This window comes from Peromyscus eremicus, chromosome 5, assembly GCF_949786415.1.
Source record: "Peromyscus eremicus chromosome 5, PerEre_H2_v1, whole genome shotgun sequence".
NCBI lineage: Eukaryota > Metazoa > Chordata > Mammalia > Rodentia > Cricetidae > Peromyscus > Peromyscus eremicus.
In genome coordinates this window covers 29,744,728-29,878,589 of record NC_081420.1, presented here as the reverse complement: position 1 = coordinate 29,878,589, position 133,862 = coordinate 29,744,728, and the positions used below count along the sequence as shown (strand labels likewise).

The 133,862-nt window shown below is 42.6% G+C and overlaps 5 protein-coding genes and 1 pseudogene across 6 annotated transcripts; all 6 read left to right on the top strand.

Annotated features, from left to right (window-relative positions):
* Positions 1 to 337: 337 nt before the first annotated feature.
* LOC131911240 (serpin B9-like) lies at positions 338 to 7,586 on the top strand. The gene is made up of 6 exons (XM_059263219.1): positions 338 to 508; positions 1,213 to 1,350; positions 1,811 to 1,928; positions 3,780 to 3,922; positions 5,630 to 5,785; positions 7,167 to 7,586. The coding sequence occupies exons 1-6, from the start codon at positions 341 to 343 to the stop codon at positions 7,569 to 7,571; spliced, it is 1,128 nt and encodes a 375-aa protein (XP_059119202.1). The 5' UTR covers positions 338 to 340; the 3' UTR covers positions 7,572 to 7,586.
* Positions 7,587 to 12,114: 4,528 nt separating this feature from the next.
* On the top strand, positions 12,115 to 14,177 carry LOC131910789 (serpin B9-like; annotated as a pseudogene).
* Positions 14,178 to 45,835: 31,658 nt separating this feature from the next.
* Positions 45,836 to 54,509, top strand: LOC131911237 (serpin B9-like). The gene is made up of 6 exons (XM_059263215.1): positions 45,836 to 46,003; positions 46,901 to 47,038; positions 47,533 to 47,650; positions 50,077 to 50,219; positions 52,565 to 52,720; positions 54,105 to 54,509. The coding sequence occupies exons 1-6, from the start codon at positions 45,836 to 45,838 to the stop codon at positions 54,507 to 54,509; spliced, it is 1,128 nt and encodes a 375-aa protein (XP_059119198.1).
* A 9,751-nt stretch (positions 54,510 to 64,260) lies between these two features.
* LOC131911238 (serpin B9-like) lies at positions 64,261 to 129,668 on the top strand. Of its 2 annotated transcripts, XM_059263217.1 has the most exons (7): positions 64,261 to 64,513; positions 116,077 to 116,251; positions 122,579 to 122,716; positions 123,203 to 123,320; positions 125,264 to 125,406; positions 127,730 to 127,885; positions 129,264 to 129,668. In XM_059263217.1, exons 2-7 carry the CDS (start codon positions 116,087 to 116,089, stop codon positions 129,666 to 129,668), a joined length of 1,125 nt encoding a protein of 374 aa, XP_059119200.1. In that variant the 5' UTR covers positions 64,261 to 64,513; positions 116,077 to 116,086. The 2 variants fall into 2 exon arrangements, with proteins under 2 accessions (XP_059119200.1, XP_059119199.1); XM_059263216.1 differs by lacking the exons at positions 64,261 to 64,513; positions 116,077 to 116,251 and adding an exon at positions 121,525 to 121,692.
* LOC131911242 (serpin B6-like) lies at positions 70,824 to 83,384 on the top strand. The gene is made up of 6 exons (XM_059263221.1): positions 70,824 to 70,992; positions 72,831 to 72,983; positions 75,737 to 75,854; positions 79,045 to 79,187; positions 82,448 to 82,603; positions 82,901 to 83,384. The coding sequence occupies exons 1-6, from the start codon at positions 70,828 to 70,830 to the stop codon at positions 83,300 to 83,302; spliced, it is 1,137 nt and encodes a 378-aa protein (XP_059119204.1). The 5' UTR covers positions 70,824 to 70,827; the 3' UTR covers positions 83,303 to 83,384.
* On the top strand, positions 101,857 to 109,949 carry LOC131911239 (serpin B9-like). Its single transcript, XM_059263218.1, has 6 exons — positions 101,857 to 102,030; positions 102,926 to 103,063; positions 103,564 to 103,681; positions 105,560 to 105,702; positions 108,002 to 108,157; positions 109,545 to 109,949. The coding sequence occupies exons 1-6, from the start codon at positions 101,863 to 101,865 to the stop codon at positions 109,947 to 109,949; spliced, it is 1,128 nt and encodes a 375-aa protein (XP_059119201.1). The 5' UTR covers positions 101,857 to 101,862.
* Positions 129,669 to 133,862: the final 4,194 nt, after the last annotated feature.

Sequence of the window (133,862 nt, the reverse complement as noted above, 5' to 3'; positions counted from 1 at the left end):
TATCCTCCAGGCCACCATCTTCAGAGAGAGGAGCTGGTGTGTATGGAAGGAGACTAGAGACCCCCTCTCTCAGCAGAGTCCTGTGTGCAGTCCTGATGATCTGACCTCTACCTATGCAGATGACACAGACGCTAGTTTGGTCTGCTGCCATGACCACACTTAGATAATAATCCTAAGATTGGAAGGACTGTGACCAAGAATGAATTTTAAAATCCAATTTTAAATACTTTTGAGCTTTGAATGAGAACCAAGAGTAGAGTCCCAGATTCCCCTGCGTAAGGTCAATGAACCTTCAGTGTATGTTGAGTACCATTTCTCCTTTGTCTCCAGACTCTGCATCATGAATACTCTGTCTGAAGCAAATGGCAACTTTGCCATCCACCTTTTAAAGATACTCTGTGAAAGCAACCCTTCAACAAATGTCTGTTATTCTCCCATGAGCATCTCCTCTGCTCTGGCTATGGTCCTCTTGGGGGCGAAGGGAGACACTGCAGTTCAGATGTCTCAGGTAAGCTGTCTGTCACCCCTCACCTGCTTCACTTGCCTAAGGGCTGCTGAGAAGAGAGGGTAGGAATGTGCTCACACTGTTTCATGGGGCAGGGGCTAAAGGGGAAGGGAACTATAGTCTCCTCAAGTATGACTTCTTATAGGGGCAAACCATTTTCTGAGTAAAATTTGGAGGGAACCCTTCAAATTTTGTCCAGACTTCACTTAGCAAATGGTGCTAAATAATCTCATGCTAGGCTTGGTGGAATGGACCTTTAATAGCAGCTGCTAAGGGCACTGAGACAGGAGGATCCCAAGTTCAAGGCTAGCCTGGGAAAGTCAGTTTCACATATAAAGGTCTTTGTGTTGTTATTTTATTCCTTTTTTAATGATAGAGCAAGGGTGTTGGGCTTATAACTTAGAGCTCTTGTCTAGCATGACTGAGGACCTAGGTTCAGTTCCAATACTGTAATGAGAAAAAGAGTTACTGAAATTATTGGAAACATAGGTTGCTGAGATCTGCCTCATTTTTAGAGCAATAGACTTTGTAAGTATTCACTAGCAAGGAAGGTTAATTCCTCATTTTATTTGTTTCGATCCCAAACTGCCTTGCATCAGATTCTCATGTAATTTACTTCCTGAGCCATCTCTTTAGCTTGAAAATTCCTTTTAAAATTAAAATGTTTCATCACTGAGCTCATACAGATTCATTCTTTTCCTTCACAGGCACTTGGTTTAAACAGAGAGAAAGACATTCACCAAGGCTTCCAGGGACTTCTCCATATACTGAATAAGCCCAACAAAAAGTACGCGCTTAGAATGGCCAACAGGCTCTTTGCAGAGAGCACTTGTGAATTCCTCCCAGTAAGTTGTATCAGTAGAATGACATCAATTGTATTCAAATACTTGCTATAGATCACAGGAGGAAGGACCCTAGAGAATGTGAGAAAATTAAGGATCAAGTTCTAGCCAGTGTGATGATACATATCTATAATATCTACATTTAGAAGGCTGAGACATGAGGGTCACAAGTTCGAGGACAGGTTTGGCTATATAGAGAGACTCAACTCCATAACCTTCCCCAAAGACCACAATTATATAATGATATCTTGAAACATTTAAAATCTGGCTCATTATAATTTTTATTTATTCAAGTCTGGTCATTACAACTTACAAAGATTTCATTACATGAAGATGCTTGTTGCTTAAAATGACATTTACGTTTGTCTTAGTTTTGTTTTTTAATGCCACAGTACCAGAAGTTTGGGAAGCTTGCTGACACTATATTTTGCAATGTTACCTCACTGAACATGTTTCTCTCCAGACCTTTAAGGAGTCCTGTCTTCAGTTCTATCAATCAGAGCTGGAGCAGCTGTCCTTTGTCAAAGCAGCAGAGGAGTCCCGGAAACACATAAACACGTGGGTCTCTGAACAGACTGAAGGTCAGGATTTCAAGTTATTTCACTCCCCACATTCTTGTCCTTTCCATCCATCCATCCCTCCTCTTCCCTCTCTCCTTTCTCTTAACTTCCCTTCTCCCCCACTAACTAATCTCACTGTTATTTCAGAGTCAAAGGGATGCAGACCAGCTAGGTCACATTATATAATTTAGACCTCAGTGAATTCATGGAGATTTTACTCAGACACTTAGACTTTATAAACAGAATTGTTTGTGTATTTCTCTAGGAGAGAGGGGCTGATACAAATGTCCTGAGAACTCATGGGCCTGATTTCCAGTCTAACAGTTTACTTTAGAAAACAGGGGTGGTCTGCAGTTGGCAGGCCTGGTGACTCCACCATCTCTGAGATGGAGATGCATGTGTAGAAGTTCCTCATAATCTTGTCCTGGGCTGGATCTTCCTACAGTCTGTGTTGCCTGAGCCCGTACCGCCTTTATTCCGAAGAGAACTCCTGTTTCTGCTTCAACAGTTCCTGCCTCAGATCCCTTACTTGTATTTGGTGAAACTAGACATGATTTCCACTGAAGACACTCAGTCATGGACATGCAGTTACATTAACCTAAAGGAGCCTCCCATTTGGGGTTGAACTTTATTTATTTTTATTTCAGAGTTGGCGTGTTCCAGTATTGGTCTTTGAGATCATTGAAATTATTTTCTAATATTTGAACCCCTCAAATGCCTCTCTACCACTAGGTACATTTTTATTTCTACTAACAGAGATAGTATAGAGTGAGAGCCTTTTCTTAAAGATTCATCAATCATTTGCCAATTCTTGTTGGAGTCTTTACCTCTTGTGCACTCTTGATTTTGTAAGTTAGCAAGGATTCTCTTCTCCATTGAGGAAACTCATTAATACAGAAAAAGGGATGGATTCTATCCTTTCACCTGCATTATCTCTTCCAGGGATGGATTGCACTCCAAAGTATGTAATAACAATATTTCCTCCACAAACTACTTTCTGCTTTGAGTTTCTGAACATGGAATGCTAGATGAGATGCTGTATTAAACAGTCATTTATCAGTCAGTGTTCCCTAGAACAACGCAATGAATGCATATTACAGAGGTGATTTAATAGACAGGCACACACAATACAGTTTAAGTAGTCCAAAAGTGGCCATCTGCATGTGGAGAGGCTGAGAATTTGGTAGCTGCCCAGTCTATGAAGCTGGAGACTTCGGCAATCTCAATCTGGCATGGAAGGTCCGGAGTATTCCAGAAAGCCACTAGTCTTAGCACACATGAAAGTCTTAGCACACGTGCACTTCAGTGTCAGCTGAAAATGGAAGGTACAGTGGTGTGAACAGTGTCGATGCACTCACCAGCAGGGACTGAGGCAGGCAGACCAAACAGTGCTGCTTCCCTCTCAGTACTTATATCAGGGCAGCACAGGAAGCTGTTGCTCCCTTGGGAGAGCGTCCTCTCCATTAGTTACTCTTTCTGGGAATTGTCCTCACAGACCTGCCCAGAGATAGTTCTCTGGGTTGATCCAGACCCTGTCAAGATGGCAACCATCAGTAGCACGTGGGGGAAACTCTGGTGCCCTATGACCCCTTCCACATATCCTGCTTCTTTGTTTTTCATCCTGGAGTAATTTTTTTTTCTGCTTTTCTGAAATCTACTTTTCTTGAGAGACTTGAATGTCTTTCACCATTCTCACCTTGGCCGTGTTCCTCCAGTGTCTATGTCCTTGAGTCAAAAAGGGTGTTGGTATGTTGTTTTGATTTATTTGTTCATATGTTTATGCACATTCAGCAATTGGTCCAGCTGTCATATCAGTTCATTACTCACACGTGTACAGCATGAACCTGAATGAAGTCTCTGCTTTGTCAAAAGGGAAAGTTCCAGAGTTACTGTCGAATGACTCAGTTGATGAAGCGACTAGGCTGGTTCTTGTCAATGCCTTATATTTAAAAGGAAAGTGGCATCAACCATTTGACAAAGATAACACAGAGGAAATGCCCTTTAAAATTAACAAGGTAAGGACCAGTATTCAAAAGTTCATGCCAGCGTGATGAACAGATTTCATGGAAAAATGTAGTCATGAATGTGTAGCTCTGGGGCTCAGTGGTAGAGATCCCATGTCCTGTGTAGGTGCCAGGCTTGATCCTCAGCCCAGAAAGAGAGAGAACAGGAAAGCACAGAAAACCATTTGAAACATTTATTTCGAATGATGGTTAAACTCCATAAAAAATGATAGGAATATAGAGTATTTACTGCCTGTATTATTTTGCATTCTGTTGGTGGCTATGACTGCTTTTGATAATTTCTCATGTGACCATTGCTTCTACATTATTCTAGAAAATTTTCCTATAAGTTCCAGAATGTCAAAATTGAGCTGCTAAAGTAGTATAGTGTCTGGACAGAGCATGAGGCAGGGTAGAAAGGCATATGCAAACATTTATTTGTGGTGTAATTTTTAATGAAAAAGCATTTGAAGTTATTGGACAATTTGTCATAATTAAGCAGTATTTATACATTTCTAATATTGAAATAGGGTGATTAAGATATCAGTCTTAACTGCAGTATAATTTGAATTAAAGTAGATATTAGGATAGCTTGCCCAAAGCATATAAAATACAATTTAATTCACTTTGGAGTTTCATGAATGTTAAACTCCTCATTCTTTTTTTTACTAGCAAAATTTAAAAAATATTATAAATGAATGAGTTCTTTTAATGGGCAATTTGTAATTAGTAAATGAATGAGTTCTTTTATTGGCTCCCTTACTTATAAAGGGTTGACAAGAATTTTTTGCTTTGTATTGGGTCATCAGACTGTAATACATCACAAAGATACATGGAGATCAGTTCAGAGGGAATGACTAACACATCAGAAATAGGATTTTTATCATTTAATATGCTCAACAATTATATTTAAGGAAACAGCATATAAGTAACAGAATAAATTTTCATCAAATGACTGGATTACTGTCATAGTCATGTGAATGGGACTACAAACAGTTATATTCTCTCAGAAAACAACCTGGAAACAGGAGCACACATGCTCACGATGGGTCACAACCTTCTAACCCACCAATGAGCAGAGAGCTCCAGAGCACAAGTACTCACTGGCTTAGAGCAGAGCTCCATCCTGATAGCCCATTAGGGAGAAGGAAAATTTCAGTTAAGTGGCTACAAATTGGGGACCCTCTGAAAAGATCTCCATGTATCTTTGTGATGAAATTACAGTCTGATGACAGACAGAAAATTTTTATCAACCCTTTAAAAGTTGGGGGGCCACCTGGACAGAATCTCATGAATCTTTCTTTGATTTAATGAATTGTTTTGGTTCTGATAGCCCAGAGGTATTTTTTAAAGTACAGAAGTTGAACACATGAGAATATTTTAATTAAAATGATGCATTAAATTTCAAAATTCGCTCTGGCTCCACTTAGTGATGGAATATGACCTGAGAGTTGTAAGATGAAATAAACCCATCCTCCCCATATTGCCTTTGGTCATGGTGTTTCATGACAACTATAGAACCCTATCTACAACAGTCCCATACCTGCTTACAACAAATATTTTTAATGAAAACAGGAAGAGGCTGGCAGACATTGACTAAGTGGTCACTGAAACATGAGTAGTGTTTGCATTGTATTAATTGGTATTAACTGCAGCTCATTTGGAAACCTTCTCAACTCTCTCAATGATATCTTTTATGTTCTGGATTCTTCTGTTCAGAGGGAGGAAAGACCAGTGCAGATGATGTGTCAGGAAGACACTTTTAACCTCGCCTACGTGAAAGAAGTTCAGGCACAGGTGCTGGTGATGCCCTATGAGGGGATGGAGCTGAGCTTGGTGGTCCTGCTCCCAGATGATGGTGTGGACCTCAGCAAGGTGAGGTGGGAAAGTCTGTAGCAGTCACCACTCTAAATGTCTATGAGAAGAAACCAGTGTCCCTGGTGTCCTTTCTCATTAGAGCAGAGCTCAATGTTTTCAACTTGGTACCTGCCATATGAGTGTGTAGTTCTCACACGCTCAGCTTCCAGCTCTGTGTAGTCCCTGTGTTTGAGGATCAAAGCTGTGTCCAAGACTGCCACTGTGGATTGTGAGACCTTGCCATATGACACAACTTCATCACTAGAATGGGAGATATAGACCTGATAGGATGAAGTGAGGACAACCCAAACAAGAAATTTAGCACAGTGGTTGGAAAATAGTCCCCCCTCCATAAACATACCCCCATAGCATGATCTTTGTTAGTATTTTGTTTTAATTTCTGAGAACATAAAATAACAGAAAAAATATTGCACTTTTACCCAAGAAAGAGGAAGAGGAGGGAGGCAGTTGTGGAGGGCAGAGTCAGGCACACCATAATATCACATCTAGGGCTCCCTTGCAGCAGGACACCCCAAAGTGTGTTAGCCATCCTCTGAATGGAGGGCAATGGAATATGCATGACCAAAGGAGTCTTTGTGAGCACAGCAACTCCCCTGGCTCATTCCATCCAGCTCCCTGACTGTGGCATCGTTTCTCTAGTGTGTTAGTTTTTCATCATTGACAAAATGTCTGACATCAACAGTCTATGGGAGGAAGGATTTATGTTGGATCACAGATTCAGGGGACTCATTTCAAGTTACCTTGCCCATCCATGGGTTTGATAGTGATAGGTGCTTGTGGCAGAGACTGCAGACCTCTTAGTAAACAGGAAGCAGAGAAAGGAGAAAGGACAAAGGACCAAGGATGACCAAGGATGGAGGTACACCTCCAGTAACTACTTCCTTTATTAAGGGTTCAGAAGTGAGGCTTTCAGTGTAATTTTATACTTAAGCCACAACAGCTCAGAAAACAGAAAGAATATCCCTAGATAAACATTCATTCTAATGTGGCCCACAATAAGTTCTATGTTTCCAATTTTTCACGTTTTTTAGTAGTAATGATATACTATCTTCAAAGCTAAGTCTAGATTAAGAAAACAAAAGCAAACATAACCTATTCCATAATCTCCTGGACATGAACACCTGTAAGAATTAAAGATGTCTCAGAAATGATGCAAAGGACAGCCAGGTCTTCCCAGCCCTGGGCTGCTTGGCTTCCATGCCTATCAGGGAAGCCTCATACAAGCTCGCAGGACAGTGAGACCCTCACACTGTCTGGCCCTGTGAATAGACAGTGCCCCCTTCAGGATGATGGATGGAACTGAGAGCAGGTTGTACCCAGGAGCCTCTCCCTAAGACCTCACCTTTGAATCTGAAAGTCTCTAATTCTGCTTTGCCAGGTGGAAAACAATCTCACTTTTGAGAAGTTAATGTCCTGGACCAAACCAGACTTTATGAGGAGCACTGATGTTGAGGTTTTCCTTCCAAAATTTAAACTGCAAGAGGATTATGACATGAAGTCTGTGTTTCAGCGCTTGGGAATGGTAGATGTCTTCCAAGGGGGCAAGGCTGATTTATCAGGAATGTCTCTGGAGAGAGACCTATATCTGTCCAAGTTTGTTCACAAGAGTGTTGTGGAGGTCAATGAAGAAGGCACCGAGGCTGCAGCAGCCTCAGCTGGCATAGATGTACCTTTCTGCTTAAGTGAAGTCCCAACATTCTGTGCAGACCACCCCTTCCTTTTCTTCATCAGGCACAACAAAACCAACACCCTCCTGTTCTGTGGCAGGTTCTCTTCTCCATAAAGACACATTTACTATGTGGGAAACAGTTCTCTATTCAGCATCTTCACAGCTCTTACAACCCTGTGAGGATGGACATATAGGTTGAACCCATGTTCCAAGATGAGGGCACTTTCCTCCTGGCAGCCTGATCTTAGGATGCCCACATTCATCTCTCCTATCCCGACATTCATCAGTGCCCTTTGCCAGGTCACAGGATCACAGAGTGGTTGGGTCTCCTGTTGTGTAAACAACAAAGGAGGCAAACAATTCCCTCAAGAGAGCCTACAAAGTTCTCTAGGGTGACCCTAAATAAATGCCCCCTCACTGCACAGACAAGCATGCCAGCTCTACACGTTGTCCTTTCCTGGCTCCTCAACTCTCCCCATCACTTGCCTTAACCTGTTTGCTTCATAGTAAACGCTTCTGTGGATGATGACAGCTACTGCAGTTGACTAGTGATTGGTCCTTAATGCACATTTTAACTTTATCTTCTTTGCTGTCCACCACTCACCAGGAATGTGCCCACCACTGTGTTAGGCTTGGGGACAGGTTCTGACAATGTGGTCCTCTAACAGCTGGCCTTTACTACTCTTTCAAGTCATCTAGCTGTCATGACAGCTGTCTTGGACTATCACACGTTATCCTTGTAGAAGTCAAACTTCTGTAGACTATTGTGTTTGTCCACCACCAACTGTAATAGTTAAATTCTATGAAGTCCTTAAAGATTATTTCACAATAAATTTATTTTTCTGACCAACCATGTGTGCTCTTTGAACTTTAATTGGACCACGTAGAGAAGTTGCTTTATCTGTTAACATTCTGCATCTTGGATAATCCCCCAACTATAATCCATGGTCACCAGGGGCCAGAGTTATGTCTTTCTATGCCATATAGTCCAGGCTGTGCTACTTACAGGCAGTTAGAAGTGATTTCACTATGTAAGAGTGCCATAATGGGGCTGGACAGATGGCTCAGATGTTAAGTCAGCTTGCTGTTTTTGCAGAGGACCCAGGTTTACTTCCCAGAACCCACATGACTGCTAACAACTTCCTGCAACCCCAGTTTCATCTTCATGGGCTCCTATACACACAAGATGCACATATCCCCACTCAGACTCACTCCCATACACATAAATTTAAAGTAAAGACATTTTTAAAGAAGAGTACTCTAAGTTTTCTTAACACTTGGATAATACCTATTATTGCCCTTTAAGGACTTTTTATTGCAATTATTCCTGTAACAAAAATCAACAATATATGGATAAGAACTTCAGTGCCTGTCAGGGGCGTGCTGTCTTCATCTTTAATCCCCTTTCAGACACATTGCATAACCATCAGGCACTGATTCTCCATTCTTTCCCCACTTTGTAACCACCAATCTTCTCTGTTTCTGAAGATTTACTTAGTCTGTATATGTTTTGTAGATTTTCACTCTGCTTTCTTGTAATGCCCTTTCATTCATACAAACTGAGTATTGTCAATGAAGTTCCACAAGTTTAATATTATGTTTATCATTCAGTCTATCCTTGCCGCAGCTAAGAAACCCACTGCCATGCTCAAGGTCAAAAAGAACTGCCCCTATGTTTTCCTCCAAGGCTTTCACAGCTTGTGGCTTTAATATTATTTCACTGATCAAGTTTGAATTATATTTTATGTATGGCATGAGGTAGGAGCCTAATGTGATTCTTTTATATATAAACATCCAGTTTTTCCAGTCTGTGTTCGTTGCTTTTGAATTGAATACAGTGTTGACGACCAATGAAAAGGACAAGCAATGCTTCAACTAGTGGGGTAGTGTAGAAGTAACTCATTTACATATACTGAACAACATCATAAGACTGAGGAAATATCAGAAATCAATGCTAAATGATGAAAGACAGATAAAAACTTCTGTAAGTCAGGGATCTCAGAGATGGCTCAGTGGGTGAAGATTTTTCCTGCCATGACTGACAACTGCAGTTTGATTCTCAGAATGCACCTGGTGGAAGAGGAGAACTGAGTCCAACAAGTAGTCCTCTGACCTCTCTGTGAGCACCACAGTTGGCACACACACAAATACACAGTTCAATAAATAAATAACCATATAAATCAGATAAAATAAGTCAATAAGTTAATAATCAGGAAAATACACATAAAATACCATCAATTTGCTGTCAGGAAGAAATTTTATCAGGGAAGCCAGGGAGTAGTATAACAGGGGCCATGGGATTACAAAATTGATAATGCTAAACCAGGACATACTCTGGTAATATCTTTAGTCAGCTGTGTGTCCAGGATTTTCTAAGGTTCACTCTAGCACATATCTTAGTGATGTCACCCACTAGTCCATGAAAGGACAGTGACTTGGATGCTGTCTGTAGACACATTTGTAGCAGTAAAGAAATGGACCCAGGTGTCTTAACAGTAGTTAAGAAAGTATGCTGCACACTGAATACTGAACAGGAGTTAGAAAGTTGTGCTGTCTCTTTTTATGACAACTTGAGAAGATGCTGAACCACACTAGCTGGCTTCCTCTTCAATGTAGAGTTTCATATACAAGATTGTTTTGAAAAACCTGAGGAAAATCACAAGCCACCCCTAACACCTGCTGCCACCTTCTTCCCAAAAAGGGCCCACATCATCTCTTCTCTTCAGGTCACACTCTCTCTCCTGGGTCCTCCAAGACTTGCTGATCCATTCCAGGGCCAGCTGAATGGAAACTCCACCCCCTTTCAATTGAACAACAGACCAGAGACATAAACAGAAATCCAGCAACATTTCCCCCTTTTTGGCTAATAAAAAGGGAAAGGTTCTAACTCTAACGTAGTAAAACTATATACAATAAGAATTTTTTTTTTGTTTTTTTTCAAGACAAGGTTTCCCTGTGTAGTTTGGTGCCTGTCCTGGACCTCGCTCTGTACACCAGGCTAGCCTTGAACTCACAGAGATCTGACTGGCTCTGTCTCCCGAGTGCTGGGATTAAAGTTACAATAAGAATTATTATCAAATATTGTCCAAATAGAAAGGAAAGTTAATAATCTTAATAAAAAAGAAACTGCATACAACAAGAACAATTATCAAATAAGAAATACATTTTCAATATTCAGTCTATAGGTACTTGGCAAATTTAGAGAGATTATTCTGTTAGGTCTACTCTCCTGAAGAGTGCAAAGTTTTGTATGTAAAATACCTGTTTACAATGACTCAGGGGAACTACAACTGTCTAGTCTTCACCCTATCAAGGGCCTGAGAAGGATATAATATTATCTGAGTGAACAGAAAGAGCATTGCAAGTGACTTCCAAAATTAAGCAAAATGACAGTAACAGTTGGCTGCCTGGACAGTCACCCAATGTTCCTCTGTAATGTTGGGGAATCCATCTTCAGCCCACAGGCCTAGAACATCTGATGGACTTTTTGTGAAGCAGGAAATATTGAAGGACTGTCATACCCTACCCTGTCTTGGCAAAGTTTGGCAGTCACTTTTCTTTGTGTCCTGCTAGTCCAGATTATACAGCATACTGTCAGCAGTCAAGGCAAGGTCAGTATTTTGCCCAAATGGCTAGCTTTTGACACAAAGAAAGCAAACTCCATCATCCTTCTTGAAGTAATTGGTGCTGCCAGGAGCAGATGTGTCTCATATTAAGAAAAGCCTAAGTTATTAAAACATTTTAAATGCCATATTCTGTGGGTCTTTAAAGTGCTTGAAGCACTCTGAAACACACTTCCAGTGTTCAAAGGTCATATGACAGTCAGAGCACAGCCATGGGATGTGCAGGGACTCAGATTTGGGTTAAGTTGTTAGGAGCAGTCACTTAGTCTGGGCCAAGCTGTCCATTCATCTGGGAGTGAGGTATGCTCCACAGAGAAACAGCCTGGCGCCATTGCCTGATCAAGGCCTCCTGAGCAGCCACTGCAGGTGGATGCTCCCTGCTCCACAGCAGAGCTGGTGACACCAGCCTGTCTTTGGGTCTCATTCAGCATCTCCATGTCTGTCCTGTAGCAGCTGCAAATGCAGGAACTAATGCACACCTGGACATCTCAGAGGAGTCTTCACAGGCAGACCCAGAATGCAGCTTTGCTGAAGCCAGGCTAGAGGACCTGGATGCTCATGTCTGTTTTCTTCTTCCCTTCCTCTTTTTGTCCTCCTCCTATTTATCCTCCAGGCCACCATCTTCAGAGAGAGGAGCTGGTGTGTATGGAAGGAGACTAGAGACCCCCTCTCTCAGCAGAGTCCTGTGTGCAGTCCTGATGATCTGACCTCTACCTATGCAGATGACACAGACGCTAGTTTGGTCTGCTGCCATGACCACACTTAGATAATAACCCTAAGATTGGAAGGACTGTGACCAAGAATGAATTTTAAAACCCAATTTTAGGTACTTAGGAGCTTTGAATGAGAACCAAGAGTCCCACATTCCCCTGAGTGAGATCAATGAACCTTCAGTGCTGTGTTGAGTACCATTTCTCCTTTGTCTCCAGACTCTGCATCATGAATACTCTGTCTGAAGCAAATGGCAACTTTGCCATCCACCTTTTAAAGATGCTCTGTGAAAACAACACTTAGGAAAATTATGTTATTCTCCCATGAGCATCTCCTCTGCTCTGGCTATGGTCCTCTTGGGGGCGAAGGGAGACACTGCAGTCCAGATGTCTTAGGTAGGCTGTCTGTCACCCCTCACCTGCTTCACTTGCCTAAGGGCTGCTGAGAAGGGAGGGTAGGAATGTGCTCACACTGTTTCATGGGGCAGGGGCTAAAGAGGAGCTAAGACAGAGTCTCCTCCAATAAGACTTATTTATTTGTTTATTTATTTATAATTTATATACATTGATGTTTTGCTTGCATGTATGTCTGTATGAGGGTGTCAGATACCATGGAACAAGAGGTACAGACAATTGTGAGCTATCTCTCCTGCCTCCCCAGTAAGACTCCTTTAAAGGTAATACATTTTCTCGAGTAACAATTTGGAGGAAACTCTCAAAATTTTGTCCAAACTTCACATACATAATGGAGCAAACCAAATTTCATGCCAGGCCTGGTGGCACAGGCCTGTAATTCCAGCTACTATGGAGACTGAAACAGGAGGATGCCAAGTCCTAGGCTAGCCTGGACAACTTAGTTTCAAATGGAAAAAATAGTAATGGAGGGAGTGGGCTGTGATTATAACTCAGTGGTAGAGCTCTTGGCTCATATGCTTGAGACCCTAGGTTCAATCCAAATAGTGCAATGTGAAAAAAAAAAGTGGTTGAAATTATTTGAAACACAGGTTGCTGAGATCTATTTTATTTTTAGAGGAAGAGACTTTGTAATTATTCATTGGCAAGCGTGGTAGTTGGAATGTAATTGGCCCCCATGAGCTCATAGGGAGTGGCACTATTGGTAGGTATGGTCACGTTGAAGGAAGTGTGTCACTGTGCGGGCAGGCCTTGAGATCTCTTTTGCTGAAGTTTTGCTCAGTATCGCAGTCCATTTCCTGTTGCTTGCAAGATGTGGAACTCTCAGCTATTTCTCCAGCACCCTATCTGCCTGCATGCTGCCATGGCCCATCATGATGATAATGGACTGAACCTCTGAACTGTAAGTGAGCCACCCAAATTAAATATTTTCATTTACAAGGTTTGCCTCAGTCATCGTGTCTCCTCACAGCACTAGAAAACCTAACTAACACAGCAAGGAAGGTTAACTCATATTTTTAATTGTTTTAGTACCAACCTACCTTGCATCAGAGCCTCCCATGCTTCACTGCTGAGCCATCTCCTCAGCTTGAAAGTTATATTTACAACCACAAGGTCTCATCACTGAGCTCATAGTGATTCATTCTTTTCCTTCACAGGCACTTGGTTTAAACACAGAGAAAGATTTCCATCAAGGCTTCCAGGGGCTTCTCCATATCCTGAACAAGCCCGACAAATAGTACTTGCTTAGAACGGCCAATAGGCTCTTTGCAGAGAACACTTATGAATTCCTCCCAGTAAGTTGTATCAGTAGAATGATAACAATTCTATTCAAATACTTGTTGATATGGATCACAGGAGAAGAACCCTAGAGAACTTGAGAAAATTAAGGAACAAGTTCTGGTCACTGTGATGGTACACATCTATAATATCTGCATTTAGACGTCTGAAACAGGAGGGTAATTAATACTTGGCCAGCCTAGGCTATTCTTCAATGATATCTTGAAATAATTTCAAAATTGACTACTGTTATGTTTTATTTATTCATGTCTGGTTTATTCACTTGCAAAGATCTAGCATATGTAAATGTTTCTTGTTTAATGTAATGTCTCCACTTACTTTAGCTTTTCTTTTCATGTCCTAGTATTCAGAAGGTTGGAACATTTACTGACACTATATTTTGCAATGTTATCCCCTGATTATTTTTCTCTCCAGACCTTTAAGGAATCCTGTCTTCAGTTCTATCACTCAGAGATAGAGCAGCTGTCCTTTGTCAAAGCTCCAGAGGAATCCCGGAAACACATAAACACGTGTGTCTCCAAACAGACTAAAGGTCAGAATTTCAAGTTACTTCACACCCCACATTCTTGTCCTTTTTCATCCACCTCTCTCACTTCTTTCTCTTAACTTCTCGTCTCCCCCATGAACTAATCTTACTGTTATTTCAGAGAGCCAAAGTGATGCAGACCAGCTAGTCCATGTGGTGTAATTATGACCTCAGTGAATTCATGGAGGTTCTACTCAGACACTTAGATTTAAAACACAGAGTTGTTTGTATATTTCTCTAGGGCAGAAGAGCTGATACAAATTTCCTGAGAACTCCTGGGCCTGATTTCCCATCTAACTGTTTGAGTTAGAAGACACAGGTGATCTGCAGTATTGGCAGGTCAGGCGACTCCACCATCTTTGAGATGGAGATTCACTGGTAGACCTTCCCCGTAATCTTGATCTGGGGCTGCTTCTTTCTACAATGTGTTACTGTTGCCCCCACTACCTTTACCACTGAAGGGGCCTTCTGTTTCTGCTTCTACACCTCCTGCTTTAGATCCCTCACTTATATTTCATGAAACTAGACTAATGGAACTAGAGTCAAGACCTCTGTTAGGGCTGCTCAGTTACATTGATCTAAAAGGGCCTCCCATTTGAGGTTGAATCCTTTTTGTTTTAATTTAAGACATGACATGTTCCAACATTGGTCTTTGAGCTCATTGAGATCATTGTCTAATATTTAAGCCATTCAGATATTTCTGTACAAGTAGGTACATTTCTATTTCGGCTAACAGAGAGAGAGAGTAAGACTGAAAATCTCTTCTTAAAGACTCAGCATTTATTTGTGAATTAATCGTTGAAGTCTTTACCTCTTACGCACTCTTTATATCATAAACTAGCAAGGATTCTCTGGACCATTGAAAGGATACTCTTTATTAAAGAAAAAGGGAGTCTGTCCTTTTCCTGCATTATTTCTTCCAGGGATGGACAGTACTCCAAAGTATAGAGTAGTAATATGTCCTCCACAAAGAACTAGACATGACATGGAGTGCTCAGTGAGACACGGCATTTAACATTGGTGTGTTAGAGTACTCTAGAAGAACAGAATGAATATATATTACTAAGGGGATTTAATAGAATGGCACACACAATACAGGCTGAGTAGCCCGACAGTGGCCATCTGCATGTGGAGAAACTGAGATTGGGGTAGCTGCTCAGTATGTGGTTGGAGACCTTACCAGTCTCAATCTGGCATTGAAGGCCAAGAGGATTCTAGAGGGACCCTAGTCTCAGTTGACATGAAGGCCAAATCCATTGGCTTCCAATGTCAGCTGAAAATGGCAGGTGCCATGACTTGAACAGACCAGATGCACTCACCAGTGAGGACTGAAGGCAGGCAGACCAAGCCATGCTGCTTCTCTCTCGGTCCTTTATATCAGGGCAGCACAAAGAAGGCGTTGCCTACTCAGGGGGTTGTCCTCTCCATTAGTTACTTTTTCTGGAAAATGTCCTCACAGACCTGCCCAGAGACATGTCTCTCAGTTTATTCTAGACCCAACCAAGCAGGCAATCAACATTAACCACACCAAGGGGTAACGAACCCCTTCTACGCCTTTCCACATTTCCTGCTTGTTTGTTCTCCATCCTGGAGTCACTGTTTCTGCCCTTCCCAAACCTGCTTTCCTGGAGAGACTTGGAAGTCTTTCACCATCCTCATCTTGGCCATGTTCCTCCAGTGGACATGACCTCTAGTCATACATGGATGGTGTGCTGCTGTTTTGATTTGTTCTTTAATATGTTTATCCACATTCAGCATATGTGAAAATATGATGCTTGGATCTGCCCAGATGTCATATCAGCTTATTTCTCATAAGTGTATAACATGAACCTGAATGAAGTCTCTGCTTCCTCAAAAGGGAAAATTCCAGAGTTGCTGTTGGGTGACTTGGTTAATTCAGAGACCAGGCTGGTTCTTGTCAATGCCTTCTATTTCAAAGGAAAGTGGCAAAAGAGTTTGACAAAGAACACACAAGGGAAATGCCCTTTAAAACAAACCAGGTAAGGAACAGTATCCAAAGGTTCATGCCAGTGTGGTGGAGAGATTGCATGGAAGGGTGTAATTGTGAATGTGTAGCTCTGGGGCTCAGTGGTAAAGATTGCATATCTTGTGTGAGATGCTGGGCTTGATCCTCTGCCCAGAAAGAGAAAATGAGAAAGCACAGTAAACCATTTGAAACATATTTTTTTTTTTTTTTGGTTTTTCGAGACAGGGTTTCTCTGTGTAGCTTTGCACCTTTCCTGGAATTCACTTGGTAGTCCAGGCTGGCCTCGAACTCACAGAGATCCACCTGCCTCTGCCTCCCGAGTGCTGGGATTAAAGGCGTGCGCCACCACCGCCCGGCTGAAACATATATTTCTGAATGAAAGGCTAAGCTCAGTAAAAAATGATAGGAATAAACAGTATTTACTCCCTGTATTATTTTACATCCTGTTGGTGGCTCTTACAGCCTCTGATAATTTCTCATAAAACCATTGTTTCTATCTCATTCTAGAAATTAAATTTTCCATAACTTCAAGAATTCCAAAACTTAAGGGAGTACAATCTATGTATGAAACACGATTCAGAGTAGAAAGGAATATACAAACATTTATTTAATAGAGTAATTTTAAGTAAAATAAGCATTTTAAATTATTAGTCAATTTATTATTAGTAAGTAGTATTAATAGCTTTCTAATATTGAAACAGAAAGATTAAGATCTCAGTCTTGATTAGAGTATAGTTTGAGTTAAAGTAGATATTAGAATAGTTTGCCCAATATCTATACAAATATAATTTAATGCAGTTTGAAGACTTATGAATGTTACAATCCCCATTTCTTTTTTATTAGCAGTAATATTTTTAAAACTTTGTAAAAGAAGTGGTTCTCTTAATTGGAAATTTAATCTTTATTATGGATTTTCTCTATCAAATTTTGATAGTTAGTGTACCACTGTAATTAAAATCTTTCCATGTGTACCACTTCTGTATTTAAAATATACCATAGGTCTATCAGGACTGAAAGAACTTGAATAAAATACAGGAAGATACATGAGGTTCTTCCAGATGGCCACTAACTTTTAGAGGGTTGACAAGAACTGTACGATTATGATGGGTCATCAGACTGTAAGGAATCACAAAGATGCATGGAGATCAGTCCAGAAGGTCCCCAACCCGTAGTAATTTTACTGGGATTTTCCTTCTCCCTAATGGACTATCAGGATGGAGCTCTGCCCTAGCCTGTGAGTGTCTGTGCTCTGGAGCTCTCTGCTCTGTGATGGGTTAGAAGGTTGTGACCCATTGTGAACCTCTGAGCATGTGTGCTCCTGTTTCCAGGCTGTTTTCTGAGAGGATGTTTCTGTCTGTAGTCCCAGTCACATGACGATGACAGTAATCCAGTCTATTTGAAGAAAACTTTTCTGTTAAGTATATGTTGTTTTCTTCGATATAATTGTTGACCTTATTAAATGATCAAAATCCTGCATCTGATATGGTGGCCATCTTTCCATTAGTGTAGCAAACTATCTGAGATAATCAACTTAAAAATGTTTATTTTGGCTCATGGTTCCAGAAGTTTTGGGCTGGGTCAGTTGGTCCAATCACTTTGGGTTGTGGTGATGCAGTACAGCATGGTGGAAATGCATGGTAGGGGCTTGTTCACCTCACAACAGTCAGGAAGCAAAAGAGAGAAACAGGAAGAGGTTATAGTGCAAATATCCCCCTTTAGGGGTTCTCACTCCCCACTACTTATCTTTCTCCCATTAGACCCTACGTCCTAAAGGTTTGGCCAGCTCCCAGTAGTGCCACCCTGTGGACAAAGGCTTTGGATCACGAGCCTTTGTGGAACATTGGATACAACTGATACTTAAATATTAAAAATTAAATGACCCATTTCTTTTTCTGGATAACACATCATCTTTCCCTAGTATATTCCTGTCCTGGTTATTGTTTGTCAACTTGATGCAAGTTAGAGCCATTTGAACAGAATGAATCTCCACTGAGAAATGGCCTCCATAATATTGGCCTAGTGTAATGAGTGTTTCTGTCTGCCAGCTAGCTCCCAAATAATGACATGGAGACTTGTTATTAATTATGAAAGCTCAGCCTATAGCTTAGGCTTGTTCCTAACTAACTCTAATAACTTAAACTAATCCATTTATATTAATCTATATTCTATCACGTGATGTTACCTCTCTTACATCTTGCACTTCCTGTTTCCTTTCTCTCTGGCTAGCGACTCCACCTCTTCTTCTTCCCAGAATTCCCTCTTTATGCCCCAAAATCCTGCCTATACCTCCTGCCTAGCTATTGGCCATTTAGCTATTTATTACAATACATTTTCATACAGTGTACAAATATCTCATAATAGCCTAGAGGCAGGCCTGTTGGGCATTTTCTTAGTTAATGATTAGTGTGGACCCACCCCACTGTGGGTAGTGCCAATCCTGGGCAGGTGGTCATGTATTGAGAAGTGCTGGTAGCAAAAGGCCATGGGAGTATGCAGCAGGTGACAACTAGTATTCAAAAGGTCAATCTATCAGAAACAAGGGTTCTGGTAGAGGACTAAGCCATCATGCAAGGCATGTTGGAGTTACTGCCTTTTGAATGAATTGGTTGTTTCTTGTTGTAAACTTCTTGTATATTTGGATGTTTCTTGGGTCCCACCAAACCCCCACAGTCAGGACAAATATCTCTCACCCACAGTCCCATGGCCTACTTATAAAATAATCATTCAGAAGTTTATATTAATTATAACTGCTTGGCCACTAGCTCTGGCTTATCACTGACTAGTTCTTACACTTAAATCAACCCATAATTATTATCTGTGTTTAGCCACATGACTTGGTACTTTTTCTCACTTCTGCCTTGTCATCTTGCTTCCTCTATGTCTGGCTGGGAACTCCTGACTCAGCCCTTCCTCTTTCCAGAATTCTCCTCGTCTGCTTGCCTGCCTATACTTCCTGCCTGGCTACTGGCCAATCAGTGTTTTGTTTATCAACCAACCAGAGCAACACATATTCACAGCATATAGAACGACATTCCACAGCATTTTTGTGCAATAACAACTATCTCCCTATTATCATGTGTCTTCATGTAATGTATATATGTAATCTCATGATTATACCTCAATCTTATGGGCACATATATCTGTGGTTGGTCAGGAAGATGACTTTTCATTTAGTTGTATAAGTTTGATATATAGAAAATATACTAAGATATGCTTTGTAGCCAGATCTATTGTTCTATGAGACTGTAGACACTTAAAGGCTGCTTTGTTTCTTTTGCTCAGACTAACACAGAAAATAATAATCTTGCGTCAGTCTAACACAAACTGCCCACATTTAGCTCATTTTTACCTCAGAGAAAGTTCAAACTAGACTAAAGGCCTTTGTAAATAGATTGTAAGTTTAAACTTTACAGTTATGCACAAGGTCAGAGTCACAGGTGTCTACCAAAGTTACTAACACAAAATACCTTAAGAAAAGCCTGCCAATTCTTCACTTGCCAAGTCTGTTGAGAAAAGATATGTCTCATAGTTTGTGTCACTGGGCACTGTACCCCCTACTTCTGGTCCTGAGACCTTGGAACCTTTTGCTACCATGGTAGTGGCTCTGTTCCTTATCATTTATTCTAAGAATGTGTTATGAACTTGAGAGTTTTGAAATTTTTCTCAGGATTGTAAGGAGTCTCCTGTTAGAAATGTATGGATGGTCAGGCAAGAGAGGAGCTAAGAATGAGAGCTGAAAAGAAGCTGTAGACATAGAGAAGCAGTAGAACAAAGAAGAGCAAAGAGATCAGAGGCAGAAAGAAACTCACTTAGAATAATAAAGTGGATGGACTAAAAGAGCACTGTATGTATAGATTCATTTGATACCCCTCAGAATAGATTCCTAGCTGGCTGTAGATTCTTTCATGGACTCTGAAAGTCCTTCAGGACAGGCACCTGAAAAGCTTTTGTTAGTCATGAGCTGTGTAAGAAAGCAGGCTAAGAAAGCCATGGGGAACAAGCCAATAAGTAGCATTCCTCCAAGGCTTCTGCATGAATTCCTTCTCTGACTTCCCTGTTTTATGCTGTTCTGCTGTATTGAAAAGTGAAAAAAATAAAAGAAAATCAGAGCAGCTAAAAAAAATAGAATATTGACTTCATTTAAATTCCTAAAACTTTTTCTAAGACATAACCTCATCTCAAGAATTATACAACTATTATATAAATTTTCTGTACCTCAGGATTTATTGGTAATAGTTAAAAATCTCCAGAATCTGTAACAAAAATTGACTTAAACCTTGTAACACAGGGTTAATGATTAACAATATATACATTGGTAACCTTACCATTCAAGTTGTAAAGGAGCAGATAGGCAGCATCACTACCCAAAATAAAACCAAAAACCTAATCCATCAAAGTCTACTGATTTAGGAAAGTCCCCAAATATACTAACCTTGATTTTTAACCACTGTAGTTTCATTTCTGGCTAACTGTTCTTGTTAACTGAAAAATGTCAACCCAAAACATGGGTTTTATGCTTAAAAGATCATCCTGAGAAAAGCTTTGTTAAACTTTCATTATTTTAATAAACCAAGTCATACAAGAAACTGTAATATTCTGTAAAGTGCCTTATGAAAGGATCAAGAAAATAAAATTTCCAGTCTCTTAATGGAGTGTATTTATGATTTATTCTAAAAGAGCTTTAATTCAAGAATTGCATTTTTTTTAAAGCTAAACTTAACAGGCATATGATGGTTTGAATAGATATGGCTCTCATAGACTCATGTGTTTGAATGCTTGGCCCATAGGAAGTGACACTATTGGGAGGTATATCTTTGTTGGAGTAGGTGTGTCCTTGTTGGAGGAAGAATGTCACCGTGGAGGTGAGATTTGAGGTCTTGTATGCTAAAAGCTGTACCCAGTGTGGCTTACAGTTTCTCCCTGATGCCTAAGGATCAGCTCCTTCTCCAGCACCATAACTGCCTGCATGCCACCCACCATGATGGTAATGGACTAGATCTCTGAAACTATAAGCTAGACCCAATTAAATATTTTCCTTTATAAGAGCTGCCGTGCTCATGATGTCTGTTTATAGCAATAGAAAACCTAAGACAGAGTTAGTACCAGGGCCTAGAGTGTTGTGATGTGCTTTTGTTTGGAGGAATGTGAACTTCAGGAGTTTTGGTTAGAAAGGCAGTTGAACACTTTAAGTGGGGCTTAATGGGCCATACAGGCAGAAGCATGGAAGGCAGTGGCACTGAGTATGACTGAAGCTATGGAGGCCTGACTCAAGATGTTTCAGAGGAGAAGAATTTTAATATGTTGCCTAGAGATCAGTCTTATGATATTTTGTTAAAGAATGTGGCTGCTTTTTTGCCCTTGTCTGAGAAGTCTGCCAGGGAGTAAATTGAAGAGTTTTGCATTAATTGCATTAGCAGAAAAAAAGTTCAAAAAAGCTTAGTATAAACTCTATCATATGGCTATTACTGTTTACTCTTATGCAAGTCTATAAAACAAAAAGGAGCAAGCTGAGAAAGAAAAAAAATACAAAATGTACAATTAGAGCAGAAAAGGGGCACCTGGAAGTTGAATGGAACTAAGTACTGTGTTCAAGGAGATAAACAGATTTAAAAAAATAGAATAAAGGGAGGGAAGACACACCTAGCTAAGCTTTCAACTTGTGAAAAGGAATTAAAGAAAAGTGAATAGGAGTTAAAGAAAAGATTAGGGTTATATCTGGTGATGCACAACTTTAATCCCAGCACTCAGAAGGCAGAAGCTGGTAGATCTCTGAGTTTCAGGCAAGTCTGATCTGCAGAGTGAGTTCCAGGACAGCCAAGCTTAGGCAGTGAAGATAACCACCAAAAACAAAAAATGGACTAAACCTCGAAAACTGTAAGTCACCCAATTAATTGCTTTCTTTTACAAGAGTTGCATTGGTCATGGTGTCTCTTCACAGCAATAGAAATCTTAACTAAGACAATGTACTATGAAATAATATAGGTTACTTGAATTATCTGGCTTGCATTGGTTCCCTTGCCCCATGAAGACCATGGCCAGGGATGAGGAGATGCTCATGGGTGAGAAAAATACATTTTTTGAGCTGTCTTCACCCAGTATTTTCAAAAGGTTTAAGGCGAAGGTGCCATTGGCTTCCAGCAGAGGATCCATGATGATGAGCCTGGATTGGGGGATTAAAATCAACATCATATAAATCCAGGCTGATGGGTTAGCTGCATCTTCACTCTCGCTCACACAGTGATGCTGTGGCTCAGTGAACACAGCACCCACAGCATGAAAGGTGAAGGTCACATACATTAAATGATACAGCCCTGCTGGGAGCAGACAGGCTAACTCAGGCCCAGTACCTTGTCCTTCTACTGTACAAGAAGTCATTCCTTACATGAAGAGCCAGGGGTCATGTGAGAGGCCAAGAGGCAGCAGTAGAGTCACCAGCCTACGAATCTACAGATGCAGCAGAGGAGGCTGGAAGCATGAGGCTGCAGGAGCAGGGCCTGTCTGCTCTGACGTCACCCACAGACAGTTACCAAAGTCCTGTTTCTGCAGCCTGACAGCGTGAGCATTCTCAGAGGCTTCCGATGACTCCCCTGAACAGTGTGTGAGAGCAGGTAGAACATGAAAAGGGGAAAGCAAGTGCCTACCAGCAGGGGAAGGGAACTACCTCTAGGGCGTGTGAGGAGACCCAGCATGCACTCTGCCTGTTAGAGCTGTTGTCAGACTGATGAGGTCACTGAAGAAACAGATCCAGGTTACAACCCTTGAGCATTCATACTCGTGGCCTTTTACAAAGGCCATTAACTGGTATTTGTTGTTTTGTTTCTCTTGATGCTCAGAACTGTTCTCAATTGGCTATGGAGGATCTCCTTAAACCAGTTACTTTGTCCTGAGTTGTTGGTCTCAAACATCTTGGCATTGTGACAGCAAAATGGACTTACATGTTATGCTCAAAATCTCTAGTTCATAGACGTAATATTATTCATCTCCAGGTTTCTGTTAATAAAGGGTTGTGAGTACAGATGAGTGTGAAAACCCAGCTGCTGCTATTAGGCACACCAGCAACAAGCTGAGAGATGCACAAACTCCACAGCTCAAATGGACCATTCAGTAAAAGGTCACCTTGAAAATTCCCACACACTTGACTCTCCTGAGACACAATGGCATTTGGAGGCATTCACCTAGTCTCAACAAGCTACCCTTCAAGTTTCATTATGCAAGAAGCGTGGCAGCAGGCTGGGAGGCATGGTGCTAGAGAGGTAGCTGAGAGCTCATATCTAGTTCACAAGTTGCAGGCAGAGAGGGTTGTGGCTGGCATAGGTTTCTGAAACCTCAAAGTCAATCTCCAGTGACACACAACCTCCAGCAAGTTTCACCTACTCTAACAATGCCATAACAACTAATCATTCCCAAACAATACCACAACTGGGGACCAAGCATTCAAACAGATGACCCTATGACTACCATTCTCATTCAAACCACCACATTCTGCTCCGAGGCAACCATAGACTCATGGCCATATTATAATGCAAAACGCATTTAGTCTAACTTCAAAATTTCCCAAAGTCTTTCACAGTCTCCATATTGTTTCAAAGTTCAAAGTAACATGTCTCTTCTGAGACTCAAGGAAATTTGCTAACTATAATCCCTTGAAAAAGCAAAGCAAAAAGAAAATTACATACTTCACGCATATAATGACACAGAATATAAATTACCAGCCCGAAAGGGAATATAATGAGGAAGTACTAGATGAAAGCAAAATGGAAACCAAGTGGGAAAAACGCCAATTCTGCAACACCATGTAGGGTGTTAAAAGGTTAATGCTCTATTCCTAACAGCAAGGAAATGGGGTCAGTATCTATGGCCATCAACAGATTAGTGGATAATAAAAATATGGTGTTTTAGCCTGGAGGGGGTTATTCCCATTCAAACCACTACATAAAACGAGCATAGTGAGGAGATACTGGACCAAAGCAATAATGAAATCTAGAGGGGCAAACTCCCATTCTGCAACTGCACTGTGATGTTCAAGAGTTCATCCGACAGCTCTCCTCTTCCAGCTTTGCTGAATGCAATACACTTCCCTCAGTGGCTTTACTTTGCCCAGGAGGAAGTTTCCACAATTGCTTTCCTCCAGTATGCTTAAATCCAGAACCTTGTGGTCAAAGCTGCCCAATTCTGCTGACTGCTGCAGCTGGAACCTTCCCACACCACCCCTTGTATTACGTTTCTATAAGCTTTCCCTTGTCCATGTTTCTTTTGCTACTCAACTTCTCTTTCACAATTTGGAAGCTTAGCTGGGTGGGTCGTACCCTGAGGACACCATTTCCTTTATTCTATTTTGAGTCAGGCCTTTCTTTAAACTTTTCATTTCTGGGAGCACAAGACTGGGATCCAACATGTAATTTTCTGGTTCTCTTTTTCTCTGCAATCTGTAAATTTTGTAATTCTCTTTGGCATGCTTGTTCCCTTTCAATGGAGATCTACATAAGTGTGATGACTAATAACCATGTAACACAATCAAAATGGAGATCTGCATAAGTGTGATGACTAACAACCATGTAACATAGTCAACGTAGGCTGTCTTGAAACCTCCTCTGCCAATGACATTAGTCAAAAATTCTTCAATTTAGCCTCCTGCAGATTCTTAGGACAAGGGCAAAAACACCTTTTTTTTTTTATTTGCTGAAATACCACAAGAATGGTCTTTAGGCCACTTGTTAATCTCCATCCCCACTGAAACCTCTTGTGAGCTGAGCCTCCATAGCCCAAATTTGCTCTCAGCACTATTGTCTTCCATTCTTCCATGTTCTTACTAAGATGATCCATTAAATCCTATTTAAAGCATTCTACTGCTTTTCTAGTCCAAAGTCTCAATGACTTCCATATTTCTCCAACAAACTATGGGCAGACTTGTCACATCAATATCCTAGTCCTTGGTACCAACTTCTGTCTTATTTACTGTTCTGTTGCTGTGAAGAGACCCAAGGCAAAGATAATTTATAGAAAAATTAAATATTAAATATTAAATTGGGAGCTTGCTTACAAATTCAGAGGGTTAGTCCATGATCATCAGAGTGAGGATCATGGCAGCAGACAGGCTGGCATGCTGCTGGAGAAGTAGCTGAGAGCTCACATCTGATTCACAAGCTGTAAGCAGGGAGAGTGTTTTAGTTAGGGTTTTTATTGCTGTAAGAAACACCAGGACCACAGCAACTCTTATAAAGGAAAACATTTAATCAGAGGCTTGAAGCATGATTCTCAATAGTCTTAACAATAAAAACCCTGAGTCAGATATTAGGTTGAAAGCTGAAAGATCAGAAAAGCAGAGCAGCCAGCCACCTAGAGAATTCTTACCTCTACAAAATCTCAGACGAATGTGGGAAGACCCTGTCTCCACTCACCTTATATTCCTGTCTCCACCTCCCATATGCTGGGATCAAAGGCATTATTCTCCCAGGTGCTAAGATCAAAGGCACGATCATCCCTAGTGCTGGGATTAAAGGTGTGAACCACCACTGCCTGGCTCTGTTTCTCTTTTAGACTGGTTTAATCTCATGTAGCCCAGAGTGGCTTTGAACTCCTGATCTTCCTGCTTCCTCCTCCCAAGTGCTGGGATTAAAGGTGTGTGCCACCACTGCCTGGCCCTTATGGTTAACTAGTGGCTAGCTCCAGCCTCTGATCTATAGGCAAGCTTATTTGTCAGAATTCAAACAAAATATTATACAACAGGGGCTGACTCACAGTTCAAACATTTAGTCTACTATCATTATTGTGGGAAGCATTATGACATGCAGTTAAACATAGTCCTAGAGAGGTAGCTGAGAGTTTTATATCTAGATTGGCAGGTAGCAGGAAGAGAGAGTGACAGTGGGCCTAGCTTGAGCATCTGAAACCTCAAAGCCCACCACAATGACACACTTTCTCTAACAAGGCCACACATACTCCAACAAGGCCACACCTCCTAATAATGATACTCCCATATGGGCCTATGGTGGCCATTTACGTTCAAACTACCAGAGAGAGAGTGAGAGAGACAGACAGACAGACAGACAGAAAAAGTGCCTAGCATGGATTTTAAAAACTGCAAAGCTCAACAAAGTGATACACTTCTTCCAACAAGGCTACACCTACTATCGAAGTCATACCTCCTAATCCTTCCCTAAGAGTTCCACTGACTGGAGACCAAACATTCAAACATACAAGCATATGGGGCCATTCTCATTCAAACTACCACATTGATATACATGCATAATAGAAGTTTATTCTGTTATAAAGGCAAATTAATATTTCCCAAAAAAAGCAGATCTCAAAACCACTATATTAAACAAGGTAATCCAGTCTCAGAAAAAAAGAAATATATTTCTTCTCATGTTGATCCTGGCTTGAAATATAAATGTTTACTCATATAAATACGTTTAAATGTGGGTAAATCCAGAAAACAAAAACAAAATAAAAAGAGATAAAGAAGCAGATAAAAAGAGGTGCTAAGGAGGTGGGGCCTCAAGGACACTTGTAATGAGAAAGCATAAAGGAAACTGGAGGAACGTTGTAAGGAGAACGGGTGAGAGAAGTGGGGGAGATGGGGAGGAGGTGAATCTGTTAAAACTTTGCTGAAAAGAACATAATGATATCTAATGCATTGTATTCACCATGGTGCTCTATAATGCACTGTATGATGCTAACTTAAAAAGAATATGGGGTGGGGAGTGGAGGAAGACAAATAATAATATGTGTAAGAAAGATGTCTCTGTGAGAGTGTGAAATGGTATATTGACCTTAGAAACCAGTAAGGAGGTCCTTAAGATGTTAAACAGGGAGTTGTCCTAGTGCCCAGCTGTGCTGGCTAGTGTTATGTCAATTTGACACAGTCTAGAATTATCTGAAAGAAAAAATGTTAATTGAGAAAATGCCTCAATAATATCTGACTGTAAAGTATTTTTTTTTCCAGAGCTGATGACCGTGACCGAACCCAGGGTCTTGCGCTTGCTAGGCAAGTGCTCTACCACTGAGCTAAATTCCCAACCAGTGATTGATAAGGGAGGGCTCAGCCCACCGTGAGTAGTGCCATTCCTGGCTTGGTGGTCTTGTGTTCTATAAGAAAGCAGGCTCAGCAAGCCATGAGGAGCAAGTCAGTAAGGAGCACCCCTCCATGGCCTCTGCATCAGCTCCTGCCCCCAGGTTCCTGCCGTTTTGGAGTTCCTGTCCTGACTTCGATGATGAACTGTGATGTGGAAGCATATGCGAAATAAACCCTTTCCTTTCTGAGTTGCTTTGGTCATGGTGTTTCATCACAGCAATAGTAACGCTACTTATAACACCAACAATACAATACAACACCAATTTTAGGTGTATTAAAGAGAATAGAAAATATTTATCCACACCAACACATTTGCACAATGTTCATGGCAGCATTATTCATTAAAAACAAAAACATGGAAACACTGTAAGTATCTACAACCGAGTGAAGGAATTAGACAATCCTGGATCTAAAGATCAAAGATTAAAGAGGGAAGAAGGGAGGTGTACACAGGGGAGGAACAACTGGGTTTTGTTTTCTGGTAATAAGAGAGACCTTCTGGGGAACACTTGCTCAGTCCGTTCATGGCCTGTTATTTCCTGTCAGACAGCTGTGTGGTATCATTAGCTTTGAAGTGGGATGGAGAGATCAGGCAAGTTCAGGTCACTAACCTTGATTCACAGTTTTAGAAGAAAACATTCCTCAGATGATTGACAGTCTACACGCAGAGCTGAGCAGAAGTATCTAACTCAAAGGTCAAGGCAGGAAAGGTTTCAGACACAATGTGAAGACCAAGGCTTTGCATCCACTCCAGTCAACGAGTGGATGTCTGAATGGGCAAAGAAGAGTCAGTGTTTTCAATACAACAGATGACCAGGTCCCAGGAACCCACATGGCTGAAGTATTCTCTACAGAAAAGCAATTGGAAGAGTAGTAGCATATTGTCTAGCTAGTGACCTCCAAACTGAGTGAGGTTTAAGTCCCTTAGAATGTGTGAAGATGGAGGTTTGATTTAGTTTTTTCCTCAATAATAATACTAGCTCCACCAGGCAGAAAGAACTAGAAAGCAGTAGGAGTTATGCCATACTGGTGAATGTAGGTAGTTCTCTACCAATCCATGGGCTCTAGCCCTGGTTTTATCAATAAGCTGCTACCTGTAAATTCTGAAGCAGGCTTAGTCTCTGAACTTCATAGTGTTAGCTCTCCAGGACTACAACAGAACACCCCACTAATGGACTTATAATGTGACAACGTTTATTTGGTCTGACTTTGGAGGTTTCACTCTAAGGTGCACTGGCACCATTACTTTTGACCCTGTGACAGCATGACATACCATGGCAGGGAAGGTGTGGTGCAGGAGACTGCTTAGTTTCTGGGAGCCAGAATATGACCAGGAGGAAGATCAGGTGGCTGCAGAAGTACTGGGTAGTAACCTTTAACAGAGGGAACTTTGTTTGTATAAATAATGTTTACCTCTTGTCAAAAAGGCAAAGGAGACTGCAGGTCACTATTCTGCCATAAGTAATAGTTATACTTTTGCATTATACGTTTGAGTTTATTATAGCTTCCTCCTCTCTCATTCTCTCCCAATCAATCCTTCTCCCTATATAAGTTTCAATCTGTCATCATCTGCACCCAAACTCCCTTTTCCCCTTCATTCACTCTGTCACCCCAGCAAGGCCTCAGCTATCCGGCTCTGGCCACTGGGCTGCTACCAAGTCTCTTGTCTTCAATCATCATCTGAATCAGCGCAGCTGTTGCCTGCATTTACTTATCATTTTCTTCTACATTACTGTCTTGTTTGCTTCTTAGCCTCTCTTTTTGATTCTAGCATGTCCCTTTGCTGTGACTCAAGAACTCACACTTCAGATACACCAGTTTTTACAGATAAAATTCTATGTGTGCAACTGAAGTTTAAATTTAAATATCTATTTACCTAGATATTTGCATATGAAATTTTTTAGTGCACACACACAAAAAAATCCTTTCATGATGCAATATGTAAGGCTGAAATAAATGTTGCTAGGAAATATACAGATGTGGTTGTAAGGTTGGTGAGCTTATTAGGAGATTCTAGCCTTTTGAGTCCCCAGACTCCAAGACTTCTGCAAAAGTGAAATACATTCCTGTCATTAATGCTACTACATTTAAGCCCAGGTCTTAAATTGCACTGGAGAGAATTGTGGTTGTCAGACCATCTTTCCTTGATTTTTTTTTTGGGGGGGTCAACTTGGCACAAGCTAGAGTTATCTGGGAAGAGGAGCCTCATTTGAGAAAAATGCTTCCATCAGAATGCCTTTGGAAAGTCTGTAGTGCATTCATTATTATTAATGATTGATGTAGAAAGACACAGCCCAATATGGTGGTGTCACTCCCTAGTCAGGGTCCTGGATGGAGGATCAAAGCAGGTTGAGCAAGCCATGGGGAGCAAAACAGGAACCAGCATTCCTCCATGGCTTCTGCGTCAGATTCTGCCTCCAGGTTCGTGCCTTGAGTTCCTGCCCTGATTTCCCTCAGTGATAGCATGTGACCTGAGAGTCATAAGCTGGAGTAAACCCCTCCCCTCACACAAGCAGCTTTTGGTCATGTTGTATTTTTCACAGTGATAAAAGCCCTTACAAAGGTGCTGACCTTTAATGAAGATACAGAGGAATCCGGAAACATAATGACACGTTCACAGAGAAGACAGTTGGCGAGAAGCTGTGTTTCTAGTGAACTTGGAGTTTCACAGGAAGCATGACTAGTGAGGCCTCACCAGTGCTATCACTATGACGGTTTATGTGCTTCCCTGGTTCTGAAACCAGCAATGCTGCTCCATTGTTCTGACCTTGAAGTTATGATTCTTGGATAAAGACCATGTTATATTACTGTCATGAGCCCAGATTCCTGCTCCTCTGGACAATATTGGGAAATCTCAGAAAACATGCTTTCTCTTTGGCCTTGGTTTAAAGGTCAACTTTGGTTTATCTACCATGTGGAAAGATCCTTAAAAATCAGCCAGATAGGAAAGCATTTTCATAGGTTCTGTGACGTACCAAGAACAATACAGTCGGGGAAGATTTTGAATGGAATAATAATGGAATAATCTACGCATATTCTTAATTAATTCTTAAATTAATTATTAATTTCTTTGTGAATAGACTTCATATCTCTTGTGTATCATTTTTGTGAGGAGTGTAAGAGACAAGAGAAGCTAATTATTCTTGCATTAATAATTTATTCTATTAGCCTTTGGCCAGATCTAGCTTCCAACACTAGTCACATTATTTGTAACAAAGAGAATTTCCACTAAGCTGTGTAGTATAGAGATAGCCAACATATTTATGTTATTGTCCTTTTCTATTTTGTGGTAGTTTGGACCTTGTGGGCTCCAGTGATCAATCCTCCTGTCTCCAGGTCCCCAGTAGCTGGAGTTATGGGTAACATCCCCACAGCTGACTTCACACCATATTGTGACGATCAACATTTACCAAGATCCTTCTTCCAGTGTTGGCAACAACAGTAGCTATTTGTTATCTTAAAAATCATCATTATACAGTTCTGACAACAAGAATGTAACGCTGTACATTAAAGCAAACTCTAAGTACTTCTCTATACTCCCTTTGAATGTAAAACAATGAAGGTTGTGAGTGGAGTGGTTTGGCACCAATTTATTAAGAGCACACATCTCAGCTATGTTAAAGTATGGCATAAGCTGGTCATGGTGGAGCACAACCATAGCGCAAGGTAGTTGAGGGATTTGTTTTGGGATGAGGCCTCTTTGTTTCATGTAGGAGGCTTAAACATTGAACTCCTCATTTTAAGGGCTACTCTTACTGAGTCACTGGGACTATAGACACCTGCTGGTGCTCCGCCCTCAGGTGAAGGATTCTTTAAGGCATAAAGCCTCATGAAGGAAGTTGGGTCACTCTGTCTAAGGAAAATAGTAATAAAAGGCTTAGGTAATGGTTCAGTAGGTAAGAACTTTCACTCTACAAGCATTAGTGTCTGAGTCCAAATCCCAAGCTCCCACATAAGAAGCCAGGGTGTCACCACAAGCATACACTCCTCACCCCTGTACTGTTTGAGAGTGAAGACAGGAGAATCACTGGGGCTTGCTGACTGCCAGCCTAGCTCCAGGTTCAGTGAGATAACTTGCCTTTAGAAAATAAGGTGGAAAACAGAATGTAGATGTTCTTTTCTGGCTTCAGTACATGCACATAGCACCTCCCCAAGTACATATCTCCCTACATATTTTACAATAAAATAAAATAAAATATATTTGGTGCAAATTTTTAAAACTGCATGACTCTGTACCCACCTACCTATGAATTTATACAAATAATGACATATCTAGGTGACTTGCCAGGAAAATGTACAATTCCTTTGCCAGTATTGTCTTTTCTAGTTGCAGCATTAACCACATAGGAATGAGCTAATGCTTCTTTTAAATTGGTCCATGGGAGTGCTTCTTAATGATGCTGTTCAAAACAGGGTACAAGTCCAGAAGACAACTCCTAAAAGCAATGCTAAAACTCCAGTAAGACTAACATTGAATTATTTACCAACCTATTCTCTTTCCCAGTAATGTTTGATCTGCTGGGGAAAACAGACAGGTGCAATCTAGATGGTGGAGCTGCCTCATGCAGGTAGAGAGCTGAGCATGGTCATCTCCCCAGGGCAACACTCATTTATCTGTGATGAACCCCGAGCAAAGGGACAGAAAGTTTTGCTTTCTAGTTGGTGCAATTTAAGAGCACGTCAAGAATTCCCAAACCTAGGGTGGTCACCAGGACAGACTGAGGATTTCTTAGCTGAAATTCTTGACACCAAAGGATTGTGTGTTGTTGGTTGTTTTTACTCTTTGCTCTTTTGAGGAGCCCACTGTCCAGCTCCCAAATAAATCACACACAGAAGCCTATTCTTTCTCATAAATGCCTGGCCTTAGCTTGGCTTATTTCTTGCCAGCTTTTCTTTACTTTAAATTATCTCATATACCTTTTGCCTCTGGACTTTTATCTTTCTCTATTTCTGTTTATCTTTTCTTTCCTTCTTATTTTGTGTCTGGCTGTTTGGCTGTATGGCTGTCCCTGGACTCCTCCTGTTCTTCATGTTCCTTGAACTCTTTTCTCTCTTTTGCTCCTTCTATTTATTCTCTCTGCCTACCAGCCCCATCTATCCTTTTTCCTGCCTTGCCATTGTCCATTCATCTCTTTATTAGACCAATCAGGTGTTTTAGACAGGCAAAGTAACACAGTTTCACAGAGTTAAACAAATGCAACATAAAAGAATGAAACACTTCTTTGCATCATTAAACAAATGTTCCACAACATAAACAAATGTAACACATCTTCAAATAATATTCCACAAAAGTTGTGGTTTCTAGATTTTTTTTGAGATGTTGCAATATTTGCATATATCTAATGAGTTACCTTGGAGTCTTAATATGATATTAATTCATGTTTCACATACATCCTGTGCTCATGTTGTTGTTGGTGATATTATATGGTGTTTTAATGATTTTATAAAACAAAAATGATTTAGACTTGAGTTTGGACTTGATTTTGTCTCTCAGCGAAGGGATGCTTAGGCTTTAGTGCAAAGTGTCTTTGTTGAGGATAGGTATGCATGGCCATTGAGCACCTTAGTGTAGAACTGCCAGTGAGGACCAATGTTGATGCTTACAAGAAAGAGTTCCAAAAATACACAAATACCATTCTGCATTCTGAAGGGAGGGGCAAGTTGGGGTCCTCATAATTATGGGACACTAGCATGTATTTGAATCACCCTGAGCTCCATTGTGTCCCTCAATATTCATCTTTCAAAGTCCAAATTCCTGGACACTCATGAAGGGATTGCATTTGGAGATGGTCTTGATGGAAGTGGTTAAGTTGCTTTTAAAGGCAGGATACAGGGGATTCATCCAGCACAAGTAGTGACTTTACAAGATCATTGACCCTCACAGTGCTCCAGAGTTTAAGAATCGGCATTGTTCCTGGTAGGACCTGCCTCCAGCACATCACAGCACAGGATGAGGATTCCCGGTTTCTTTGGTACATCGTTCAGAGGTTCTTGCCATAAAGCCAAGTTATGATTTCTGCCATGGCTACTCCAGAGAATTAGGAGAGGCCAGCAGAGCTGATGTGCAGGAGGCTGTGTGCTGCTGAGACAGAAGCCAGGCCAACCCTCACAACAGGCATCTTAAAAGTACAAAGGGATGGCATCAGCTGAAATGCTGCCACAGGGATCAACCTAAAAGTGATGCCTTAAACCAAACTTCCCACTCCCCTGGAGGATGGGCGCTACAGACCCTGGTTTCTAAGTGGCATTCTGGACTTTGCTATCTTATGGATGATAGGTTGGCTAGTCTGTGTCAACCTGACACAGTGATCCCACCAGATTTGTCTGTGGGCAAGTTTTGTGATACATTTTCCACATCAGGGATTGGTGGAGGAGCACCTGGGCCATTGGCTTCTATTTGTGCATGTGCTCCCTTCCTCATGGTCATGGACTAACAGGTCAGAGAATGAGAACTCTGGATACACTGTACACATACAGACGGAGGCAGGAGAAGGAGAAAGATAAGGGAACCCCTCTGTGTCCTTTCTTTTTTCCTTATGGCTAAATAGGATGAGTGATGGGTCTCACAGGACCGAAGCTAACTCCAGGCAGGCAGGCAGCATGGGTCAGGAGGATAGGCAAAGATCCTGGAGGCTGTCCCCATTCTGAATTCCTCAATTGTGTCCTTCCCTCTCTTCCTGTTAAAAGATTTATAGAGGTTTTTTGTTTGTTTGTTTGTTTGTTTTTTGCTTTTTTACCACTTGTAGCATGTATAATTCTGAGCCATGGAAAATTCTTTTTTCCATATTAAGTTATTTCTCTGACATACAGTGATATGCAGTGCACAAATATAAATCCAACCAGTTTATCATAAAAAAAACTTTACAATTAGGCACTTTACAAAAGTGGCCCAAGCCTTTGATCCCAGTACTCAGGAGGCAGAAGCAGGCATAATTCTGAGTTCAAGGCCAGTCTAGTTAGCCTACAAAGTGAATTCCAGGCTAGCCAGGGCTACATAGTGAAACACTTCAAAAGAAACAAACTATATATATATATATATATATATATATATATATATATATATAAAATGCATTTTTTAAAAAATTGGGGCAGATAATACTTTTTTACCATCTCTGTATCAGGTATTTTCCAGCTCCTCTACTCTGGTGCCAATAAAACAGGAGAGAAAATGAAAGTTTAGGTGTATTTTTAAGAAAAACATCTACAGACTGCCTTGGACCAGAATTCACTGACTAGTTGCATGGGTTCCTGGTTTAGCAATGGGGGAGGTGCTGGGGCCACATGATGTCATATGGATTTTCAGATTTGACTCTGCTTTTCCACATAGAAAAAACATTTACATTTGAGAAGTTAAGACTCTGACAAATATAGGAATGACAACAAAATAAAGTTCCCATTTCCTTTCCAGGTTAAACTTGAGAAAACCAGATATGAATGATGTTAAAATTCTGAATCTTTCTGCCTCTACCTCCCTAGTACTGGGATTATAGGCCTGTACCACCATACAGTTTAGGAAGCTCTGGAGATCAAATTCAGAGAGTCTGCACATGCTACATTAGCATTGGAACAACTAAACTCAACAGCATCCCCAGCCTAGAGTTTTTTTCTGTGATGTTGAATGCCTGGTGCTTTTGAGGAAGTCAAAGCCAGCTTTTCTGGAATGTAGACTGGGACTTATGTTCATCCCAAGATCATGCAGAGGTGCTTTTCAAAGCCTGTGAGGAAAGCCCTGGAGAGTGAGCTATGTGTAGGGGCCCACAGAGGCTCCCTAGTAAGGCCTTACTCAAGGTCAGAGAATCTGAGCTTGCTTTATCCAGCAGGGCTACATAATAGGATGATTTAGCCAAGGGCATGGTTACTAGGTGTTTTGATGGGTCTACAATTGGATGTACTTGGTGCTTTGATCTTGAAAGGGGGAGGTCTTTTGCCTCTCCTCTTGGTAGTGTATAAAAAGCCCATTAGAATAAAACTCGGGGCAGTTGGGTATTGACCCTGGGCCCTCCTGAAACCTTCCTGTGTCTCTCTGTCTTTTTCTTTGTCTAGGGCTGTATTTCTAGCTAATACTTCCTCGTTCCTCTCTCCTCCCTCCAAGAACCCTTTGACAGGTCCCAGCTGGTCTCGCGCAGCTATGGAGGTGGACAGAATGCTCAGAGGCAGGAGAACAGACAGAGTTTGGTGAAATCACCTTTCTTTCACTTGGGAACTAACTCCTGAGTGAACCAGCAGCATCTCCCACTGAAGTGAGTTCTTTTCTCCATCAAAAAGTAATGGCATTCATGGGATGTTGCTCCCTCCCTTCCTTGCCTTCTTTTCAACCTTGTACAATCAACTTGTAGTTTGAATGGTCTAATGAGTGTGCTCACTGTGTGGTTTGTTAATAGCTGTATCAGTGTTAGAGCCTTGAAGAATAATAGAGGTTCAAATGGCTGAAGTTTTAGACTAAGGACATTTATAGCACCCTTGAAGGGCTCTGCCTCTGTGTATACCCTGGGTGTGCATTTTTGTGCATCCTTGTGAGCTTTCTGGAATGCTGCTCTATATGCTCCTATGTGCAGCAAAAACTCTGGATTCTGCTCCCAGGGTGGCCAGGGTGACCACTAAAGTGGTCTGTCTAGTTCTTCTTGCTTGCTGTAGAGTAGCTGTTTTCTCTGAATTGAAATATCTTCCTTTGGGAAGAAAATAAAGAGAAACATTTAAAATTTCTAATAGTTCTTCCTTTCATTATTCAATATTCTTTATTTTGATTTAATAATTTACAGTTTATTGGTTGTTTTGAACAAAGAAGTGGACAGCCTTAAGACATGGAAATGTCTGTGAGCTCATCTTCTTGTTAGCCAGTCCTTTTAGAGAAATGTTTCCTCATAACTGGAAATGGGATGTACTGTCCAGTTACAGCTGCATGGTGTGAAGTATCTTAGAAAAAGAAAAGCAAAAGCTTTCTATAGACCCCATTTTCCTATGACTTTCTCTGAGCTCCATACTCTCCACTTTGACCATTCTTCCCTAAGACTCGGCGACATTTCGAGGACTTTTGCTTTTAAATGGTTTGGAAATTTCGCTGGATTTGTGTGAACTATGTTCTGTTCTCATCATTGTGTGTATATATGCTTTAGGAGATTACAGTAGCAGCTATAATAATAATCCCTTGTGTTTTCAACTTGTCAAATTATATAAAAGAAAATTTCTAAGACTGATAAAAGAAAACAGTAGATTTTTTTTCTTTAAAATTATTTTAAAATTCTTATAGGATAAAAATGTAGGAGCCAGTGAGAGAACTTACAAAGTTTGGTCTCTGACCATGGTAGGACTCCAGCCCTTGGGAAGCGGAAGCTGGAGGATCATTAGATTGAGGCCAGTCTAGGCTTCATGAAGACTCTTGTCTCAAACCAACAGGAAGGTGTTTCTCAGGCAAGCTCTTACAAGAAGTTACAGACTGGTGGTTTGGATCCCTGGTTTCCTGACACTACTGCATGTATTCTAGTCTTGGTCTCCACTTTTACTCTTTTTATGATTTTTGTTTCAGACAGAGGCCTCTTACACCCCAAGGTTGGGGTGTTAGAACCAGGTAGAGAACTATAACTGCCTGCTTGCCAAAGCATGCGAATGTTCTAAAGATACATTTGTACTTCATTTTGGCTAACAACTATTTAAACATTGTCCCCCACAATGAATTTTGATTATGTAGGAGTATTATGCTGGTGGAAGCAAAAATACCAGAGCCTTCCAGAGGAAAACTGTCTCCCAGGAAGAGATTTCATAGTTGTCTGACCACCTTGCAGGACAGAGTAGAGCCAAACAATGATGAGCAGGACCACACCTCGACTGCTTAGCTCCATTTAACTCAGGTCTTCTTGTGGTGATACTTTATTTGTGCTGAAATGTGGTATTTTATTTGTATGATAATAAATAAAGTTTGCCTGGAGATCAGAGGTCATAGCCAGCCATAAACAGAAGTCAGGCAGTGGTAGCACACGCCCTTAATCTGATCACATGGCAGTCAGAGTCTCTGTGTGTTCAAGGACACAGCCAAATGTGGAGACACACACCTTTAATCCCAGTACCAACTACAGAGGCCTGGAGGTCTGTATAGACAGGCAGTGACGAGGAAGTGAGGTGGCTGGGTTAAGAGCCAATGAGAAGGCAGAACAGCAAGGCAATAAAGGCACAGTTTAGACAGGAAGAAGATCTCATGGGAAGCTATGGCAATGTGGTGAGCTAAGGTTAGTTGGTGGCTATTGCTCTGATCTCTATGGCTTGCACCCCTGTATTTGGCTCTTTTAATAAGACTGTTTAGAAGTTTGTCTACATCTTCTCGTATTAAACTCATGTCAGTAATCTGACTGATGGACATGTGAGGTTACTGAAAGGCTTGGTTTCTCTCCCCAATGTGGCCACATTGATTAATCCTCCCTTGTCTTCTCTTCACTATGAATTTGCCTCTTTTAACTTGATTTTTAAGGAGAGATGGTCAATCTTGGCTTGTTAGGACTTTCAGAGCATAGGTTCTGCTTCTAACTGCTGATGATATGATTGTTTGTTTGTTTGTTTGTGATCGAGTCTCACTCTGGATCCAAGCTGTCTGGAACTTGATGTATAGACCAGGCTGGCTTTGAACTCACAGAGATGTACTTGCTTCTGCCTCTCGATTCTGGTATTACAAATGCCTGATGTATTTATTCACTTCAATGAAAGTGTATGGTAATAACTCTTATTTGGGATTCACAGTCGGTAGCCTGTTAAACTAATTCTTCACATCTCAACCATCACTTAAAATATATTAAATTAAACTTTCCTGTGTTGTTTCCACATAACATTTACTTCTGATACTCAGTTTCCAGCCATCAAAGGTGAGGCACTTGCCAGCCTGAGCCAGCCTCCTGCCACTGTGAGGTCCACATTCTGATTCCAGGACAGGAGGAGGGTCAGAGGAGGCTGGGAGTTTGAAAAACTTGTGAGGAACCATGGACAAATAAGACATATTTATTCACTGTGAGTGAAGGTCACTGGGCAGGTAGCCTCCAACGGGCACCCATGCACACAATGACACATACAGTCTGAACCCAGGAAAACACAATCACACAATCCAGCACACAGTCCACACTAAAGTAGGGACAGAGACCCACAGGCTGGCTGTAGAAGACAAAGACTCAGATTCCTGCCTCTCACCTATAAAGACAGAAAGAAACTAAGTTGGGACATGGCATTCTCTGAGCATAATTTGAAAAAATTCAGCTCCAAAGTGAGAACATCTTCAGTGTTCAGAACTGGACAACCCTGAGAGAGTCTGCAGGGGACCATTGAAGTCTCGGATGATTAAGTCTCATTGAAGGAGCTTAAGTGAGAGGTATGAAGGCATGAAAGGAAGTATCTTGTCAGAGGTCACAGGTTCTAGGGAGAGGCAGACCAAGGTTGTGACTAGAGCTGGGAGTATGTTTCATTAATTAAGTGTCATAGAGATGGCAGAGTCACCTGACATGTGCTATAAAGTGTAAGGATCTTTAATCTTGGGAGGATATAGAATTTACCATAGAGTTGAAGAAATTAACCAGAACAGACACAGAGTTACAAATTTGGTGCCATGTAATTCTATGGCAATGATGATGATGATGACCACCCAAATAAAAACAGGAAAAGGAATATGAGTAGACATTCTTGTAGAAAGATCTATAAATCTCCAGTGAGCACATGAGCTTGTGATTGACATCATTACTCATCAGGGAAATTAACGTCAAAACCATAATGAGTAACCACTTCACACCCATTGTCTAAAATAAGAAAAGACGAATCACACATAGAGAACCTGAAAGTCACAACCTCCTGGTGGGGACATAAAGACGAATAGGAGCTTCCAAACTCATTGGGTATTTCTTCAAAATGTGAAATGTAGAGTTACAATGAGACCCAGAAATTCCATTCCTTGGGCTCTACCCAGGGTAATTCCAAGAAAGCATATGACTATACATAAATTTATACATAAATGTTTGTTATAAACTTATATAAAGGGTAGAAACAATCTCATGCTGACTAATTGAATAAACGGTCATTATAGACAATATTATTAATATCTTTAACCAGACCAAGAAATGACTGACAAATGCAGTATCGACACAGCACAGAAAGACCAAGAAAGTTAAGGAGACTCAGGAGCAGAAAGAAGCCCTTCACCCCAGTCTGATGGAAGACCCTTGTCAGCTGAGGTGACACTTCCTGTGGAGGTTGGCAGCATACACGTAATACTCATTCTATGCAGAGATATTTCAAATGAGAATGTTAGAACAGCACTCATGCCTACAGCTTAAGCATACATGGTCCAGATATAAACCTGCAGCTTCCTATGAATCCTACAAGAAACCCTACTTACAATACAAGGCATATCTAATGGCCTTGTAACCCATGCTGTTATTTTAACATATTACATTTTATTTGTGGGGCATCTCTAACATCACGCTCATGTATGAAAAGCAAGGACTAGATCTTTGGTATGGTCACCTCATGTATGAAAAACAAGGACTAGATCTTTGGTATGGTCACCTCAAGTATGAAAAACAAGGACTAGATCTTTGGTATGGGGGAGGAGGGATGTTGCTGTAGTCCTGCCAGCTACAGCCCAAACAGAAACAATATGGTAGATTCTGACTTCAAAGGATTCTCCAGGTGGGAGAAGAATAAGAACCACGTGCCATCAAGCAGGAAGTTCAGTGAAGATGCTGCCAATGACTTCCTTAAGAAAGAGGAAGCAGATGGCAAAGACCAGTGGGATCTGTATTGTAAGAGTGAGCATTGCTTTAAAGAGCAAGCTCATCTTCTAACAGACTACATGTAGAAAATGAAAGGGGAAAAAAGGCCAGAGCATTCCAGCCAGGAAGAGAAAATAACATGGCCTCTTGTTAGAAGATGTAGAGGAGGATGACAGGGAAGGCTCTGGAGGGAGCAGGGGTGAGGAAGAAGGAGAAGCACAACAGGAAGGAGAAACTGTGTCAGAGGACACAGGGACAAAGAGGGACAATAACTATGGGCCAGCTGCTTCAGTGATGTGGGACCAAAGTGAAAAGTGTCCCCAAGAACACAAGTTAAGGCAGGAGATGGTCAGAAGTTGTTGTCAAAGCAGAGGAGCTAGAGAAGCTGAAGGAAGGGACAGTTGAAATCCCCTCCAGGGTGGAGAACACAGGGTGACTGAGGACGCAGATTCTGCACGTAAGCAAGCCAACCTTCCCTCAAGCAAGATGAGACAGAAAGTCAGAAACCTCTGTCCCTTCAGCTGCTGTCACTCCCTGCTGGGTCAGGGGTCAGAAGACAAGGGGTGTGAGCAGCCTCTGTGGAAACATGGAGCCAAGCAGCAGAAAATGAGCACCCTGGGGAAGCCAATGGCACCAGGAAGCTTCTGGGAGGAAGAGATTGGTGAAAAGCTGCCATCCATAAGCCAGGAAGGAGAGGACATGGAGAGGAGAGATTTCTAGACAGAGTGTGTCACAGATAGTGTGAAATTGAGTGAGCTCTCAGGCTCAACCAATTGGAACCTTGACCTTGGGGAGAACTACATGTGTGATTCTGAAGACAGTGTGAGCTTTTTGTGTGTCTGTGAAGTCTCTAATGGTCCTGTTCCAGAAGGTATCTTACTATGTTGAAGTTCTGTTTATGTATCTTGGTCTCACATATCTTAAATTATTGAGGTTTTAAAAGCTTGTCCTTAAATAACTGAACAAATAGAAGTTGAACCTCCATTAAATAAGACAGGGAAGGTGTTGTCCTTTAGCAACATTTTGGGATGTAACTTTTCAGAATCACTAAAGCCACATGTGTAGTACTGCTGAGACACTGAAGCCATGTTCTCCCTTGAGACACCTGTATGCTTTGGTGTGTCTTATCATTTCTTTTCCTACTTGGCCTCTCTTTGTATATTACCTGTGTTTAAACATATATTTGTTTATTTCTTAATAAATTCAACTCTACTCTATATTGGTTCATCCTGAAATTCCTTTCTGTGGCAGAGTCAAGAACTGTGGCTTGACCTGAGTTTAGCTGTCTGAAAAAAACTCAACCTGCTGTAGGTGGCATTGTGTAGCATGTCTATGGACCTCTCACCCCAATCATGGGCCTCTTGAAACAGTAAGGATGAGCTTTGGAAACATCAGGTTAGTAAAAGAAGACCTCACACATGACACATATTTAATTCACAAGAAATGGTCATTACTAGCAAATACAGGCAGAAAATGGATTACTGGTTGATAAGAAAGGAGGGTGTGTTTGGGGAATGGATACTGATAATCAGAAGTAAACATGAAAGTCAGGGATTATATGGTGATGACTGTCATATAGCTTCATAAGTATACTCAAAGGCACTCAATATATGCTTTAAAAGACAACCTTTAAAAGAGAACCTTGGGAACAAGGGTTTCTGATATAAATACATCTGTCCTGGGACATAGTTCCTAAGCTACCCTCAGCATGGCCAGGTGGACAAACAACTCCAGGATCTAAGAAACACTCCAGTATATGGGATCTCATGCTGTCTTTTGGCCTCTGTGGGCAACAGGCATGCAAATGGTGTACAGACTCAGGCAAAACACTCACACACATAAAATATACTATTTTAGTCTAAAACATTAAAAGTGAGACACCTAATATTCCAAATTTGAGGAGGTCTCTCTTTGAGCTGTGCAAATACAGTGTGCCCTGTGCAAGGAAGGAAGACTAGATATCCTGTACAAATTTGCCTCAGTGTCTATTTCTGTCACCGTGCATGAAGGAGTCTTCCAGTGGAGCATCTACACCCCAGCAGTTGGAAATGTCTCTTCTGGAAGTTAGCTCCTGGATTCTGCATGTGGGTCTTTGGTAGTGCAGAACTAACATGACACCTGGAGTAAACACCTTCAGAGCTGAGTCCCTGGCATGGATGGAGACATGGTATCAGCTACAGCCACCAGGTGCTCTGGCACCCTTGGGAATCTTCTCCCTTTGTGCCCTGTCATCCAGAGACCCAAGGCTCCTACTAGACTTTTCTTTCTCAAGGGACCAGATGTTCACTAAACCCCACCTAACCCCACCCTTTAGAGGACAGAGCTGGATGAGGTCAGGCCAGTCCCTCTTCCTCTGCCCTGGGGCTCTGAGCATGATGTCAGCCCCCTGCAGTGAATAAAGGGCCTTCCTGAACAGGACAGGCTGCTAAGCTGTTTTGCACACTGTACCAGGAGGCTGTGAAGTTGGCAGGTAAGGGATACTGGCTCAGTCCAGGGCTGTGGGACTGACAGAGACCAGCTTTAGAAGGTCCAGCCTGAGTCCAGAAGAAGGAACCCCAGGACCTGAGTCTTAACAAAGGTGACTGAGGGCAAGTGGTGTCTGGTGGGCGTTCACAGAGTTGATTCTCTAGAAACTACTGTGGCCAGTAGTAGTGAGGCTGGTCTTAGGGCTGGAGTCCTGAAGCTTTATTGACCCATCTCAGTCAGGCATAGGTGCTGAAGGGTCTCAGAGGCCTTCTCCACTGTCCTTTGTTCTGCTTCCTCTCATATCCTACAACATAGCCCATTTGATTATCTCTGCCATCTTCTCAAAGGTCTGCAAAATAATGTCTCTTACTTCTGGGCCCTATACCAGTCCTAGCTGTCTTCATTCCAATTATAAAATCAGTGATCCCATGGTGACTGGACATCCTCAAATGCCACCCTTAGCAGGTGCTCAGAACTGGAGGGCCAGACATCTCTCTTGTGTAATGATATGATGAGGAGCCTTGGTGCGTTGATGTCCCAGTGAGTGAGGGAGACACGCCATTCAGACGCAAGGTGGGTGGTATCACAGGTTGGAAAGTCACTCACACCCCAGGCATGACATTCACTTGGAGAGAGTTTATCATAATAGAAAGATAGAGAGAGAAAGAAAGGGACAGAGGGAGAGAGGAAGAACAAGACAGAGAGAAAGAGGGAAAGTGGAGGTGTGCACGCCTCATGGTGAGAAAGAGAGGAAGGAGGAAGAGGAAGAACAAGGGAGGGGTTTCCCTAAAAGAAGATTTATTTCAGGATGCAGGGCAGGTCTCCAAGGGGCGGGCCAGAATGCCAACATTCCTCCAAGTTGATTATTTTAAAAAGGCGAGTTATGGACAGCAACTAGGGGAATAAGGACACTGAATTCCAAGACTGCTTCCTGCTGATTGTGGAGCAAAGTGGAAGGGGGAAGTTGGGAGTCGGGGTCATGTACAGAGGGATGTGAGTGAAGGAGTAGTCAGTTGGCTGTCATTGTGGCCACCTCAGATATGGAGATCTCAGGCCTGTTCCTTGAGGGCGGTTGCTAGGAGAAAAAAAAGTAGATTGTTATCATTGGCCTCATGAGCAGGGCTAGCCACAGGAAGAGAGATAACTGTCAGAAAGAATGGAACAGAGAAGTGTCCTGGTTCTACTGAAGAGGCAAGGGTGAATGAGTGAGACATGAAAGCAGATATGCCCTTTATGGGACATCTTGCAAAACCAGGTTCTGGTTGCTGGGTAGGTGCCTGCTTGAGTCTGGAGACGTGGTACTAGCAGTGAATTGAGGGATGATGTATTCTTTAGGAGGACATGAGCCATGAAATCTGCTGTTTCACTGCAGGTGGGGGTGCATCCATCCCAGTGTGCATCCTCTGTTGGTGGTTGGCATCCTTAGAGCTGGTGCAGGGGCTTGTGTATGTGGAGGACCCTCTGTGGGTTGGCCTTAGCCCAGGCAGAAGTGAAACTGCAAAATAAGCTCAAAAATGGGTGGGGTCAAAATGGGCTCTGGAGACTGTGAGTTTTCATCAGACCAGATGTCTTGACACAGTAACAGAACTTTTTCCAGGAGCGGAGCCTGCAGGTATCTGTCAGACAGCTGGAGGAGATTTACATCCTGGCGTCATAGCAAAGGCTATAACTTGGTGTTAAAAGGTGTGAACATTTTCTGGCTTCAGCCCAATAAAACATCTTTAAATCTATAATGAGAGGAAATTTACTGAATGGAAGAGGTTGACTGAGTGGAGGAGGAGGGAGGCTTCCCTAACCATCATCAGAGTGAACAGAAGTGAGACAGCTTTCCTATCTTCATATAAACAAACCTTAAAGCTGTTTCTTTTGTCCTCTTCTCCAGGAGATACTGAGAGCAGTCAATAGTAAAAAGTTACAATGAAATCTGTTCTCTTTTGTTTGTCTGATCTGGTAACAAGGTAAATCCTGTCTAGAACTAGTTATGGACCTAGGAGAGAAAGACCTGTGAATTTTATATAGAGAACTGGGAAGGCAGCTGAAGCAAAACCTGGTCATCAGATGGAATCAGAGATCTGAGAAGGATAAATCATATCTGAGTGCACCAAGCAGCTTTTGAATCTATTCAAAATGACAGGGACCAGTCCATACCCAGATTTCCACATGGTTGGAGGCAGAAGTATCAGAACAGCATCAATCTTCAGCACCGACTGAGGCACTAAACCATCAAGGCCCCCTTGTACCATGTCATTACACTGTGTCTTCAGAGAGCTCCAAGTGTGGTGGAGACACAGTCAGCAAGAGAAAGGACTGCACTTAGGAGTGATGACAGAACTGGCTAGGGCAGCGTCACTAGGGTGGCAGAGCAGAGGCCCTGAGGTTGCCCTGCCCCAGTGAAGGAGGGAAGGGTGAGTAGTTGGAACTCAGTGACGGAGAGGGAGTAGAATTCCTTATGGGTGGAATAAACAGCACTTGAAGGATTCAGAAGCAACTTTAAAGGGACATCAGGATGGGCAGGAGTGTAGGGGTCACACGGTGGGTCAGATGAGAAGACCAACCAGTAGGCCAGTCATTTAAATAAAGCCACCCCAACTTTCCTGAAGAGCCTTGGAGGAATTGTGGGGAAGAGTCACAGGATCTGGGCACTATCTCAGGATGCTGTGTTCTTCTGTCTGGGGAGAGGGAAGAAGTATGGGTTGTGATGTTCTGAGACTCCCTAGGCTATTTGATCTGCATTTAAGCACTGTAGAAAGCACTTGGGAACACACTTCCAATGTTCAAAGGTCATATGACAGTCAGAGCACAGCCATGGGATGTGCAGGGACTCAGATTTGAGGTAAGTTGTTAGGAGCAGTCACTTAGTCTGGACCAAGCTGTCCATTCATCTGGGAGTGAGGTATGCTCCACAGAGAAACAGCCTGGTGCCATTGCCTGATCAAGGCCTCCTGAGCAGCCACTGCAGGTGGATGCTCCCTGCTCCACAGCAGAGCTGGTGACACCAGCCTGTCTTTGGGTCTCATTCAGCATCTCCATGTCTGTCCTGTAGCAGCTGCAAATGCAGGGACTCTGTCTAATGCACACCTGGATATCTCAGAGGAGTCTTCACAGGCAGACCCAGAATGCAGCTTTGCCTAAGCCAGGCTAGAGGACCTGGATGCTCATGTCTGTTTTCTTCTTCCCTTCCTCTTTTCCTCCTCCTCCTATTTATCCTCCAGGCCACCATCTTCAGAGAGAGGAGCTGGTGTGTATGGAAGGAGACTAGAGGCCCCCTCTCTCAGCAGAGTCCTGTGTGCAGTCCTGATGATCTGACCTCTACCTATGCAGATGCCACAGACGCTAGTTTGGTCTGCTGCCATGACCACACTTAGATAATAATCCTAAGATTGGAAGGACTGTGACCAAGAATAAATTTTAAAGTCCAATTTTAAGTACTTTTGAGCTTTGAATGAGAACCAAGAATAGGGTCCCAGATTCCCCTGAGTCAGATCAATGAACCTTCAGTGTATGTTGAGTACCATTTCTCCTTTGTCTCCAGACTCTGCATCATGAATACTCTGTCTGAAGCAAATGGCAACTTTGCCATCCACCTTTTAAAGATGCTCTGTGAAAGCAACCCTTCGGAAAATGTTTGTTATTCTCCTGTGAGCATCTCCTCTGCTCTAGCTATGGTCCTCTTGGGGGCGAAGGGAGACACTGCAGTCCAGATGTCTCAGGTAAGCTGTCTGTCACCCCACACCTGCTTCACTTGCCTAAGAGTTGCTGAGAAGGGAGGGTATGAATATGAACACACTGTTTCATGGGGCAGGGGCTAAAGAGGATAGAAGCCAGTCTAATCCTGTGAGACCTCCTTCTTTAATAAAATTCTTTTTAATTTATGTACATTGATGTTTTGCCCACATATACGTCTGTACAAGGATCTGAAAGTCCCTGGAACAGGAGTTTCAGACAGCTGTGCGCTTCCATGTGGGTGCTGGAAATTGAACCTCTGGAAATACAGCCAGTGCTCTTAACTGCTGAGCCATCTCTCTACCCTGACCCCTACCTCAGGACTTCTTTCAGGGCAGTGAGCTTTCCAGAATAATAACTTGGAGGAACTCTCAAAATTTTGACCAGACTTACCTAGAAAATGGTGCACAGATAGATTCATGCTAGCCATGTGGCACAGGGCTTTAATTCCAGCTACTAAGGTGAGTGAGACAGAAGGATTCCAAGTCCAAGGCTAGCCAAGGCAATTTAGTTTCAAATGAAAAGTTTTATCAAAGTTGAAGGGGAGGCATTATGAGCATAACTCAGTGGTGGGGCTGGTAAACTCTTGCTCAGCATTTGTTTAGAGCTAGGGTCAGTCCCAAGTATTGCAATGGAAAAGAAAGATGTTGAAATTATTTGAGGCATGGGTTGCTAAGACCTATATTATTTTTAGAGTAATAGACTTGTAATTATTCATTAGCAAGGAAAGCTAATTTCTGCTTTTATTTGTTTCAATACCAACCTACTTCGCATCAGAGCCTCCATTACCTCACTACCTGAGTAACTCTTCAGCTTGAAAATTATATTTACAACCACAACATCTCATCACTGAGTTCATAATATTTTATTCTTTTCCTTCACAGGCACTTGGTTTAAACACAGAGAAAGACGTTCATCAAGGCTTCCAGGGGCTGCTCAGTAACCTGAACAAGCCCAACAGAAAGTACTCGCTTAGAACAGCCAACAGGCTCTTTGCAGAGAGCACTTGTGAATTTCTCACAGTAAGTTGTATCAGTAGAATGATGTCAATTGTAGTCAAATACTTGTTGCTATAGATCTCTATTGAAGGACCCTAGAAAACTTGGGAAATTTAAGGATCAAGTTCTAGTCATTGTCATTGTTTACACTTCTATTACCTGCACTTAGAAGACTGAGACAAGAAGGTAGTGAGTTCTAGGCCAGCCTGGGCTACATAGTGAGACTCAACTCCTGAATCTTGCCCAAAGATGACAGTTCTGTATTGATATCTTGAAATATTTCAAATCAGAAATATTTTTATTTTTATTTATTCATGTAATTTTTAATTTATTCATGTCTGTTTATTCTCACTTACAAAGGCCTAGAACAAAAAGATGTTTGTTCTTTAAAGTGATATACACGCCCATTTTAAGTTTGGTTGTTGTTGTTTTTTTTTAATGCCACAGTATCAAAAGTTTGGGAAGCTTGCTGACACTATATTTTGCAATGTTACCTCACTGAACATATTTCTCTCCAGACCTTTAAGGAGTCCTGTCTTCAGTTCTACCACTCAGAGCTGGAGCAGCTGTCCTTTGTCAAAGCAGCAGAGGAGTCCCGGAAACACATAAACACGTGGGTCTCCAAACAGACTGAAGGTCAGGATTTCAAGTTATTTCACACCCCACATTCTTGTCCTTTTTCTTCCACCCCTCCCTCCTCTTCCCTCTCCTTTCTCTTAACTTCCCTTCTTCCCCCACTGACTAATCTCAATGTTATTTCCGAGAGTCAACGAGATACAGACCAGCTAGGTCACATGGTATAATTTAGACCTCAGTGAATTCATGGAGATTTTACTCAGACATTCAGACTTTAAAAACAGAGTTCTTTATGTATTTCTCTAGGAGAGAGGGACTGATACAAATGTCCTGAGAACTTATGGGCCTGATTTCCAGTCTAACAGATTGCATTAGAAGACAGGGGTGGCCTGCAGTTGGCAGGCCAGGTGACTCCACCATCTCTGAGATGGAGATGCATGGGTAGACCTTGGCCATAATCTTGCCCTTGGGATGGATTCTCCTACTGTCTTTGTTGCCTCAGTCATACACCACCTTTACCTCTGAAGAGGAGTTCTGTTTCTGCTTCCACATTTCCTGCATCAGATCCCTATAGCATGAATCTTAAAAGTTCTTATTAGTAAAATCAAACCTGAGGCCAGTTATTGGGGTGAATGCTGGTAGACCAGAGAGACAGAACAAGCCACAGCTACCTCACCTCGCCAGATCCTCAGCTGGTCTTGTACCTCAGACTGGAGGCCTCTGAGTCTTCATCCAGAATGGGTCTCAGCTGAATTGCTGCTCAAAAGCCTGAAAGCTTAACCAGCCAAATGCTTAACCAGCCAAATGCTTCTTGTTTCTGGTCTTCACGCCTTATATATCTTTCCTTTCTACCATCACTCCCTGGGATTAAAGGCTCGCTTTCTGGGATTAAAGGCATGTGTCACCATGCCTGGCTGTTTCCAATGTGGCCTTGAACTCACAGAGATCCAGAGGGATTTCTACCTCTGGAGTGCTAGGATTAAAGGTGTGAGTACCACCATTTTCTAGCCTTTGTGTCTAGTGGCTATCTGTTCTCTGACCCCAGATAAATTTATTAGGGTACACAATATTTTGGGGGACACACTACCACCACAGATCCCTTACTTACATTTGATGAAACTAGACTTGATTTCCTCTGTCAGGGCTGCTCAGTTACATTGGCCTAATGGGGGTTGAACTTAGTTGTTTGTTTGTTTGTTTGTTTGTTTTTAGAGATTACATGTTCATTGGTCATGGAGATCATTGAGATAATTGTTTGATAATTAAACCATTCAGATGCCTCTGTAACACTAGGTACATTCCTATTTCTGCTGAGAGAGAGAGAGAGAGAGAGAGAGAGAGAGAGAGAGAGAGAGAGAGAGAGAGAATAGAATGAGAATATTTTCTTAACATCTCAGCAATTGTTTGTGAAGTTTTTTTGGAGTCCTTACTTCTTGTGTACTCTTGATGTCATAAATTAGCAAGGATTGTCTTGATCATTGAAAGGATACTCCTTAATAGAGAAGAAGAGAATGTGTCCTTCTACCTGCATTATCTCCTCTAGGAATGGATGAGACTCTGAAGTGCAGAATAGTAATACATCCTCCAAACTAGTATCTGTACTTGAGTGTCTGACATACTGTGGTATGTAGAGTCGGGCATGATGACAGAGTACTAGATGAGATGCTGTATTTCACAGTAGTGTATTAGTCAGAGTGCTCTAGAGGAACAGAATTTGACTAAGGGGATTTAATAGAATGGCACACACAATACAGGCTAAGTAATCAGCTACTGATCATTGGCTTATGGACAGGCTGAGAATCTGGTAGCTGCCCAGTTTATGAGGCTGGAGACCTTAACAGTCAGTTGGTAATGAAAAGCCTAGATGTCTCTGGAGAGTCACTAGTCTTAGTCCATATGGGCTCCAGTGTCAGCTGAAAATCGCAGTTGCAGAGATGTGAACAGTGTCGATGCACTCACCAGCAGGGACTGAGGCAGGCAGACCAAACAGTGCTGCTTCCTTCTCAGTCCTTATATCAGGGCAGCACAGGAAGCCTTTGGTTCCTTGGAAGAGCGTCCTCTCCATTAGTTACTCTTTCTGGGAATTGTCCTCACAGACCTGCCCAGAGACATGTCTCTTGGTTGATTCCAGACCCGATCAAGATGACAACCAGCATTAGCACCCAGGTGGAAACTCTGGTGCCCTGTGACCTTTTCCACATTTCCTGCTTCTTTGTTTTTCATCCCAGAGTTACTTTTTCTGCTTTTCCCAAACCTGCTTTCCTTGAGAGACTTGGAAGTTTTTCAGTATCCACACATTAGCCATGCTCTTCCAGTGTGCATGACATCAAGTCAACAATGGGTGTTTGTATGTTGTTTTGATTTTTTAAATATGTTTATCCACATTCCACAAACTTGAATGCATGCTGCTTGGACCTGCCCAGATGTCAGTTCATTTCTCACACGTGTATAACATGAGCCTAAATGAATCTCTGCTTCCTCAAAAGGGAAAATTCCAGAGTTGCTGTCGGGTGGCTCAGTTGATTCTGAGACCAGGCTGGTTCTTGTCAATGCCTTATATTTCAAAGGAAAGTGGCAAAAAGAGTTTGACAAAGAACGCACAAGGGAAATGCCCTTTAAAATAAACCAGGTAAGGAACAGTGTGCAAAGGTTCGTGACAGTATTATGAGATTGCGTGCAAGGGTGTGATTGTGAATGTGTAGCTTTGGGGCTCAGTGGTAGAGATCACATGTCCTGTGTGGGTGCTGGGCTTGGTCCTCAGTGCAGATAGAAAGAGAACAGGAAATCACAGAAAATCACAGAAACGTATATTTCTGAACAGAAGGTTAAACTCTGTAGAAAATGATAGGAATGAAGAGTACTTATGCCCTGTGTTATTTTATATCCTGTTGGTGGCTCTTACTGCTTCTGACAATATCTCTAAAACCATTGTTCTTACTTCATTTTAGAAATTAAATTTTCCTTATGTTCTAGAACAGCAAAACTAAGCTGCTAACATAGTATATTATATGTATGGAACATGAGGCAAAGTAGAAAGTAACATATGAATACTTATATAACAGAGTAATTTTTAATTAAAATAATCATGTAAAATTATTGCACAATTTATCATTATTAAACAGTTTTTATCACTTTCTAATATTGAAACTGAGTGATTAATATTTCAGTCTTAATTCAAGTATAATTTGAATTAAAGTAGATATTAGAATTGTTTGCCCTATACCTATAAAATATAATTTGATGTGGTTTGGAATATCATGAATGATAAACTCCTTGCTATGCTTTTTATTATGGGTGCTTTAAAAAACTTTGTAAAAGAATGAGTCTTTTTATTGGGTAATTTAATCTTCATTATGGGTGGTCTGTAGCAAAATTTTATGTTTAATGTACCACTGTAATTAAAATCTTCCCAGATGGTCATCCCACTTCTGTGTTTAAAAAATACCTCTGGACTATCATAACAGAAAAAACTGGATTAATCATAGAAATATTCATGAGATTCTGTCCAGATAGCCCCTAACTTTTAAAGGGTTGGCAAAAACTGTCTACCTGTGATGGGTCATCAGACTGTAATGCATCACTAAAATGCATGGAGATCAGTCCAGAGGGTCCCCAATTTGTTGCCATTTAACTGGGATTTTCCTTCTCGCTAATGGACTATCAGGATGGAGCTCTGCCCTAGCCTGTGAGTGTCTGTGATCTAGAGCTCTCTGCTCTGTGGTGGGTTATAAGGTTGTGACCCATCGCGAACCTCTGAGCATGTGTGCTCCTGTTTCCAGGCTGTTTTCTAAGAGGATATATCTGTCTGTAGTCCCATTTATACCACTATGAAAATATCTCCGTCTAGTTTATGAGAGCTTTTCTGTTATTTACAATTGCTTTTGCTGTTGCCTTAGATATAATGGTTGACAATATTAAATGGTGGAAACTCTATTTCTGGTGTGCTGGTGGTCATCTTTCCATTAGCATAGCAAACCCTGTGAGATAACCAAATTAAAGTAGGAAATATTTAATTGGGCTCATGGTTCCAGAAGTTTCAGTCTGGGTCAGTTGGTCCAATCACTCTGGGTTGTGGTGATGTACTACAGCATGGAGGAAATGCATGGTGGGGGCTTGTTCACCTCACAGCAGTCAGGAAGCAAAAGAGAGAAACAGGAAGAGGTTGTAGGACAAGTATTTTCTTCAGGGGTTCCCTAATCAATACTTATCTTTCTCCCATTAGGCCCTACCTCCTAAAGGTTTGTCCAGCTCCCAATGGTGCTACCCTGTGGACAAAGGCTTTGGATCATGAGCCTTTGTGGAACATTTTAGACCCAAGCAGGACTTAAAAATATTAATATTTGAAATGCACATTTGTTGCTGGATGACACATCATCTTTCCTGAGTTAATCCCTGTCCAGGTTGTTGTTTTTTCAACTTGAGACAAGCTAGAGCCATTGGAAAAGAAGGACTTTGCACTGAGAAACTGCCTCCGTAAGACTGGCCTAGAGGCAAGTCTGTTGGACATTTTCTTGATTCATGATTGGTATGGGCCCAGCACATTGTGGGTAGTGCCAACCCTGGGAAGATAGTCTTGAGCTATGTAAGAAAGCAGATTGAGAAATCAGTGGGAAACAAGTCAATAAGTAGCATTCTTCATGGCTTTTACCTGAGTTCCTGATGAATTGCTTCAGTGATGGAATGTGACCTGAGAGTTGTAAGATGAAGTAAACTCTTCCCTTCACAAGTCGGTTTTGGTGATGGTGTTTCATCACAACTGTAGAATCCTATCTACAACAGTCCATATTTGCTTGCACTCTACTATTTTTATGAAAGCAGGAAGAGACTGGTAGATATTGACTAAGCGTTCACTGTACCATGAATAGTATTTTCATTGTGAGTGCTAAAAACACTTCTGCTATTAAATTCCACTCATTTGGAAACCTTCTGACCTCTCTCAATAATATCTTTTATGTTCTGGAATCTTCTGTTCAGAGGGAGAAAAGACCAGTGCAGATGATGTATCAGAAAGGCGTATTTAACCTCGCCTATGTGGAAGAAGTTCAGGCACAGGTGCTGGTGATACCCTACGATGGCATGGAGCTGAGCTTGATGGTCCTGATCCCAGTTGATGGTGTGGACCTCAGCAAGGTGAGGCACCTCTCTCAATGTCCCTGAGAAGAATCCAGTGTCCATTCTCATTAGAACAGAAAGCAGTGTTTGCAGATTAGCAACTGCCATCTGAGTAGATGGTACCCAGCTTAGAGCTGTGTACAGGTGCTGGTCTTTGGGTCAAAGCTGTGTCTGAGACTCCGATTGTGGGTTGTGTGACCTTGACACAGAACATAACTTCATCACTAAATGGAGATGGCTATCTGATAGGATAAAATGAAGACAACTCAGACAATGAACTCTACACATTGGCTTGGTATATAGCCACCCAAAATAAAGATAACCCATATCATGACCTTCCTTAGTATTTTCTTTTAGTATCTGAGAACACAAAATAGACAGAAAACATATTGCATTTTACCCAAACCAAGAGGAAGAGGAGGGATGCAGCTGAGGAGGACAGAGTCAGGCAGAGCATTATGACACATCTTGGTCTTCCTTGCAGCAGGGTACCCCACAGTGTGCCAGCCATCTTCTGAACAGTGGGCCATGGAGTATGCATGACCTAAGGGATCTTTGTAGGCACAATAGCTCCTCTGGCTCTTCCCATCCAGCTTCCTCACTGTGGCATCTATGGTGTTAGTGTTTTGTCACTGACAAAATGCCTGACATGAATTACCCAGAATAGGAAGGATTTACGTTGGATCACAGATTCAGAGGGTTCATTTCAAGCTACCTGTCCCCATCAATGGTTTCCATAATGACAGAGACTACAGACCTTTCAGTAAACAGGAAGCAGAGAAAGGAGAAGGGACAAAGGACCAAGGATGACCTTCATAGGTACACCTCCTGTAACTACTTCCTCATTCTGCTAGACCCCCTCATGTCTAAATTATAGATGCCCCACTAAATGTTGCTGCCAGCTTCAGAATAATGGTTCAGTATGTGAGCCTTTGGAGGAAATTTCACATAAAAGCCACAGTAGGCCACAAAATGCATAGAATCCAACCCTGGATAGACCTTCGTTCTGGTGTGGCTCACACCAAAAGTCCTTTCTCCCCCCCCCCCCACTTTTTAAAAACAGCTGCAATGATGTACTATCTTCAAAACTAAGTCTAGATCAAGAAAACAAAAGCAAACACAACCCAAACCATAATCACCAGGGCTTGGAATAAAAGATGTCTCAGAAATGATTCAGGAGAGGACAGCCAGATCTTCCCAACCATCGGCTACTTCTCTTCCATGCCCATCAGTGAAGCCACATACAAGCTCGGAGGATGGTGGGACCCTCACACTGTCTGGCCATGTGAATATTCAGTGCCCCTATAGAATGATGGAGGGTAATGTGAGTGGGAAATGTCTATGAGCCTCTGAGTTAAGACCTCAGCTGTGAATCTGAAAGTCTCTAATTTTGCTTTGTCAGGTGGAAGACAATCTCACTTTTGAGAAGTTAACATCCTGGACCAAACCAGACTTTATGAGGAGGACTAGAGCAGCGGTTCTTCTTCCAAAATTTAAACTGCAAGAGAATTATGACATGAAGTCTGTGTTTCAGCACTTGGGAATGGTGGATGTCTTCCAAGGGGGCAAAGCTGACTTATCCGGAATGTCTCTGGAGAGAAACCTGTGTGTGTCTGAGTGTGTTCACAAGAGTGTTGTGGAGGTGAATGAAGAAGGCACCGAGGCTGCAGCCTCCACCATGGTAAATATAAGCTGTGATTCATCTCGTGGTGACCTAAGGTTTTGTGCTGACCACCCCTTCCTTTTCTTCATCAGGCACAATGAAACCAACACCCTCCTGTTCTGTGGCAGGTTCTCTTCTCCGTAAAGACACATTTACTATGTGGGAAACAGTTCTCTATTCAGCATCTTCACAGCTCTTACAACCCTGTGAGGATGGACATATAGGTTGAACCCATGTTCCAAGATGAGGGCACTTTCCTCCTGGCAGCCTGATCTTATGATGCCCACATTCCTCTCTCCTATCCTGACATTCATCATTGCCCTTTGCCAGGTCACAGGATCACAGAGTGGTTGGGTTTCCTGTTGTGTAAACAACAATGGAGGCAAACAATTCCCACAAGTGAACCTACAAAGTTCTCTAGGGTGACCCTAAATAAACGCCCCCTCACGGCACAGACAAGCATGCCAGCTCCACATGCTGTGCTTTCCTGGCTCCTCAACTCTCCCCATCACTTGCCTTAACCTGTTTGCATCATAGTAAATGCTTTTGTGGATGATGACAGCTACTGCAGTTGACTAGTGATTGCTCCTTAATGCACATTTTAGCTTCATTTTGCTTTACTGTCCACCACTCACCAGGTATGTGCCCATCACTGTGTTAGGATTGGGGACAGGTGTGGACAGTGTGGTCTTCTAACTGCTGACCTTTACCACTTTCTCTCAACTTGTCTCTCATGAGAACTACCTTGGATTACTACATGTTCTCTTTGCAGAAATTATGCTTTTGTAGAGTATTGTATTTCTCCACAACCAATTGTAATAGCTAAATTCTGTGAGTCCTTAAGAGCCATTTCAAAATAAATTTTGTTTTCTCACCAATCGTGTCTGTTGTGGGATATATAACACTATGAACCCCGAGTTTGTATTGGAGTTAATTAAACATATGAACCTTGGGTCAGGAGGCAGAGCTAGCAACTAGTTGACAGAAAGTAATCATAGAGAGTCAGATGACATCTAAAAGACAGATAGAGAGATGCACAGGTAGTAGTAGGGAGGTGCTGAGAGCTGCTGGTAGCAAGAGGCCATGGGAGTATACAGCAGGTGACAACTAATATTTAGCAGGTAGACCCACAATGCTCTCTGATGGGGTGCCCCACCTGCCAAGGACATGGAGTTACTGACTGTAAATGATCAGTTGCTCCTGTCTGTAATTTCTCTCATGTGCCATTTCATTTCTTCTCTAAGAACAGCTATGGGTGTTTTCTCATGCATTATCTCATGTATATATTCCATCTGTTGGTCACATATATCCATGGATGGTCAGGAAGATGACTTCTCACTAATCTGTATAATTTTGATCTATAGCAAATATACTAGGATATGCTTCACAATTAGATCTATTGTCCCTGGAGGACTGTAGAACTTAAAGGTGTGTCTTTTTCCTTCAACTCAGACTAACATAAGAAAATAACAATTCTCCCCTGTCTAAGACAAGTTACATACATTTTGCTAATTTAAAACCTCAGAGCAGTTTCAAACTAGACTGAATGTTTCTGTAAATGGATCATAAGTTAAAAACTTTACAGAGATGCACAAGGTTAGAGGTGCAGATGTCTAATCAAGGTTATTAACACAAAGCAGAATAAAACACAATGCCAATTCTAACCAAGGTTATTAACACAAAGCTACCTAAGCTATGATGCCAAGTCCTCTCTTGCTAGTCTATTTGGTAAGACCTGACCCTCTGAAGATCTCTGCAGCTTGTCTCTCCATGCACTGTGCCCCTGACTTTAGGTCTCAGTCTTACACCAGGAACCTTGAAAATGGGCATTGCCATGGTTACTTGACTCCTCCAGTGAAGCTTTATTTATTATCCACACATATTCACAGCATATAGAAATACATCCCCCAGCAATTGAGAAATTTTTCTGTTAAATGTTCACAATTCTTTACTATCAGGAAAGTGCAAATTAAAACTGCTTTGAGATGTCATCTTACCCCAGTCAGAATGGCTAAGACCAAAAAACAAAACAAAACAAAACACCAAAAACCAATTGACAATAAATGTTGCTGTAGATGTGGGACAGGGGAACACTATTCACTGTTGATGGGAGTGCAAACTGGTACAGGCAGTGTGGAAATCAGTGTGAAGTTTCCTTAAAAATCTAGAAATAAATCTACCAAATGATCTAACTATACTGCTCTTGGGCATAGACCCCAAAACACTGTATCTTACTAGTTAGATACTATCTCATCTATGCTCACTGCTACTCCATTCACAATAGCCAGGAAATGGAAATAGCCTAGAGCCCACCAACTGATGAAAGCATAATAAACAATGTGGTGCACTTACACAATGGAATATTATTCAGATGTTCATAATAATGAAATTAAGAAATTTGTAGACAAATGGATGAAGAAGGAAATAATCATTTGGAGGGAGATAACCTAAATACAGAAAAACAAACTTCGTATGTTCTCTCTTATATGTGGATGCTAAATTTGAATCTTTGAATATGTGTATTTAAATTGAAGTACTCATGGATGTCAGGAAAGTGGTAATAGACCATGGGGGTGTCCTTTAAGGTGGGGGCGCTGGTGTGAAGAGGAAATGGGAAATAACGGCGCACAGACTCGGTCAATGAAAGCACCTATGCAGCCTGGCCTGGGGTTGTTGGACAGCAAGCGCCGTCTTCCTGAGCACAAGCCATGGCTCCTCCTGGAGTTTCAAGCCTCTTGGGCCTGATCTTCCTCCCACCTACCCCAGATGAGGTGCTGCTCCAGTGTTGGGGGACTGATGCCAGGAGCCTTGGCCCTCTGTGCTGTCGGGCACTTTCTTGTGGAAACAGGATGAATGGCTAATGCTACATCCCACTAGAGCTGGGGAAGGAAGAAAGAAGCAGTTGGGCTCAGAACTAGCAGACTGGTTGCCTCAGGGTATGACAGGAATCTCATGACTTTTTTCTAAACCCAGCCTTCTCCTCACCGGCCTCACACTGCACCAGGGCCGGTGGTTTAACTAAGGATCCTCTTCTCTCACCAATGCAGTCTCAGCCCTTAGCTAGCTTCCCAGTCTCTGTCCAGTCCTTACAGCCTTGTCCTGTCTGGTCTCAACTCTCATGAGATTCTAATCCCCAACTTTACCCCCTGTCCCCAGCCCTGTGGTCCCCCAGGCTCCAGTCCAGGCTCCATTCCCTCACACTGAAGGATGCTCGTGACCAGGAGTCCTGTGTCCCAGGTCTTGTGGTCTTGGCTGACTGGTGTGTGAGAGCTGTCCAGAGCTCATCTATGAGACATGGGGATAGGGACTCCTGGTCATGAATTCCCTTCTGGCTGAGGCAGGTGGGCATGGAGGGATGGCTCCTGCCATGCTAGGCTCTGCGCCCATTCCTTGGAAGGAATGGACACTCTGGGAGTGAGCAGCAGCTGAAGGCCTGAAATCTTCCCTAACTTCTACACCTCCAGGAAGATGCCAATGAGCCCTAGGAAGCCCAGGACTCCATGGGGGCAGGCCACTGGGGTGTGCACTTTGCCTTCAGGGTCTGACCATTCTCTTTCCATCTGGCTCAGCTCTTCCCTGCCTACTCCTGAGGTCATCTTGGTGACTCAGTTCACTCTGTCCTCACCAGTGTCGTCCTCCAGGTGTCTCAGTGAGAGGCTCTGTCATCTCTGACTCCACCTCTGCTGAAAATTCTCAAATGCCCAGGCTACCCCTCCAGCACCTGCTGGGGAAGCCCAGCCCAGATTCTCCAGCTCATGGGCCTGTAGACCAGGCCACACCAGCCCCAACCCTGGTGCTTCAGGCCTGTTCACAGAGAATCTGAGCATCTGACTCTACTTCCCTCCCATTTGTCACCCTGTAAAATCCACTCACACCTCTGCCTCCTCACTGTCCTCCAAGAAGAACAAACTGCTCCTCTCTCCCCTTCCCCTTCTTTTTGAAGGCCACTGTGCTCAACTCTGGACACCCACTTCTGTCCTACAGGAATTCCTCATGGCCCCAAACCACTCAGGTCCTTATTTAGAACTAGCCCCTCTTTTTGTCCTTAATAACAGATTTCCCTGTCTTTTCAGGTCCCTCTGCCCTCACCTAGTCAGCTTCTAGCTGTTTTCTCTCCATTTGCCCTGTGTATTGGCATTCATGGGAATCCTTTCCCTCCCTGAGAAAACCTCACTGAGGCCTGTGACTTCCAGCTATATGTATCTGACAGTCACACTGACAATTGGTACCTAGACCTCTCCTGAAATCCGATGGCATGTCTATGAGGGAGAGTCTCATTTAAGTCAGTTGATGTGAGGAGTACTTGAATGGCTAAGACAGAAGGCTTGCTATTTCAAGGCCAGTCTGAGACAGCAAGACCCTGTCCCAGAAAAGACAACTGGCTTGGTGTTAGGAACATAGTTAAAACCATCTCATGTGACTTGGAATAACATGTTTAAGCTTGCCATGCAGCTCTGTTGAGAGCTCAGAAGCAAGGTTAGTCACCCTGCAGCTCAGATACCACCCTAGCCAAGAACCAGCTAATGATCCATGCCATATGAGCCCTGACAGCATAAATCTACTGCTCAGTGAAATGATATAAAAGTTGGAACTTTGGGAATGGTCTCTAGGCTTCCCCAGCATCTGTGTTGATACTAAGCAGCAAGAGGGCTTGAGACTGGGCATGGCTGTTGCTTCAGTGACTTGAACTCCCAGCGCTGTTGCTGGGCTCACACAGACCACTTGTAAGTGCCAGCCACTGGCCTATACTCTCATGGACCTCTTACAATCTCCACTAGGGCCATCCTGCCAGCCTGCCGCAACTGAAGGACTTCTCTGTGAATGTGGGTCAAGCCTGCAAGCATCTGAAGCGTCCTCACTGGAGATTCCCCAGTAGAACCCTGCAGCAGCATTTCCTGCCTAACCAACTGTTGCCTGCCTGGTGAGATGTCTGCTTCACTTGTACATTAGCGTAGTATTATTAGGAATGTTTGTGTGAGTAAGCCAAGGATATTTGAGAGGCGAATCTTGTGTAGACAGCCTGACTGCTGAGTGCCTTACAGCCCACAGGCTGTGCCCTCCCCACTGGTCATGGTAGTTCATGTCTGTAAGCCCAGCATTTGGAAGGCTGGCAGAAATATTGTTATGAGACTAAGGTCAGCTTGAACTCCATAGTGACTTCCAGACAGAGTGAGTGGAAGACTATTTAAAACTGTAACCAAATCAGCAAACAAACAAAAAACATGCAAAGCTAGATGGAGACAAATAAAAAAATGTGTGGATACGTGACCTCCAAATGAATTGTTTTGCTAAAATGTGAGTAAGAAAAAGCTGGAGAAGCAGCAGGACTCACGTAGGTTTGGTTTAGAGTTCTTGAACTCTTATGACCAGGTGTTCTTTAAAAAAGATCTCCAGGTAACAAGATTCTAAAATTTAAGTTTTAAATACAAGAGAATACTTTCAATAGTGAAGAGACAATTGAAACTCAGGTCATGAAAACCGTCTTCCAGGTTTCTGGCACAGTGGAACCTGCAAACCTCATGGCCCTGCCCCTTCTGGGCACCTGTCTTCCAGGTGCTCTGCTACTGTGTTGAGCTGGGGAGTGCAAATGTCATCTGAGCCCTGGAATAGGAGGCTGATTAAAAACAAAAGAAAACTTAAAGAGAAAGAACAGCAGCACCACTGCTGTGCTCTTGAGAAAACCGTTTTCCAGTTTGGGTTTTCTGTTTTATCAGACAATTTCTATATTTCCTAGTATTTTGCTAGCTGTTTCTGATTGTCACAATTCAAAGGGCAGATGATACACTACACCCCGATGTGACCTTCAACACAGTCCTTCCAGCCCCTTCCGGCTCTGGTTGGCTGTCTCCCTCCAGTTCTTCAAGCTGCTGCTTGAGTGCTGTTTGCTTCCTCTTCATGGCTGTCCAGGCCTGACTCCACCCAGTTTGCTGTCTGCCTTCTAAAGATGCTGATGAAGGAACCCAGCATGCATTGCACACTCTCTACCACTCAGCTGTATGTGCTGCCACACCTTTTAACTCTTCTTTTCTTTTTATTTATTTTTGCTTTTAGTATAATATTCCAAAGTTTATTCTTTGAAAATTTCATTCATATTCCCTCCAAGTCCTGCTGGATTCTTCTCCCCATTTCCTCCCAACTTCATTTCCTCCTTCTTTTCTTCCTTCCTTCCTTTCTTTTAAAGATGACCCACTGGGTGCAGTGAGTGCTATCCATGTGCACCTGGGTGTAGGGTTGGCCTTTAGCTCATAGGCAGTCTTCCAGGTGCAACACCCCTGACTCTCCCTCCCCTAGCAGTGGTTCTTCCTAAGTTCTTTTCTCATCCACACTGGAGTGTTGACTGGCTCTGTCTTGTACAGGTAGATGAGCTGAGTTCGTAGATCCAATGGCTCTGTTGTGTCCAGAAGACACTGGGTTACAGCATTCCTCTGAACCTCTGGCTCCTACATTCTTTCTTTCTCCGGAGGTCACAGGTTATCAAACAGAAAGCTCGTGCTAGGTATGGGATACTTTCCTTGGAGCTGCTAGGTAGGGAGGTCCTAGGGACCTTAAAAAAATACATGCTGTTGCCATTGCTCCTGGTTGCCCACCAGAACTCAATGGGAAGATTGTATTGCTGAAGTCACCACACAGTTTGGTCACACAGCTTGAAGAAATCACGCTGATACTGATCTGGAAGGCTCCTCCATGTTGGGTAGCTTTCATAGTACCAGAAGGTTCTAGGCAGGATGCTAGGAGAGATCCCCCTTGGTCTTCACCATACTCTCCATTTAGGGTTGTACCTGGATTTTTAAAATAATGTTTTGTTTTGACTAAGTTCATTGTGGTGCCTCTTCTCTCTCTCTCTCTCTCTCTCTCTCTCTCTCTCTCTCTCTCTCTCTCTCTCTCTCTCCTGCTCTCTGTCCTTTTGTCTTTGTCTATCTCTCTCTCTGTGTGTGTGTGTGTGTGTATGTGTTTGTGTGTATGTGTTGCAAATGATTGAAACTTGGATCTTACGTATGGCACACAGGAACTTATCACTGAGCTGCATCACCCTTCCTTGCCTTCTGAACTTCTCCATCCTCACAGTGGCCTTGCCCTCATGCATCCATCCATCTTCCACCTACACTGATATGTAGAAGCTTCCAGTACAAAGGCCTGGGCATTTGCTGTGGGTGGAGACTCAGGCTCTGAAAACCCCCTTGGAAAAGTGAGAAACCCAGGAGACCAATGAGTCACTGATAACCTTCTGCTCATTTTTTGTTCTTTTTCCTGTACCATCCAGGGTCCACAGGGCTGAGGCTGTCTACTAGAGATAGGCACAGTTAGTTCTTCATTAAATGAGGAAGAGAAGAGAGGAAAGAGGAGAAAATATAGAAGACCTGTGAGTGATGGCTAACAGTGACCTTTATATTCACCATCAGGCTCTAGAGACTGACTTGCCAGGCTTTATAAAAAATTGCTAGCCCAGAGAGCTGGGTGGGAGAGGGAGATCAGTGACAGAGTGTGGGCTTAGCCTACAGAGGCTCTGAGTACAATTACTGGTGGGAGGTGGGGGTGGGGAAGATTCCCAGCACCTGCCCACTCCTGTCCCCCAGGAATTCCCTTAAGAGACGGGAAAAAGGTTCTAGAAGCATTTCTAGTGGTGCTCAGTGCGGGCACAGTAGACAACTGAATCCCAGGCCTTGGTCGCATTAACACCAGCATTGCTTACCCATTGGAGTAGATCACCAACTGTGCACTTCTATCACGTCCTGTAAAAACTGGCGCCTTTTGACTGTCACCTTTCTCTCATGACAATACAGCAGAATACACACCAGAAAATGTGACAGGCGTGCATTAAGCAGCCTCATGTTGAGGAGTCTTTCTGGGAAGATGCTGAGCCCCTTCATTATTAACCCACAGAATCTGGAATCATTTCTTAAGGTAATTTACTGAATCAGAACCACTCCTCCAGCCATAGTGGAGGCATTTCCTGTGCTGTGACATGACCGCTGGGCATCATGAAGCAGAGTTGCTGGGTGACCTACAGAACGCCATGGCCCACAGACTTGACAATAAAATAGGCAGGTAGTTATAGCTATGGTAATGGTAAGGAGGCTAAGAGGGTCACCTGACACTTCTGCTGTCTTCAGATGCACGTAGGCTGCCCCCACCACATGTAGTGGATTGGAAAACCTCAAGTCTAGGACTTAGTCCACTGTATGCAAAGGAATACTGTACTGCTGGGGAAAGAATAAGGAAGATCTCTGTTTCATATTAGAGATAGCTCTAAAACACCCCAACACACACACACACACACACACACACACACACACACACACACAAATCTAAAAACCGAAAAACAAACAATCAAAACAACAACAACAAAACCTGGAGTGGAGTGAATGAAGGATGAGGAGGAGGAATAGTAAGATATCTGAGAATTCCCTTGTTTCAGAACTTCACACATGAAAATTTACAGCTAGGGTTGCCTCCTGCTTTTTTACCGACATATACTAGGTAGAGGGGCCAAGGGTGCTGGTTACCATTCTGCAAATCAGGACAACCTCCATAGGAAACATCCAATATAAGTAACAACATGGTCATTGTTGGGAACCCTAGTTTTGGAGTAACGGTCTGATGTTTCTAGAGTTGACCTGTCCTTAGAGGTTTAAAACTGACCAGCATTCTCCCCACCAGGCGACTGACTGGCTTCCTAGAAGGAATGCAAGATGGCAGACAGGGTCTTCATTCTCATTTATATGAAATATCAGCACTTCCAAGTCTGACTTTTCCAGTACAGAGTAGTGGAGTCTTGGCACAGACCCTGACCACCTCTATTTTTCTGTGCCTGATGAACAGGTGCTCTAGCTCCATCCCCAGTAGTTTAATCTTTTTTTCTTTTCCTCCCTCATTTTAAACTTCTGTTCTGCTCTGCCACATTAATGTCCATCCACTAAACACTGGTATATTTCTGGTGAACTAAGACTGTCATTCAGTCTACTACAAAGGCACAGTAAACAGGCTGTAGGAAACCACCCAGAGACTCCAGCCTGAGTAGTAACCTCATACATTCCTATAGCCTGGAGTTAGCCATAGCATTAAAGTACCAGAAAGATCAGCTGCACAATCTGCATCGGGTTGGCCAGGAGCCAGAGGAGGGGCTAGGATGGAGGAACTCAGGCACTCACTTAGCCCTGTTGGATGCTCCTGCCTAAGGGCTGTGGCTAGGCTGCAGACTCCGCCTGCTTCCCCGCCCCTCAGGCATTTGAGGCCCCAGGCGTGGTCGGTGCCTCTTCCTCTCTGCTCTGCTCGCTATTGGCCTGGAAACACAGAATCAGGGGTATGCTCTGCTGTGGGCTTGCTGTGGCACTGGGGATGCAGGGCGCTGGAGATGCAGGGCGCTGGGGAGAAGGGGTGCTGGGGACAAGGGCGGGGGTAGCATGCAGCTAGAGTCCTGTGGTCCCAGCTCGGGTTCCCTCTGTTGTGCAGCGCCCTCAGTGACCCTTGAAGAGGCTGGCTTAGTAGCCTTGTGGTCCTGGCCCTCTGGGGATGCAGGGCTTTGGGGAGAAGGGGTGCTGGGGACAAGGGCGGGGGATAGCAGGCAGCTAGAGTCCTGTGGTCCCAGCTTGGGTTCCCTCTGTTGTGCAGTGCCCTCAGCGACCCTTGAAGAGGCTGGCTTAGTAGCCTTGTGGTCCTGGCCCTCTGGTGACATGGCATCCTTCCAGCTTCATTAGAGGAAGCTGCTGGCTAGGGATGGGAGCGACTCAGAGCCAACCTGGCTGCTGCGCTGGGGTCCCACGTACAGGTGATCACCCATGCCCCTCGGTCACTGTCACGAGTGATCCTAGAAACCCCTGAGACGCAGCTGGTGACAACCTGGATAGGAATTGGGATCTGGGGTGGGGAGTGGGGCTTGGAGACAGGCCAAGGGCTGAGTGCTCTAGCCCCTCTTTCCTGTCCAGTGTGCTTGGCTCTACCAGGGGCGCGGCCCTTGTTGTGCTAGGAAGTTCCAGCAAATCCAGGGAGGCCTTCAAACAGATACTTAAGAGAAACCATTCCAGATCTTTGAACTTTTTCCCATTAAACTCACGCCAGAAGAATTGTTGCGAGATTTGATGTCTGTCGGGCTAGGAGGAAGGACATGTGAAAAGTTTTGACAGAGTTTCTGTGCCAGATGAAATTGGCATGTGAGTTAGTTTTTTCCTCCCTCCTTGTTTTGTTGATGGACCCAGAGCCTTGCTCTGCTGAACAAGGGCTCTGCCATGAGCCACAGGCCTGCTCTTTCTCCTTTACTGCTTACATTAGTTTTGAGAATCAGAAGTATGGGAATCTAACATTCATGTGGTGTCAGGAAGCTGGGTGTGAGGGAAAGCTGGGTGGGGTTTGGCACTTAGTATTTCTTGGCCCACTTGGGAGGCAATTGCTTGTGCTACGTACGACTTTTCCGGAGGGTGCCATTTCCTTCCTCCAGTAGTGTAGGGCCTGGGTGTGGGAGCTGATGTATCAAGTGACCTTGGGTAACTGTGTGTGATCAGGACTAACTTTATAGTCCTGGGGCACATGGAATGACCCCACTGTTATCAGTATACATGGGAGTGTCCCAGTGTTTCATGGCTGCCCTGAGTGATTGTATCCGCTACGACTTGTGTCTTGACACAGAGAGGGTGCATTGGGCTCTTGGCTGAATACACCATGTTTATTTGGCTCCCTATACCTGCAGGTCTCCCCACACTATCCCCACACATGAATTTCATACGAAGTCAGCATGAAATAGCAAATAGAAATCAAAATCTGACAGAAAACATGGTAGGAGAACTGAAATGTGTTGGCCACACACCTGTAATCCCAGCACTTAGGAGGCTGAGGCAGGGGGATAAGAGTTTGAAGCCAGCCTGAGGCTGTATAGACATACATAGACCTTTTTCTGTTCTTGTTTTCCAAACATTGTAACAGTGTATGGTAACAGGGACCATTTATCCAGCACTTACATTGTGTTGGGTATTTACTCATCTCCAGACCATTTAAAGTACACAGGAGCGTGTACTGTACATTGGTTAGGTCAAATATTAAGTTATTTTACATATGTAAATTGAGCACTTGAGGATTTTGGCATCTTCAGATACCAACTGATATCCTTTAGATATCCAGGAATAACTGTACTTAAAATTCTATTAGGCCGTTTCCTGTCCAAAGCACCTTTAAATTAGTTTAGTGAGTTACAAATAACTCAGGCCAATAGCAGTAGATTGAATTAGAATAATCAGCAATTATGTCCCCCACCACCCCAGTATCTGCCAGGAAGAACCTGCAAGGATATGCTGTAGGATCACATGGAACACCATCCCTCTGTTTCCCAGTTTCTGTTTTCAGACTTTCAGCTCTGTGCTGGGCTATTGTGCTGGTGAAAGGTACAAGTATTTGACCCCATCACTTAGCTGCCATTCTCATCAGCCATCTCTGTAGCCACTGGCCTCAAAGTGCCATACAAATGCTGGTTTTTGTGTGTGCCTGGACTTGGAGAAGGTTGGTGATGACTTTCTAGTTGACAGGTTCTGGAATCACTTAGGAGTACTGTGAGGTACTATCTTGATTAGGTCAGTGTCTTGGCCAGGCCTTTGAGGACTATCCTGATTAGATTAACTGAGGTTTAAAACCCAACCAGAAAAGTGGGCAGCACCGTTCTCTGGGCTGCATAAAAAGTAGAAAGCTAGCTGAATGTGCAGGCATTCATCTCCCCCTGAACTCTGGAGGTATGAGGATCAATGAGCCAAAGTACATGCTCACTGAAGCTGCTTTTGTCCGAGTATTTTATCACAGCAACACATGTTGGCGAAGTCCTGGATGAGGTCAGTTCAAGAGTTTTAGCATCTGACCAGTAGGTGATGTGGAAGGGGAGTGCAGAATCAGTCTGTGAGAAATGAGCAGTACCTTCAAAACTGTTTCCAGAGTGAAGAGGAAATTTTCTTGAATTGCTAGTTTGAAAGAATCCTCTAAGAGTCTAGCAAAACACATGAGTGGAGCTCAGGGAGGGACACAAAATTGGGCATTTCTGAATATAAGAAATAGGAATAAGTCCATAAGCTTTCAGAGCTGGGGTTGGAAAGGGACAGTAGTAGATGGATCTGGGATCAGTATATATCATCACGCCTGTGAACAGCAAAACTGGTAACCGGGAAGCAGTACGGTAACTGAAAGTTAAGGATGTAAAGTCACATGTAACCTTTTTTAGACCCTGCCAGACTCAGTAACATGGAAGGATAATCAATTTTCAGATGTTGAAGAAACCAGAATAGCTGTATTCTTTCTAGAAAGCAGTTGGACAGTGCACTGCATCAAAATAAGGGAATAAATAACGAAACAATATGTAGATGTAACGGTCTTATTAAATAAGAAACACAGAGCCAAATGCAGGCTTAAAAGCCCAAGAGGTCAGAGCAGTAGCTGAGAGCTGAGACTTAAAACCCTTCTTCTTACCCTTTGCTGCCACTGCCGTCCTTCCCCTGAGCAAGAGACCTACTTCCTGTGTGTCTGTCTTTTTATTGACTTTCTATTCTGCCTTTTCATTGGTTATAAACCCAACCACATGACCTCCTTGTCACTGCCTGTCTATACAGACCTCTAGGTCTCTATGGTTGGTATTGAGATTAAAGGCACCACCATGCTGGTGGTGTCTTTGAACACACAGAGATCTGCCTGTCATGTGATCGGGATTAAAGATGTGCGCCACCACCTCCTGGCTTCTGCTATGGCTTGCTATTAGCTCTGACCCCCAGGCAACTTTATTTATTAACATACAAATAAAACCACATTTCAACACAAATAAAATATCACCATAACAATATGTTTGGACCTAGAACAGATGATATATATGAAGAGGTATGAACTGTATAGTATTCATAGAGCAAGGGTCTAAAAATCTTGTGACTGATGTGTTCAATACACTCTAATTGCTATGAAGCATCCATATAGTGAAAGAGAAGAGTAGTGAGTGTGGATATGAATGCCTCCAAGTGCCAGTGGATCTCACAAGAGTAGAATGTATGAGAACTTGCAATGATGATCTAATTTAAAGTATGGCCCATGGGGGCCTTAAAGACAGCATCTATCCAATCTTGTCAACTGATATACCCAACCATAGCGTTGGATTTTGTGTTTGTGTGTATGTATGTGTGTGTGTTTGTGCATGTGTGTACATGCACACATGCATGCACACTTGTGTTGTGTTGGTGTAGACACACATGTCTTGCCTTCCTGTGGAAGTTGAAGGTCAACCTCAGCTATGGGTCCATGCCTTTCACCTCGTTGAGATAGGGTCTCATAGTTTGCCTCTGCATTTGCTAGGCTTCTGGCCTATGAGCTTCTATACATTCTCCTGTCTCCACCTCCCATCTCACAGGATTGGGACTGTAGGTATGTGCCACCTTGACTGGTCTTACATGGGTGCTGAGGCTTCAAACTGAAGTCCTCACACTTGCATGTCAGGCCCCATCCACTGAGCCATTTCTCCAGCTGTATTTTACATTGGCACCAATACTCGGTCTCTTCTTCAAGCACTCAGCGTTAGTGCTTCACAAACACTCTTCTGAAAGAAACAACTATGCCTTTGGTCTGGAAGACTGAATTCAGGACAGTATTCTTTTATTGCTGTGGTGTAGCTAGAGTTTTCCTGCCTTGCCCACCTCAGGACAAATCTCTGTCACCCGCCAGAACCACAGCCATTCAGACCCCCAAGTAAACACAGAGACTTATATTGGTTACAAACTGTATGGCCATGGCAGGCTTCTTGTTAACTGTTCTTACAGCTTAAATTAATCCATTTCCATTAATCTATACGTTGCCACATGGCTCGTGGCTTACCGGCATCTTCTTATGCTGTTTGTCATCATGGCGGCTGGCAGTGTCTCTCTGACTCAGCCTTCCACTTCCCAGCTTTATTCTCCTCCTTGCCCCGCCTATACTTCCTGCCTAGCCAACGGCCAATCAGTGTTTTATTTACTGACCAATCAGCAACACACTTGACATACAGACCATCCCACAGCACTTCCCCTTTTCTTTTCTTAAAAAGGAAGGTTTTAACCTTTATGTATCTCCAAAGTCAGCTTGGTATATTTGGGAATTTGGGCGTAGTTTCTCTTACTACTTCCTGCTGGAAGGGGGTGCTGTATCTTATGGGGACACAAAGAATATTTTAGGATTATGGAGTAGTCCATGAGGCTGTATATCTTAGCCAGTTGCCTTGAAACCATTCTGGATGTTGAATCATCTGGGCCATGGTGTCATTGGAGACCTTTCAGGGGGTCTTGGCTGGTCAAACCTGATGTATCTTAATCTGGAACAAATCCATAGTCTCTGGCTTTCTTTGGAAACAAAAGCAGAGACTCTTTTCCAAAGCAACATATCCTTATATCCAAATTTTGAAGTCAAGGTACCTTTAAAATTTATATTTTGGCATAACTCAACAACTTTTATAATCAAATGTTTTTCTTCAGTTACAAATATCTGAAGGGGAAGTGCTGTGGATATCGCTATATGTAAATAAACTCTGATTGGCCATTGGCTAGGCAGGAAGTATAGGCGGGACAAGGAAAAGAATTCTGGGAAGTGGAAGGCGGAGAGAGAGACACTGCAGCCGCCATCAGGACAAGGAAGATGTAAGGTACCAATAAGCCATGAGCCATGTGGCAAAATAAAGATTAATAGAAATGGGCTAAATATAAGAGTAAGAGCTAGACAATAACAGGCCTGAGCTAATGGCCAAGCAGTTTAAATAATGTAAGAGTCTGTATGTTTATTTTATAAGTGGGCTCTGGGACTGGCGGGACTTGGTGGCGGGAGCTGGAGAGAAATTCTCCAGCAACACTGTGGAGCCAGGATGTTTGAGACCAACAGCTCAGGGTCAAGTAACCTATATAAAGAGATTCTCACTAGCCACATAAGGACAGTTTTGTGCACCAAGAAGAAAAAAATGCCAGTTAATTGGATTTTTTTAAATAAAAAGTCTTGAGTCCATAAATAAATTTAAATGAGGCAAATAAGATGATTTAAAAGGCACAAAAGAATTCAGCACTATTTACACTCCTTCTAGGAATGTTAAATATTAAAGTTCCCAGGTCAAGTGCAGTAGTCCAAAAGGCCTGGAGAATATTGGATTAGGAACAAATTACTTCCTATAATTTGCAGCTCATATAGAAGAAAACTCAAGTGATAATACTGCAGAGAGATACCATGGAAGGAAGGAAGAAACCTGGTGTTTGGATGGGGTCTTGCAAATCCCCATGAAGGTGGGATTGAAACCCAAAGTTATTTTAGCTAGACACATGCTTGGCCACAACAGGAGTGAGTGTCTGGTGCTAAGCCACAGTGGGATGGCAGGGAGACCTTGAACAAGGCAGCTCTAGTCCTGTTTCTGCAGGGAGAGGATGCTCCCTGTGATAATTCCATCCTGGGAAACCACTAAAGTAAGCCTAGTAGAAGGTCAGATGTGTCTGCACACTTCTTGGTCTCTGGGGGTTCTGTGTGGTCCCCCTGCTGTGCCCTGGATTGTTACACTGTCACAACCAGTTTGCATTCCTTTGCTATTCTCAGTTCAAATCTCAGGGTTCTGATTCCCCCTCAACCCCTCTTCCTCTCTGTTTGCATCTCAACCAGTCTTGAAATAGAGAGCTTTCTTCCACAGCTTCCCCAGGGCTGTGATTACAGGTATCATGGCTGGCCACAGTCCTTTGATCTAGAGAACTCACTTCTCTGAATTAATTTCTTCTTGCTTGTCTTCCAATGAACACCCCTCTTCTATAAGACTGAATGTGATTACATTTAGTGACCATTTGAATAATTCAAGACATTTCATCTTAAGATCTATAATTCTTACCGCAAAATCTCTTCCTGGGTGAAGAATCTTCCCCAGGTTCCAGGATTTGGGAACTTGGTGTCTTTGGGTTCTTTGTCCACCTGACTACAGTTATAGCTGTAAAGCTGTGCTGTGTATTCTGTTCAGATCACTACAAATGGGCACCTTTCCCTTCCCTGTGGCCTGTTATGTCCACTTCCCACGCTCTGTGAATTCCCAGCCATTGCTCAGAGGAGCTGATGGGAAATCTTAGAACTGTTGTTCTGCCTAACTGGGGAAGGGAATTTGACAGCTGCATGGGGATGATGTCAGAGCTGACAGGCCCTGCTTCTACAGTTGCCTGCTTCCAGCCTGCACTGCTGCATTTGTGGACTTCCTGGCTGGTGGGTCCTTACCTGCCTCTTGTCCTCTGAGCCATTTCCTTCTGGTTCCCCGTGTACTGATTTCTGCACATGAGGAAGACAAGGCGCTGGCCTGAGTTAGCCCCAGCAGGGCTGTATCACTTTCTGCATGTGACCTTTCATTTCCAGGCTGTGTTTTCCCTGTGTTCACTGAGGTGCAGCATCACTGTGTGAGTGAGAGTGAAGACCCAGCCTACACATCAGCCTGTATTCATGTGATACTGATTCAATCCCTCGTTCCAGACTCGCTATCATGGATTCTCTGCAGGAAGCAAATGGCACCTTTGCCTTAAACCTTTTGAAAATACTGGGTGAAGACGGCTCAAAAAATGTATTTTTCTCACCCATGAGCATCTCCTCCGCCCTGGCCATGGTCTTCATGGGGGCAAAGGGAAACACTGCAAGCCAGATGATTCAGGTAACCAGCACCATTTCCCACCAGATTAATACCATGGACTGTCAGTTGAGCTGGTCCTCCACGTTCTCAGTCTCAAAAACTAATCCATCTGGAGGAACAAATGGGAATGAAATGACAGAGGGGTATGGTTGGAGAGTTGAGAGGAAGGATGCACTGCATCTGTTAGGATCCTGTCACTGACTCATTGGTGCTCACAGTGTGTATGTGAGAGTAAAAACACCTAAGGGGCTGGGTGGTAGTGGCCCACACCTTTAATCCCAGCACACAGGAGGCAGAGGCAGGAGGATCTCTATGAGTTCGAGGCCTGCCTGGGCTCCAGAATGAGGTCCAAGAAAGGTGCAAAGCAACACAGAGAAACCCTGTCTTGAAACTACCCCTCCACCCCCTGCCAAAAAAAAAAAAAAAAAAAACCAACCAGGGTCCCTTAAAGAATCTCAGCTTTTTCACTGGTAAGGAACACTGGAATGGTTTCAGCCTTGGCTGGAAGACCAGGTACAAATACATTAGGGCTCGTCTTAGACATAGTGCTTTAGCTACAGAGGTGTATGAACTGCAGAGACAGAACGTCCCGGTGTAAGAGGGGACACTATCTTGGGCAATGACTTTGCATTCTGGTTAAGTCTTGGCAGCTTCTTTCCATTTTTACAAGACATACTGTGTTTGTTGCTGTCTCAGCCTGCCTCCTGTTTGAAGAGAGTTAGGGCGTAGAGGCTTGTCTTCAATTTAAACTCTCTCTCTCTCTCTCTCTCTCTCTCTCTCTCTCTCTCTCTCTCTCTCTGTCTCTCTCTCTGTCTCTCTCTCTCTCAGTTCTAAGCTATTGTAACTAGTGATAGGCAGTTCATCTGTTTCTTATGGAAGCAACTGAAGTCATTTGTGTAGATTTGTCAAAGGCTTGAAAGGTGTGCAGAACTGTAGCTGAAGTCTGGCATCTAGGTATTCACTGTTGGCTGGGGTCTTGCATCTCTTTCAAGCAGCTTTATTGTGAGGGCTACAGGGTTTCCTAGTGAGATCTGAGCTTGCTTTACCCAGAGAAGCTGAATTAGAGGATTACTTGACCATGTACATGGTTTCTAGGTGATTAGAAGGGTCTACACTTGGCTGAGCTAGGGGGAGGTCTTTGCTCTGCCCCTTGGCATTCCTATAAATACCCTTTAGAACAGGCAAGAGGAGCCAGTGGATAAGGATCTAGGCCTTCCTGAGGCTATCCTGTGTTGCTCTGTCTTTCTCTCGCCTCTATCCTTCTATCTAAATCTCTTATCCCTCACTCCTCAAGAGTACCCTGGAGTAAAGTGTGGGAGCTGCAGGTCTCCCATTGGCCACCCACAGTTTATGTGGTGGCAGTTACTCCAGGATTTTCCATGTGGCCTCCTGGAGGATGGCTTGGATTCCCTACCACCATGATGGCTTGGAACAAAGAAAACAAATGTAGCAGCACCCAGGCCTTTTAAAGCCCAGGCTGGAACAGGGTCACTCTCCTCCATTCTGTTGGGCAGACAGTGCTGGAGCCATCCAGACCCAAGAGCAGGGAAGAGACAGCATGGTCTGAGGTCAGAACTGGCTGCACTGGAGTCATGGCAGGTCTGCTTGGCAGCCATGCATGAGGCCAGAGCACAACTAGTGAACGTGAAGAGCTGGGCTTGTGAAGGGCCATTTCTGCTCAGTGCTGACAGAGAACAGGGCAGGGCCCTAGAGAGGGAGCAGTCAAGGTACTTTCATCTTTGATTGGGTGGTTCTTTGAGTGGCAGCAAGAATCTATAAGATTTTGAGAATGAGTTGAGTGTTGACTCATTTCGTATAGCTGGGCTTGCTGAAGTTGTGTTTTAATGTTTTGATTTCAGGCGCTTTCTTTGGATAAATGCAGCAGCAGTGGAGGTGGAGATGTCCACCAGGGCTTCCAGTCACTTCTCAGCGAAGTGAACAAGCCTGGAACACAGTACTTGCTCAAAACAGCTAATAAGCTCTTTGGAGAAAAGACTTGTGATCTTTTAGAAGTAAGTATCATGTGGTTCTCAGAGACGGTAGGTTAAGGATTCACCGTACTGCCTTTCCCACTAATGTGATATTGTATTTGGTTACATGCTTTGGAACCACGTGTGAGCATATTCTTATTGTACAGAATATTTAAGCAAGAGCCATTCTCTACCTCTGCCCCTTTCCAGAAATAGGTTCTTGTTATACAGGGTGATGTGTGTGTTCTGCACTGTTCAGTGTTAGCCATCATCTGATTGTCCTGAGTATAGATGTGCAGTGACATAGTGAACTGCTTGTGTGTGGGTGACAGTGTGGGCCATTACCAACAGTGAGTTACTGAATGTGGAATTAAGCCCATGTGTGTGCATTGCTGGCAGATACATTTGTGAAAAGAAGATGAAGCCTTAAGACTGTAATATGTGTTGCTCCATTGCTCTCCCAGATGGCCAGAGATATCAGCAGAGTGTTCATTTCCTTCCCTGTCAGGGGCTTGAACAATCTTAATCTTGTCAATTTTGATCTTGAGTTTGGAAATTTTGTTGTTGTTGTTGTTGGTTTTTGTTGAGCATGCTGAAGTTGAACATCACTAAATACAAAAAAAAAAAAAAAAAAAAAAAAAAATCTGAAACCTGAAAACTCTTTGAATGGAATCAGGTTCCATTACTATCACCCACATGACAGCTCACAACCATGGGTAACTACAGTTCTGAGGAATCAAAAGTCAGTCTCTGGCCCTCGAGAACACAGGCACACATGGTACACTGATACACATGTAGGCATAATACACATCCACATAAAATATATAATAATAATTTAAGTAATAAAACAATCTATCCAGATCTAACAGAGACCCTGTGAGGTATATTCATCTCTCTCCTGATTTACAGTGGTTGAGTAGGTGTAGAGAGATTGGCTCCACTAAGACCACTCAGCTGATACTCAGACTGTGGTGCTGAAATCCTTTATCATAATTCTGTTTCCCTCAGGGAATGGAGAGATGCTCATTTGGTAAATAAAATGCTTGGTATAAAAGCATGAAGACCCAAGTTCTGATCCCCAGCACCCACATAGAAACCCAACATGAAGTTTCATGTCTATAAACTTAGTACTGAAGGCTATAGAGAGGGGTGGATTTCTGGAGTGCACTGGGCAGCCTGCCCAGCTTTGTTGATGAGCTCGAGGTTCAGTGAGAGCTGTCTCAAAAAATAAGGTGCAGAACTCTTGAGAAAGATACTTCAAGTCACTTTCTAGCATTAACATAGACTTCATATACACTTGTACATACATGTGTATATATCTACACACATATGTGTAGCATGAATCTTAAAAGTTCTTATAAATAAAAACAAACCTGGAAGCCAGTTATTGGGGTGGATGCTGGAAAATCAGAGAAGCAGAACAAGTCACAGCCACCTCAACTGGCCAGTTCCTCAGCTGATCCTGTTTCCTCAGACTGGAAGCCTCTGAGTCCTCATCCAACTGGATCTCAGCTGAACTGAACTAAGAGCCGAAAAGCTTAACCAGCTCTAGTCCCTGGATCTCAGTCCTTAAAGAACTTTCTGCTTTCTGCCATCACTCCCTGGAATTAAAGGCTCACTTTGTGGGTTTAAAGGTGTGAGTCACCATGCCTGGGGCTGTTTCCAGTGTGGCTTTAAACTCACAGAGATCTGTCTGCCTTGCAGTGATAGGATTAAAGGCATGTGTGACACCATTTTCTGGCCTCTATATCTAGTGGCTGTTCTGTTCTCTGACCCCAGATAAGTTTATTAGAGTGCATAATATTTTGAGGAACACAATATCACCACACATATGTGTACATATACTTGCCACACACACATAAATATGCAAATGAAAAATAAAAACAGTTCTCTCAAAGAGGAATTAAATACATAGCCACGAGATGAGCTATTTCATAGAAATATTGAGAAACCATTCCATATACACTGTCAACATAATGGGAGTTTTAGCTCATTTGTGTTTTCTGTTGTAACAAGGCAGAATGTGGGTGGTCATTAAAGTCATTGACATTTTACAGAATATATCAGCAAATGGCTTGAACTTTGGTTTGTCTTATGGTGCTGGTGATCAGTTCCTTTAAGGCCTTATGCATGCCAGGCTGGTCCTCCGCTTCTGTGCTGCACCACCGAACCCCATTCCAGCATGGACTGTATTTTTGTGAACTGCTCACTCCTCAAAACTGAGCTGCTTGAGATGGTGACCATGGACACATAGCTTTTCAAATTCCACTTCATGAAATAAAATAAATTAAAATGAAATACTCAGTTTCTTAGCTTCCATGGCCATTCCCTGGTGTTCTGGGGCTGTAGGTGACACCATTTTGAACGGTGCACATTTGTATTTCTGTTAGCATAGAAAATTGTGGTAGAAGGTCCATCCTGTGCAGTGGAGAAGTGTCATAGCCCTTGTGGAGTTAAGCCTCACTCTGGCCATGTGGTGGCCTCCTAGAGTGACAGCAGTATAGTACTGCATCTGGGGGTCTTCCCCATTACCTCCCGAGCCTCACCTACTACCTCTAGGATCCAGCTGCTCATCGGGCTTTTCAGTGGTACTCAGACCACCCACCAATTACCTCATTAGTAAACTAGAGAGATCTGGACACAGGAGGGCTGGATTTTACACTCTTTCCGTATATTTGTTTGCAAAACCCATCTGTACACCATTACATTTTGATTTATTGGTTTTGTGCATCAAGGAAGGAGGCTGTTGGTGCTAATCACTTTCCTGGCTGTGTAGTTATGTTGCTCTGTCTCAGTCTTTTAAAGATTCCTGCCGCAAGTTCTATGAAGCAGAGTTGGAAGAGCTGGACTTTCAGGGAGATACAGAGCAGTCCCGACAGCACATCAACACCTGGGTGGCCAAAAAGACAGAAGGTGAACACAGAGTCAATCTGTTCTGTTTGTTTGTTTTCAGAGCTGGGGTTTGAACCCAGGGCCTGAACATGCTGAGCAGGACCTCGCCCCTGAGCTAAACCCCAGTCCCTGTTAAGCAGTTAGCCTACTTAAAAAAAAAAAAATGGTACATTGGTTTGTTTATTGTGTCTTTGTATGCACACCTGCACTCAGGACAACTCATAGGAGTTGGTTTTCTCTCTATCACTGGGTCCTAGGGATTCTACTCAGTTCTTCAGTTGTTAGCAAGCATCTTTACTTGTCAGGCCATCTGTCTGTGTATAGTCTTTTTATTTTTATTTCGGTTTTTGTTGTTTTGTTTTGAGACAGGGTGTCACTATGTAGCCTTGGCTGTCCTGAAACTCCCCATGTAGACCAAACCGGCCTCAAATTCAGAGATCTACCTACCTCTGCCTCTCAAGTGCTAGGATTAAGGGCGTGCACCACCATGCCTGGCTTTATAGTCTATTGTTAATAATCATATTGTTAATGCATTCACAAGCGCTTCAAATGTCAACAATAATGATCTTTGTTCTTTAAATCAAGACTTCTTTTTGACATGCCTGGGGATTGAAATCAAGGACTTGCAAAGTTCTCTAACATTGATCTGCATCTTTAGCCCTAAATCAGAAATCAGAACACTTTTTTTTTCTTTCAAGCTAAAATGTCTCTATGTAGCCCTGGCTTTCTGAAACTTACTCTGTAGGCCTGGAACTCGGGAATTTCCTGTCTCTGCCTCCTGAGTGCTGGGATTAAAGGTATGCACCAATCTACCCAGCCCCTAAATCAGAACTCTTAAACTGCCCATCCCAACTCCTTTTTGCCTAGGAAATTTTTATACTACTTTGTACAGTGAATAAAACAGTGATACATTTATATAATAGATCTACAGAGATATATTTTAAAACAGTTTGTTGGATACTTACAATTTTGTCACAATTAAAGATGGAGTCAAACTTGCATACTAGTGAGGCAGAGGCATATCTAATACAATACAATCAGAAGACACAATAAATTGAAACTTATAAAAAATCTTATATGTATGTGTATATTCCTGCATACATTTATGTGCAGCCTGTGCTTGCAGGGGCTTGCAGAGGCCAGAGAGTGCCAGATCCTCTGGAACTGGAGTTCCAGGCAGTTGTGAGCCACCTGATAAGGATACGATATGAAATTGTATCCATTTAGTCATCTCTTCCTTTCCCCAAAGACGTAATAATTCGATGCTTACACACTGAGAATGAGAACATGATAATAAGTGAAAGTCTGTTATTCACAATGAAGCCATTCTGTCTCTCAAGAGCAGAAATCTTTGAATGTAGATCACAGATGCTGCAGTGTTGGTTGGCATTGCATTTTATAGGATAACACCATGGCATGCACAGTACGAAGTGCTCATGTATGTTCAGGATCAAGGCCAGAGTGAGGTGGTGTGAAGCTAGATGGGAGCTGCTGTCGTAAGCACCTCAGGTTCATCGTGCATTGGAGTTTGAATGAAGTTTCAGCTACTGACTGTTCAAAAAGCTGCAACTGTTGGCAGTTTTTCCCTCAAGCCACACAGTCAGGCAGTAAAATCACAACCAGCAGTTTAGGAGATTGCTCTAAATAAATGAAAACTTTACAAAGCTGTCTCTAAAATATTGTCAGTTTCTGACGCTTTGCAGAGCTTTTTCTGTTCCCATTTCTCCTTTTAAGACAGTGGCTATGTAGCCCTGGCTGACTTATATCCTGTTACATAGATTGTCTTGGCTCCTAGTGGTGGGATTAAATGGTGTGTCACTACATCTGGCTTTTCCCGGCTTTTCCCAGCTGTCTGTGGTGTCTCCCAGTATTTGATACACCTGTTCAATAACCGACCAACCTGCTGCTGTCTCTCCCATCCTTGGTGCCCAAAGAGTCCAGAATGCTTTCCTTCTAGGTCTATACCTCTTTCCTCTCTGGGGGTGATGCTCCCAAACTCTACTTAGCTAGGCAGGCTGTAGGTGTTGGGCCCAACCCCCATTAACCTGTGATTGTAGATTGCTTTATACTTATAAGATCCATTTTATTACTACTATTCTACTTCAATTTATTTTTAAGCTGATGCATAAATATACATATTGACAACGTTCCATATAATTTTCACTGTGCATTCTCTAATGTTCAGATTAAGCTAAAAATATCTATCACTTCAAATATTTTTAAATTTGAATTTGTAATTGGTCTATTTAAAAACAACCTAAAGTTCCTTTCTTAAAATTGTAGGCATCAATTGTCTCTTTCCAGCTCAAGTGATGTGTTTCAATTCCAACTGCATGTTTAGCACCAACTCATATATTTTATGTGTTTATTTGAATAGTGAAGTTTTTGTACCAGAACCTTTGGGGCTTATTTTTCTTCTCACTAAAACTTTGAAAGAGTTTGGCTTTGGTGCTGGAGAGCTGGCTCAGCAGTTAAGAGCACAAACTGCTTTTGCAGAGGAGCTGAATTGGTTCTCAGCATCCACACCAACATTTTATCATTTCAATTGCAGGAGATCTAACACTTGGGGCCTCTGTGGACTTCTGCACACATGTGGACACACACACACACACACACACACACACACACACACACACACACACACCATAAAACATTAATTTAAAATAAATCGTAAAAAACAAAGAAGGTGTGTGTTCATGTTGATGTCAGGGTTGTTGCTTTAAGGACAAATGTCCTTTTATTTTGAGAAAAAGTAAAATCTCTTATCCATGCTCCTGACCAGAGCAGAAGGTGGTGCTCTTTGCCTGTCAGCCCTTTGCATGTATCAGCCAACTCAGTTAGCCAGCTGGGTCTTGTCTTTGTTACTGTTCTATTGCTGTGAAGGGACACCATGACAAAGACAACTCTTATAAAAGAAAGCATCAAATTAGCTTGCTTATGGTTTTAGAAGAGTTAGTTCATGATCATCATGGCAGGAAACAGATAGGCATGGTGCTGGCGCAGTAGCTGATCCACAGGCAGCAGGCTTTTTAAATCTCAAAGACCACCCCCAAGGACATACTTCCTTCAACAAGGCCATACTTACTAATCCTTTCCAAACAGTTCCATTAACTGGGAACCAACCATTCAAATATATGAGTCTAGGGAAGCCATTCTCAGCCAACCACCATGTCTTTTAATTCCTTTTTTTTTTAAAAATTCATTCTTTCAGATAAAATCAGAGAGTTGCTGTCTCCAGGTACACTGGATTCAGACACTCTGCTGGTCCTTGTGAATGCCATCTACTTCAAAGGAAACTGGGAGAAGCAGTTTGACAAAGAGGACACCAGGGAGATGCCTTTCAAAATTACCACGGTAAACACAGTGCTTAGCAGAGGCGACTCCTGGGTAAGGTCCCCTGTTCACACTGGCTTCTGAAACACAAGGAGGCTGCTTCTACTAGTCTACAACTGCTTCACATAGCCCGTGCCTCTCATGTCTCTGGGCAGCTCAGCAGCCAGGACTGCTCTCTCAGCTTAGAGGCCTTTCTCTTCCCTTTCCTTTTGCATGTTGCCAATGGTGGCTGCAGTCTACATGGGTTCAGGCCGGGCCCTGCTTCTCTCACTGACAGCTGTTGAAGTCAGACCTGATGGCAGAGCTCTGCAGTGTACTTTAAACAGTCTGCCATAGAACTTTGGAGATATGGAAGTCTAAACTCCAGCTGTGGTGTCTGAGGCTCTTTGTGGTCCTGAATGCAGCCCATTCTCGTGATTCCCCTCAGTGGTGCACATTCCTTTCTTTTCAGTGTGTCTTCCTAGAAGCATTGTCTTATATCTTCTCCTTCCTTCAAGAGGACCACAACTCCAGCTGCTTGCCACAAAACAATACAGTGGGAAAAGAACCTTTCTCACCCTGCTGGCAAAAGAGCAGAGGGCAGACAGCTGGCTTCTGAGTGCCTGGCTTATGGCCGGTACTCAGTAAACACTGAAGCAGTGTGTGAAATTAGTCTTGGTTTGATGAGATAAGTACAGATTTTTGCTTATAGACAAGCACACAAAGGATGTGTTCATGGGATAGACTCTACATTCAACCTCTTTGAGATTGGAGCATGTTATTTGCTGGTGGCCCAGTGTTATTCTGGATTTTAATCAGTCCTCAGATCTCCCAGACAAACTTGAATTTGAACCTCTACTTTCTTAGGAAATGCAATTTATTTCAAGATTTATTTTCCTGATTAAAATATTTCTATCTTTGAAATCAGTTATTGACAAAATATACATAAGGACTCCCTTCAACTGCAAACAACAGAAAACCTAGATGACTATAGTTGAACTCATACAAGTTCATCACCCACCAGGAGGGCAGGAAATGGGTGAAACCTGGAGTTTCCTGCATGGGGTGATGCTCTTGGGAACTGACTCTGCTTTCCTGCTCTACCACCCTTAGCATGAGGTCTTTTCCTCATGCTCACACCAAGGCTTTGACCCTGACCATGCTCACACCAAGGCTTTGACCCCAGCAGTCCATGGGGAAGGGCATAGGACTGAGAACAAGAAGCCTTCTTCTGAGACCTTTCCCATTTATTATATAAGTGGAACTACTTACTGTGGCCCCTGCTAAGTACAGGGCCAAGAGGCATTGTCTTGCTTCCTTGTCTCTGCACTCAACACAGACTGGTCTGTGGCTTCATCAGAAGTTGACTGTAATCCTTATATATTGTCATGCCTCCAAAGGCACAAGATTTTTTGTTGATATGGATTTGTATTTATATTACGTGCAGTATTCCTGCTCACTAATTTGCCACTAATATGGTCTTCAAATGTTACATAAGAGCCTACTGTGCACCAGACATTAACTGGTTGAGTGTGTCTGCCCTCATGAAGCTTTGTTTTCCTGGAGGAGAGAAATTGGAGATAAGCCTAGGTAAGACCACAGTGGTTGGTGGGAGAGCTTCGGAGACATACAAAGGAGGTGGCAGGATGCTGTACTTGAGTGCGGTTGCAGAGGAGAGCTGCTGAGGAAACCTTCACTGGGAGATAGTATGTGAGCAGACAGACACCAGGACATAAGAGGAATGGTCCAGGTCTGAGGACTAGTTTGTTGGGCAGAAAGGGACTTAATCTAGTTAACACAACACTACAAACAGTCCTATGACTGTAGGATCAAAGAAGATAGAGTGGAGTAGAACAGGAAGCAGGGCAGGCTCTTTTCTATACCAGGGTGTTTCAAGGACTTCAACTTTTGTTCCTGCTAGAGTGGTAGGTACCTCACAAAGGTGTACAGCCACAGTGGTGTGGTCTGACTTACATTGTGCTGGGAACTCTGGCTGCTGTGCTGAGGTCAGTGACAAGGAGGTCATCACTGTACCCCAGGGCTGTACTGACTGAGGTGAAGGCTTAAAAATAAAGTCAGATTTGGGCTATATTTCAAAGGGACAGACAACACAGTTTGGTAATGAGTCAAATGCAGGGTGTGAGAAAGTGACAGAAGTCAAGGACACAGATTGGTTTTGGCAAGTGAAAGGAGGGCATGTAAGAATTGTAGGCAGAGCAGCTATACAAAGGAATATCAAAGTGCAGGAGTCAAATCGACTATAAAATACATTATTTCAGAGTTCAGGGAGGAGTCCAGGCTAGAACAGTGAATTTGGAAATATGTTCAAAGTTATGAGAATAAATGAGACCCCCCAATAGAAAAAAATTGTTGGCCCAGGACATCACAGGTGTTTGGCGAATGGGTCAGTCAGCTTTCTGACACTAAAGTGTGGAGACAGCCAACTTAATAAGAGAAAGGGTTTATTTGACTTAGTGTTAGAGGTTTAAGTCTGTGATGACATGAACCCATTGTTTTGGGGCCTGTTTTAAGGGTACTGGAATGGCATCCTAGGAGCAGGTACTGGAGTAAAATGGTTCATCTCAAGACCAGGAAGTGAAAGAAAGGAAAAGTCCAGGATCCCACAATCCCTTTCAAGGACACATGCCAATGACACAAACACCTCCCTCTGTCCCTCACCATTTAGAGATTCTGTTCCCTTGCCAGGCATGGTGACACACACCTTTACTCACAACACTTGGGAGACAGAAACAGGTAGGTAGCTCTCTGTGCATTCAAGGCCAGCCTGGTCTGTGTAGCAAGTTTGAGGCCAACTAGAGCTGCATAGTGAGACTCTGTCTCAAACAAGCAAGATTCCACCTCCTCCCATTCTAGCACTCCTGAGGACCAAGCCTTGAAAAAGGGGCCTCTTGGGGCATGTAAAGTCTAAACAAGTATTTGAGAGGCTGATGAAGTGTTCTAGAAGTCAATTTAAGAAAATGCTCCTAAGACTGGAGAGATGGCTCAATAATTAGAAAAAAAAATGTTCTTGAAGAAGAGCAGAGTTCTAATCCAGCACACACTGGTGTCTCATAACCATCCATAACTCTAGTTACAGAGGGATTTGACACCCTTTTTTGAAATATCTAGGTAATAAATGCACATAGTCATATGGTACACATACATACATTCAGGCCAAATACTCATACATATACAATATAATAAAGCCAAGTATTCCTCGTTGCAGTGACTGGCTTCCTTGATTGAATCTGCCCAATGTTTCACTTGTGTCTCCTTTCAATTTAATATTTTTCTATCCACAGAATAAGGAGAAACCTGTTCAAATGATGTTTAAGAAGTTTACCATCAACATGACCTATATTGGAGAGATATTCACCAAGATTCTGCTGCTTCCCTATGCTGGCAATGAGCTGAACATGATCATCATGCTTCCAGATGAGCATGTTGAACTGAGAACAGTAAGGAGTGTGGGGCCTTAATGGGGCTGTGAGAGAAAAATTGAGTGGCATTTGCGTTTCTGCTGGAGCAGCTCTCCTAGGCTCCCATGATCATGTTTTTGTCTTCCATTCATTTGTGAGGCTGAAGTGGAACCCAGGGCCTGAGCCTGCTTGAAAAACACTCACCACTGAGCTGTACTCACCCCTCCCAGCTACTATATTAACTTACAGCTGCACTTCCCCATGCAGTATAGAGCCTCCCCATCATCTCAAGTGCCCTGTGACAACACTGTCCTGAAGTCTTCAACTCTCTTCTAGGTGGAAAAAGAAATAACTTATGAGAAATTCATGGAGTGGACAAGGCTGGACAAGATGTTTAAAGAAGAGGTGGAGGTTTTCCTCCCACGGTTTAAACTGGAGGAGAATTATGACATGAAGGAATTCCTGTGCAAGCTGGGCATGACTGATGCCTTTGACAACAGGGCAGACTTTTCTGGAATATCTTCTAAGGAAGACTTGTTCCTGTCCAAGGTTGTGCACAAGTCCTTTGTGGAGGTCACTGAGGAGGGCACCGAGGCTGCTGCTGCTACAGCTGCTATGATGAAGAGGAAGTGCCTGAGGTTCACCCCCCGCTTCTGTGCCGACCACCCCTTCCTTTTCTTCATTCAGCATGTTCAGACCAATGGCATTCTGTTCTGTGGCCGGTTCTCCTCTCCCTGAGGAAAGGATGCTCCTATCAGTCTTTTACCCATTCTCCATGGTTTGCCTGTGACCCAAGTGACCTTATCCATAAGTGCAATGGCAATTTTGAAATAAAGGGCTTTTAGCATCCCACCTTTATAACTGTTTGTCTGTCTCATTAGAGGGTTTTTTCTGTGATTTGAAATTGCATTTCTGGGTTGTGTGTGGTGTTGCTGGCTTCAGCATCCCAAAACAGCATGGGAAGAGATAATCAAATATGGGGCTAAAATTAATGAAATAGAAACAAACAAAAACAAAAAGTACAAAGAATCAAAGAAACAGTAGACTCTTCAAAAAAATTAACAAGATTGACACCTTGTAGCCAAATTAGTGAAAAAAGAGAAAAGATCTAAATTACTACAATTAGGATAAAAAGGTAGACATCACTATAGGCCGTGCAGCAACTCAAAATCATGAGGACATACTTAAAAAAATGTTTATCCTACCAAACCAGGAAATCTAAAAGCAACAGATGAATTTCTAGATTTATATTGCCTACCAAAGTTAATTCAAGATGAAGTAAATAATGTAAAAGACATATGACAAACAATGAGATAGTAATGGTAATTAAAATCCTCTCAACTAGCACCCAGAGAGTCTTGCTACTAGGACTCAGGCCCTGGGATACAGCCAGTCGCCAGGAACCCCCATCCAACTCCTCCCCAGTTGCCAGCCAGCAGGGAAACCTCCTGCAGGAAAGCCCCCCCACCAAACCCCCACATCGGACCCTGCAATCTACAAGTTCTACGCCTTGCCCCAATACCCACCTGCCTGTGACCCCAGTAACTTCCTGAAACAAGGAAACAAAACCGCCAGCTCTCGTTGGACCAAGAACTCTCCTTGGACCAAAAGTAACTTCCTGAGACAGGGAATCCACCAGCCCTCATTGGACCGAGAGTAGCTTTCCTAGACAGGGAATCCGCAGCTCTCACTGGACCAACAGAGGCTTCCTGAGACACAGAATCTGTCAGCTCTGACTGGACCAACAGAGACTTCCTGAGACACAGAATCTGTCAGCTCTGACTGGACCAACAGAGGCTTCCTGAGACACAGAATCTGTCAGCTCTCACTGGACCAACAGCCCTGATAAGAGCAAGAGTGGCTCCAGGAGTCACAGAATCAGCCAGCTTGGATTGGGCTAAGAGCAGCTTCCTGAGATACAGAATCTGCCAGCTCCAATCAGACCAAGAGCTCTGATTGTACCCAGAGTGGCACCCTGAGACACAGACACAATAAGCACAGCGTGGACCAATAGCACCTCACTCAGACACAGGCACCTCTTGCACCTATTAGAAGAGGAGATGGGCAGACATCAGTGCAAAAATACATACAACAACATAAAGGGCAATATGGCCTCACCAGAACCTAGTCCTCCTCCAACAGCAAGACCTGAACATCACAGTGTAGAAGAAGCAGAAGAAAGTGACCTTAAAAATAGCTTCATAAAGATGCTAAAGGCCTTTCAAGAAAAAAATGAAAAATTCCCTTAAAGAAATTGAGAAAAAGACAAAAATTTGGAAGAAATCAATAAAGCAATTGAGAAAAAGTCAAACAAAAAATTGGAAGAAATCAATAAAGAAATTGAGGAAAACACAAACAAAAAATTGGAAGAAATCAATAAATCCCTTAAAGAAAGCCAAGAAAACCATGAAAAAGCAATTAAACATGTGAGGGAAACAGTTCAAGACCTGAAAAGTGAAATAGAAACAATGAAGAAGACACAAACAGAGGGAATGCTGGAAATAGAAAATCTGAGTAAACGAACAGGAAACACAGATGCAAGCATAGCCAACAGAATACAAGAGATGGAAGAGAAAATCTCTGGTGTAGATACAATAGAAGAAAGAGATTCATCAGTCAAAGAAAACACCAAAGCCAAAAAAGTCATAACACAAAATGTCCGGAAATCTGGGACACATGAAAAGGCCAAACCTAAGAATAATAGCTATAGAAGAAAGGAACAAATACCAACTCAAAGGCACAGAAAATATATTCAACAAGATGAAAGAAGAAAACTTTCCCAACTTAAAGAAGGAAAAACCTATGAAGATACAAGAAGCCTATAAAACACCAAACAGCCTAGACCCTCCAAAAAAGTCCCCACGCCACATAATAATTAAACCACTAAACATATAACAGAATAAAGAAAGAATATTAAGAGCAACAAAGGAAAAAGGCCAAGTGACTTATAAAGGCAGGCCGATCAAAATAACACCTGACTTCTCAATGGAGACTTTGAAAGCCAGAAGGACCTGGACAGATGTAATGCAGACACTAAGAGACCATGGATGCCAGCCTAGACTAATATACCCAGCAAAACTTTCAATCACCATAGGTGGCATGAACAAGACATTCCAAGACAAAACCAGATTTAAACAATACCTATGCACAAATCCAACCCTACAAAAAGCACAAGAAGGAAAATTCCAACCTAAGGAAGTCAGATACACCCACGAAAACACAGGCAATAGGTAACCCCACAGCAGTAAATGCCAAAGAACAGAAATACACACACTACCACCAAAAGATAACAGAGATTAACAATCACTTGTTATTAATTAATAATTAATCATTAATATCCCTTAATATCAATTGACTTAATTCACCTATAAAAAGACACAGGCTAACAGAATGGATATGAAAGTGGGACCCATCTTTCTGCTGCATACAAGAAACACACCTCAACTTCAAAGATAGATACTACCTCAGAGTAAAAGGCTGGGAAAAGTCTTTCCAGTCAAATGGTCTTAATAAGCAAGCTGGTGTAGCCCTCCTAATATCCAGCAAAATAGACTTCAAACTAAAATCAATCAAAAGAGATCGAGAAGGACATTACATACTCATCACAGGAAAGATCCACCAGATGAAGTTTCAATTCTGAACATTTGTGCCCCAAATACAAAGGCACTCACATATATAAAAGAACCATTACTAAAGCTTAAATCACACACCAAACCCTACACATTAATGGTGGGAGACTTTAACACCCCACTCTCACCACTGGACAGATATCTGCCGGATTGAAACTTAACAGAGAAATAAGAGACTTAACTGATGTTATGACTCAAATGAACTCAATCAATATCTACAGAACATTCCACCCTAACAAAAAAGAATATACCTTCTTCTCAGCACCCCATGGAACCTTCTCTAAAATTGGCCACATACTTGGTCACAAAGCAAATTTCAACAGATACAAAATAATTGGAATAACCTCCTGTATTCTATCAGACCATAATGGTTTAAAGTTAGATTTCAACAACAACAAAAATTACAGAAAGCCTACAATCTCATGGAAACTGAATAATGCTCAACTGAATCACCAATGGGTCAAGGAAGAAATAAAGAAATTAAACATTTCCTAGAGTTCAATGAAAATGAATGTACTACATACCCAAACTTATGGGATGCTATGAAAACAGTGTGAAAAGGAAAATTCATAGCACTAAATGCCCACATAAAGAAGTTGGCAGAATCTCACACTAGTGACTTAACAGCACACCTGAAAGCTCTAAAAAAAAAGAAGCAGAGTCACCCTGGAGGAGTAGATGCCAGGAAATAATCAAATTGAGAGCTGGAATCAATAAAAGAGAAACAAAGAGAACAATACAAAGAATCGATGAAACAAAGAGTTGGTTCTTTGAGAAAATCAACAAGATAGACAAGCTCTTATGCAGACTAACTAAAAGGCAGAGAGAGACATCCAAATTAACAAAATCAGAAATGAAAAGGGAGACATAACAACTGACAACAAGAAAATCTAGAGAATCATCAGGTCATACTTCAAAAACCTGTACTCCACAAAATTGGAAAATCTAAAAGAAATGGACAATTTTCTGGATAGGTACCACATACCAAAGTTAAATCAAGACCAGATAACTATTTAAATAGACCTAAGGATAGAAACAGTCATTAAAAGTCTCCCAACCAAAAAAAGCCCAGGACCAGATGGTTTCAACACAGAATTCTACCGGATTTTCAAAGAAGAGTTAATACCAATACTCTTCAAATTGTTCCACAAAATAGAAACAGAAAGAACATTACCAAACTCCTATTATTTAACCTTCTCAGATCTCTGATGGTACTGAAGGCTAGGGTAACTGTAGCTTTGTCAGCTTAACAGCATCAAGCACACCAGCTCCTTCCCCAAGGTTGCAGCTGTCTTGGTAGTTCCTTTAAATCAGGCTTCAGGACTCACTTTTTTAGAGCTGTAGGTCTCCTGTGGAGAAAGACAGAGACCTATAGTTTGTCTTGTTGCCAGACTTCATGGTGATAAAAATAAACTGGCAAAACTTGTTTCAAATAACTTTTTACTGTTTCTTTATATAAAGGAACATACTTTATAATAATTGCTCTCAGTAGTCAAGCACTTACGTCTCATGATAAATGATGAGATGGAAAAAAAAAGGATTTATAGTTTACATATATTCTGAGGATCTACAACAATGTTTTAAGGTGTATAAACACAAATTATAAAGTTATGAGGTATAAAGAAGATAAAAAAGATTCATATTTCTTTCCTTCTCTATGCTATTGTTTATACTAAGACTTCAAAAATCAAATATTTAACCCAAATCAATAAAATTCTGATTAGCAGATAAACCACTGGATACTATTATCAGTCACAAGCTCAAGAGTTTAAATTTTCTCTGGCTTTCTTCTAAATATAGACTAATGTAAATAAAATATATATCTTCTAAATATAAAACTCATAGTGTTTGCTATGATTCCAAGACATTAGTCTACTCCTGCTGTTTCATAGACACCTTTCAGCTGCTTTTTCTACAACATGGATTTCAAATGGTAATATAATTTCAAGAAATCACGAAAAAAAAATCATGAGACTTACATCACAGGTCAAATTGACTCCAGATAAATACTCCTGTAAATCAACAGCCTAAGCTTCCCTATCTATTGCCTATTCCCAAATGGGGAGCTCCAAATATAAAAGTTTCCTTTGAGTTCTTAAATTTTAACTTCTGTCTGTGTTATCCTGACAGAGTTCCACTCAGCTGGTAGATACCATCAAGGAATCAGCTGTGGACTACAAACTGCTCCAAGGTGGTCTACACCATGCCAGCCACTGGTAGTCCTACAAAACTGGAAAGCCCTGAACTTGCTGAAAACTGATGCAAAGCAGTCTAGTTGATGTGATTGCTCCTCATATCTTCAGCTGGGTCAGCAAACCAGATGCTACTGATGAATACCAATTGCCCTAATCTCCTACTTGCCCTGAGTAACATTCCAGCTTTCTTGGGCCCTGACAACAGTGTCCTAATTTCAGTGGAGAAGCAGTTACAAAAGAGAATACATTTCCCCTTATCCTCAATGGACAACTGGAATGTTAGATCAAGAGGAAACTCCTTGGCAAAGGGGACAAAATGGTTACCTACAGTACTTATTAGCATATAGAAATTATATGGCCTTAAAATTTTATTCTTTCTCTATAACAAAACAGATAAATGATCATCCCATGCAAAATTTGAGGCATTACAAATTTTGTTCCCACCCTGATAAGAATAGAGCTAAGGACTTATTAAGGATTTGACAGGGAAACATAAGACAATGGAGGGAATGATTCAATAGTCTGCCTCCATCTTGGACGAAGTGGTGGTTTGAATGAAAATGGCACCCAAGGGCCATAGGGAGTGGCTCTATTAGGAGGTGTGGCCTTGTTGGAGCAGGTGTGGTCTTGTGGAGGCAGTGTGTCACTGGAGCTTCTAGATGCTCAAGACAGCCAAGTGTTTCTCTCTTCCTGCTGCCTGCAGATCCATATTTAGAACTCTCCTCTCCATCTCCATCACTACGTCTGGCTGTATGCTGCCACATATCCTGCCATGACAATAATGGACTAAACCTCTGAAATGTAAGCCAGCCTCAACTAATTGTTTTTCTTTATAAGAGTTGCCGTGATCATGGTGTCTCTTCACAGCAATAGAAACTCTAACTAAGGCAGGCTTAAAAGCTATCTTATAGTAAAGGCATACTAGATTCATTCCTGTTTATGATTAAATCTGTTTCTCAAGGATTGGGCTATGCTCCACCTATAACCTTAACTATAAATGGTTCTATGCTGCCTGTTTCAGGAAATGGCAACCATGCCTTTTTGTTAAAAGATTATTATGACTACATTGTTATGACCATCCTCTTATGACTACCTTGTTATGAATACATTGCAGCCATGTATTTGTTACAGGAGGTTGTTATGACCAACTTGATATGCTTATGTTCTGCTTCTGTAAACCTGCCTATTTGCCTGCCAAATCCCCCATTTGGAAACCCCCTACTCCTGAACTATGAAAACCCTTATCTTACCCATGTGCAAAGTGATCTTTTGAAACCCACCTTTAAGGAGAGATAACCATTGTACACAAATATTTTTTTTATAAAAAGCTTCCTTTAATTAATTTGACCATGATTATTTAAGTCAACAGTCTTTATCCTCTAATCTGTGGGATTAATAGAAGTGGACTTCAGTTTTCTGGAACAGAAGTTATAGACAGTTTTGAGCTATGTGTGTTGGGAATCAAACTCAGGTCGTCTGGAAGGTCAGTCAGGGCACTTAACCACTCAGCCATCTCTCTATGTCTTGAGAGCTGAATTTTCTTGCATAAATGCCTCAATTTAATCTTACTGAGGTCTGAGTTTTGTTAATGAGTTTAGAATAGCTACTATATAATGGCTGCCCTGTCATAGTCAAGAAAAAGAAATGATCATATGTGCAAATTTCAATGTAAAAATATTTGTTTTCTTCTTATTGATTGAATTATGTTGATTACTAAAACTGAGTGCATGCATAAAAAATAAAAATTTGAAAATTACAAAAGGGTATGCTGAAAAAGAAAAGTGCCCAGAACAGGAAAGGATTAATGGCTTTTCAGGGAATTCTCCTATGCAGCAGAAATTGTGAAAAGGTGGGCTGATGGACTCTAGTGTCCATTCCAGCTCTGGTTAGATTCTGTAATCCCATGTACATGTGTACAAAGGGACATTCGAAAGAGAAGGAGGGATAGTGCCTGCAATTCACATGGAGAGGGAACAATAGGGTAGATCAGAGAGAGCTTGTCCATATAGGCCATAACTCCAAAGATGGAAGAAACAAACACCCCGCAGAAATGCTTCTACAGGAGGACCATGTGAATTTTTAACTAGGCAGAGTGTCTTCCCCCTACAGAAGCTGTTGCTTTGAGTACGTGTGGACAGAAAGGAGATCAAGAAGAGGAAATAGTGGGGCTGAGGAATAGGGTCCTAAAGAGCACTTGTAATGTGAAAGCATAAATGAGATTTGAGGGAGGTTTTAAGGAGAGAATTGGGGAGATAGGCAAGGGGTAAATGTCCTAAAATACATTTTGTTTGAAAATGAAGTAATGCTATCTACTATATTGTATGCACATGATGCTATCTAATATATTTTAAGCTAATTTAAACAGTAAAAAGAGGTGAGAGAAGAGAAATAATAACATGTGTTAGGAAGGATGTCTCCATGAGAAAGAAAATGATGCACTGGCCTTGGAAACTGATCTAAGAAGTTCTCAGAGTATTAAAGATGGAGGTGTCATGGAGCCCAACAACTCCATTTTAGATATATTTCAGGAGAGCTCAAATTATCCAATTTAAACCAAATACAAAAAATTTATGGCAGCATTATTCATGAATGAACAAAACATGGCAACACTGTAAATGCCTACAACCTACTGGATGAATAAAGAAAACACTCTATTTAATAAAGATCAGGTAGAGAAGAAGGTAGGTGAACAGTGAGGTGAGGGCAAAAATCCTGTTATTTCTGGGAATAGGAGAGATCTTCCTGGACTCCTCCCACAGTTCTTTGGCCTGTCATTTCCTGTCAGACAGTTGTGTGGTATCATTCAGTTTGAAGTGGGAGAGAGAGATTAGGCAAGTCCAGGTCTTTAACATTGATTCAGTTTTCCAAGAAAACATTCCTCAGATGATTGGCACACCTACATGCAGAGCTGGGCAGAACTATCTAATACAAGGGTTAAGGCAGCAAAGTTTCAGACACTATATGAAGACAAAGCTTTTGCATCCACTCCAGTCACTCATTAGACACCTGGATGGGCAAGGAAGAATTAGTATTTTCAACAGAACAGGTGACCATGTCCCTGAAACTCATGTGGCTGAAGAAAAGCTGTTGGGAGGATGGTAATACATCGTCTAGCTCTGTGACCTCCAAACAGAGTGAGATTAAGTCACTTCACTGTGTGAAGATACAGGTTTGATTTAGTGTTTTCCTCAATAATTATACTAGCTACACTAGGCAGAAAGAAGAAGAAAACAGTAGCGATTTTATGTCATGTTTGTGACTGTATGCTCTCTACCAAACCATGGGCTCTAATCCTAATTTTATCAAAAGGTTACTACCTGTAAGATATGAGGCAGGTTTAGTCTCTTAACTTCACAGTGTTAGTCAGGTCTGCATTCTTGCAACAGAACACTCCAGCTAATTGATGGTGCTTCTCTGGATTGATTTTGGAGGTTTCTCTCTAAGGTTCACTGGCACCCTTGCTTTTGAGTCTGTGACAGCATGACATATCATGACAGGGAAGGTGTGGTGCAGAAAACTGCTTTGTTCCTGGAAAGCAGAATATAACCAAGAGGAAGGTCAGGTGGCTGCAGGAAGTGCCGGGTAGTAAGTCTTTAATAGAAGGAACTTCGTTTATATAAATAATGTTTACTTACAAGGCAAAGGAGAATGTAGAAGAGTGTGACATGAGGCATCACTATTCTGCTTAAGTAATACCTAGCTGTACTAGTGCATTGTAATTTTGAGTTTGTTATGGCTTCTTTCTTCTCTCTCTCTCTCTCTCTCTCTCTCTCTCTCTCTCTCTCTCTTTCTCTCTCTGTCTGTCTTTCATTCTCCCTATACCAGGTTGAGTCTTTCCATCTGTCCATCATCTGCACCCAAACCTGCTTCTCCCCTTGATTCACTGTCTAACCCCAGGGTCTCAGCTATCTGGCTCTGGTGGCTGGGCTGTTGGCAAGTCTCTTGTATTCAGTCGTTATCTGGATTGTTGATGCTGTTGGATGCATTCACGTTTCACTGTCTTCTATGTTATGGTTTTACTTGCTTCTTGGTCTCTCTTTTTTACTCTATTCTATCTTTTTGCAGTCCCTCAGGAACTCTCACTTCTTACAGGCCAGTTTTTACAAATAAAATTTTGTTTGTGCAACTGAAGTTTTAATTTTGAATATCTTTTTAACTATACTTATAAGTGTAAAATTCCTTAGTACACAAAAACCCAGGCATGATGCAACAGGATAGGTTGAAATAATTCTTGCCAGGAAGTACACAGATATAGTTGTAAGATTAGTGAGCTTATTGGGAGATCCTTGCCTTCTGATTCCATAGATACATAGACTTCTTCCATGATACTTAAATACATTTCGGGCTGCAGTGCTATTGCATTAAATAACCAAAGTTTATATTCAACTGGAGATGTGTTGCCGAATACTTGATCACACTGTGAACCTTGAGATTGTATTATTTACTAGAAAAACCTGTTTCTAGTTATGGTGTACCTCAACCCTAGCACACTCCTTTAATCCAAGAGCTTACTGCTTGTTGTAAAAGGATCAAATAAAGTCAACCATAGCTTAAGAGGTAGAGCAAGCAACTAGTGGATGGGAAGTGAACAAAAAAAATAGAGAGAGTAATATGGAATCAGGAGGTTGGAGAGAGAGACACACAGGAAATAGAAGCGAGGGAGACTGAGTTGGAGGAGTCTTGTGTGAGATTGTGTAGAAGAAAGGTCTCTCTTCTGGCATATCAGCAGAGGTGGAGAGTCAGCTGTGTGCTTTCTCTGCCTCTCTGACCTGCAGGTTTTCACCACAGCATCTGGATCCTGAGTATTTATTGGTAAAATCAAACAATTGTGATTTAGTAAAAAACAACATTTTGATGCTTCATGTGGCATGACCACATGGAAAGAGAAATCATGCCAGTTGCAGACAAACTGAAAAGCCACCACATTTGCTAAGACACTTGAGAAGTCCTCAAAGAGAGAATTTAGTAATATTAAAAGGAAAAATCTTTCCCACATTAAGGATGGGAAATATAACACAGGACTTTGGGATGTAACATCTGTTGGTCTTTCAAAGGTACCAACAACCCTATTTTTAAAGTGATTAGATGACAGGCCTATTGGGGTGGAACAATTGCTTTTGACATCAGAAAAATTACAGGTACTGGGACAGGTGGTATAGGAGCAGCTAAATGCTCAATATATTGAAGAATCAACCAGGTCTTGGATTTCTCCTATATTTGTCATTAAAAAGAAATCTGGCAAATGAAGACTGTTAACAGATTTAAGAGACATAAATAAGGTGATCTAACTAATAGTTGCTTTTCAGCCTGGAACTTCCTTGCCTTCTTTATTACCTAAGGGATGGTCTGTTGTGGCGATATATTGTATATCAAATAAAGCTTGCCTGAGGATCAGAGGACAGAGCCAGCTACTAGATTAAATATAGAAGCAAAAGAGTGATGGCACATACCTTGAAATCTAGCACTCAAGAAGCAGAGATGTATCTGGATCTCTGTGAGTTCAAAGCCACGCTGAACTACATGAGATTGATTCCGTCTAGGAGAGAAACAGAGCCAGGCAGTGGTGGCACACACCTTTAATCCCAGCGCTTGAGATCTCATGCCTTTGCTACCAGTATTTGGGAAGCACACATACATTTAATCCCAGCACTAGGAAGGAAGTGGTATGGCTGGGTGGAGAAAGGCATAGAAGGGGTGAGGAGACAGGAACTAGAGGCTTTTTGGCTGAGGACTCTGTGGCTTTCAGTCAGAGGATTCGTGGAGATGGGATCTTGTCTTCCATTTGGGCTGAAGATTGGCAGTAGTGAGAAGTTTCTCTTGTGGTTTGTTCCTTTATCTCTCTGACCTTTCAGCATTTATCCCAATATCAGGGTCACAGTTTTTACTATAAGACCATTTAGAATTCCAGCAATAGTCTATTATCCTCAGTGATTTAAAAGATTGCTTTTTTTTAAACTATACCTTTACAAGAACAGGATAAAGAAAAATTTGCCTTCACAATGCCTACTGGTAATAATGCTCAACCTGTTAAAAGGTTAAGTGGAAAGTTATTCCACAAGGAATGTTGAACAGCCCCAGCTTCTGTCAATATTTTGTTCAACGGTCATTAGAAATAATTTGTAAACAGTTTCCTCAATCTAAAATTATCATTATATGGATGATATCTTACTGGCAGTTTCAGATGCAGATACATCAGGAAAAAAAATGTTTGATGATGGAAAGAGAATTTTGCCTTGGTGCTTATTACAAAGCGTTCCTTAAAATATACTAAGAGGAGAGTCTATCAGTTATCTAGGATATAAAGAAGTCTCCAGGAAATTCGATCACAGAAAGTACATATCAGGAGAGATCAATTACAAACTTTTACTAATTATCAAAAATTGCTAGGAGATCTTAACTGGCACACAATTGGATTATCACTCAAGTCATAAATAATTTACTTCAAACCTTAAAAGCTTATAATGGCTTTAGTGTTCCAAAAAAAATTATCAGCTGAGGCTGGGAAACAGAATTGGCTCTGGTATAAAAGGAATTAGAAGTTACACATGTGGATTTCTTGGATCCAAAGCTTGATTGTATTTTAGTTACTTTGCCTTCTACTCATTTTCCCACAGGATTTCTTATGCAGAGATAAGATACTGTCTGTCTCAGAATGAATAATTAAACACACAAACAGAGTAAATGTTTAAAGAACTATGTAGAAATGTATTCTGGAATGATTCTGAAAGGGAAGTTGAGGCTTTGTCAATGAGCAGGAATAGACCCAGCAGAAATTTTGGGACCATTTTCTAAAGTGTGGGGGCAACTGCTGCACTCCTGTGGGTTTCAAACAGGAACAAGACGATACGTTTTGACTCCATAGGATTCTCCACGGGGAGAAGAATGAAAACCACGTGCCATCAAGCAGGAAGTACAGAGAAGATGACACCAATGACTTACCTAAGGCAGATGAAGTAGATGCTGAAAAGAAATATGTGAGATCTGTACTATTAATAGTGACCTCAGCCTTAAACGGAAGGCCCATGTTCCAATAGACTACATATAGAAATACAAAGACAAAAAAAAAAAAAAAAAAAGAAAGAAAGAAAGAAAGAAAAGAAGAAGAGCATTCCAGACAAAAGTATTATGACCTTTAAAAGGAGGAGAATGAAGAGGAGGATGACAGGGAAGGCTCTGGACGGAGCAGGGGTGAGGAAGGAAGGAGAAACTGTGTCAGAGGACACAGGGACAAAGAGGGACAGTAACTATGGCCCACCTGCGTCGGTGATGTGGGACCAAAGTGAAAAGTGTCCCCAAGAACACAAGTTAAGGCAGGAAATGGTCAGAAGTGGTTGTCAAAGCAGAGGAGCTAGAGAAGCTAGAGGAAGGGACGGTTGAAATCCCCTCCGGGGTGGAGAACACAGGGTGACTGAAGACACAGATTCTGCATGTAAGCAAGCCAACCTTCCCTCAAGCAAGATGAGACAGAAAGCCAGAAGCCTCTGTCCCTTCAGCAGCTGTCACTCCCTGCTGGGTCAGGGGTCAGAAGACAAGGGGTGTGAGCAGCCTCTGTGGAAACATGGAGCCAAGCAGCAGAAAGTGAGCACTCTGGGGAAGCCATTGGCACCAGGAAGCTTCTGGGAGGAAGAGATTGGTGAAAAGCTGGCCTTCCATAAGCCAGGAAGGAGAGCACATGGAGAGGAGAGATTTCTAGACAGAGTGTGTCACAGGTAGTGTGAAATTGAGTGAGCTCTCAGGCTCAGCCAATTGGAACCTTGACCTTGGGGAGAACTACATGTGTGATCCTGTAGACAGTGTGAGCTTTTTCTGTGTCTGTGAAGTTTCTAATGGTCCTGTTCCAGAAGGTATCTTACTATGTTGAAGTTCTGTTTATGTATCTTGGTCTCATATAGCTTAATTTATTGAGGTTTAAAATGCTTGTCCTTAAATAACTGAACAAATAGAAAGTGAACCTGCATTAAATAAGACAGGGAAGGTGTTGTCCTTTAGCAACATTTTGGGATGTAACTTTTCAGAATCACTAAAGCCACATGTGTAGTACTGCTGAGACACTGAAGCCATGTTCTCCCTTCAGACACTTGCATGCTTAGGTGTGTCTCATCGTTTCTTTTCCTACATGGCCTCTCTTTGTATATTACCTGTGTTTAAATATATATTTGTTTATTCTTAATAAATCCAACTCTACTTTATATTGGCTCTTCCTGAAATTCCTTTCTGTGGCAAAGTTAAGAACTGCGGCTTGACCTGAGTTTAGCTGTCTGAAAAACACTCTGCCTGCTGTAGGTGGCATTGTGTAGCATGTCTGTGGACCTCACCCCAATCATGGGCCCCTTGAAACAGTATGGATGAGCTTTGGAAACATCAGGTTAGTAAAAGAAGACCTCACACAGGCCACATATTTAATTCACAAGAATTGGTCATTACTAGCAAATACAGCAGAAAATGGATTACTGGTTGATAGGAAAGGAGGGTGGGTTTGGGGAATGGATACTGATAATCAGAAGTAAACATAAAAGTCAGGGATTATATGGTAATGACTGTCATATAGCATCATAAGTATACTCAAAGGCACTCAATGTATGCTTTAAAAGACAATGAGTACCTTGGGAACAAGGGTTTCTGATATAAATACATCTGTCCTGGGACATAGTTCCTAAGCTACCGTCAGCATGGCCAGGTGGACAAACAACTCCAGGATCTAAGAAAGACTCCAGTATAGGGGATCACATGCTGTCTTTTGGCCTCTGTGGGCACCAGGCATGCAAATGGTGTACAGATATACACTCAGGCAAAACACTCACACACATAAAATATACTATATTAGTCTAAAGCACTAAAGGTGAGACACCTAAGATTCCAAATTTGAGGAGGTCTCTCTGTGAGCTGTGCAAATACAGTGTGCCCTGTGCAAGGAAGGAAGACTAGATATCTTGTACAAATTTGCCTCAGTGTCTATTTCTGTCACTATGCATGGAGGAGTCCTCCAGTGGAGCATCTACACCCCAGCAGTTGGAAATGTCTCTTCTGGAAGTTAGCACCAGGATTCTGCATGTGGGTCTTTGGTAGTGCAGAACTAACATGACACCTGGAGTAACACCTTCACAGCTGAGTCCCTGGCATGGATGGAGACATGGTATCAGCTACAGCCACCAGGTGCTCTGGCACCCTTGGGAATCTTCTCCCTTTATGCCCTGTCACCCAGAGACCCAAGGTTCCTACTAGCTTTTTCTTTCTCAGGGGACCAGGTGTTCACTAAATCCCACCTAACCCCACCCTTTAGAGGACAGAGCTGGATGAGGTCAGGCCAGTCCCTCTTCCTCTGGCCTGGGGCTCTGAGCATGATGTCAGCCCCCTGCAGTGAATAAAAGGCCTTCCTGAACAGGAAAGGCTGCTTAGCTGCACTTCAGGAGCATCAAGCCATGAACACTGCTTCAGGAGGCTGTGAAGTTGGCAGGTGAGGGCTACTGGCTCAGTCCAAGGCTGTGGGACTGGCAGAGGCAAGCTTTACAAGGTCCAGCCGAGTCCAGGGGAATGTCCAGGACCTGAGGGTTAGCAAAAGTGACTGAGGGCAAGTGGTGTCTGTTGGGCGTTCACAGAGGGGACTTCTCTAGAAATCCCAGTGGTCAGTGGTAGTGAGGCTGGTCTTAGGGCTGGAGTCCTGAAGCTTTATTGACCCATCTCAGTCAAGCATAGGTGCTGAAGGGTCTCAGGGGCATTCTCCACTGTCCTCTGTCCTGCTTCCCCTCATATCCTACAACATAGCCCATTTGATTATCTCTGCCATCTTTTCAAGGGTCTGCAAAATAATGTCCCTTACTTCTGGGCCCTTTTAGATCAGCAGGCTCTACACCAGTCCTAGCTGTCTTCACTCCAATTATAAAATCAGTGATCCCATGGTGACTGGACATCCTCAAATGCCACCTTTAGCCAGGTGCTCAGAATTGGAGGGCCAGACATCTCTCTTGTGTAATGATATGGCAAACAGGAGACTTGGTGGGTTGGTGTCCCAGTGGGTGAGGGAGACACGCCATTCAGACGCAAGGTGGGTGGCATCACAAGTTGGAAAGTCACTCACACCCCAGGCATGGCATTCACTTGGAGAGAGATTATCATAACAGAAAGATAGAGAGAGAAAGAGAGGGAAAGAGGGAGAGAGGAAGAACGAGACAGAGAGAAAGAGGGAAAGTGGAGGTGTCTACACCTCATGGTGAGAAAGGGAGGAGGGGGGAAGAGGAAGAACAAGGGAGAGGTTTCCCTAAAAGAGGATTTAGTCCAGGATTCAGGGCAGGTCTCCAAGGGGCCTGTCAGAATGCCAGCATTCCTCCATGTTGATTATTATAAAAAGTTGAGTGATGGATAGCAAGTGAAGGAATAAGGGCACTGAATTCCAAGACTGCTTTCTGCTGATTGTGGGGCAAAGTGGGAGGAGGAAGTTGGGAGTTGGGATCATGTACAGAGGGATGTGTGAGTGAAGGAGCATTCAGTTGGCTGTCATTGTGGCCACCTCAGATGTGGAGATCTCAATCCTGTTCCTTGAGGGAGCTGAGAAAACAGGTTGCTGTAACATGAAACTTAAAAGGTCTTATTAATAAAAAAAAACCTGGGGCCAGGTATTGGGGTAAATACTGGAAGATCTGAGAGACAGAACAAGCCACAGCTAACCTCACCTTGCCAATTCTTCAGCATATCTTATTTCCTCACACTGAAAGCCTCTGAGTCATCTGAATGCATCTCAGCTGAACTGCTGCTAAAAGCTAAAAGCTAAAAGCTTTTAAAGGCTCTAATTCCTGGTCCTGATGCCTTATATACCTTTCTGCTTCTTGCTATTACTTCCTGGGATTAAAGGTGTGTGTCACCATGCCTGGCTTTGAACTCACAAAATACAGATGGATCTCTGCCTCTAGAATGTGAGGATGTAGCATGTGCTACAGTAGCCTAGCCTCTATGTTTAATATTGTGGCTGTTCTGTTCTCTGACCCCCAGATAAGTTTATTTGGTTGCATAATATATCAATAATAGGTTGCGAGGAGAAAAAAAAAAAAAGATTGTTACCATTGGTCTCATTAGTGGGGCAAGCCACAGGAAGAGAGATAACTGTCAGAAAGAATGGAACAGAGAAGTGTCCTGGTTCTACTGAAGAGGCAAGGGTGAATGAATGAGACACATGGGTGGATATGCCCTTTATGGGACATCTTGCAAAACAAGGTTCTGGTTGCTGGGTAGGTGCCTGCTTGAGTCTGGAGAGCTGGTACTAGCAGTGAATTGAGGGATGATGTATTCTTTAGGAGGACATGAGCCATGCAATCTGCTGTTTCACTGCCGGTGGGGGTGCATTCATCCCAGTGGGCATCCTCTGTTGGTGGTTGGCATCCTCAGAGCTGGTGGAGGGGCTGGTGTATCTGGAGGACCCTCTCTGGGTTGGCCTTAGCCCAGGCAGAAGTGAAACTGTAAAATATGCTCAAAAATGGGTGGGGTCAAAATGGGCTCTGGAGACTGTGAGTTTTCATCAGACCAGATGTCTTGACACAGTAACAGAACTTTTTCCAGGAGCCTGCAGGTATCTGTCAGACAGCGGGAGGAGATTTACATCCTGGCATCATAGCAAAAGGCTATGACTTTAGGTTAAAAGGTGTGAACATTTTCTGGCTTAAGGGCAATGAAACATCTGTAAATTTATGAGCATTGGAAATTTACTGAAGGAAGAGGTTGACTGAGTGGAGGAGGAGGGAGGCTTCCCTAACCACCATCAGAGTGAACAGAAGTGAGACAGCTTTCCTATCTTCATATAGACAAACCTTAAAGCTGTTTCTTTTGTCCTCTTCTCCAGGAGATACTGAGAGCAGTCAATAGTAAAAAGTTACAATGAAATCTGTTCTCTTTAGTTTATCTGATCTGGTAACAAGGTAAATTCTGTCTAGAACTAGTTATGGACCTAGGAGAGAGAGACCTGTGAATTTTATATAGAGAAATGAGAATGCAGCTGAAGCAAAACCTGGTTGTCAAATGGAATCAGAGATCTGAGAAGGATAAATCATATCTGAGTGCACCAAGCAGCTTTTGAATCTATTAAAAATGACAGGGACCAGTCCATACCCAGATCTCCACATGGTTGGAGGCAGAAGTATCAGAACAGCATCAATCTTCAGCACCGATGAGGCACTAACCCATCAAAGCCCCCTTGTACCATGTCATTACACTGTGTCTTCAGAGAGCTCCAAGTGTGGTGGAGACACAGTCAGCAAGAGAAAGGACTGCACTTAGGAGTGATGACAGAATTGGCTGAGGCAGCGTCACTAGGGTGACAGAGCAGAGGCCCTGAGGTTGCCCTGCCCCAGTGAAGGAGGGAAGGGTGAGTAGTTTGAACTCAGTGATGGAGAGGGGGTAGATCACCTTCTGGGTGGAGTAAACAGTACTTCAAGGATTCAGAAGCAACTTTAAAGGGACATCAGGATGGGCAGGAGTGTAAGGGTCAGATGAGAAGACCAACCAGAAGGCCAGTCATTTAAATAAAGCTGCCCCAACTTTCCTAAAGAGCCTTGGGGGAATTATGGGAAAGAGTCACAGGATCTGGGCACAATCTCAGGATGCTGTGTTCTTCTGTCTGGGGAGAGGGAAGAAGTATGGATTGTGATGTTCTGAGACTCCCTAGGCTATTTGATCTGCATTTAAGCACTGTAGAAAGTACTCGGGAACACACCTCCAGTGTTCAAAGGTCATATGACAGTCAGAGCACAGCCATTGGGATGTGCAGGGACTCAGATTTGGGTTAAGTTGTTAGGAGCAGTCACTTAGTATGGGCCACTCTGTCCATTCATCTGGGAGTGAGGTGTGCTCCACAGAGAAACAGCCTGGTGCCATTGCCTGATCAAAGCCTCCTGAGCAGCCACTGCAGGTGGATGCTCCCTGCTCCATAGCAGAGCTGGTGACACCAGCCTGTCTTTGGGTCTCATTCAGCATCCCCATGTCTGTCCTGTAGCAGCTGCAAATGCAGAGACTCTGTCTAATGCACACCTGGACATCTCAGAGGAGTCTTCACAGGCAGACCCAGAATGCAGCTTTGCTGAAGCCAGGCTAGAGGACCTGGATGCTCATGTCTGTTTTCTTCTTCCCTTCCTCTTTTCCTCCTCCTCCTATTTATCCTCCAGGCCATCATCTTCAGAGAGAGGAGCTGGTGTGTATGGAAGGAGACTAGAGGCCCCCTCTCTCAGCAGAGTCCTGTGTGCAGTCCTGATGATCTGACCTCTACCTATGCAGATGACACAGACGCTAGTTTGGTCTGCTGTCATGACCACACTTAGATAATAATCCTAAGATTGGAAGGACTGTGACCAAGTATGAATTTTAAAATCCAATTTTAAGTACTTTTGAGCTTTGAATGAGAACCAAGAGTAGAGTCTCAGATTCCCTGAGTCAGATCAATGAACCTTCAGTGTATGTTGAGTACCATTTCTCCTTTGTCTCCAGACTCTGCATCATGAATACTCTGTCTGAAGGAAATGGCACCTTTGCTATCCACCTTTTAAAGATGCTCTGTGAAAGCAACCCTTCGGAAAATGTTTGTTATTCTCCTATGAGCATCTCCTCTGCTCTAGCTATGGTCCTCTTGGGGGCGAAGGGAGACACTGCAGTCCAGATGTCTCAGGTAAGCTGTCTGTCACCCTTCACCTGCTTCACATGCTTAAGAGTTGCTGAGAAGGGAGGGTAGGAATGTGCACACACTGTTTCATGGGGCAGGGGCTAAAGTGGAAAAAAGCCAGTCTAATCCTGTGAGACCTCCTTCTTTAAAAAATTTTTCTTTTTAATTTATGTACATTGGTGTTTTGCCCACATTTATGTCTGTACAAGGATCTGAAAGCCCCTGAAACAGGAGTTTCAGACAGCTGTGAGCTTCCATGTGGATGTTGGAAATTGAACCTCTGGAAATACAGCCAGTGCTCTTAACTGCTGAGCCATTTCTCTACCCTGACCCCTACCTCAGGACTTCTTTCAGGGCAGTGAGCTTTCCAGAATAATAACTTGGAGGAAATCTCAAAATTTTGACCAGACTTACCTAGAAAATGGTGCACAGATAGATTCATGCTAGCCATGTGGCGCAGGGCTTTAATTCCAGCTACTAAGGTGAGTGAGAAAGGAGGATCCCCGTCCAAGGCTAGCAAAGGCAACTTAGTTTCAAATGAAAAGTTTTTTCAAAGGTGGAGGGAAGGCCTTGTGAGCATAACTCAGTGGTAGAGCTGGTAAACTCTTGCTTAGCATTTGTTTAGAGCTAGCGTCAGTCCCAAGTATTACAATGGAAAAAAAAGATGTTGAAATTATTTGAGGCATGGGTTGCTAAGACCTATATTATTTTTAGAGTAATAGACTTGTAATTATTCATTAGCAAGGAAAGCTAGTTTCTGCTTTTAATTGTTTCAATACCAACCTAATTCGCATCAGAGCCTCCCTTACCTCACTACCTGAGTAACTCTTCAGCTTGAAAATTATATTTACAACCACATCTCATCACTGAGTTCATAATATTTTATTCTATTCCTTCACAGGCACTTGGTTTAAACACAGAGAAAGACGTTCATCAAGGCTTCCAGGGGCTACTCAGTAACCTGAACAAGCCCAACAGAAAGTACTCGCTTAGAATGGCCAACAGGCTCTTTACAGAGAGCACTTGTGAATTCCTCCCAGTAAGTTGTATCAGTAGAATGACATCACTTGTATTCAAATACTTTTTGCTACAGATCACAGAGGAAGGACCCTAGAAAACTTGGGAAAATAAAGGATCAAGTTCTAGTCATTGTGATTGTTTACATCTCTACTACCTGCACTTAAAAACTTAGAAGACAGAGACAGAAAGGTCCTGAGTTCTAGGCCAGCCTGGGCTATATAGTGAGACTCAACTCCTGAATCTTGCCCAAAGATCACAGTTCTATATTGATATCTTGAAATATTTCAAATCAGAAATATTTTTATTTTTATTTATTCATGTAATTTTTAATTTATTCATATCTGGTTATTCCCACTTACAAGGCCTAGTATAAAAAGATGTTTGTTCTTTAAAGTGATATTTACACTCATTTTAATTTTGGTTGTATTTTATTTTTTAATGCCATAGTATTCAGAAGGTTGGAACACTTGCTGACACTATATTTTGCAATGTTACCTCACTGAACTTGTTTCTCTCCAGACCTTTAAGGAATCCTGTCTTCAGTTCTACCACTCAGAGCTGGAGCATCTGTCCTTTGTCAAAGCAGCAGAGGAGTCCCGGAAACACATAAACACATGGGTCTCCAAACAGACTGAAAGTCAGGATTTCAAGTTATTTCACACCCCACATTCTTGTACTTTCCATCCATTCCTCCTTCCTCTTCCCTCCCTCCTTTCTCTTAACTTCCCTTCTCCCCCCACTGACTAATCTCACTGTTATTTCAGAGTCAAGGGGATACAGACCAGCTAGGTCACATGATATAATTTAGACCTCAGTGAATTCATGGAGATTTTACTCAGACACTCAGACTTTATAAACAGAGTTGTTTGTGTATTTCTCTAGGAGAGAGGGGCTGATACAAATGTCCTGAGAACTCATGGGCCTGATTTCTAGCCTAACAGATTGCATTAGAAAACAGCGGTGGTCTCCATTGGCAGGCCAGGTGACTCCACCATTTTTGAGATGGAGATGCACGGGTAGACCTTGGCCATAATCTTGCCCTTGGGCTGGATTTTACTACAGTCTGTGTTACCTCAGTCAATACCACCTTTACCTCTGAAGAGGAGTCCTGTTTCTGCTTCCACATTTCCTGCTTCAGATCCCTTCCTTACATTTGATGAAACTAGCAAGACTTGATTTTCTCTGTAAGGGCTGTTTAGTTACACTGACCCAATGGGGGTTGAACTTAGTTGTTTTTAATTCAGAGATGACATGTTTCAGCATTGGTCTTGGAGATCATTGAGATCATTGATAATTAAACCATTCAGAAGTCTATGTAACACTAGGTATATTCCTATTTCTGCTGAGAGAGAGGAAGAGAAAGAGAAAGAAAGATACAGACAGACAGAATAGAATGAGAATATTTTCTTAACACCTCAGCAATTGTTTGTGAGTTTTTTGTTGGAGTCTTTACCTCTTATGCACTCTTGGTGTCATAAATTAGCAAGGATTTTCTTGATCATTGAAAGGATACTCCTTAATAGAGAAGATGAGAATGTGTCCTTCTACCTGCATTATCTCCTCTAGGAATGGATGGGACTCTGAAGTGCAGAATAGTAATACATCCTCCAAACTAGTAATTGTACTTGAGTCTCTGACATATTGTGGTATGTAACCGGGCATGATGACAGAGTACTAGATGAGATGCTGTATTTCACAGTAGTGTATTAGTCAGAGTACTCTAGAGGAACAGAATTTGACTAAGGGGATTTAATAGAATGGCACACACAATACAGGCTTAGTAATCAGCTACTGATCATCGGCTTATGGACAGGCTGAGAATCTGGTAGCTGCCCAGTTTATGAGGCTGGAGACCTTAACAGTCAGTTGGTAATGAAAAGCCTAGATGTTTCTGGAGAGTCACTAGTCTTAGTCCATATGGGCTCCAGTGTCAGCTGAAAATCGCAGTTGCAGAGATGTGAACAGTGTCGATGTACTCACCAGCAGGGACTGAGGCAGGCAGACCAAACAGTGCTGCTTCCCTCTCAGTCCTTATATCAGGGCAGCACAGGAAGCCTTTGGTTCCTTGGAAGAGCATCCTCTCCATTAGTTACTCTTTCTGGGAATTGTCCTCACAGACCTGCCCAGAGACATGTCTCTTGGTTGATTCCAGACCCAATATACACGGCAACCAACATTAGCATGCAGGTGGAAAGTCTGGTGCCCTGTGACCTTTTCCACATTTCCTGTTTCTTTGTTTTTTATCCTGGAGTCACTTTTTCTTCTTTTCCCAAACCTGCTTTCCTTGAGAGACTTGGAAATTTTTCAATATCCACACATTAGCCATGCTCTTCCAGTGTGCATGACATCAAGTCAAAAATGGGTGTTTGTATGTTGTTTTGATTTGTTTTTTAATATGTTTATCCACATTCCACAAACTTGAAAACATGATGCTTGGACCTGCCCAGATGTCATATCAGTTCATTTCTCACACATGTATAACATGAGCCTGAATGAATCTCTGCTTCCTCAAAAGGGAAAATTCCAGAGTTGCTGTCGGGTGGCTCAGTTGATTCTGAGACCAGGCTGGTTCTTGTCAATGCCTTATATTTCAAAGGAAAGTGGCAAAAAGAGTTTGACAAAGAATGCACAAGGGAAATGCCCTTTAAAGTGAACCAGGTAAGGAACAGTGTCCAAAGGTTTGTGACAGTGTGATGGAGAGATTGCATGGAAGGGTGTAATTGTGAATGTGTAGCTTTGGGGCTCATTGGTAGAGATCACATGTCAGCCCAGAAAGAAAGAGAACAGGAAAGCACAGAAAACCATTTGAAACATATTTCTGAATGAAAGTTTAAACTGTAGAAAATGATAGGAATGAAGAGTATTTATGCCCTGTGTTATTTTACATCCTGTTGGTGGCTCTTACTGCTTCTGATAATTTCTCATAAAACCATTGTTCCCACTTCAATGTAGAAATTAAATTTTCCTTATGTTCTAGAACAGCAAAACTAAGCTGCTAACAGTATAATCTATGTATGGAACATGAGGCAAAGTAGAAAGTAACATGAATATTTATGTAACAGAGCTATTTTTAATTAAAATAATCATATAAAATTATTGCACAATTTATCATTATTAAACAGTATTGATCACTTTCTAATATTGAAACTGAGTGACTAAGATTTCAGTCTTAATTGGATTATAATTTGAATTAAAGTAGATATTAGAATTGTTTGCCCTATACCTATAAAAATATAGTTTGATGTGGTTTGGAGCATCATGAATGATACACTCCTTACTATGTTTTTATTATGGGTGTTTTAAAAAGCTTTATAAAAATAAGTCCTTTTATTGAGTAATTTAATCTTCATTATGGGTGGTCTGTAGCAAATTTTTATGTTTAATGTACCACTGTAATTAAGATCTTCCCAGATGGTCAGCCCACTTCTGTGTTTAAAAAATACCTCTGGACTATCATAACAGAAAAAAACTGGATTAATCATAGAAATATTCATGAGAATCTGTCCAGACGGCCCCTAACTTTTCAAGTGTTGAAAAGAACTATCTACCTGTGATGGGTCATCAGACTGTAATGCATCACAAAGATGCATGGAGATCAGTCCAGAGGGTCCCCAATTTGTTGCCATTTAACTGGGATTTTCCTTCTCCCTATTGGGCTATCAGGATGGAGCTCTGCCCTAGCCTGTGAATACCTGTGCTCTAGAGCGCTCTGCTCTGTGGTGGGTTATAAGATTGTGACCCATCGTGAACCTCTGAGCATGTGTGCTCCTGTTTCCAGACTGTTTTCTGAGAGGATATATCTGTCTGTAGTCCCATTTATACCACTTTGAAAATATCTCCGTCTAGTTTATGAGAGCTTTTCTGTTATTTACAATTGCTTTCGCTGTTGCCTTAGATATAATGGTTGACAATATTAGATGGTGGCAACCCTATTTCTGGTGTGCCGGTGGTCATCTTTCCATTAGCATAGCAAACCCTGTGAGATAACCAAATTAAAGTAGGAAATATTTAATTGGGCTCATGGTTTCAGAAGTTTCAGTCTGGGTCAGTTGGTCCAATCACTCTGGGTTTTGGTGATGCAGTACAGCATGGTGGAAATGCATGTTGGGGGCTTGTTCACCTCACAGCAATCAGGAAGCAAAAGAGAGAAACAGGAAGGGGTTGTAGTGCAAAGATCTTCTTCAGGTGTTCCCCCCACCAATACTTAACTTTCTCCCAATAGGCCCTACCTCCTAAAGGTTTGTCCAGCTCCCAATGGTGCTACCCTGTGGACAAAGGCTTTCGATCATTTTAGACCAAAGCAGGATTTTAAAATATTAATATTCGAATGGCACATTTATTGCTGGATGACAAATCATCTTTCCCTAGTTAATCCTTGTCCAGGTTGTTGTTTTGTCAACTTGAGACAAGCTAGAGCCATTTGAAAAGAAGGACTCTGCACTGAGAAACTGCCTCCGAAGACTGGCCTAGAGGCAAGTCTGTTGGACATTTTCTTCAGTAATGATTGGTGTGGGCCCAGTACATTGTGGGTAGCTCCAACCCTGGGCCGATGGTCCTGAGCTATGTAAGAAAACAGATTGAGAAATCAATGGGGAACGAGTCAATAAGTAGCATTCCTTCATGTTTTTTATCTGAGTTCCTGATGACTTGCTTCAGTGATGGAATGTGATCTGTGAGTTGTAAGATGAAGTAAACTCTTCCCTTCCCAAGTTGGTTTTGGTGATGGTGTTTCATCACAACTGTAGAACCCTATCTACAACAGTCCATATCTGCTTGCACTCAAATATTTTGATGATAGCAGGAAGAGGCTGATAGATATTGACTAAGTGTTCACTGTACCATGAATAGTGTTTTCATTGTGAGTGCTAAAAACACTTCTGCTGTGAAATTCCACTCATTTGGAAACCCTCTGAACTCTCTCATTAATATCTTTTATGTTCTGAATTCTTCTGTTCAGAGGGAGAAAAGACCAGTGCAGATGATGTATCAGAAAGACGTATTTAAACTTGCCTATGTGGAAGAAGTTCAGGCACAGGTGCTGGTGATGCCCTATGATGGCATGGAGCTGAGCTTGATGGTCCTGCTCCCAGATGATGGTGTGGACCTCAGCAAGGTGAGGCACTTCTCTCAATGTCCATGAGAAGAATCCAGTGTCCATTCTTATTAGAACAGAAAACAGTGTTTGCAGATTAGCAACTGCCATTTGAGTAGATGGTACCCAGCTTAGAGCTGTGTACAGGTGCTGGTCTTTGGGTCAAAGCTGTGTCTGAGACTCCCATTGTGGGTTGTGTGACCTTGACACAGAACATAGCTTCATCACTAAAAGGGAGATGGCTACCTGATAGGATAAAATGAAGACAACTCAGACAATGAACTCTACACATTGGCTTGGTATATAGCCACCCAAAATAAAGATAACCTATATCATGACCTTCCTTAGTATTTTCTTTTAGTATCTGAGAACATAAAATAGACAGAAAAGATATTGAATTTTACCCAAACCAAGAGGAAGAGGAGGGATGCAGCTGAGAAGGACAGAGTCAGGCAGAGCATTATGACACATCTTGGTCTTCCTTGCAGCAGGGTACCCCATAGTGTGCCAGCCATCTTCTGAAGAGTGGGCAGAGTTGTGTGCATGACCTAAGGGATCTTTGTAAGCAGAACAGCTCTCCTGGCTCTCCCCATCCAGCTTCCTCACTGTGGCATCTATGGTGTTAGTGTTTCGTCACTGACAAAATGACTGACATGAATTACCCGGGATAGGAAGGATTTATGTTGGATCACAGATTCAGAGGGTTCATTTCAAGTTACCTGTCCCCATCAATGGTTTCTATAATGACAGAGACTACAGACCTTTCAGTAAACAGGAAGCAGAGAAAGGAGAAGGGACAAAGGACCAAGGATGACCTTCATAGGTATACTTCCTGTAACTACTTCCGCATTCTGCTAGACCCCCTCATGTCTAAATCATAGATGCATCACTAAATGTTGCTGCCAGCTTCAGAATAATGGTTCAGTATGTGAGCCTTTGGGGAAAAGTTCCCATTAAAGCCATAACAGGCCACAAAATACATAGAATCCAACCCTGGATAGACCTTCGTTCTAGTGTGGCTCACAGCAAAAGTACTTATTTTTTCCACTTTTTAAAAAAGCTGCAATGATGTACTATCTTCAAAACTAAGTTTAGATCAAGAAAACAAAAGCAAATACAACCTAAACCATAATCACCTGACATGGACATCTGTCAGAATACAAGATGTCTCAGAAATTATTTAGGAGAGGACAGCCAGGTCTTCGCAACCATCTGCTACTTCTCTTCCATGCCCATCAGTGAAGCCTCATACAAGCTCGCAAGACAGGGGATCCTCACACTACCCGGCCACGTGAATTGTCAGGTCCCCCTGTAGAATGTTGGAGGGTATTGTGAGTGTGAAGTGCCTATGAGCCTCTGGGTAAGACCTCAACTGTGAATCTGAAAGTCTCTAATTCTGTTTTGTCAGGTGGAAAACAATCTCACTTTTGAGAAGTTAACATCCTGGACCAAACCAGACTTTATGAGGAGCACTGATGTTAGGGTTTTCCTTCCAAAATTTAAACTGCAAGAGAATTATGACATGAAGTCTATGTTTCAGCACTTGGGAATGGTGGATGTCTTCCAAGGGGGCAAAGCTGACTTATCAGGAATGTCTCTGGAGAGAAACCTGTGTGTGTCTGAGTGTGTTCACAAGAGTGTTGTGGAGGTGAATGAAGAAAGCACAGAGGCCACAGCCTCCACCATGGTAAATATACACTATGACTCATGTGTTGATGGCCCAACGTTTTGTGCTGACCACCCTTTCCTTTTCTTCATCAGGCACAATGAAACCAACACCCTCCTGTTCTGTGGCAGGTTCTCTTCTCCGTAAAGACACATTTACTATGTGGGGAACAGTTCTCTCTTCAGCATCTTCACAGCTCTTACAACCCTGTGAGGATGGACATATAGGTTGAACCCATGTTCCAAGGTTAAGGCCCTTTCCTCCTGGCAGCCTGATCTTAGGATGCCCACATTCCTCTCTCCTATCCTGACATTCATCATTGCCCTTTGCCAGGTCACAGGATCACAGAGTGGTTGGGTCTCCTGTTGTGTAAACAACAAAGGAGGCAAACAATTCCAAGAGAGCCTACAAAGTTTTCTAGGGTGACCCTAAATAAATGCCCCACTCACTGCACAGACAAGCCATGCCAGCTTCACATGCTGTCCTTTCCTGGCTCCTCAACTCTCCCCATCACTTGCCTTAACCTGTTTGCATCATAGTAAATGCTTTTGTGGATGATGACAGCTACTGCAGTTGACTAGTGATTGGTCCTTAATGCACATTTTAACTTCATTTTGCTTTACTGTCCACCACTCACCAGGTATGTGCCCATCACTGTGTTAGGCTTGGGGACAGGTGCAGACAGTGTGGTCTTCTAACTGCTGACCTTTACCACTTTCTCTCAACTTATCTCTCATGAGAACTACCTTGGATTACTACATGTTCTCTTTGCAGAAATTATGCTTTTGTAGAGTATTGTATTTCTCCACAACCAATTGTAATAGCTAAATTCTGTGAGTCCTTAAGAGCCATTTCAAAGTAAATTTTGTTTTCTCACCAATCATATGTGTTGTGGGATATATAACACTATGAACCCCAAGTTTGTGTTGGAGTTGATTGTAGCAGGAATCTTAAAAGGTCTTATTAATTAAATCAAACCTAAGGCCAGTTATTGGGGTGAAGGCTGGAAGATCAGAGAAGCAGAACAAGCCACAGCTACCTCACCTCGCCAGCTCCTCAGCTGATCCTGTTTCCTCAGACTGGAAGCTTCTCAGTCCTCATCGAGAAGGAATCTCAGCTGAACTGTGCTGCTCAAAGCCTAAAAGCTTAATCAGCCAAATGCTTCTAGTTTCTGGTCCTCATGCCTTATATATCTTTCTGCTTTCTGCCATCACTCCCTGGGATTAAAGGGTCACTTTCTGGAATTAAAGGCGTGAGTCACCACGCCTGGCTGTTTCCAATGTGGCCTTGAACTCACAGAGATCCAGAGGGATTTCTGCCTCTGGAATGCTAGGATTAAAGGCGTGTGCTACCACAGCCTATCCTCTATGTTTAATATTGTGGCTGTTCTCTTCTCTGACCCCAGATAAATTTATTAGTGTGCACAATATTTTGGGGAACACAATACCACCACAGTTGATTAAACATATCAACCTTGGGTCAGGAGGCAGAGCCAGCAACTAGTTGACAGAAAGTAATCATAGAGAGTCAGATGGCATCTAAAAGACAGAGAGATGCACAGGTAGTAGTAGGGAGGTGCTGAGAGCTGCTGGTAGCAAGAGGCCATGGGAATATATAGCAAGTGACAACTAATGTTCAGCAGGTAGACCCACAATGCTCTCTGATGGGGAGCCCCACCTGCCAAGGACATGGAGTTACTGACTGTAAACAATCAGTTGCTCCTGTCTGTAATTTCTCTCATGTGCCATTTCATTTCTTCCCTAAGAACAGCTATGAGTGTTTTCCCACTGCATTATCTCATGTATATATTCTATCTGTTGGGCACATATATCCATGGATGGTCAGGAAGATGACTTCTCACTAATCTGTATAATTTTGATCTATAAAAAATATACTAGGATATGCTTCACAATTAGATCTATTGTCCCTGGAGGACTGTAGAACTTAAAACTGTGCCTTGTTCCTTCAACTCAGACTAACATAAGAAAATAACAATTTTTCCCCAATCTAAGAAAAGCTACATACATTTTGCTAATTTAAAACCTCAGAGCAGTTTCAAACTAGACTGAATGTTTCTGTAAATGGATCGTAAGTTAAAAACTTTACAGAGATGCACAAGGTTAGAGTTGCAGACGTCTAACCAAGGTTATTAACACAAAGCAGCCTAAATACTATGCCAATTCTAACCAAGGTTATTAACACAAAGCAGCCTAAAACACTATGCTAATTCTAACCAAGGTTGTTAACACAAAGCTACCTAAGATATGATGCCAATTCTTCTCTTGCTAGTCTATTTGATAAGACCTGACCTTCTGCAGATCTCTGCAGCTTGTCTCTCCATGCACTATGCCCCTGACTTCAGGTCTCAGTCTTACACCAGGAACCTTGAAAATGGGCATTGCCATGGTTACTTGACTCCCTCAGATATTGGCCTTTGTAAATTTTTTCGTACAAAAAGTTTGTTGTAAATATATGTAGGACGGATAAAGGGAAAAGCTGAGAAGAATGAGAGCTGAGGATTAGAGCTGAGAAGATTTAGTACTAGGGTAGAGCAATAAAGAGACAGGACTGGATCAGCAGCCATGTGAGGTTTTCCTCAACCCTCACATTAGAGATATCCTAAATTCCCTTCACTTTGCTGTAGCATCTATCCTGAATCCTGGAGGTGACTTTGCAAGCTGGACTCCAAGGCCACTGATAGGGAAGGACTTCAAGTGTGGCAGTCTTTTTTGGTTTGGTGGAACAGAAGGAAGCACTCTTTTTGGAGACACTGGTGAAGAGGGAAGGTCATCTAGTTGCTTTTCAACCTCCCTGCTGACTCCCAAGTCTTATTGATAAATAGAACTATAGAGATTTGTTTAAAACTACATTTATTGGCAGGGGTAGGAGGAGGATCTGGTGAGATGTTAAAGTCCAGCTAGGTGGCTATTAGAGAAGTGGGCCAGTAACTGTGGAGCTACAATTATTAGCTGAAAGAGCAGTATATTCAAGTGCAGCTGCTGTGCTCGGGATAAAACAACTCAGATGTGCATTTGGAATTATAATTGCACCACTTAAAGTGGTAGCTTTATCTGTCAATGTTTCCCATCTTAGATATCCTCCCCAACTAAACCCTATGGTCACCAAGGGCCAGGTTGGCAGAATCTCTGGCCTGGACATCACCATGGCTTCAGTGGCAGTGCAGGACACTCATATTTGTGTGACTCCAGTGGTGGCCACTGGAAACCAACAGATTCAAGATAATGGTCAGTTCCTGGGAAGACCATCTGTGGAACCAAAATAAGACCAAAATGCTTTCACCCTAAAACTAAAGCCTAAGACTTCTCCTTTTAGCTACAGGCCATAAGTTACTGGAACAGGTCAGGAGTTACTGAAACTAGTCAGTCCAGATTCCAGAAACCAGGAAGTGTAAAAGTATAGAGTCAAAAGGTAGTCAGGAGGTAATGACTGCCGGACTATGGAATGTCCTCTCCCTGGTTCCCTAGGTAACTGTTTGACCATAGAATGTCCCAACCCTCATTTCCATAGTGACTGTGTAATCACCATATGCCCCCATCTAGGGGCAGCCAATGAGAAATGGTGACGGGCAACCACCTCCCTAGAATGAAAATTGAATCGTAATTTCTGGCATTCCTAGACACAAACCAATCAGAATTGTACCCATACAAGCACCCCTAAATGATGTAACCTTGTGATTTTTTGCCTTTGAAAACTGAGCTTGCAGAGAGGTGGGCACTTCCTCCAGCCTCCACTGCCTTGGATCCATTGGATGATGTCCCTGCCTAGGCTTGTATTGCTTTTGGATATCCCGAATTAAACCTTGCTTTTGCATTCTGGTATGCTCATCCTCAGTGGTCTCTCTGGGGGTCACGATCTGGGCACAACACATCTATAAAATCTTTGTTGATAGATACCATCTGTCAAGGATCAGGAGATCTCGCTTGATCATATCTTATCAATCCTAAGCTGGAACAAATCCACAGCCTCTTGCTTCCTTTGAAAACAGAAGCAGAGCCTCCTTGCCAAAGCAACATATCCTTAGAACAAATTTTGAAGTCAAGATACTATAAAATATATATATTCAACACAGCAGCCTTTGCAATCAAATGTCTCTCTCAAGTTAAAAATCCTAAAGACAACAGAATCCAGACTCTGTTATTTTCATCTTTATGTGGCTTAACTTTTATATTATTTTTATTGTCTCTCTAAAGACTTTATTTTTTTAAACATCTATTTCTTTATATAACTGCATATACTCCTTTTCCTCTCTCTTCCAAGTCTACATACATTTTTACACATATTGTAAAATATTTAGAGTTTTATTTCATCTGAATCTGTCTTATTATGAATCTATAGTCCTTCTCTGACCAGGAGAGATTTTAAACTGTTAAGCTGCCTGGTGACTTTGGCTGTTGAGCCCACCCCCACAGCTTCTCAACATGGCAGAGATACTTTTACTGCCAGATCTGGAATCTATGTTCACCACCAAGTCTGGGAAGCAGTGGGTCTATACCTCCATCAAACATTTAGCCCGGAAACTTTTTTTGTCTATACTAGCAAAAGCTAAATCCACCATGCAGTGAGTGCTCTGCACAGCTTCGAGACACCTCTGTGGATTGCAGCAGGAATCCACCATGCTGAAGGTCAAGCCCACATGCTGTCCTGTGAGTTACTTTTCCCCTCCCTTTCTCCTTGTTTTGTTAGCCAGGTGATTAACTCTTTTGTTTGAGAGTAGCTTGGAATGTTAGATGCACCCAGGCCTGAGGTAGAGTCCAATCTCTTGGTCAGAAGGAAATAGCTTTTCCTTCATGGGTCTCAACAGAGAGCCCTGAGCACAGCTCCTGCAACATTCCTCCCTGCGAAAAGGTACCATTCGATCATTTGGGAGATGGGCTAAAGTTAGAAATAAATGTAACTCATTTTTTACCATGATTATCTAGAGATCCAGATTTACAGAGCTCCGTTCTAGCATTCCTTGGCCAGTGAACCATGAACATTACTGAAACTGACTCTTTTGGTGGCCCTAGCCCCTCAAGTGCCTAGCCAATTTCTATGTCCTTTTCTTGTCATTGGGAACACTGGACTGTGAAGAAATGCTAGATGAAGTTAATTCAGGTTACGTGTGTGTGTGTGTGTGTGTGTGTGTGTGTGTGTGTGTGTGTGTGTGTTGTGGGGGGTTGTAGGGGGGCAGTTACTTTGTGATAGGACTATTCCTAAGGATGTTTGTACCTTTCTGGTGTGGTTTAGGACTATGCTGTGATATTTGATGTACTGAGTAATCTTTGGGTTAAGGTCATGAGATCAGGGATTTTAGTGCTGGGAGCCCAGGTTACAGGGATGGCTGATGTTATCATTTCATATTGGGAGTGTCCTGTGTTTCAGGACTACCCTCAGTAACTGCACCTATGACTTGTGTCATCACACAGAGAGGGAGCATATGGTTCACACTTAGCTCCAAAAACCAGGTTCACCTGGCACCTCTATCTGCGTGTCTGTTTTCATGGATTGACATGTAGAATCAGCAGACAGAAACCAACAGCAAATAGAAAAAACTGGGAGGGAAGCCAGGTGTGGTGCTGCACACTTGTAGTCCCAGTACTCAGGAGGCTGAGGCAGAGAGATGATAGTTTGAGGCCAGCCTGGGCTTGAGTTCAGAGTTGCCTCCTGGGTGCTGGGATTAAAGGAGTGTGCCACCATCTCAGGGCCCAAAGAATCTCACAGTCCAGCCTAGATGTCCACAGCAGTAGTGTAAAGCTGTGCTGTGTATTCTGTTCAGATCACTACATCTGGGCACACTTCTCTTCCCTGTGGCCTCTTGCATTCCCTTCCCATGCTCTGTGAGTTCTCAGCCCCTGCTCAGAGGGGGCTGATGGAAAATCTTAGAACTGTTGTACTGTCTAACTGGGGAAGGGAATTTCACAACTGCATGGGGGTGATGTCAGAGCTGACAGGACCTGCTTCTACAGTTGCCTGCTTTCAGCCTGCACTGCTGCATTCGTAGACTTCCTGGCTGGTGGGTCCTTACCTGCCTCTTGTCCTCTGAGCCATTTCCTTCTGGTTCCCTGTGTACTGATTTCTGCACATGAGGAAGACAAGGCGCTGGCCTGAGTTAGCCCCAGCAGGGCTGTATCACATTCTGCATGTGACCTTTCATTTCCAGGCTGTGTTTTCCCTGTGTTCACTGAGGTGCAGCATCACTGTATGAATCAGAGTGAAGACCCAGCCTACACATCAGCCTGTATTCATGTGATACTGATTCAATCCCTCGTTCCAGACTCGCTATCATGGATCCTCTGCAGGAAGCAAATGGCACCTTTGCCTTAAACCTTTTGGAAATACTGGGTGAAGACGGCTCAGAAAATGTATTTTTCTCACCCATGAGCATCTCCTCGGCCCTGGCCATGGTCTTCATGGGGGCAAAGGGAAACACTGCAAGCCAGATGATTCAGGTAACCAGCACCATTTCCCACCAGATAGATACCATGGACTGTCAGTTCTCCACGTGCCATCAAGCAGGAAGTACAGTGAGGATGACACCAATAACTAACTTAAGGCAGATGCAGTAGATGCTGAAAAGAATTATGTGAGATCTAGACTATTAATAGTGACCTCTGCCCTGAAGGGAAGGCCCATGTTCCAACAGACTACATGTAGGAAATAAAAGACAAACAAAGAGAAAAAAGTCAGAGCATTCCAGACAAAAATTATTATGGCCTTTAAATAGAAGGAGGAGGAGGATAAATAGCACAATTGCAGGGAGGACTCTGGAGGGAGCAGGGGTGAGGAAGAAGGAGAAGCAGAACAGGAAGGAGAAACTGTGTCAGAGGACACACGGAGAAGGAGGGACAATAACTATGGGCCAGCTGTGTCGGTGATGTGGGACCAAAGTGAAAAGTGTCCCCAAGAACACAAGTTAAGGCAGGAGATGGTCAGAAGTTTTTGGTCAAAGCAGAGGAGCTAGAGAAGCTGGAGGAAGGGATGGTTGAAATCCCCTCCAGGGTGGAGAACACAGGGTGACTGAGGGACACAGATTCTGCACGTAAGCAAGCCAACCTTCCCTCCAGCAAGATGAGACAGAAAGCCAGAAGCCTCTGTCCCTTCAGCAGCTGTCACTCCCTGCTGGGTCAGGGGTCAGAAGACAAGGGGTGTGAGCAGCCTCTGGAAACATGGAGCCAAGCAACAGAAAGTGAGCACCCTGGGGAAGCCAATGGCACCAGGAAGCTTCTGGGAGGAAGAGATTGGTGAAAAGCTGGCCTTCCATAAGCCAGGAAGGAGAGCACATGGAGAGGAGAGATTTCTAGACAGAGTGTGTCACAGGTAGTGTGAAATTGAGTGAGCTCTCAGGCTCAGCCATATGGAACCTTGATCTTGGGGAGAAATATAGGTGTGAACTTCTCTCTTTGTGTCCTGTCATCCAGAGACCCAGGCTCCTACTAGATTCTTCTTTCTCAAGGGACCAGGAGTTCACTGACTCTCACCTATCCCCACCCTGCAGAGGACAGAGCTGGATGAGGTCAGGCCAGTCCCTCTTCCTCTGGCCTGGGGCTCTGAGCATGATGTCAGCCCCCTGCAGTGAATAAAAGGCCTTCCTGAACAGGAAAGGATGCTAAGCTGCACTCCAGGAGCATCAAGCCTTGAACACTGCTTCAGGAGGCTGTGAAGTTGGCAGGTGAGGGCTACTGGCTCAGTCCAAGGCTGTGGGACTGGCAGAGGCAAGCTTTAGAAGGTCCAGCCTGAGTCCAGGGGAATGTCCAGGACCTGAGGGTTAGCAAAAGTGACAGAGGGCAAGTGGTGTCTGGTGGGCGTTCACAGAGGGGACTTCTCTAGAAATCCCAGTGGTCAGTGGTAGTGAGGCTGGTCTTAGGGCTGGAGTCTTGAAGCTTTATTGATCCATCTCAGTCAGGCATAGGTGCTGCAGGGTCTTAGGGGCCTTCTCCACTGTCCTCTGTCCTGCTTCCCCTCATATCCCACAACATAGCCCATTTGATTATCTCTGCCATCTTCTCAAGGGTTTGTAAAATAATGTCTCTTACTTCTGGACCCTTTTAGATCAGCAGGCTCTTCACCAGTCCTAGCTCTCTTCATTCCAATTATAAAATCAGTGATCCCATGGTGACTGGACATCCTCAAATGCCACCTTTAACCAGGTGCTCAGAACTGGAGGGCCAGACATCTTCCTTGTGTAATGACATGGCATGCAGGAGCCTTGGTGCATTAGTGTCCCAGTGGGTGAGGGAGACACGCCATACAGACGCAAGGTGGGTGGCATCACAGGTTGGAAAGTCACTCACACCCCAGGCACGGCATTCACTTGGAGAGAGTTTATCATAAGAGAGAGATAGAGAGAGAAAGAGAGGGAAAGAGGGAGAGAGGAAGAACGAGACAGAGAGAAAGAGGGAAAGTGGAGGTGTCTACACCTCATGGTGAAAAAGGAAGGAAGGAGGAAGAGGAAGAACAAGGGAGGGGTTTCCCTAAAAGAGGATTTAGTCCAGGATTCAGGGCAGGTCTCCAAGGGGCAGGCCAGAATGCCAACATTCCTCCATGTTGATTATTATAAAAAGTTGAGTGATGGATAGCAAGTGAGGGAATAAGGGCACTGAATTCCAAGACTGCTTTCTGCTGATTGTGGGGCAAAGTGGGAGAGGGAAGTTGGGAGTTGGGATCATGTACAGAGGGATGTGTGAGTGAAGGAGCATTCAGTTGGCTGTCATTGTGGCCACCTCAGACGTGGAGATCTCAATCCTGTTCCTTGAGGGAGCTGAAAAAACAGGTTGCTGTAACATGAAACTTAAAAGGCCTTATTAATAAAAACGAACCTGGGGCCAGGTATTGGGGTAAATACTGGAAGATCTGAGAGACAGAACAAGCCACAGCTAACCTCACCTTGCCAATTCTTCAGCATATCTTGTTTCTTCACACTGAAAGCCTCTGAGTCATCTGAATGCATCTCAGCTGAACTGCTGCTAAAAGATAAAAGCTTTAAAAGGCTCTAATTCCTGGTCCTGATGCCTTATATACCTTTCTGCTTCCTGCCATCACTTCCTGGGATTAAAGGTGTGTGTCTGTGTGTCACCATGCCTGGCTGTTTCCAGTGTGGCTTTGAACTTGCAGAAATCCAGACCAATCTCTGCCTCTAGAACGATAGGATTAAGGACGTGTGCTACTGCTGTCTGACCTCTATGTTTAATATTGTGGCTGTTCTGTTCTCTGACCCCCAGATAAGTTTATTGGGGTGCATAATATATCAACTACAGGTTGCTAGGAGAAAAAAATAGATTGCTACCATTGGTCTCATGAGCGGGGCTAGCCACAGGAAGAGAGATAACTGTCAGAAAGAATGGAACAAAGAAGTGTCCTGGTTGTACTGAAGAGGCAAGGGTGAATGAGTGAGACACATGGGTGGATATGCCCTTTATTGAGACATCTTGAAAAACCAGGTTCTGGTTGCAGGGTAGGTTCCTGCTTGAGTCTGGAGAGCTGGTACTAGCAGTGAATTGAAGGATGATGTGTTCTTTAGGAGGACATGAGCCATGACATCTCTTGTTTCTCTGGAGGTGGGGGGTGCATCCATACAGGGGGAATCCTCTGTTGGTGGTTGGCATCCTCAGAGCTGGTGCAGGGACTGGTGTATCTGGAGGACCCTCTCTGGGTTGGCCTGTCCCAGGAGGAAGTGAAATTGTAAAATAAGCTTGAAAATGGGTGGGGTCAAAATGGGCTCTGGAGACTGTTAATTTTCTTCAGACCAGATATCTTGACATAGTAACAGCATCTTTTCCAGGAGCCTGCAGGTATCTGTCAGACAGCTGGAGGAGATTTATATCCTGGTGTCATGGCAAAAGGCTATGACTTTGGGTTAAAAAGTATGAACATTTCCTGGCTTCAGCCCAATGAAATATCTGTAAATCTATAACCAGAAGAAATTTACTGAATGGAAGAGGCTGACGGAGCAGAGGAGGAGGGAGGCTTCCCTAACCATCATCAGAGTGAACAGAAGTGAGACAGCTTTCCTATCTTCATATAGACAAACCTTAAAACTGTTTCTTTTATCTGATTATCCAGGAGATACTGAGAGAAGTCAATAGTAAAAAGTTACACTGACATCTGTTCTCTTGAGTTTATCTAGTCCTGTAACAAGGTAAATTATGTCTAGACCTTGTAGTAGCCCTAGGAAAGTGAGACCTGTGAATTTTATATAGAGAACTGAGAAGGCAGCTGAAGCAAAGCCTGGTCATCAGATGGAATCAGAGTTCTGAGAAGGCTAAATCATATCTGAGTGCACCAAGCAGCTTTTGAATCTATTAAAAATGACAGGGACCAGTCCATACCCAGGTCTCCACATGGTTGGAGGCAGAAGTATCAGAACAGCATCTATCTTCGCACCTACTGAGGCACCAAGCCATCAAGGCCCCCTTGTACCATGTCATTACACTGTGTCTTCAGAGAGCTCCAAGTGTGGTGGAGACACAGTCAGCAAGAGAAAGGACTGCACTTAGGAGTGATGACAGAACTGGCTGAGGCAGCGTCACTAGGGTGACAGAGCAGAGGCCCTGAGGTTGCCCTGCCCCAGTGAAGGAGGGAAGGGTGAGTAGTTTGAACTCAGTGACGGAGAGGGGGTAGATGACCTTCTGGGTGGAATAAACAGTACTTCAAGGATTCAGAAGCAACTTTAAAGGGACATCAGGATGGGCAGGAGTGTAGGGGTCACACGGTGGGTCAGATGAAAAGACCAAGCAGTAGGCCAGTCATTTAAATAAAGCTGCCCCAACTTTCCTGAAGAGACTTGGAGGAATTATGGGGAAGAGTCACAGGATCTGGGCACAATCTCAGGATGCTGTGTTCTTCTGTCTGGGGAGAGGGAAGAAGTATGGATTGTGATGTTCTGAGACTCCCTAGGCTGGCTATCTGATCTGCATTTAAGCACTGTAGAAAGCACTCGGGAACACACTTCCAGTGTTCAAAGGTCATATGAGAGTCAGAGCACAGCCATGGGATGTGCAGGGACTCAGATTTGGGATATTGTGGCAGGAGCAGTCACTTAGTCTGGGCCAAGCTGTCCATTCATCTGGGAGTGAGGTATGCTCCACAGAGAAACAGCCTGGTGCCATTACCTGATCAAAGCCTCCTGAGCAGCCACTGCAGGTGGATGCTCCCTGCTCCACAGCAGAGCTGGTGACACCAGCCTGTCTTTGGGTCTCATTCAGCATCTCCATGTCTGTCCTGTAGCAGCTGCAAATGCAGGGACTCTGTCTAATGCACACCTGGACATCTCAGAGGAGTCTTCACAGGCAGACCCAGAATGCAGCTTTGCTGAAGCCAGGCTAGAGGACCTGGATGCTCATGTCTGTTTTCTTCTTCCCTTCCTCATTTCCTCCTCCTCCTATTTATCCTCCAGGCCACCATCTTCAGAGAGAGGAGCTGGCGTGTATGGAAGGAGACTAGAGGCCCCCTCTCTCAGCAGAGTCCTGTGTGCAGTCCTGATGATTTGACCTCTACCTATGCAGATGACACAGACGCTAGTTTGGTCTGCTGTCATGACCACACTTAGATAATAATTCTAAGATTAGAAGAACTGTGACCAAGTATGAATTTTAAAGTCCAATTTTAAGTACTTTTGGGCTTTGAATGAGAACCAAGAGTAGAGTCCCAGATTCCCTGAGTCAGATCAATGAACCTTCAGTGCTGTGTTGAGTACCATTTCTCCTTTGTCTCCAGACTCTGCATCATGAATTCTCTGTCTGAAGCAAATGGCACCTTTGCCATCCACCTTTTAAAGATGCTCTGTGAAAGCAACCCTTCGAAAAATGTATGTTACTCTCCTGTGAGCATCTCCTCTGCTCTAGCTATGGTCCTCTTGGGGGCGAAGGGAGACACTGCAGTCCAGATGTCTCAGGTAAGCTGTCTGTCACCCCTCACCTGCTTCACATGCCTAAGAGTTGCTGAGAAGGGAGGGTAGGAATGTGCACACACTGTTTCATGGGGCAGGGGCCAAAGTGGAAAAAAGCCAGTCTAATCCTGTGAGACCTCCTTCTTTAAAAAAAAATTTTTGTTTTTAATTTATGTACATTGATGTTTTGCCCACATTTATGTCTGTACAAGGATCTGAAAGTCCCTGGAACAGGAGTTTCATACAGTTGTGAGCTTCCATGTGGATGTTGGAAATTGAACCTCTGGAAATACAGCCAGTGCTCTTAACTGCTGAGCCATCTCTCTACCCTGACCCCTACCTCAGGACTTCTTTCAGGGCAATGAGCTTTCCAGAATAATAACTTGGAGGAAATCTCAAAATTTTGACCAGACTTACCTAGAAAATGGTGCACAAATAGATTCATGCTAGCCATGTGGCACAGGGCTTTAATTCCAGCTACTAAGGTGAGTGAGAAAGGAGGATCCCCGTCCAAGGCTAGCAATGGCAACTTAGTTTCAAATGAAAAGTTTTTTCAAAGGTGGAGGGAAGGCCTTGTGAGCATAACTCAGTGGTAGAGCTGGTAAACTCTTGCTTAGCATTTGTTTAGAGCTAGGGTCAGTCCCAAGTATTACAATGGAAAAGAAAGATGTTGAAATCATTTGAGGCATGGGTTGCTAAGACCTATATTATTTTTAGAGTAATAGACTTGTAATTATTCTTTAGCAATTAAAGCTAATTCCTGCTTTTAATTGGCTTCGCATCAGAGCCTCCCTTACCTCACTACCTGAGTAACTCTTCAGCTTGAAAATTATATTTACAACCACAACATCTCATCACTGAGTTCATAATATTTTATTCTATTCCTTCACAGGCACTTGGTTTAAACACAGAGAAAGACGTTCATCAAGGCTTCCAGCGGCTGCTCAGTAACCTGAACAAGCCCAACAGAAAATACTCGCTTAGAACTGCCAACAGGCTCTTTGCAGAGAGCACTTGTGAATTCCTCCCAGTAAGTTGTATCAGTAGAATGATGTCAATTGTAGTCAAATACTTTTTGCTACAGATCACAGAGGAAGGACCCTAAAAAACTTGGGAAAATAAAGGATCAAGTTCTAGTCATTGTGATTGTTTACATCTCTACTACCTGCACTTGAAAACTTAGAAGACAGAGACAGAAAGGTCCTGAGTTCCTGGCCAGCCTGGGCTACATAGTGAATCTTGCCCAAAGATCACAGTTCTATATTGATATCTTGAAATATTTCAAATCAGAAATATTTTTATTTTTATTTATTCATGTAATTTTTAATTTATTCATATCTGGTTATTCCCACTTACAAGGCCTAGTATAAAAAGATGTTTGTTCTTTAAAGTGATATTTACACTCATTTTAATTTTGGTTGTATTTTATTTTTTAATGCCATAGTATTCAGAAGGTTGGAACACTTGCTGACACTATATTTTGCAATGTTACCTCACTGAACTTGTTTCTTTCCAGACATTTAAGGAGTCCTGTCTTCAGTTCTACCACTCGGAGCTGGAGCAGCTGTCCTTTGTCAAAGCAGCAGAGGAGTCCCGGAAACACATAAACACATGGGTCTCCAAACAGACTGAAGGTCAGGATTTCAAGTTATTTCACACCCCACATTCTTGTACTTTCCATCCATTCCTCCTTCCTCTTCCCTCCCTCCTTTCTCTTAACTTCCCTTCTCCCCCCACTGACTAATCTCACTGTTATTTCAGAGTCAAGGGGATACAGACCAGCTAGGTCACATGATATAATTTAGACCTCAGTGAATTCATGGAGATTTTACTCAGACACTCAGACTTTATAAACAGAGTTGTTTGTGTATTTCTCTAGGAGAGAGGGGCTGATACAAATGTCCTGAGAACTCATGGGCCTGATTTCTAGTCTAACAGATTGCATTAGAAAACAGCGGTGGTCTCCATTGGCAGGCCAGGTGACTCCACCATTTTTGAGATGGAGATGCACGGGTAGACCTTGGCCATAATCTTGCCCTTGGGCTGGATTTTACTACAGTCTGTGTTACCTCAGTCAACACCACCTTTACCTCTGAAGAGGAGTCCTGTTTCTGCTTCCACATTTCCTGCTTCAGATCCCTTCCTTACATTTGATGAAACTAGTGAGACTTGATTTTCTCTGTAAGGGCTGTTTAGTTACACTGACCCAATGGGGGTTGAACTTAGTTGTTTTTAATTCAGAGATGACATGTTTCAGCATTGGTCTTGGAGATCATTGAGATCATTGATAATTAAACCATTCAGATGTCTCTGTAACAGTAGGTATATTCCTATTTCTGCTGAGAGAGAGAAAAAGAAAGAGAAAGAAAGATACAGACAGACAGAATAGAATGAGAATATTTTCTTAACATCTCAGCAATTGTTTGTGAGTTTTTTGTTGGAGTCTTTACCTCTTATGCACTCTTATATTTTTGGTTGTGAGCCTAGCCTTTAACGGCTGAGCCATCTCTCCAGCCCCTCTTATGCACTCTTGATGTCATAAATTAGCAAGGATTGTCTTGATCATTGAAAGGATACTCCTTAATAGAGAAGAAGAGAATGTGTCCTTCTATCTGCATTATCTCCTCTAGGAATGGATGGGACTCTGAAGTGAAGAATAGTAATACATCCTCCAAACTAGTAATTGTACTTGAGTCTCTGACATATTGTGGTATGTAGCCGGGCATGATGACAGAGTACTAGATGAGATGCTGTATTTCACAGTAGTGTATTAGTCAGAGTACTCTAAAGGAACAGAGTTTTACTAAGGGGATTTAATAGAATGGCACACACAATACAGGCTGAGTAATCAGCTACTGATCATCGGCTTATGGACAGGCTGAGAATCTGGTAGCTGCCCAGTCTATGAGGCTGGAGACCTTAACAGTCAGTTGGTAATGAAAAGCCTAGATGTTTCTGGAGAGTCACTAGTCTTAGTCCATATGGGCTCCAGTGTCAGCTGAAAATCGCAGTTGCAGAGATGTGAACAGTGTCGATGTACTCACCAGCAGGGACTGAGGCAGGCAGACCAAACAGTGCTGCTTCCCTCTCAGTCCTTATATCAGGGCAGCACAGGAAGCCTTTGGTTCCTTGGAAGAGCGTCCTCTCCATTAGTTACTCTTTCTGGGAATTGTCCTCACAGACCTGCCCAGAGACATGTCTCTTGGATGATTCCAGACCCAATATACATAGCAACCAACATTAGCATGCAGGTGGAAACTCTGGTGCCCTGTGACCTTTTTCACATTTCCTGTTTCTTTGTTTTTCATCCCAGAGTCACTTTTTCTGCTTTTCTCAAACCTGCTTTCCTTGAGAGACTTGGAAGTTTTTCAATATCCACACATTAGCCATGCTCTTCCTGTGCATGACATCAAGTCAAAAATGGGTGTTTGTATGTTGTTTTGATTTGTTTTTTAATATGTTTATCCACATTCCACAAACTTGAAAACATGATGCTTGGACCTGCCCAGATGTCATATCAGTTCATTTCTCACACATGTATAACATGAGCCTGAATGAATCTCTGCTTCCTCAAAAGGGAAAATTCCAGAGTTGCTGTCGGGTGGCTCAGTTGATTCTGAGACCAGGCTGGTTCTTGTCAATGCCTTATATTTCAAAGGAAAGTGGCAAAAAGAGTTTGACAAAGAATGCACAAGGGAAATGCCCTTTAAAGTGAACCAGGTAAGGAACAGTGTCCAAAGGTTTGTGACAGTGTGATGGAGAGATTGCATGGAAGGGTGTAATTGTAAATGTGTAGCTCTGGGGCTCATTGGTAGAGTTCACATGTCCTATGTCGGTGCTGGGTTTGATCCTCAGTGCAGAAAGAAAGAGAACAGGAAAGCACAGAAAACCATTTGAAACATATTTCTGAATGAAAGGTTAAACTGTAGAAAATGATAGGAATGAAGAGTATTTATACCCTGTGTTATTTTACATCCTGTTGGTGGCTCTTACTGCTTCTGATAATTTCTCATAAAACCATTGTTCCCACTTCATTTTAGAAATTAAATTTTCTTTATGTTCTAGAACAGCAAAACTAAGCTGCTAACAGTATAATCTATGTATGGAACATGAGGCAAAGTAGAAAGTAACATGAATATTTATGTAACAGAGCTATTTTTAATTAAAATAATCATATAAAATTATTGCACAATTTATCATTATTAAACAGTATTGATCACTTTCTAATATTGAAACTGAGTGACTAAGATTTCAGTCTTAATTGGATTATAATTTGAATTAAAGTAGATATTAGAATTGTTTGCCCTATACCTATAAAAATATAGTTTGATGTGGTTTGGAGCATCATGAATGATACACTCCTTACTATGTTTTTATTATGGGTGTTTTAAAAAGCTTTATAAAAATAAGTCCTTTTATTGAGTAATTTAATCTTCATTATGGGTGGTCTGTAGCAAATTTTTATGTTTAATGTACCACTGTAATTAAGATCTTCCCAGATGGTCAGCCCACTTCTGTGTTTAAAAAATACCTCTGGACTATCATAACAGAAAAAAACTGGATTAATCATAGAAATATTCACGAGAATCTGTCCAGACGGCCCCTAACTTTTCAAGTGTTGAAAAGAACTATCTACCTGTGATGGGTCATCAGACTGTAATGCATCACAAAGATGCATGGAGATCAGTCCAGAGGGTCCCCAATTTGTTGCCATTTAACTGGGAATTTCCTTCTCCCTATTGGGCTATCAGGATGGAGCTCTGCCCTAGCCTGTGAATACCTGTGCTCTAGAGCGCTCTGCTCTGTGGTGGGTTATAAGATTGTGATCCATCGTGAACCTCTGAGCATGTGTGCTCCTGTTTCCAGACTGTTTTCTGAGAGGATATATCTGTCTGTAGTCCCATTTATACCACTTTGAAAATATCTCCGTCTAGTTTATGAGAGCTTTTCTGTTATTTACAATTGCTTTCGCTGTTGCCTTAGATATAATGGTTGACAATGTTAGATGGTGGCAACCCTATTTCTGGTGTGCCGGTGATCATCTTTCCATTAGCATAGCAAACCCTGTGAGATAACCAAATTAAAGTAGGAAATATTTAATTGGGCTCATGGTTTCAGAAGTTTCAGTCTGGGTCAGTTGGTCCAATCACTCTGGGTTTTGGTGATGCAGTACAGCATGGAGGAAATGCATGGTGGGGGCTTGTTCACCTCACAGCAGTCAGGAAGCAAAAGAGAGAAACAAGAAGGAGTTGTAGTACAAAGATCTTCTTCAGGTGTTCCCCCCACCAATACTTAACTTTCTCCCAATAGGCCCTACCTCCTAAAGGTTTGTCCGGCTCCGAAAGGTGCTACCCTGTGGACAAAGGCTTTCGATCATTTTAGACCCAAGCAGGATTTTAAAATATTAATATTTGAGTGGCACATTTATTGCTGGATGACAAATCATCTTTCCCTAGTTAATCCTTATCCAGGTTGTTGCTCTGTCAAATTAGACAAGCTAGAGCCATTTGAAAAGAAGGACTTTGCACTGAGAAATTGCCTCTATAAGACTGGCCTAGAGGCAAGTCTGTTGGGCATTTTCTTCATTCTTGATTGGTGTGGGCCCAGCACATTGTGGGTAGCTCCAACCCTGGGCAGATGGTCCTGAGCTATGTAAGAAAACAGATTGAGTAATCCATGGGGAACAAGTCAATAAGTAGCATTCTTCATGGCTTTTACCTGAGTTCCTGATGACTTGCTTCAGTGATGGAATGTGACCTGAGAGTTGTAAGATGAAATAAACTCTTCCCTTCGCAGGTCGGTTTTGGTGATGGTGTTTCATCACAACTGTAGAACCCTATCTACAACAGTCCATGCAGCTTGCACTCAAATATTTTGATGATAGGAGGAAGAGGCTTATAGATATTGACTAAGTGTTCACTGTACCATGAATAGTGTTTTCATTGTGAGTGCTAAAAACACTTCTGCTGTTAAATTCCACTCATTTGGAAACCCTCTGAACTCTCTCATTAATATCTTTTATGTTCTGGATTCTTCTGTTCAGAGGGAGAAAAGACCAGTGCAGATGATGTATCAGGAAGACGTATTTAAACTTGCCTATGTGGAAGAAGTTCAGGCACAGGTGCTGGTGATGCCCTATGAGGGGATGGAGCTGAGCTTGGTGGTCCTGCTCCCAGATGATGGTGTGGACCTCAGCAAGGTGAGGCACTTCTCTCAATGTCCCTGAGAAGAATCCAGTGTCCATTCTCATTAGAACAGAAAGCAGTGTTTGCAGATTAGCAATTTCCATCTGAGTAGATGGTACCCAGCTTAGAGCTGAGTGCAGGTGCTGGTCTTTGGGTCAAAGCTGTGTCTGAGACTCCCATTGTGGGTTGTGTGACCTTGACACAGAACATAACTTCATCACTAAATGGAGATGGCTATCTGATAGGATAAAATGAAGACAACTCAGACAATGAACTCTACACATTGGCTTGGTATATAGCCACCCAAAATAAAGATAACCCATATCATGACCTTCCTTAGTATTTTCTTTTAGTATCTGAGAACATAAAATAGACAGTTTGCACTTTACCCAAACCAAGAGGAAGAGGAGGGATGCAGCTGAGGAGGACAGAGTCAGGCAGAGCATTATGACACATCTTGGTCTTCCTTGCAGCAGGGTACCCCACAGTGTGCCAGCCATCCTCTGAACAGTAGGCAGAGGAGTATGCATGACCTAAGGGATCTTTGTAAGCAGAACAGCTCCCCTGGCTCTCCCCATCCAGCTTCCTCACTGTGGCGTCTATGGTGTTAGTGTATCGTCACTGACAAAATGCCTGACATGAATTACCCGGGATAGGAAGGATTTATGTTGGATCACAGATTCAGAGGGTTCATTTCAAGTTACCTGTCCCCATCAATGGTTTCTAGAATGACAGAGACTACAGACCTTTCAATAAACAGGAAGCAGAGAAAGGAGAAGGGACAAAGGACCAAGGATGACCTTCATAGGTACACCTCCTGTAACTACTTCCTCATTCTGCTAGACCCCCTCATGTCTAAATCATAGGTGCATCACTAAATGTTGCTGCCAGCTTCAGAATAAGGGTTCAGTATGTGAGCCTTTGGGGGAAAGTTCCCTTGAAAGCCATAACAGGCCACAAAATGCATAGAATCCAACCCTGGATAGACCTTCGTTCTGGTGTGGCTCACACCAAAAGTCCTTATTTTTTCCACTTTTTAAAAAAGCTGCAATGATGTACTATCTTCAAAACTAAGTCTAGATCAAGAAAACAAAACAAATACAACCTAAACCATAATCACCTGACATGGACATCTGTCAGAATAAAAGATGTCTCAGAAATGATTTAGGAGAGGACAGCCAGGTCTTCCCAACCATCGGCTACTTCTCTTCCATGCCCATCTGTGAAGCCTCATACAAGCTCACAGGACAGGGGATCCTCACACTACCTGGCCACATGAATTGTCAGGTCCCCCCGTATAATGTTGTAGGGTAATGTGAGTGGGAAGTGCCTATGAGCTTCTGGGTAAGACCTCAACTGTGAATCTGAAAGTCTCTAATTCTGTTTTGTCAGGTGGAAAACAATCTCACTTTTGAGAAGTTAACATCCTGGACCAAACCAGACTTTATGAGGAGCACTGATGTTGGGGTTTTCCTTCCAAAATTTAAACTGCAAGAGAATTATGACATGAAGTCTGTGTTTCAGCACTTGGGAATGGTGGATATCTTCCAAGGGGGCAAAGCTGACTTATCAGGAATGTCTCTGGAGAGAAACCTGTGTGTGTCTAAGTGTGTTCACAAGAGTGTTGTGGAGGTGAATGAAGAAAGCACAGAGGCTGCAGCCTCCACCATGGTAAATATACACTATGACTCATGTGTTGATGGCCCAACGTTTTGTGCTGACCGCCCCTTCCTTTTCTTCATCAGGCACAATGAAACCAACACCCTCCTGTTCTGTGGCAGGTTCTCTTCTCCATAAAGACACATTTACTATGTGGGAAACAGTTCTCTATTCAGTATCTTCACAGCTCTTACAACCCTGTGAGGATGGACATATAGGTTGAACCCATGTTCCAAGATGGGGGCACTTTCCTCCTGGCAGCCTGATCTTAGGATGCCCACATTCCTCTCTCCTATTCCGACATTCATCAGTGCCCTTTGCCAGGTCACAGGATCACAGAGTGGTTGGGTTTCCTGTTGTGTAAACAACAAAGGAGGCAAACAATTCCCACAAGAGAGCCTACAAAGTTCTCTAGGGTGACCCTAAATAAATGCCCCCTCACTGCACAGACAAGCATGCCAGCTCTACATGCTGTGATTTCCTGGCTCCTCAACTCTCCCCATCACTTGCCTTAACCTGCTTACATCATAGTAAATGCTTCTGTGGATGATGACAGCTACTGCAGTTGACTAGTGATTGGTCCTTAATGCACATTTTAACTTCATTTTGCTTTACTGTCCACACTCACCAGGTATGTGCCCATCACTGTGTTAGGATTGGGGACAGGTGCAGACAGTGTGGTCTTCTAACTGCTGACCTTTACCACTTTCTCTCAACTCATCTATCATGAGAACTACCTTGGATTACTACATGTTCTCTTTGCAGAAATTATGCTTTTGTAGACTATTGTATTTCTCCACAACCAACTGTAATAGCTAAATTCTGTGAGTCCTTAAAAGCCATTTCAAAATAAATTTTGTTTTCTCACCAATCATATGTGTTGTGGGATATATAACACTATGAACCCCGAGTTTGTGTTGGAGTTGATTGTAGCAGGAATCTTAAAAAGTCTTATTAATTAAATCAAACCTGAGGCCAGTTATTGGGGTGAAGGCTGGAAGATCAGAGAAGCAGAAAAAGCCACAGCTACCTCACCTCACCAGCTCCTCAGCTGATCCTGTTTCCTCAGACTGGAAGCTTCTCAGTCCTCATCGAGAAGGAATCTCAGCTGAACTGTGCTGCTCAAAGCCTAAAAGCTTAATCAGCCAAATGCTTCTAGTTTCTGGTCCTCATGCCTTATATGTCTTTCTGCTTTCTGCCATCACTCCTTGGGATTAAAGGCTCACTTTCTGGGATTAAAGGCATGAGTCACCACGCCTGGCTGTTTCCAATGTGGCCTTGAACTCACAGAGATCCAGAGGGATCTCTGCCTCTGGAATGCTAGGATTAAAGTTGTGTGCTACCACAGCCTATCCTCTATGTTTAATATTGTGGCTGTCCTCTTCTCTGACCCCAGATAAATTTATTAGTGTGCACAATATTTTGGGGAACACAATACCACCACAGTTGATTAAACATATCAACCTTGGGTCAGGAGGCAGGGCCAGCAACTAGTTGACAGAAAGTAATCATAGAGAGTCAGATGGCATCTAAAAGACAGAGAGATGCACAGGTAGTAGTAGGGAGGTGCTGAGAGCTGCTGGTAGCAAGAGGCCATGGGAGTATACAGCAAGTGACAACTAATGTTCAGCAGGTAGACCCACAATGTTCTCTGATGGGGAGCCCCACCTGCCAAGGACATGGAGTTACTGACTGTAAACAATCAGTTGCTCCTGTCTGTAGTTTCTCTCATGTGCCATTTCATTTCTTCCCTAAGAACAGCTATGGGTGTTTTCCCACTGCATTATCTCATGTATATATTCCATCTGTTGGGCATATATATGCATGGATGGTCAGGAAGATGACTTCTCACTAATCTGTATAATTTTGATCTATAAAAAATATACTAGGATATGCTTCACAATTAGATCTATTGTCCCTGGAGGACTGTAGAACTTAAAGGTGTGCCTTTTTCCTTGAACTCAGACTAACATAAGAAAATAACAATTTCTCCCCAATCTAAGAAAAGCTACATACATTTTGCTGATTTAAAACCTCAGAGCAGTTTCAAACTAGACTGAATGTTTCTGTAAATGGATCATAAGTTAAAAACTTTACAGAGATGCACAAGGTTAGAGTTACAGACGTCTAACCAAGGTTATTAACACAAAGCAGCCTAAATACTATGCCAATTCTTTTTTTTTTTGGTTAGTCGAGACAGGGTTTCCCTGTGTAGCTTTGTGCCTTTCCTGGGACTCACTTTGTAGCCCAGGCTGGCCTCGAACTCACAGAGATCCGCCTGGCTCTGCCTCCCTAGTGCTGGGATTAAAGGCGTGCGCCACCACCGCCCGGCTTACTATGCCAATTCTAACCAAGGTTATTAACACAAAGCTACCTAAGATATGATGCCAATTCTTCTCTTGCTAGTCTATTTGATAAGACCTGACCTTCTGCAGATCTCCGCAGCTTGTCTCTCCATGCACTGTGCCCCTGACTTCAGGTCTCAGTCTTACACCAGGAACCTTGAAAATGGGCATTGCCATGGTTACTTGACTCCCTCAGATATTGGCCTTTGTAAATTTTTTAGTATAAAAAGTTTGTTGTAAATATATGTAGGATGGATAGAGGGAAAAGCTGAGAAGAATGAGAGCTGAGGATTAGAGCTGAGAAGATTTAGTACTAGGGTAGAACAATAAAGAGACAGGACTGGATCAGCAGCCATGTGAGTTTTTCCTCAACCCTCACATTAGAGATATCCTAAATTCCCTTCACTTTGCTGTAGCATCTGTCCTGAATCCTGGAGGTGACTTTGCAAGCTGGACTCCAAGGCCACTGATAGGGAAGGACTTCAAGTGTGGCAGTCTTTTTTGGTTTGGTGGAACAGAAGGAAGCACTCTTTTTGGAGACACTGATGAAGAGGGAAGGTCATCTAATTGCTTTTCAACCTCCCTGCTGACTCCCTAGACTTATTGATAAATAGAACTATAGAGATTTGTTTAAAACTACATTTATTGGCAGGGGTAGGAGGAGGATCTGGTGAGATGTTAAAGTCCAGCTGGGCTGCTATTAGAGAAGTGGGCCAGTAACTGTGGAGCTACAATTATTGCCTGAAAGAGAAGTATATTCAAGTGCAACTGCTGTGCTCAGGATAAAACAACTCAGATGAGCATTTGGAATTATAATTGCACCACTTAAAGTGGTAGCTTTATCTGTCAATGTTTCCCATCTTAGATATCCTCCCCAACTAAACCCTATGGTCACCAAGGGACAGGTTGGCAGAATCTCTGGCCTGGACATCACCATGGCTCCAGTGGCAATGCAGGACACTCATATTTGTGTGGCTCCAGTGGTGGCCACTGGACACCAACAAATTCAAGATAATGGTCAATTCCTGGGAAGACCATCTGTGGAACCAAAATAAGACCAAAATGCTTTCACCCTAAAACTAAAGCCTAAGACTTCTCCTTTTAGCTACAGGCCATAGGTTACTGGAACAGGTCAGGAGTTACTGAAACTTGTCAGTCCAGATTCCAGAAACCAGGAAGTGTAAAAATAAAAAGTCAAAAGGTAGTCAGGAGGTAATGACTGCCGGACTATGGAATGTCCTCTCCCTGGTTCCCTAGGTAACTGTTTGACCATGGAATGTCCCAACCCTCATTTCCATAGTGACTGTGTAATCACCAGATGCCCCCATCTAGGGGCAGCCAATGAGAAATGATGACAGGCAACCACCTCCCTAGAATGAAAATTGAATCGTAGTTTCTGGAATTCCTAGACACAAACCAATCAGAATTGTACCCATACAAGCACCCCTAAATGATGTAACCTTGTGATTTTTTTGCCTTTGAAAACTGAGCTTGCAGAGAGGTGGGCACTTCCTCCAGCCTCCACTGCGTTGGATCTATTGGACGATGTCCCTGCCTAGGCTTGTATTGCTTTTGGATATCCCAAATTAAACCTTGCTTTTGCATTCTGGTACACTCATCCTTGGTGGTCTCTCTGGGGGTCGCGATCTAGGCACAACACATCTATAAAATCTTTGTTGATAGACACCATCTGTCAAGGATCAGGAGATCTCGCTTGATCATATCTTATCAATCCTAAGCTGGAACAAATCCACAGCCTCTTGCTTCCTTTGAAAACAGAAGCAGAGCCTTCTTGCCAAAGCAACATATCCTTAGAACAAATTTTGAAGTCAAGATACTATAAAATATATATATTTAACACAGCAGCCTTTGCAATCAAATGTCTCTCTCAAGTTAAAAATCCTAAAGACAACAGAATCCAGACTCTGTTATTTTCATCTTTATGTGGCTTAACTTTTATATTATTTTTATTGTCTCTCTAAAGACT

Excerpts from the sequence above, each read along its gene's own strand:
- LOC131911240 (XM_059263219.1), top strand. The coding sequence starts at position 341 with ATGAATACTCTGTCTGAAGCAAATGGCAACTTTGCCATCCACCTTTTA. Across the intron at positions 1,929-3,779 it reads GGTCTCTGAACAGACTGAAG|GGAAAGTTCCAGAGTTACTG; the intron begins GTCAGGATTTCA and ends CTTTGTCAAAAG. Across the intron at positions 5,786-7,166 it reads ATGGTGTGGACCTCAGCAAG|GTGGAAAACAATCTCACTTT; the intron begins GTGAGGTGGGAA and ends CTGCTTTGCCAG.
- LOC131911237 (XM_059263215.1), top strand. The coding sequence starts at position 45,836 with ATGAATACTCTGTCTGAAGCAAATGGCAACTTTGCCATCCACCTTTTA. Across the intron at positions 46,004-46,900 it reads CTGCAGTCCAGATGTCTCAG|GCACTTGGTTTAAACACAGA; the intron begins GTAAGCTGTCTG and ends TTTCCTTCACAG. Across the intron at positions 47,651-50,076 it reads GGTCTCCAAACAGACTGAAG|GGAAAATTCCAGAGTTGCTG; the intron begins GTCAGGATTTCA and ends CTTCCTCAAAAG.
- LOC131911242 (XM_059263221.1), top strand. The coding sequence starts at position 70,828 with ATGGATTCTCTGCAGGAAGCAAATGGCACCTTTGCCTTAAACCTTTTG. Across the intron at positions 72,984-75,736 it reads AGACTTGTGATCTTTTAGAA|TCTTTTAAAGATTCCTGCCG; the intron begins GTAAGTATCATG and ends GCTCTGTCTCAG. Across the intron at positions 75,855-79,044 it reads GGTGGCCAAAAAGACAGAAG|ATAAAATCAGAGAGTTGCTG; the intron begins GTGAACACAGAG and ends TCATTCTTTCAG.
- LOC131911239 (XM_059263218.1), top strand. The coding sequence starts at position 101,863 with ATGAATACTCTGTCTGAAGGAAATGGCACCTTTGCTATCCACCTTTTA. Across the intron at positions 103,682-105,559 it reads GGTCTCCAAACAGACTGAAA|GGAAAATTCCAGAGTTGCTG; the intron begins GTCAGGATTTCA and ends CTTCCTCAAAAG. Across the intron at positions 108,158-109,544 it reads ATGGTGTGGACCTCAGCAAG|GTGGAAAACAATCTCACTTT; the intron begins GTGAGGCACTTC and ends CTGTTTTGTCAG.
- LOC131911238 (XM_059263216.1), top strand. The coding sequence starts at position 121,525 with ATGAATTCTCTGTCTGAAGCAAATGGCACCTTTGCCATCCACCTTTTA. Across the intron at positions 121,693-122,578 it reads CTGCAGTCCAGATGTCTCAG|GCACTTGGTTTAAACACAGA; the intron begins GTAAGCTGTCTG and ends ATTCCTTCACAG. Across the intron at positions 127,886-129,263 it reads ATGGTGTGGACCTCAGCAAG|GTGGAAAACAATCTCACTTT; the intron begins GTGAGGCACTTC and ends CTGTTTTGTCAG.